Raw genomic sequence first — 135,368 nt, 5'->3', positions numbered from 1 at the left:
GGATTGTCTCAAAAATGTGTCTTCGCAGTTCTTCCTTAGACGAAAAGGAAGCATTTTAAAATTAGAATCTAGATCTGGTGCATGTTGACAGCGGTGTTGGATGAATGGAACATAAAAGACAAATAAGCACATGCTCACTTCTTTGAACAATTGCCTGCTTGCTCTGACAACTTTTTCCACTAAAGCAATATAGCTAACCACATGCTTAAAGAGAAGCAACATTTATTGCACTTGCCAACACACAAACTTAGGACTGATGCGGTTCCATGATGGAACAGCGCATTGGAAATGCTATAAAGGTTTTTGGAACAACGGCCAGCCATCTCAGCAGCAGGGTTGCTCCTGAGGTGACTGGCATTCAGTGCTCTTTTCTGGCCTTAATTCTTGAATTGTTCACAAAGTCATAAAATTTCAGAAATGGTTAAATGGAAAAAAAACAGTAAATCATAAGGAAAAAGCATCACTTAATTCTATGCTCCAAATTAAGCAATACTTTAGATAACTTCAACTTTGAATCTGCCTTCTGCTCTGTTAGTGCTTGTATATTACATATAATATACTGTATACACTGTATATCACAGTGTATGTGCACTTCTGAGTTAGCTAGACATGTCTCCATGCTTTTCTAACTTTCACTAACACATTCATACAATGAGTTGCAACTATGACTGTTCTCCAGTTTCAGCTCAATCAAGATTATCTATACGTTTGATTTTATCTCTTCTGTGGTTCCTTCATTATGTACTCTAATGACATGATCACAAATGACTTAACCGAAAATAAAAAGGACCAATTTCAAGGCTGTTAGATCACTTTTTTTTTTTCTCTTAAGTATTGTTTTTTTGTTGTATAAATCAAAAACTGACAGGTATGACTTCACCTTAAAATACAGGTTATCACAGGAAAATGTATACACTTGACTTACATATTTGGGATTACCTGGAAGATAAAGTGTATGAGATTAGATATGGACAAATCACATCAGACACCTTGATGGATGTTAGCAGAACATTCATTTGACGATGCCCACAGTGCATGGATACCAAAGATAAATCTGAACACAACAATCTGTCATTTACTTAGTGAATGTGAATAAATGTAAATTAAATGACAGAAAATTACATATTTGATATTTTCTCTGAAAAAAGATGATGAATCAGTAGTCAAAGTGTATTCACATTCTTTTCCGATCCTTTTGTATATTAGTTAAAAAATAGATTAAACTTTAATAATATAGTTAGTACTGGAGCCTTGCAGAATATGGGCTGAAATCCCACCAGTGTGACTGTTCTCCCTGTGTATCTGCATGCATTTGTGTTTTCTTTGGGTACTCTGGTTTTTGTCATACTTCCTGGACATGTGCAGGTTGGTTATTTGGCAACTCTAAGCTGGCTCAGTGTGAAGAAGTGTTGTCTGGGCTGGACAGAGGTCCTGTCCTTCCTTGCATCTGAAGTGTTAGGGGTATGCTTCAGCCTCAGCAACCCTGGATGGGAAAAGTAGATATGGATGAGGGTTTAATATTTCATGAATATTAGGGCAAGACTATAGTGAAACAAAATGTTTATGTCCCATTATAAGAACCATTTTCTTAATAAAGAAAGCTTTTTTTCTTCCTGATACAAGGAATATGGTTTCCTCACTGTAAAGTATAAGCTGTTATGCTTAAGAATATTGCACAATAATTTATTGTGTTATTCAATGTAATATATCCTTCTCTTTTCTGTGCCGTCATTTAGACTGCCAGGCTGTTGTGATTTGCAGATAATTTGATGGGCTAAGGTTAAAACAACTGTGTCAAATGTAGGTAAGTCCTGTTCTGGAGGCTCCCAGTGTTACCTGCTTGTTATTCAGAAACAGAGTAAATATTTTATTTTAGGTTAGGAAATCCTCATTAAAAAATATGTACTAAAACCAGCCTAGAAAGACCACATTGATTTTTTTAGAATGTGAATTTATCCAGGAAGCATGTGTCTCCATAAATTTATATATACTTTTTCTTATTAATATATAAACAATAATATTCTGAGTTATATATATATATATATATATACTTTCCCATTTATTAAGGATAGTTAAACAGTGTCAGGAATATTGATCATCTGATGTTATAATACCAAACTTTGAAAATTGTTTTGTGGTTTTACAATATTATTTTTAGTTTAAGAATATTATTAGCTCCAGACAGATTAGATTTAAAGCAACATGGTGGTTATGCTTAAAATACTGCCTTAAAGCTAGAGTGCTTGGTTTAAATCCAAGCTCTGTCACTGGCAGTGAGGAAATTGTATTTTATCCCCATGTCTGCTGTTTTATTGTGTACACTGGTTTTCCACCAGGATTACAAAAGATTTGTTGCTTAGGTTAATTAGCAAAACTAAAGTGTCCTTATATATGCGAGTATAGGTACGCAATAATACAGACTCATGTCTTTTACAGGTCTACCTTTCTTCCGATTTTAAATTTTTAACTGTTGTGGATCAAGTGAGTTTAAAAATGTATTGATGGATAGCCATCCATCCATTTTCTAAATCCACTTATCCTGAGTAGTGTCATGAGAAAGCTGGACACTTTTCAACACCTGAGCTACTTACATAGTTCTGGAACAAGGTATACCAAAGTCTTTCTCAGCAGCACCAGGAAATAGGAAAGGAGCCATCTTTAAAAGGCAATTGACAGTTTATCTCATGATACAAAAACATGTAGCCATACATTTGCTCAAACAGATTTATTTTCGAATAGGTAACTAAAAGCATATAGTGCATTAAAAATGTTAACAAAAAATGTTTTTTGGCTATAAAAGACTTACTGAATCCTCGAAATGTATCTACTTCGTTAAGCCAGGTTTTACTGTATATTAATTGTATTGTTCTTGTGATGAAGACCACTCACAGGTGAACAGTGCTCTCTTGTGGTGTGCATCCAGCATTGCTAAAACTTTAAACACTGACCTGGAACTGGGGACTGATGAAGGTCTTAAAAAGTATAAAAAAATTGGTATATGGAAAATTAATGCATTGGATAATTTTGTGTAAGGGATACTGTTACTTCCTTGTTTTATGTAAGGCAGAATATTTTCAAATTACTTTGTTATCTTTTTTGTTTAAAAAGATAGCACTGTTTCAGTAAATTATTATGTATAGAAGCACATAATTTTATATATATATATATATATATATATATATATATATATATATATAAATAATATAGTCACACACGTACAATTAGGGAACAGCCTAAGGGTTCAATTCAGGGTGTGGAAACACAGGAAAAAGGGTTGGTAAAGAGTACTCATACCTTCTCTCTCTTTATTTCCCACAGAACCACAGAAGACTAAATAATTTCCTTCATACAGATGTCCTAAACTTCCGTCCCTCCTGGATGACCTCGCCCTACTTCCTGCCACTCTGATATAAAACTGCCATTCTTCCATCTACTGGCTGTCTTTTGCTATTTTTCAGATAAAAAAAGACAAGTATCAGTCCTTAATGAGTATTCTCTGCCAGACAATATACGGGGCCTATCCCCAACTCTTTATTTTGTGTTTTGTCAACTTTATTTTTATTTTATTTCTGTTACTATATATATATATTGTCGCAGGTGGCTGGGGGAACGGCCCGGCTGGGACGCCCCAGAGGACCGGAAGAGGACTTGCGCCCACCTCAGACCACGTGGGGGCAACCACCCTGGTTGCTATGGGGACCCTGTACCCTGTAGGAGCCCGTGGTCACCGCCAGGGGGCGCACCGATGCCTTGGGAGCCCTGGACCTCAGCACTTCCACCACACCCTGTGCTGGGGGGAAGAGAAGCAGGGACACCCGGTGGAAGATTGCTGGGAAACACCTGGAGCACATCCGGGTGTGTATAAAAGGGGCCGCCTCCCTTCATACGTTGGCTAGAGTCGGGTGGAAGAGGACGAGGTCTCTGGAGGATGCAAGGAGGTGACCTGAAGTGAGGAGATAAGGCATTGTGTTGGCCAGGACTTTGGGGACTTTTGGAGACTGTGGCACTTTTGTAAATAATAGAGCACTTTAATAAACGTGTGTGGGGTGATTCAAACGTGTCTGCCTGTCTGTGTCCGGGTCATGTTCCACAATATATATATATATATTGTCGCAGGTGGCTGGGGGTGCGACCCGGCCAGGACACCCCGGATGACCGGAAGAGGGCTTACGCCTTCCCCAGACCATGTGGGAGCGACCGCCCTGGCGGCTATGGGGACCACGGGTACAGAGCATGGAAGCTCATCCCTGTAGGGGCCCGTGGTCACCGCCAGGGGGTGCCCGAATGCCTTGGGAGCCCTGGGTCTCAGCACTTCTGCCACACCCGGAAGTGCTGTGGGGAAGAGGATCGGGGACACCTGGAGTGCTTCCGGGTACGCAGCCGGCACTTCCTCCACACTAGGGAGTGCCGGTGGAAGATTGCTGGGAAGCACCTGGAGCACATCCGGGTGATTATAAAAGGGGCCGCCTCCCTTCATTCAGGACTGGAGTCGGGTGGAAGACGGACGAGGTCTGGGAGGAGGCAAAGAGGCGGCCTGAAGAAGAGAAGGCACTGTGTGTGTTGACCAGGACTTTTGGGGACTTGGGAACTGTGAGCACTAACTGTAAATATGGCTGTGTATAATAAACGTGTGTGGGGTGATTTGAACGTGTCTGCCTGACCATGTCCGGGTCATGTTCCACAATGTGTGTATATATATATATATATATATATATATATATATATATATATATATATATATATATATAATGTATATATATATTATGAATATTGAAATGTCTATTATTTGCAGTTTGTGTCTTAAAAATAAAATTTTGAGAAACTGCATTATTTACTTATCTATTCTACCACTAAGAGTCTGTAATGCAGATGATCAGCATTATATATCCGGGGGGGGGCATTCCCATCCAATGTTGGCCGTTACAGCTCCAGGGGATGACGCACTGGCCTCACAAAGCATTATGAGACACGGGAAAAAAGTTCTCCTGAACCAGCTGAATTATGAGTAAATAATTAGATGAAGAAGGGTGAATTTCTATTGTAATTTCACTGTGAATAATGCTTTGGTAAAATGTGCTGATCAACACTACTCTGGAATATTACTAAGAGTCATGAGTTAATGTTGTGGCTTTTCTGGAACAGTCACATTTCACTTTGTGGCTTTGTAACTATCTCTTCATGGATTATGATCCAAGTTGTTTATAGTTGTTTTCATGTTGTCAGTCATGTAACACAGAACTCCCAATAATGTATTCTACACCTGCATAAGATCTGTAGTTGTCCTATTGTTGAATTAAATATTAACAAAAAAGTAGTTGCCAGAGCAGATAGGGAAAGAAACCCAACATAGTACAGGACCTTTTTGACTGACTTTGAATTTGGTTCTCACTTTCCCTTTGTTGCCTATCATTTCTCAGTAGCAGCAGCTATTCCAAATAAAATCTCAGTTTAACACAAATTTTGCAAACATTCACAGTGTCCTCAAATATAGGGAACAAATAAAATGTAGTAGCATCCCCAAAACCTCATAAACCTGTACAATATCACCTTCCACAAGATGTTGCAGGACACACTGTCATAAAGTCTACAAAGCACTTTTAGACAAGATTGGCAATCTCTGATGTCTAATCCTAAACCTAACAAACACACACAAATACCTATTCATGGGTTAAAATGGTAAATGACATGGCCTGTACAAAATCCATACTTCTATAAATCTGAGCATTGGCTTTTTTAAAGGAGGCTGAGAAGTATGATCAATTGGTAATTGGTATACACTGTCTTGTTTCACCTTTTAAAAAAATAGGGACCACAACCCCAGTCTGCCTGAGGCGTAATCCCCTCCTTTTGTGCACCATTTCAGTATTTCCAATTGGATCAGAGCCATCCCTTCCTTTTTCTACTAAGGAGCTTTTTAATCACTGTAGTGACCTAAACCATAGGCAGATGGACCCATGATCAATAAAGGTTTCTTCAAGGAGGGCACAGCCACTAGTTTTTAAAGTTCCTCAGAGTGCTCTATCTATATCTCAACAATATACCTAGTTGTGGTCAATGTTTCTCCATCCTCATTGAAAATAGTCTGGGTAACAGGCTGCCTCCCTGCCTACCTTTGTTGAGTGATCAATAGATTTGCCAAAACCTCTTCAAGACTATCTTAAAGTAATTCTTCATAGCCTCACCAAATTCCACTCACACACAGGCCTTTGCTTTACTCCACAAGAACAACACCACTGTTGGACCTTCTAAGTATCCTCACAATCAAATGGGGCCACTCCTGAGGCAATTCAAGGTCTAGTATGTCTTGACACCATTCCACTTTTGCCTTCCTAGGTAGTGAGTTCACATGGAAACACCACACATTTTTACTGGGCCAAGTCCAGCCAGGCTATGCGGGATCACCCAGCCACTAACCACTTGCCAGGAAACACAACTCTCAGGTCTGGCTTCAGTGGTGGGAGTCCTGGTTTCCCTGTTAGAGGTAAAGTTCTCTTCATTTTAATTGGTTTTGTGGGAGTTAATTATAGACTGTTCTTTGTCTGGCAACTCACATTAGTCCAATTTGCTTAGGATCACCCAATAGGAGCATATGTTTTCATATTGTTTTGAGTCTCATTTGTTTCTCTGTGTCAATTATATGCATTATTTTGAGTTATTATTTGGGTTTTTAAATATTTACTTACTTTTATCATTATGATGTTGATGTCACCGCCACCACTTTGTGAGTACCTTTTGCCAGTTATAATTTTGGGTTCCAAAACTTCAAAATATGCCTGAAACCACAAAGCAGACCTGAAAGTGCAAAGTAGGCCTGGTCCTGAAACTGAAATTCAAGCTATTCAGGCTATTCAATATGTTCACCTGTAGCCACCTCATAGCAACTGTTCCACAAACTGGCAGCAACCATTCAAAACAAATATGGCATTGCAGTAATTTAAAAATCTGATTGTTAATAATTTTATTATTTTGAAAAAGGCTTCCCATTGAATTTTCAAAATGCCAAATAATTCTTTTAGTTAAATAGTATAATTGAGGAGCTTTCTTTTGAGAAGAAAAAATGTAACTCAGTTTGTGACAATTGTGGTGGTGGTGGTGGTGGTTTCATCCAGACTGGAGTTCAAATGTTTTTTTTGTGTCTGTTTTATTGATTTGCTCTGCTAGCATTGTTGATTATTTAGTTTCTTTATACCTAAGTGTTTTTTCCTATGTCCTATATTTAAGTAGGTAGTCCCTCAAGAGGTGGGGCCACCTGCCAGTCACCATAAAGGGACTACCCTGAGCCCTATAATGGGTGAGGACAGCCCACAGTCCCTTGTAGTTCATTGGATGCACTAGTTGGTTGGTGAGTTCTCCTGTGTATTTCTGATTTTCTGAATTTCTATACACTTTTCTCTGTTTTTCTGCTATTCTCTTTGATTTTGTTTTGGGACTGTGTTTTTTGAAGGCAATGCCTTCTGTGCATTTTCTGTACACTTGTCCGCCAGTTCGTGTGTAGTGACAGTCCACAAGATAGCAGTACCCTAGGAAAATAAAATTGTGTTGTGGTAGAATGCTATTTATTTTTAACATTGGTAGACTCCTTATCATTATTTTCACCCAGAAAAATAACCAAAAATGTTTGCATTTTTCAACAAGAAAAACTTATTACAATTTAGTACACAGCTTTAATGTGATATGTTTTGAAACTGTCACCACTGTCATGCACAGCCCAATGTTGCAATCAAGATAGTATAAACATGTTTATTTTCACAGTTTTATGCACATCCCCTGACACAAACACTGACAGTTGCTGCATCGTAAACAGTACTTAGGGGGCTAACATCTTTCTTGTCCTTCCACTTGATCACAATCATTTTGCCTTTTTGCCACACACCTACTTGCATCACTGTGAAGCTTGAAGGTGACTAGATTCATCAGGCATATAATAGTGGTTTGGTCATACAGTGATCCCTCACTATATCGCGCTTCGCCTTTCGCGGCTTCACTCCATCGCGGATTTTATATGTAAGCATATTTAAATATATATCGCGGATTTTTTGCTGGTTCGCGGATTTCTGCGGACAATGGGTCTTTTAATTTCTGGTACATGCTTCCTCAGTTGGTTTGCCCAGTTGATTTCATACAAGGGACGCTATTGGCAGATGGCTGAGAAGCTAGATTGCTTACTTTTCTCTTTCTCTTGCGCTGACTTTCTCTGATCCTGACGTATGGGGATTGAGCAGGGGGGCTGTTCGCACACCTAGACGATACGGACGCTCGTCTAAAAATGCTGAAAGATTATCTTCACGTTGCTATCTTTTGTGCAGCTGCTTCCTGAAATGACATGCTGCACAAAAGCTCGAAGGGCACGTATTGATTTTTGACTGAAAAACAAACTCTGTCTGTCTCTCTCTCTCTCTCTCCCTGCTCCTGACGGAGGGGGTGTGAGCTGCCGCCTTCAACAGCTTTGTGCCGCGGTGCTTCGCATACTTAAGCCAAACAGCCCTATTGATTTGTTTGCTAGAGATTGTTTTCTCTATCTATGTGACATTCTGTGCCCCTGACACGCACTCCTTTGAAGAGGAAGATATGTTTGCATTCTTTTAATTGTGAGACAGAACTGTCATCTCTGTCTTGTCATGGAGCACAGTTTAAACTTTTGAAAAAGAGACAAATGTTTGTTTGCAGTGTTTGAATAACGTTCCTGTCTCTCTACAACCTCCTGTGTTTCTGCGCAAATCTGTGACCCAAGCATGACAATATAAAAATAACCATATAAACATATGGTTTCTACTTCGCGGATTTTCTTATTTCGCGGGTGGCTCTGGAACGCAACCCCCGCGATGGAGGAGGGATTACTGTACAGTGCCATATGCATCAATTTCACTATCCTTGTTAATGCCTGATGACGAATTCACATCATCATCACTATTGCTTGATTCAAGTAATGGTTCAGTTTCAGTTTGGTTCTAAAACTGGCTTTACAGCTTTTCATTAACATGCCACTTTTTTGTATTTTTTGGTTGAAGGCCCTGCTCAACTCATTAGTATTAATGAGTTACCTGAGAGTGACAAAACACATAGAAATATTCATGATTTATTTTTCCACATAATGTTATTTTATACACTGCATGGCAGCAGGATACTGTCCCAAGTCTTATTCAGGCTTAACACTAGAATTACCAAAGCTTATGAAAAAACTTGTAATCCCAGCCCATCTTAAATCCCTTCGCACCTCTCCATCAGTATCTTTTGTCTTGTAAATGTGTCGATCAATGCAAGCAGCAAGCAGCCTGCTATGTCATCCCCCCATCAACGCAGAAAGGACAGAACGTTCTCTCAGCTCAAGTCTGTTTACCTGCGTGTGAGTTGCTTAGAGTTGTATTGGGTAAATAATATATCGTTATTTGGAATACATTCATTTCATGTGTCCCCACCCCAGCCCGCAAGAAACGGCCACTCACACATAAGAACAACACAGCTGCACCAGGCATAAAGGCGAAAAATGGCACCGTTTCGATGCAGCAACAGGTCGGGCGTCATCCTGCCAGTCAATCTGGCCCACACCTGTCCTTCGAAAAATCAGCATGGCTTACAGAGCTCACCAACGTATAATGCAAAGTCCTGTTTGTGATTATGTTTTGTGATGGTCTTTACATAAGAAACATTTATATGTTACTTATATAAAAACCAAATCAAATGTTATTTACCAATATTTATTTACTTATCTTCCTACAGCATAAAGTCACAAGTAAACTGCAGTGCTTCCTCTGTTTGATCGACACGGGCATGCTGATAAGGTACATGTGTACTGAAGTGAGTTTAGCTGCAGGTGGAAGCTCTCAATACTCTTAACATGCAGACATACACCAATTGTTCATGTTTGGCTCAAAGTAGTAGTGTTTGCACATGATGTTTTTCTTATGAGTGTAATTAGCAAATTAGAGAATCATTTGAAGTTTTTCTTGCAATAAATCTTTATATTTTTTATATCAACTGTCCTCATCAAGCAATATAAAATATGAAAACATGGAGGAGGCCTCCATCTATTTCTTTTTACAGCTAAATCATTTCCAAAAAAGATTACATCAACAAAGGTGTGTTTATTTTAAAAGGCACACAATTATTTACCAGTTTCAGCTGTATATTGTTTAACCTATGTCAATAGTTCCTGGAATCCCGCTGAATCTTATGGAGAACAGTATCCAGCTGCTGAGCAGGGAGAGAGATAGATGTTGTGATAAGAAGTCACAAAAACAAGTATAAAGAGTTGGGGATTGGCCCCGTATATTGCTAGGGTAAGATAGCAATTTGGACAAAACTGTTTTAAATGCAGATATTCGACAAAGTACAGAGGATTGAGGGTGCTTTTATACAAAATGGCTGCTGAATAATTAAGGAGGAAGTGACGTCATCACTGGAGGACAGAAGTGGCATCATCATCAGAAGCCGGAAGTGATGTCATCAATGGAAGCCGGAAGTGACGGGGAAGATGGAATAGTGGATGGACAGCCATTTTCTGGAATGTGAAGTGGTAAATGCTTATTTGTCTTCTTTGGTTCTGGAAAGTTAGAGAAAGAGATATCAATACCATCAAACAACCCTTCATCCTTTATACCTTCACTCACCTCTGGGCTTGTTGATAGTCTCCTAAGCGCTCGTGTGTGACATGACTCCCCCTCAGCCCAGACCCATCGGGTCGGGCGGCCTGCACCAAGAGGTCAAAGGAACAGGAGAGAGCATCGGTGTTGGCCTGGAGAGAGCCTCGACGATAGGTGACTGTGAATCTGTAAGGTTGTAACTCCAGAAACCACCTAGTGACACGAGGATTAGACTCCCGATTCAGGGCCATCCACTGTAAGGCAGCATGGTCCGTCACAAGAGTAAATTCCCGACCCAAGAGTTAGTAACGAAGCTGAGTCACAGCCCACTTAATAGCCAAAGCCTCCCTTTCCACCGCCGCATACCTGGTCTCCCGGTCCAATAGTTTCCGGCTGAGTTACATAACGGGGTGTTCGGCACCATCGATGCATTGGCTCAACACGGCACCCAAACCTGTGTCCAATGCATCGGTCTGGAGGATAAAAGGAAAATTAAAGTTAGGAGATTTCAAAACAGGTGCCGAAGTAAGGGCCAATTTCAAGTCACAAAATGCTGCTTCAGCAACGTCAGACCATACCACTTTAAGAGGAGCTCTTTTCTTTGTCAAATCCGTAAGAGGCGAAGCCCTCTCAGAAAAACGAGGAACAAAGCGACGGTAGTAACTCGCTAAGCCCAAGAAAGCTTGCACTTGCCTCTTTGAAATCGGACGGGGCCATCTAACAATGGCATCAATTTTAGAACACTGTGGCCGAACCGTTCCACCACCCACCAGATAGCCCAAATACTTGGCCTCTTGCAAACCAAAGAAGCATTTCTTAGGGTTGATTCGAAGCCCGGCTTGAATCAGCGTATGAAGAATGGCAAGAACCTGCTGAACATGATCCTTCCACGTGTCGGAATAGATGATAATGTCATCCAGGTAGGCGGCACTATAGGAATTGTGGGGACGTAGCAGTGTATCCACCAGACGTTGAAATGTCGCAGGAGCCCCGTGCAATCCAAACGGAACGACCTTGTACTGCCAGTGTCCACTAGGGGTACTAAAGGCGGTTTTTTCTCTAGCGGAGGACGTTAAGGGAATTTGCCAGTACCCTTTCGTCAAATCAAGAGTAGTTAGAAACTGCGCATTGCCCAATCTCCCGAGGAGGTCATCCACCCGAGGCATTGGGTAAGCGTCGAATTTAGAAACCTGATTGAGACGACGGAAGTTGTTACAAAACCTCCACGACCCATCAGGTTTGGAGACCAAAACGATTGGACTAGACCATGGACTAAAGCTTTCTTCAATAATGTTCAGGTCTAGCATTCGTCTGTTCTCCAACTCAACTTCAGCTTTCTTTGCCTCGGGAAGTCGATAAGGGCGTTCTCTGACAATCACTCCCGGGTCAGTAATAACGTCATGTTCAGTCAGCGAAGTGCGACCAGGCTGTTCGCTCACAACTTCCATCACAGACAGGATAGCTGATTCCAGTTCCTGTCTGTGTTTCCAGGACAAATTAGAACCGAAATTAAGGGGTTGATGTTCAACAAAAAGGAAGCGAGGCTGACCGGAGGTAGGAGAAGCCTCTCTATCCTTCCACGGTTTCAGCAAGTTAATATGATAAACCCGCTCGCTCGGTCGACGATTAGGTTGTTTAACTAAATAGTTGACGAGCTCTTTTCGTTCCTTAATTTCATAAGGCCCTTGCCAATGTGCCAACAATTTAGAATGGGAAGTAGGGACGAGCACCATAACACGATCACCCGGGCGAAACTCCCGGAGGGTGGTGTTGCGATTATAATATCGCGCCTGCGCTGCTTGAGCTTTTTCAAGATGATCCTTTAGAACAGGTCGAATTTTATCCAATCTATCGCGTAATTGCACGATATATTCTAAAATATTAGAGGAAGGGAGGACCTCCTCCTCCCAACCTTCCTTTAGCATGTCCAAAAGACCACGGGGCTGTCTGCCATAAAGGAGCTCAAAAGGAGAAAAGCCCGTGGAGGTTTGAGGGACTTCCCGATAGGCAAATAGAACGAGGGGCAGCAACTGGTCCCAGTTTCTTCCATCCTCGCTAACTACCTTGTGTAACATCTGTTTAAGTGTTTGATTAAAACGTTCCACCAACCCATCAGTCTGAGGGTGATAGACGGACGTCTTAAGATGTTTAATATGCAGTAACTTAGCCACCTCCCTGAACGTCTCCGAAGTGAAGGGAGTTCCTTGGTCAGTTAAGACTTCTTTGGGAATCCCTACACGAGCGAAAATCCCTACGAGTTCCCGTGCAATTATTTTAGAAGTGGCTGAGCGCAAGGGAACAGCTTCAGGAAAACGTGTAGCATAATCAACCAAAACCAAAATATATTTATGACCTCTTAACGAGGGTTCAAGGGGACCTACGAGGTCGATACCGACTCGTTCAAAAGGGATATCAATCAGGGGTAAAGGAATAAGAGGAGCACGGTCCCGTCTAGGACTCTGACGAATCTGACACTCCGGACAGGAAGCACAGAAACGTCGGACCTCCTCGTGTATCCCAGGCCAATAAAATCTGAACTTAATACGTTACAATGTTTTTTCGGTCCCCAAATGGACTCCGAGTAAATGGGAGTGGGCTAATTCACACACTTGACGATGAAAAGTGCGGGGTATTAATAACAAAGTACGAATTTCCCCATTGTGTTCTGCTACACGATACAATAAATCATTTTGAATGACAAAGTAAGGCATTCGTGGTAAGGGATCGCCAGACATATGTCCGTTAACTGAAACCACAGCATTCCTAGCAAACTTCAGGGAATCATCATTCCACTGTTCTCTTTTAAATAATGAAGGGGTAAATTTAAACTGAGAAGCCAATTCAGTAATGGGATCTGTGCTAACCTCAAGGGGCGGAGCTACAGGCACCTCAGGTCCTTCGGAAGACTGTCTGACCCCCGTAGTGCCTGAAGGGCCTTCGTATCCGTTAACTATACTATCAATAACTAGAGAATTTAAACACGGCGTGGAGACTGTCGGATAATTGTTTCCATCATCCATGACCAAGCCCTCTTTTAATACAGGAGTAGGAGTATGTTTACCGACATTATTGTTAGACCAGTCACGCCCCAAGATCACCGGAAAAGGTGGATTTGTCATTACGGCCACTAATGTGGACCGCATAACATTTTCCACCGTGATGGTACAATGGGCGGCACTGTAATAACGGGTATCCCCATGTATGCAGTGAAGACTGATCTGAGTATTGGTCCACTGTCGCGGTAAAACATAACGGCGAGCAACAATGGAGATGTTACTCCCGGAATCAAACATGGCAGTAACTTGAAACCCATTAAGGAGAATGACTCCTGTATAAGGACAAGACAAAGGGTTGATGATGGCACAATACCTCTCTCCCTTGACGAGTGTACAATCCATTGGCTCCAGGTTAGGACAAGCAGTAAATACATGGCCTACCCCCCCCCCCACACTTGAAACAGCGAGGAAGGTAAGCCTGTTTTTCTTTCTTCCGAACGGAAACATCGGGGTTAGGGCGGGTGGGCTCAGAATAAGGTACACGAACCTGTCGGGTTGGACGCGAGAACCGTTCTGACCCTTCTGTTTTACAGACCGCCCAATGATGCTCTACTACTTCTACGAGGTTATCCATAGAGGTTATTTCTTGTTTACGGACTTGCTGGGCGACATTTTCGGGGAGAGCATTAATAAACGTTTCTACCGTCAGTAGTTCGGCCATATGCTGGGTACTGTTTACTTCAGGCCGTAGCCATCTGCCCACTTTACCCCATACTTCGTACACTTGTGTACGTATCGCTCTTTCGGGGTCGAATTTCCACTCTCTCCACTCTCTCGCCTGCTGTGCCGCTGATACACCGTAGCGTTTAAAAACCTCATTTTTTAGAACATCGTAATTGGCGGCCTGCTCTTCAGTCAGGTCATAATAAGCCCTCTGCGCTTCCCCCTTCAGATAGGGTGCCAGAATGTATGCCCACTCCGTCTTCGGCCATGCATTGCGTTTAGCAGTACGTTCAAAAACTAGAAAGTATGTTTCTACATCATCCCCATCTGTTAAATGAGTAAGTAAAGGAGGTACCGACCGCGATGTTTCCGCTCTTACTGCTGCTGCTTCCCGAGCTTCCGATTCCGCCAATCTGGTCCTGGTGTCTCCAAGTTCCAGCTTCAAAGTTTGAATCTCGGCTACTAGGGTGTTTAGAACTGTGTGGATATCTTGTCCCTCTGACATCCTGGAACAACATTCAATCTTTGCCGACTACGCCAATTGTGATAAGAAGTCACAAAAACAAGTATAAAGAGTTGGGGATTGGCCCCGTATATTGCTAGGGTAAGAGCAATTTGGTCAAAATTGTTTTAAATGCAGATATTCGACAAAGTACAGAGGATTGAGGGTGCAGTTATACAAAATGGCTGCTGAATAATTAAGGAGGAAGTGACGTCATCACTGGAGGACAGAAGTGGCATCATCATCGGAAGCCGGAAGTGATGTCGTCAAGGGAGGACCGGAAGTGATGTCATCAATGGAAACCGGAAGTGACTGGGAAGATGGAATAGTGGATGGACAGCCATTTTCTGGAATGTGAAGTGGTAAATGCTTATTTGTCTTCTTTGGTTCTGGAAAGTTAGAGAAAGAGATATCAATACCATCAAACAACCCTTCATCCTTTATACCTTCACTCACCTCTGGGCTTGTTGACAGTCTCCTAAGCGCTCGTGTGTGACAATGTATACAATATACTGTAATGGCCTCTGTGCTTGAAGATTATGTGAAGATAATTGTGGCAATAATAAATTGCCATGAATTTGGAGTCTTCCATATAGCTTTATGGGTGTGAAGCCTCCAAAAGGCTTCATTGGTCTGGCCAGACTTCCTTTGCGTGCCTGGAAAAGACTTCACCACAGCTCGACTGGCATGCTTTAGGCTTCACAGGTCTAAAAAATGGATTAATCTATCTGACCCATGGAGGTTCTTAAATCCTAACTTAAGAACATACTCCTCCTTGTCACCCGTACATCATTGTTACTCAAAAATTGATTATTTCCTCATAGACAATAACTTATTGCCCACTATCAAATCTTGTAAGTACGACGCTATCGTTATTTCTGATCATGCTCCTCTGATCATGGAGCTTAAATTACTACATCCTACACACTCATCTCGTACCTTGCGTCTTAACCTACTTTCATCATCTGATGAGAACTGTACAGAATTCATCCTCAGAGATCTCAGCTGGTATACTTTGGAGAACTTTGAAGACATTTTTGAGAGGACAGATTATTTCATATCTTCCTCACAAAAATAAACTGGAAACCAAGAAGGCATCTGACTTAATTACCAGAATAGATCTGGAATATGCCAGGTCTCTAAATGAGACACTCTATAGGAAAAGACAGGTTTTGCAATCACAATTTAATCTCTTGACTACTAAAGAAACGGAACAAGTTATCTTTAAATCACGACATCATTATTATGAACATGGAGAAAAGGCCAATAAGATCTCAGTCCAAGAAATGCATAAGCAGGAAGTCCATAATACAATAACAGCAATTAACAACACAGACAGAAATAAAATTATTGACCATAAAAATATGACTGACATATTTGCAGAGTACTATAAGTCCTTATATTCTACTCAGTTTAAAGAAGATAAGACACAATCTAATGTGTTTTTTCATTCATTAGAGATACCACAGCTAGATACTCTTAGTGCTGAAGAACTGGGTAAACCTGTGACACTTTCAGAATTACTATATGCTATAAACTCACTTCAAAGTGGGAAAACAGCTGGCCCTGATGCTTACCCAGTGGAATTTTATAAAACATTCTGAAATAAGTTAGCTCCACTATTATTAGCAACATTTATAGAAGTTAAAGACAAAAATATTCTACCTCAAAGTTTTCGCCAAGCATTAATTACCATTTTTCCTAAGAACAAGGACCTACTACAATGTGCAACATACAAACCAAACTCTCTTCTGAATAATGATATTAAGATACTCTCTAAAGTTCTAGTTAGAAGGATTAGGATTGAGAAAGTGCTTCCTTCTGTAATACAAGACCAAACAGGATTTATTAAAGGCAGACACTTAACTTCCAACCTTTGATGTTGTTTAATATAATATATATTTATCCATTATATCTAACATACCAGAGATCCTATTATCTTTAGATGCATAAAAAGCATTTGATATGGTTGAATGGGATTACCTATTCACCAGATTGTACATATTTGGGTTCGGCCCCATCATGTGCATGGATCAAACTACATTATACTAGTCCAGAAGCCTCAGTTCATAATAACAACATTATTTCAGTTAACTTCAAACTAGAACCTGGTACTCAAAAAGGACACCCCTTATCACCTTTGCTCTTTGCAATTGCCATTAAACTGTTGGCTGTATAATTTCGAAATGCATCAGAGCTTAAGGGGGTTTTCAGAGAAGGATTTGAACAGAAAATATCACTATATGCAAATGATATAGTACAGTATATATTGGACCCACAACAGTCTGTGCCAGTAATCCTAAAAGCATTAGCAAATTTTCAAAACATCTGGACTTAAAATCAATTTGAACAAATGCATGCTTTTTCAGTGAATTCTCTAGCACATAATATCTCACTGGACACCTTCCCATTTATCTTAGCGGATCAGTTTAAATATCTAGGGGTAAATATAAAAAGTAAATATAAAGCTCTTTTTTCAACCAAATTTTGCTGTCTGCATGGAAAAAATTAAACGAGACATGACTAGATGGTCTATCCTCCACCTTACGTTAAAAGGGAGAATCAACATTGTTAAGAAGACCATCCTTCCCAAGCTGCTTAAGTCAGTGGGTAACTGATGTTCTATACTACTTGAAATTCTAAAAAATCAAATTCTCACTTGAAATATGGCAGGATTTAATCAATAACATTTTAGAATTTAGCTTTCATTTTGGAGAAAATGAACCCTTCTTTTCTTGATCCTTTTATAGATTGGCGTCGGTTGCTGGCTCCTCTCTCTCGGGTGGGGGTCGAATTTTGCTTTGATTTGTTAAATTTAACTTGATTGTATGGAATGTTACCTGTTTCTAATTGTTAAAATCAATAAAAATATAAAAAAATAAAACTAAAATGGATTAATCCTCAAAAATAAACTTAAAGATCAAAAAAATATAATAAAAGCTCCACAAGAGGAGGGATAACCATAAATTCCATGCTTCTATAAAAAGGGGAAACAGAATCTTTAAAAATAATGATTTAGTAACAAAAATAATAAGAAAGGTCAAAAATTAAACAGACCAAGAAAGGGGCAAAAAAAGGACTTATGTAAAGGCAGTGCACAACACACAAGTAAATCCACAAAAAGAATCAAATAACAAAGCAAAAGATAAAAATAAAAAATAATCCAAACAGAACACAATACTTATGCAAAGTCCATTATAAACAAAAACACCCTGGCTTCTGAGTCTTCCCAGCATATTTATAAAGCCAGAAGGCGGGCTCAGGAGTCTTCAGGTCAGGTTGGCCCCATCTTCTAGCCCTCCACCCACAAGGAACATAAGCACATTTAAAGGGATGATACACAATAAATAAATAATCAGAAAAAGTGACAAAAATAACATAAAAATGTGGAAAAATAATAATATAAAGACAAAGAAAATAACAATAAAATACAAACACATTAATTCATGACATTGCCCCAAACAACATCCCCAAAAACCACAAAAACAAGTTTTGACAAAAAAGTCTGTCTTTACGCTGGTGCAACCATGTATGAAGACTTTGACTAGGTGGTGCAGAAAAGGTGAGAAGACTTTAGCCCAGTAGGACAGACGATTGGACTGGACTGGACACCTCCTGGCTCAGGCCAATGGACAGCTAGCAGGACACCACACAGCTGGGGCAACTGGTTTGTAAAAGAAAAGGCTAAGAGATGATTTTAAAACAGTAATATTCACGTCTAGCTTGTTGGAATCCATAGACAATGACAGCATTTCAAAGCGCTCTGGCAACATCAGGGTAGTGCTCTGATTTATCCTAAAAAGTAGTAAAAGTGGTTTGAGGCCTTCAAAAACAGCCAGGTAAGCATTCATGAATCCTGCCAGACTAGAGGTATGCCAAAAGGTAGCCTTGCTTCCACTTAAATGGCGGGCGTTGGCCTACACTGGGCCAAAATTCAAAAATATAAAGTTCAAAAATATATTTGGTAATGTCCCCAAATATACTCAAAATGCCCCACTAGGCAGGGGATCAGTGTCAACCTCTGGCTTGTAAACAGCAAGGCCAAAAAAGAACTTGGCTAAAAGGAAATCCAAGGCAAACAAGTCCCCATTCAAAACACACAAGAATAATCCAAGGAAAAATGGCAAAAAGCCAAGAACCAGTGCAAAAAATCATTGAAAATCACAATACTTACTGTACAAGAACTACCAAAATCCAGCACAGACCATCCATGTGAACCTCCAGATTTCAAAACCCTGCCTGCCTTTATAGGGTTGCAGGTGGCCCATTAAATGTGTTGGATGGGTGCCTCCACCTTTTGGGGATCCATCCTCAAAAGACAAGTAACATAAGAGAGCCTCAAATCACACATAGATACTACATAATAACCAAACAGAATAAACTTAACACATAATACATAATCAGACAAATAATGAACACAGTGAACAATACTATAAAAATAATGGAAACGATGAACAATAATGCAAAGTGAACAAAAAAAACAAAAAAGTAGCAATTTTTAAACATAAGCCAATGGAGGGACTCTGGTTTGACCATAACAGACAACAGTGACTTCAGCAGCTTGGTGAACACAGGAATAACAGGCAAAAGGTACTTAGTACAGCAAACAGTGTGGGAATGGGTAAGTTACAAAAAATGGCCACTTGTTCACCGTCACAACTATCCCACTCACATTCCTAAAAATCTCTTTCTCTGTCATGCTCTTGTTTGAGTGAACCACATCCCTGTCAGTCAAGCCTTCGGTTTGAGTCTTACTTAACAGGTAGAAAATTCTTTGTTAGTTGTAATTATACTTCAAAGACACAAGATATTCTATATGGTGTTCCAGAAGGATCTATCCTGGGTCCACTGCTCTATGCTTCCATTAGGTCAGATTATCTCAAGGCATAACGTGAGCTACCACAGCTATGCTGACAACAAATTATCAATAATCAATCAATAATCAAGCTATTTATCAATAGCGCCTGATGACCCCGACTCTCTTGGTTCACTGACCCAATGTCTTACATGTGTTTCCGAATGGATGAGTAGTAAACGTCTCAAACTAAATAAGTAGAAAACAGGAATCTTAGTTATTGGCAAAAATGGATATAGTGAGGGTATTAGAAATAAACTTGATCCATTAGGCTTAAAAGTCAAGACAGAGGTAAAGAATTTAGGGGTAATTATTGACTCTGGATGAAATTTTAAATCACATATTACCAAGACAGCATTTTTTCACGTAAGAAATATAGCAAAAGTTATAATCCTTATAACTTTGCAAGATGCTGAAAAATTAGTTCATGCTTTTGTTTTCAGTCAGCTAGATTACTGTAATGCACTCCTCTCAGGACTACCCAAAAAAGACATCAATCGGTTGCAACTAGTGCAGAATGCAACTGCCAGAATCTTAACTAGGAAAAGAAAATCCAAACAAATCTCTCCAGTTTTGATGTCATTACATTGGTTTCTGTGCCATTTGGAATTGACATTAAAATACTGCTTATGGTTTACAAAGCCTTAAATAATTTCACTTCATTCTTTATTTCAGAATGTCTTTCACCTTACACTCCAAATCGTAACCTTAGATCTTCAAATGAGGGTCTACTTATAATTCCAAGATCTAAACTTAAAAGAAGTGGTGAGGCAGCCTTCTGCTGATATGCATCTAAAATCTGGAATAGTTTACCAATAGAAATTCACCAGGCTAATACAGTGGAGCACTTAAAAACACTGCTGAAAACTCATTATTTTAATATGGCTTTCTCATAGCTTCATTTTGTGTAACCCTGATATTCTGTATATGCATTGAATTATCATTTTTATCATGGCTCCGCAATCCATACTACACCCCTACTTTCTCTGCTGTTATTTTTCCGGTTTTCTGTGGTAGTGATCTGCACCACCACCACCTGATCAAGGCACCATGAAGTCCCTATATCGATGGATTGAAGGCCAGATTTCCACATGACCATCATCATCTAATTCTTCCACGTGAAGCCTGTAAATCATGAGGACTGATGTCCAGTGGGGGCTGGGTGGTCTCGTGGCCTCTGAACCCCTACAGGTTTTTTTTCTCCAGCCCTCCTGAGTTTTTTTTTTTTGTTTTTTCTGTCCTCCTGGCAATCAGACCTTACTTTACTCTTTGTTACTTAGTATTGCCTAATCTTATTTTTATATATTTTTTGTTTATAAACTTCTTTCTTCATCTTGCAAAGCACTTTGAGCTACATCATTTGTATGAAAATGTGCAATATAAATAAATGTTGTTGTTGTAATTCAGTTACTGGGGGGTTCACATGGAAGATTATTCTGTGCTTATCACAATTATTTTATTTTTTTATAATTTATACTGTTTGCAACTCTGTTTGCTTTGGGCAATTCCTTTGTCTTTTTTGCTCGCTTATTCTTCTGAAAATTTTTGTTAAAAATTAAATCTTTTGCTTTGGTGTTTTCCCTCCTAATAGTCATTGTTGGATCTATCAGAAGTTATGTGCTTTGGGACTCTGAGCGCTCATAAAACTGTTTGATCTTCCGTAAAAAGCTGAATTTTCCCTTTGGGACAAATAAAGTACCAACCCAACTTTGGCACATGGCTTTATTTATTTCTATTTAGAAAGAAAGATAAGTAGAAAGAGTGGAAACAGACCAAAATCAATAAATGAACCGAGTAAAAACAAGGTCAAAATTTGAACTTCTGTAAAAAGCTGAATTTCCCTTTTAAGATAAAAATAGTTCTATCTATCTATCTATCTATCTATCTATCTATCTATCTATCTATCTATCTATCTAAAGAGTGATTGGACTACCTGCCTTTGGTCCAACCCAACTTTGGCACATGGCTTTATTTATTTCCATTTAGAAAGAAACATAAGAAGAAAGAGTGGAAACATGCCAAAATCAATAAATGAAGAGAGTAAAAACAAGGTCAAAAGCACCAGAAGCAGAAACACAAGAGTATTTGACAGGCTAGAGATTAATCTAAAAACAAACACCCAATATTGAGCACTTGCTAGGCATAAACAGCTTGCTTAATTGCTATGCCTAAGCAGCAAAATATTATGTGGTGAGTGGCAAGCTAGGGTGCTAAATGTTGCCTAGCAATGAGTGCCCTAGAGAATTGTCATTAGTTGGAAACAGGATCAGGAGGATGCCTTGTGTGGCAGGTAGAATGGGTCACCACAATCACAAGGTATGCAGTAGAAAGGGTGCCTTTTTAAATGGTTTAAGTATTGAGACAGGTAAAGGGAAAGCTGAGGGGAAATAAGTTCTACTTTTCACAGAGAGTGATACTACATTATTTAATTTGGTAGGTTTATACAGGGCTGCCTGGTACTGACTGACCCTTCTTAATGTAATATATAAAAATGCAGCAATTTAAGAATTGTACATGGGTTTAATTAATTAATATTGGAAAAAAAAAAAAAAGTTGGCAAGGAGTGGTGAGGGTCACGGTCATTAAAACACAGATGATCCTTAGATAATCCTTCTGAAGAGCAACATTTCTATACTAGCTGGCAATGAGTGCTTCCATAATCTTGTGTGGGAAGATAATGTCTAGGAGGGCAAGTAATATAAAATGTACTGTCTAATGGTGTTTAGAATGGGACTAAATTTATGAAAAACTGGCAGGAGGCCATAATTCTTATTGACTGATAGATGACAGTGTACACTTCTTATAGTAAGTAGCAAAGAAAGAGCCTTATTGTTCTTTTTGAAGTGGGTGTATGGAAAACTGGCAAAACTATTATACTATGCTTCTCTCCATTAGGGGGCAACACTCTGTGCCTGTTTGTGGTGGATGCAACAATGTCCCTTTCTGAAGGCAGACAGGCACAGTGTTGCGGGATGCAATTAGCCACAAAGTATTGCACCTGAACCCAGAAGTAATTCCTTGTCTTGGCTGTAAAGTGGCAGATTGTGCCCACCGCTCTTGCAAGGCCACTTCAAGTAGCATTGTTGCAGCCACTGAAAACATACCACACAGGTCCTGATGGATGAATGTTTTTTTTTTTTTTTATAGTAATCGGAAGGACTATGAGACAAAACAGAGGTAGCTACTCTAAGAGCAGAGATTGGTAAGCAAAGTTCACGGGGCAACACGTGGGCACAATTACCAATCAGCAGTATTGTTAATTAATGTTGTTTTCTTACCTATGCATGTTTATTGTTTATGTGCCTTTCTGTCCATCTTTGTTTGTGCTTGAATCATTCAGCTATGGTGCTTTTCGCATACATCATCCAGGTGTCCAAATTTGAGCCTTTATGCAGAGGCAGACTTTGTAGTGCCAGCTTTGTTGTGCACTAGCTTTAAAAGAAGGACCACTCCAACGTGCAGTTACAAGTGGGGGAATAAATAAGGGTTTTATAAATAACGTAGACAGAAAGAATCAATATAAATGTATTTATGTTTAAAATGTCTATTTTGAATACTATATATCATTATAGGACTATTTTTTGAATGTGTCATTAAGATTACCTTTTATGTTAACATGTGTTTGTGTTTTTATTACTGTTTTTAATTATCTTTTATATTTTGATATTATTTCCATTTGTTTTGCTTATTGTAGGTTAACTGTATACTGTTTCTTTACTGGGTTGGTGAAGCCACTTTGACATCACAACTCCTGATCCCTCCCTCTGGTTATATAAGTAAGCTGAGAAGGTTCAGCAGTAGGTTTATTATGGGGTTTTTGTGAGTATTGCTAATTTTATTGAATTTACTGTTTTTTTATGATTTTCTCATTGCTAGCTAAGAATTCTAATTTCTGGAAATTATTTTCGTACTTGTTTTCTGCTTTTTTGCTCTGTCGATCATTCTTTTATTTTTCATAAATAAATCTTGGACTTATACAGATTCCTTGTTGCCCTGTTTGTTCACAAGCTACAGGGCTGAAGTTTATTCACCATCCTGTGGGGCTTTTTAATGTATGACATGTTTTGTCATTTTCCCAGGTCCCTATTTTTCGGGCCTGCTCTAGCTGTAGCCAGAAGATAGTATTTGGGGCCTGGTTGAGTTTAGGTACGCCTCTTCTAGGCAGGTTCATCACAGTCCTGGCCTGCTTCTCAGTTTATGTTTGGAGATCTTCATCCATTTTTCCTTTTTGAAGAATCTGTTTCATAACAGATCGGATGGATTTTTAAAAATATTAATTCTAAAGTAAGTTAGGAATAATGTTAGTTAACATTGAGAGTACTCAAACCTGAAAATGTGACTTATCTATATACGTTTCCTGACCTTTTAAAACACAAACAGTTTGGTGGCCTCTTAGTTGTTCTGTAGTGCATTTCTTTTGCTACATTATATTTATATTTCATAATCAAATCATTTCTCAGCATCCTCCGCCTTGAAATATATTGAAATGTACCTGCCAAAACATTAACTTAAGTGAATCTGAGAATACATACTATTAATTTTGGCCTTAGACATTATATTGTATTGGCAATACATGGGTTGTGCTATTTGGACTTTCATTTATTCACTTTTTTCTAAATTATAGATTATTTTGATCCATAAGGCTGAACATATCTTACTTGGTTAGGATAGTTTCTTTGCCATGAGATGAACGGGTTATACAGTAAGTGGGCATTTAATCTCTTAGTCTTGAGTTTGACATTTAGAATTTGTGAATATTATAACATTTTTATGTTTTAAGATATTATTGTTAGTACATGACAATAGAAGGTGCTATATTCATCTGGATAAAGACACTCTGGTCACTTGTAATTTGAAGTTTCAGATTCAGGTTTCCTTCAAAATTAAAAAAAAGTCTTTATTTAATACAAAAATGTTTTTTTCTTATACTCACAACATAGAATATAGGGGAGTAAACTTAAAGAAAGGGCCAGCATCTAGAAAAAAAGCCAACCTGCGACTGACTTGACTTTGCTACTGTCTTTTATATCTCATCAACTTCATTCTACCAAAGAAACCTTGTACCACTAGAATTATCTAGAGTATCATCCAATATAAAATAACCAACATTAAATCAAAGCAGAAGTACCATTCATAATACCAAATATAAAATAGAACCTAGAGCTTAAACAACATCAAATTTGCATTGCAGTGCATTGTATCTTTCAGCTAATACAAAACCACCATTATTAGAGAGTAAGGACTGAATTAATGTCTTAAATATTTTAAAGTTTTGCTTTCATGTCCATAATCTCCTGGAGAAAAAATACACACGGCACATTAGTCCTGTATGATTTACAAAGTGAAGTGCACTTCACTACTGATTAAACTTCCTGGATTATATTTGCTTTGTTTTTTACTGCTCGCTATATCATTAATACAACATTGTAAATTATCAGAAACTGTAAATGAATATTTTTTTATCAATTTTTAAAGTGTTTGTAGCTGATAAGTACAGAGGGACATTTACACAATGTAAGTGTACATTTCCGAAAATCAACACGAAGTAAAGAGTGGTGTGTTATATTGAAATGTAAATGTATAGATACTTTTGAGTGAGTTTTATCAGACTAGACCATCATTCATCTTTGAAAATCCTTCAAGCGTAGGGCTACCATACTGTGCTTTGACATGCACTGGTATGCATAGTTGCTCCCCACGGCGGGTTTAGTCAATGAAATTTTGGTCTGGAGCCAATGTATTTTCCCCTGGAGAATTTATTTAGTAACTGCACCCAGCTAGTTTTTAAATGAAAAAAGATAACTTTATAGTTATTTCTATATCATAAATACTTTATAATTGTATATATATTAATTAAACAAATATATGGCAGCTCAGTACTGGACATTTAGCCTCATCTGTTATCATGACTGTCTTTCCATTGGACAGAAAAGTATTCATAAACATGGAGGCAAGACATAAGTAGTGGAGCAGCTGATTATTACTTGTGAGGTTGAGAACCTGAAGACAAAAGCATGGGGTCAAAATGGAAAAAGTTCAAAATCTAATTACTAAAAACTAAAACCAAAGTACTAAATTGGTAAACACATTGGTGATAGGCCAAAAGTCCAAATTAGTAAACACTAGCAGACCTGGGGAAGCATAAAAGTGTGACTGTAAATAGCTCAACCACACTTGATGGGTTCCCATGAAACCAGCGTGGCAGGAGAACTTGAGAAAAATCCAGATGGCTACCATGTAATTGCAGAGTCACTTTATTGGTAGGCGTGGCTAAACACAAATAGTACATGGGGGCGTGGCCAAAACCATCTGTGTGACCTTTAAACACACATGGCACATTCAGCTTTCAATTTCCTGAAAATATTATTTCTACATTTATAAAAGGAACATTTGCTAGTTAAGTGACTTAATGTTGTTCACACAACTAAGCACTGGTTGAGATTAGCAACTATAGCTAATTTTTGTTATTCTTTAAGTTGCTGTCCTTCACTTATCTTTGTGTTAGATGATCTGGTCATTCTTTATCAGTGATTTTAAAGTTTACAAATCATTTTTGTTATTAGATGTGTTATTATACACATTACGGTAATATTTGCACAATTCAGACAAAGTTTGGTGATTTACATAAGCTTAAAAATTAAAAAGTCCTTGACAGTTTAAAGGACTTTTTTTTATCACTTTCTTTTCTTATTGTTCATTTCAGATAGATAGACTGACAGCACTTTTATTCATCCCTGAAAGGAAATTCACTTCCTCCAGAAGAAACATAGAACATAAAGTCAGGGAAAAGGTAAAAAAAAAAACAGCAATATATTGTGTGCAAGACCCCAGATTGTACACACAATATAGCCAGTGTAGACTTCATGAATAGCACCCTTAACACTAGAATTACCAGAGCCTACGAAAAAACTCGTAGATCCAGCCCACCTTAAATCGCTTCTTAAATCCGTTCACACTTCTCCGCCAGCATCCTTTGTCCTCTAAATGTGCTGATAAAAGACAAGCTGCCAGCAGCCGGCTATTCCATCCCCCCACCGACTTAGAATGTGCGCGAACTTTTCCCAGCTCATGCCTTGATTTGATTATCTGGGAGTGAAGTGGAGTTTTAGAGTGGAAATAATAGATCGTTATTTGGAACACACACATTTCATGTGTGTTCCGTTTCTACAGTAATCTGTGTAAACACATTGTTAAAACAGAAACTTTTTCATATTTTAGTAATAAATGTTACAAAATGTAGTAGGCATAAACTATAGAATGTGTAAAGCCGGAGTTCCAAAGATCAAATGAACACTTTCACAAAAGCTTCAAGGATGATACAACATTTTCCGTGGCGTAGCGCGCTAAGATTTGCCTCTTAGAGCGCAGCAGCTTTGCGGTGCCTCACAGACATCGGTTCGATTCCCCACTGGGGATAAAGTGTTGCTTTTTTTTTTTCTTTTTAACCTCAAACGGACATAAAATTTATAAATTGGTAGGCACTGTCAGTTAATGAGATCGTTATATTTTCATGTGGGATGCTCCTTTTAAAATATTTTTTTAACAATTGAGACTTTTGAATTAAAGCCGAAATTTCCACTTTAATCACAAAATACACGTTTTCACCATGTCCTTAATTTTTTTTCTCTGTGACTCAAATACAGTGCTGTATATTATGTTGCTGTTGTGAAGGTGCAAAAAAAAAAAAAAAGATGGCACAGAAGACGGTATGTGGGACTTTTAAAATGTATTGTGTCATTATGATCGGGAATATGCAACGCTTGACTATAAAAGCACCATGAATGCATTTGTATGTCAGCATTTTGCTTCACCACATCGAACCATTCATCAAACATCGAAGCGCGCACATCGATAGCGGCTTTCTGTCACATGTAGATAGTAAACAGAGACCCTGATGTCACATTCCAACTTTTATCACACTGTGCCCCCTGACTTTTTGCTGGTACTGCAACTCATGCACGAGTCGCATTAATTTCTGAGGACCTGCTCAGAGGACGAGTCAAATGAACGCTGGGAACACGTGGCAGCCATGATGCGTGCGCATACGTGTTCTAAGCGCGAAGTATAAATGAGCCCTTAGCCTACTATGGTGGACTAAACCACTAAATGTACTCCAGGACAATGTGTCACGAACAGGATAGTAGGGTGAGTCAAAATGGCCTTTAATTTTGTCAACAGAAACCGTGAACCAGTTTTTATGCGCTGTGCTCCCTGTGTGTGTATGTGTGTTTGTGTGCATGTGTGTGTGCATATATATATATATTCTCATTTGTTCAGTTTAGCTAAGTGAGGTTTTAAGTTTTGACATTTCTGTCTGATTTTCTGTTTTGATATTTTAGGCTTTGTGGTTTTGGACTTATCTTTTGTATTTTTTGGATGTTGGCTTCCTTCTGCATGTCTGTATTTAGTTATGATTATTTTGGATTTAGCACCTGTTATAATTTCATTTTTTTTTAATTTTTGCATCTTTTGGAAGTTTTTGTTGTTGCCTTTTTCTATTTTCTTATTTACGTTAATACATTAACAATTTTGTAACATTTAAAATAAGTATAAATTAAATATAAAATAAAATCAGTACTTAATATATTAATAGTTATCTTAAATGGGCCAGGAGTTTTGACAGTCCACATGTTCCCTTTTGGATTTCCTGTTTAGGCCTTAGGTGTAAATCACAGCACTTAATCAGTTTATTCAGGCATCCAGCATCCCCTGTTCTAGTGTTACTCCCCCAGCAGATCACTGTTATGTTTCAGTTTGTTTATATGTGCATTTTACATTTTATTGTTGTTTTGTTATATTTGAAAAAATTTGTGTACTGCCTCTTTAAATGTTCTTATGTTCCATGTACTTCATGGATTGAGACCCAGGAGGCGGAGTCTCCCTCTGGCTATAAAGGGCAGTGGGAAGGAATGATTTAGTAGTGGCTCATTGGTTTTCATTGAAGTCTGTTTTGTAAGTATTGAATTCCTTTTAGATGTACTGGTTTTCTGACTTATTTTTGCTACTATCTTTGGTGTTGCTAACAGATTGTGGAATTCGAACTTGTTTGCCACAGGATTGCCTTCTAGGCAAATCCTTTTTGCACTGTTAAGCATTTTGTTATATGTTTTGAATTATTAAGATTCTTCATTTGGATGCGTTTCTACAAGCAATTCTCTCCCTTGGAATTCATTATTGATATTTCTTTGGAAACTTTTGCTATTTTGAACTTTAAAAGCAAGTTTCCCCATTTTGGGCCTGTCTCAGCCAAAGCCTGCAGGCAACAGTTAGGTAGATGGATTAGGATGAGACTCTTGTGGGCTGGCCAGTGAAGGTCTTGATGCTACTCCTTAATAATATTTCTTTACATTTATATAGCCCTTTTCTCACTACTCAAAGTGCTTTGCAGACTCCACACAGAGAGGACCTGGGATGAGAACCAATGCAGTCTCATCTGTGAGGCAGCAGTCGTACCACTGTGTCATCTGTGTGTGTTATTAGGGTTCCATTCCTCTGTTCTCTTAAGGTTTTGTACTCCTCAGTTGTTTTTCTTTGCTAACTGGTTACAATTTTCCTTGCCCCTTGACTCTACCTCTATAAATAAAGATCCACATATGTTTTGACCATATTTCGGTTTGTTATTTCCAGTTGTCTGCTGATTCAAGTTTATCTACTTTGTACCTCAATTGACTTTCACATTCATTGTATACTTCTTAACAGTTATTTAGAACACGAGGTTCAGCAAGTGGCATTAGTAAGTGCTACATCCAGCAACCAAATATTTAGTAATGGCCCGAGGATCTTCAGTGCTGATGCTAGAATTGGGTCTCTATGGGCCATATTAGCAACTAAGTACATCTGTCCCTTTAAATGCAAGTAATGGTGCATGAGTGCAGTACTCCTGAAAGCCACAAGTGGGAACCCTACTATCAAATTGTTTTGTTTTTTTATACTGTACATGTCCAAACTACTTCAACAACTTACTTCAGTAACAAACTGATTTGAACTTTATACATACCAGTAAGTGCCTTTCCCACAATATACTGGCATAAACATGTAAAACAACATAGAAACAACTTAACAAAAATATGTATGATATTACCATTATAGGAGAGAGATAGAGAGCCAGATAAAGAGATAAGGATCTTATAATAAAAGAGAGACAAATAGATATTTATGAATATGATTGTGCCTCTAGTTTTTACCCTGAAACAATATATTCTCGCCAAGATGATGGCTCCTTAAGCCTTTTCTTCTTTGCTAAAAATAAACTGCAATTATTTTAAACAAACAACTGTTTCCACAAAAAGGATATTTTTAACCCCAAATTCAGTGAACTATTACATATTTAGATATTAATTTTAATAGTTCTTATTGTTTACAGATTCATCACATTTCCAGCTGTTCATGAAAATGACTTGGTGGTGGAAAACTTTGAGAGAGGGGTCCGAGTAGGAGACAAAAAAGACAGAAATCTTCAAAGTACTGTATGTAAAGCAAACTGTAGAGCCATTACAACACGGCAGCCTAATTAAATACCCGGAGTTCAAAAGCACTTAAATCTCTAAAAGTAGCAATAATGCCCACTAGAGGGGGATATAGCACCAAACCGCAGCTAGAAAAAAGTTAGCAAAAATTGACCGGGCCATGACAATGGTGATGAAAACAAGACAAAGTTTCATATCCCTGTCTTTTATATTTTAAATTGTTTGTATTTGCTCATCAAGCAATCTCACCATACTGTAGCTGTTTTTATCTTAGTGTACACTGAAGAGTTTTCTTTGCTAGAGCTATTTATTTAGGACTGTGTTAGCAGTGTCATGAGGACAAGCTGGTGTACTGAACAGAAAAATTTGAGTCTAGGAATGCTGCTCAAGACCTAACAGGTGCCACTGTCTGCTTGAGACTAAAAGTGAACCCAGCAGAGTCAGCATAACATTAACGAAGGCATGCCACAGTGCTGGAAATAACGTGTTTTCGAGGTAAAGATGGTTATAGTGGAGAAGCAGAAATAATAATAGGATTTAAAAGACCAAATTTGTTTTGGCTTATAGTTTTTTGAGCTGATGGAAAAAGTCGGTTCCCAGAGTGAATAGGCCATTATTATCTTACCTTATTTTCTTTCCCTCTATTCTACTGAGGGCCATGGTGGTAATGGGCTGAGTGGCTAAACTAGTCTTCCCCTTGCCTGGCATGATCCTTCAGTTTCCACACTAAAACTTTTTTCTGTTCCCAGGCCATTTGAAGCACTATAATTCCTCCTCAGTTCTTTGATTCAGTCTCTGCATAAATGTGATACAAATGGAGCAGCCCCATTAAATAGAAAAGATTCCTTTCATTCTGGAACTGCACAGCTTACCAAACTGTTTACCATATCACTGAGACTATTTTTAGGACTGTAAAAGATCTTCAAGTTGGCCACTGATTTACTCAATCTCATGACCAAAGCTGAGAATCTGATTGACTTGATACATAATTTTCCCAAAGTTCTTCCCCCTCAATGAAAAGCATTGAACTAAATACTTTGAGGTCTTTCATAGTTTATTGTTTCACTTGAGTGTTAAGTTCCTGTTTATGGAATAGTGTGATTAAGAGTGATTGCCTTTCAGAGAAGCGTCTTTTGCTGGTTTCCATCAACAGCAAGACCCAGACTTGATTATGGCACTGACACAGTGTGGCTCCCATCACCTGATTTACAACGGCTGTCTTTTCATCCACTGTTGGGCAGGAATCTTTGTGGTTTCAGTAATCATAGTGCAAAAATATCATGCTGTACTTACACTGACTACAAACAGGTGCCCAATGCCATAATGATTTAATGCAGTTTCCACAAAGCTACCATTTTATGCATCTGTAGGGATAAGCAGAACTTCATGTCTCTCCACTTTCCCCACCACTCTCTGCTATTTATAGTATATAATGGATACTGAAATACTTCTGCTGTCTTTCAAAAGTTTCTAATCAAATGACTCGGCAAATCCAGATACCGTATTAATTCTAAATTATGCCACCAATGTCATAATTCACTGTAGGTTATTTTTTCTGTTACTTTTGCACAGCATATGTTTTTAAACTATGGCCAAAAAGCACTAACTTGGTTTCAGCTGCCCAAAAACACCTCATGTCTGCTATTGTGGAGTGTGTCGGGGTGGACAGGAGGAAGAGTACAGAAGTCTGGTGAATGACTTTGTGGAATCATTTCCAAAACCAAGCAGATGGTTGTGGATTACCATATGTTCAGACCCCCATTGAGACCTTTCTCCAATGAAGAGGCTGATGTGGAGTGGGTCAAGACCTATAAATATCTTGGGAGTGCAGCTGGATAACAGGCTGGATTAGTCAGAAAACATAGTTCAGGAAGCCAGATCTATTTTCTGAGGATTCTGGGCTCCTTTAATAAATGTAAGAAACTCCAGCAGATGTTCCATCAGTCAGTGGTTGCCAGTACTCTCTTCTACGCTGTGGTGTGCTGTGGTAGCTTGAAGAAGAGAGACGTTGAGTGTACTGACAAGCTGATCAGGCTAGCAGGATGGTATAGAAATGGACTCTCTAGTGACAGCTGCAGAGAGGAAGACATTATGCAAGCTGCTATCTATTATGGACAAAAAACATCACTCACTATACACCACCATAATTAAGCAGAGGAGTTTGTTTAGTGGTAGGCTGCTATCACAGAATTGCAATACGTACAGATAGTTAAAAACTCTAATGACTCTGGGGACAAAAGACCTTTTCTATTACCACTAGAGGCGTTTGGGGGGGGGGGGGGTTGTGAGTTCTGGTCCTGAAGCTACTTCTCTGATAATATTCTAAATTACCTATGTGCTACATCTGATATCTCACTTAGTCACTTTAAACATGTTACCTTGTCAGCTTAAGCCATGTCATTTTATTTGATTTTGCTTTAATACAAGGTGAGCCAAAAAGAAGTACCACATTTCAAACATTTATTTTACAAAAATGCTACAAGATAAAATAAATTTCATTACGAAATAAGAAAGGTTATACAAAATACATTTTTTTCACTGTATTTTAAAAAATGTCTTCAAGGTGGTGGCCATCATTAGCGATTCACTCTTCGAGATGATTTCTGAATGCTCGCATGACTTGTTCGGCCATTTCAAGGTGAACAGTGGTGATTTCGTGGCAAATAACATCCTTGAGGGCTTCAAGGTTTTGAGGTTGATGTGTATACCTTCAACTTGAGATAGCTCAACAAGAAGAAATCGCATGGAGCGAGATCAGTAGAACTCGAAGGCCACCCAACATCGCTGTACAGGAAGATTAGAAACATCTCCCGCAAAACTTGCATGGACCTCCGCACTATATGAGCTGTTGTTCCATCCTCTTGAAATTAGGCATCCACCACATCCATTTATTCCAGTTGGAGCCACAAAAAGTTCCCTACCATTTCAATGTAATGTTTTGAGGTGACGGTGACCGTTGTTCCTCCCTTCTCAAAAAAGTAAGGGCTTACAATGCCAAATTCTGCAACGTCGCACCAAATTGTAACACACTCACCGTGCAGGGGTCTCTGATGAAGTTCATGAAGGTTTGTTTCGGCTCAGTAGCGAAAGTTTTGCTTATTTATGCAATCATTCAAATGGAAATGTGCCTCGTCGCTGCACATGAACGGTTTGCAGAATGTTCACGCACAACTCCCTACGGCTCTCCTAGTCTCTCTCTCAGTGATTTCCTGCACTTCCATATTTTTTATGGATTGAAATTAAGGTCCTCATGCAAAATCCTCCTCAAAGAAGTGTTGGAAATGCTTAAGGCAGAAGCATATTTGCGCACTCAAACTCTAATAGACTGCATAATTTGATGCCCTTATAGCTTGGATGTTTTCAGGCATTTGTACAGTCCAAGGCCGGCCTTGAGATTTTCTGTTCAATGTGGTACCCATCTGTCTAAATTTAGCCATCCACTGAAGAATTGTTTTCCGATTTGAGACGTCACCATTAGGAGGAATGCTGAAGTGCGTTCAGAAGGTGCATTGCATAGTGATGATGGATTCCTTGTTTTTGAAGAACGTTTCGACAGTGAAAGCACAGTACTTCATTTTGGCTCACCCTGTACTAATGTCATTTTAGTATCTGTCACTTTGGTAGTATAGTATTTGGTAGTATTTGCACAATTCCCATTGCACTGGCATTACTGTATTCACCAGCTTCTGATTGCATTATTTGTACAGTATTTGTCATTTGTATAGAGTGTACTTAAATGTTTGCATTTAATTTGATATATTGTTTTTATGGGTACTGGTACTTAAATTTCCCTCAGGATCAATAAAATATCTATCTGTCTATCTATCCCATATTGCAACTGTGTCACTCTCATTCTTTCCAGCAAACTCAAGATGTGTTGTCACATGTTTTTGTTTGAGTGAGAACTTCTTTTGTGCCACTCCCCATTACAGGAGATTTTTATGCAGACCTCTTAACCTGGCACCCTTACATCACTGTCAGCTACTAACTCTACAGTGCCTTCAAATGTACTGTCAGCCTGTCTGTGGCTTTTCTAACAAGTCTCCTTTTTGTTTGTACAAAGAGTTTTGACTGAAGACCTTTTTTAGGAGGCTTCTGGGTGGTTTGAAGTAACCACCACTTATTGATCACTGTACCAACAGTACCCAGTAGGATGTCCACACACTTGAATGTTGTTTTGTATCCATCCATCCATCCATTTTCCAACCCGCTGAATCCGAACACAGGGTCACGGGGGTCTGCTGGAGCCAATCCCAGCCAACACAGGGCACAAGGCAGGGAACCAATCCTGGGCAGGGTGCCAACCCACCGCAGGACACACACAAACACACCCACACACCAAGCACACACTAGGGCCAATTTAGAATCACCTATCCCTTTGGCAATTTATGCACTTGAATTAATGTGTCTGTAAGGATCTACTTTAGTCTTCATTTTCAGAGTTGTCCTTCACATTCACAACCCAAATGATCATCCCTAAGTTGTGAAGTTTTTATCCAGAAAAATGTGGAAATTAATCAAACTGATTCACTGATGCAGGCCAATTGCAAACTTAGAATGGCCACAACACTAGGATAGAAATACTTATGCAAACATCATATGTATTTGCTTTTTCTGCTTCTGTTTTATACATATGGATTTTGTTTGTTTTAGAATCTTTTTGTTAATTTTTATTTTGGTAAAATTCTAAGATTAACATTTGTTTATTTTGCTGCCATTTTGTTGATCATTTCTGACTGAGGGTGACACTATCTTGTGGAGTTTGATCTTGAAACACTGCTCCAGTGATAACTGCCTGAGTCACAGAAGTGTGACATCATTGTGTTAAATGAAGAAAAGATGGTTGAGCCCTCTGACCAATGTCCATGCTTCTGAATAAATTCTAAAAAAAACTTACGTATGCTTTGCCTACTTTTGATTCAAGATTGGACTTTCTGCATACTTACTTCAAATTTGATTTTTAGATAGTGTTTTTGTATTTTGGCAATATGACTTTTGGTTTTTACCTTGGCCCATCATATGATCAGAATTTTGTCTAATCTCCCAGTCCGCTTATTTTGTTGTCTACCTTTTCATTTCAGACAGAACTTTTTAATGTAAAACCTTTTCTTCTTCCTGTTCATCTTTTCCCTCTTCTATGTGGGGTCGATGTGCTTGACCAACCTCCTCCATACAGCTCAGTTCTGCACCTCCTCGCCAGTCAAGCCCTTTTCCTTCAGATCTTCTTTAACTTTAACCATCCACCTCCATTTTGGCCTCCCTCGCCTTCTCTTCCCCTGTACTTTCACTCCCATCACTCTTTTGCCCACATATTTATTGTCTCTCTTTATCACATGTCCATACCACTTCAACCAATTTTCCTGTACTTTCTTTAATATCTCTCCCACTTTGTTGTAACCTCCGATTGTCCCATTTCTTATTCTGTCCTTTATTGTAACTTCACATATCCATCTCAACATTCTCATTTCTGTTACATTCAACTTCTTCTCCTGCACTCACTTTACTGCCCATGTGTCAGTTTTATACATCATTGCTGGTCTTACCACTTTGTGGTGGGCTGGCACCCTGCCCAGGGTTTGTTTCCTGCCTTGTGCCCTGTGTTGGCAGGGATTGGCTCCAGCAGACCCCCGTGACCCTGTAGTTAGGATATAGCGGGTTGGATAATGGATGGATGGATGGATGGTCTTACCACTGTCTTAAACTTGCCTTCACCTTAATTCTTCAATCACACACTACGTCTGATGCTTTCTTCCAATTGTTCCACCCATACTGCACTCTATGGGTTATCACTGCATCTAATATTCCATCTTAGGCTACCACTGATCCTAAAAAATGTAAATTTCCATATTACACAAAAAACGAGTAAGTGCTTTGAAATAAAAATATCATAGCAACAACATTTATGTATAGGATTTGCTATAGTACAGTACAATTCTAGAATTTCTCAAGCGTCTGAATACTTTTACAAGGGCCGGTATTTGAATATATTACAGAGGCCTTAAATTTTGTATGTTTGTCTTATTGTTTAATTTCCATTCCATTACAGTTTGACAAAAAAAGATTTTACTCTGAAAGCGAAAATGTTATTTTACCTTCTCTCTTTCTTTCTCTCATCTCCTTTTTAATTCTCCAGTATTTCCCTTTTTCTGAGCCCTAACTTATAAAAGAACAGGAAAGATAATAATGAGGGCTGTACTGACTCTTCCTGAACATTTTCCATAATTGTAAGTACATAAACTTCCCCTTTAGTAATGTCTTTATTGTATAAGCAACACATACTTTTGCATTTTTGCTCATAATGGATAAATCACCTGAATTTACGCCGTTGACCTTGTTATAGTTCCTGGTGTTTGCTGGGATTAAAGAAAAAGCACCTTTTGAATTTCATTTGTTATTCTGACAGTGTGGTTGCCAGTGCCTTTTTCTTCGCTGTGGCATGCTGGGGGAGCAGCATGAAAGTGGCAGACATCAGCAGACTAAACAAACTAATTCAGAAGGCTTCCTTTGTGGTAGGAGAGAAACTGGACAGCTTGGAAACTGTGGCAGATCAGAGAATGTTGTCCAGGCTTTGGTCCATTATTGAAAATGCTAATCACCCACTTCATAGTGATGTGGTTGGACAGAGGAGCGTTTTCAGCAGTAGACGGACTAGCATCAAGTGCTCTATTGAACGTCACAGAAAATCCTTCCTCCCCACAGCCATCAGACTCTATACCTCCTTTTCCGGTCACTCACCCACACTTTAAGCTATTACCCTTTTTCTTTATTGGATATCCAGGTACATTTTTCAAGTACTTGAAATATGCAACATACTATCTGTTCTTGTGCAATTAATTGTCTTCTCTTCACATGAGAATAACCTTATTTGTTCTCAGAATGTGCAATATTAACTTAAGGTGCAACACTCTGCACTCTAGTTTGATACTTACATTTATTATACTCTATATTTACATGATTACTTTATACTTCCTCTTAGTGTCACATGTCCCTTGTCTGTTGTTAAGTTGTAACATATGTAATTTCCTTCGGGATTAATAAAGTTTTCTGATTCTAAAACTCTGGATAGAACATTTGTTTTGGACAGCCATCTGCATTAGGGCACTAAAGGATCTCTGACAGCCAGGTCTAGAAGAAAAGCTTGGATTTTGGGTTTGATCATTCAATGACAATTCTGTGCTTAACCATGTTAATTTCATCATTCTTTGTTTTATTTATACTGTATTTTGTGTTTTGCAGACCACAAAATGGTCATCATTTCTTCCAACTGAATCAATATGTGTTACTACTACACTTTGTCAATCTTCTGGTTCAACATAACTTGTACTGATACTGGATATCCTGGATAATTTGTACTCTTTCCATTTCTTACATGTTAGTACTTGTAATCGATTCCAGGCAACTATGTGAATACCTCTCTTCTGCCAGAATGTTGCCCAGCAGGCTCAAATTACAATTTTCTTAATTCAAAAGATCAAAATAAACAGTCATTGAATAAAAGTTAGAAAGGCAAGTTGCTAAGGATTTGTTTTATTCCGAGATGTTTGAAATGTAGTAAAAAGCTATAAAGTTTTGTGGGCTGCTAATTGAAATTACGACAGGGCATGCCAGTGTGTCACCGTCCCCCTGAACAAAAGGACAAAATCAAAACAGTTTGTTGAACACAAAAAATGGCAGTTAGGAGGGGCTTAACAGGAACAACAAAGATTATAAGAAATAAATAAACTAATACAGTGCACAGGCAATTAATTCTCTCCCTGCCCACCTCTTTATTCCCTTATAACTCTCTCGAGTTAGACACCACTTAGCCAGAGAGCCCATACCAAATATTAAACTCCCACCTCCCACTTTAAAGACTCTCTGACCCAGAGGCTGCTTTATTAAGGTCAGGAATGTTTCCCATAAAGTCCTGTGTCCTTCCTTTCAGAGTGCCCTATGGCAGCCCCAGATCTCCCTGTACTATCTCTTAAAGAACCAGGCTCCACTTCTTCAGGATTCTCTCTGCATTGCCCTCTTCAACTGTGGAAAAACACTTCCAGCTTTCAGTGTTTTCCACTCCATCTTCCATGTCATTAAAAAAAAACCCAAGTAATCATTTCTGAGTACTTAAATAAATTGAATTCTCTGCTGGAAACCACTTCTTGCCATATTGTCCATGGCATCTTTTTTAAACTGTATCTTATACCCTTTTTCTCTTTAGCAGCATTTTTCAATCCTGTCACCCAGTCACCCTATATACTAAACTGATACCATAAATCAACACTTGACCGGCCTGATGCCCCCTTATTGAATTAGGCTAATGTATATAAGTGATGTGGTCAAAGAGCAGTGAATGGTGCAAGGACTCGAAGTTACAGACCTGAACGATGCCTGGATAGAACATGCCCTTATTAGATTGCAGTGAAAAAAGTGGTAAGATCCATCCATCCATCCATTTTCCAACCCGCTGAATCCGAACACAGGGTCACGGGGGTCTGCTGGAGCCAATCCCAGCCAACACAGGGCACAAGGCAGGAACCAATCCCGGGCAGGGTGCCAACCCACCGCAGAAGTGGTAAGATTTGTTTTTAAAATTGGATTCCATTTTTCAGGGGCGGCACGGTGGCGCAGTGGTAGCGCTGCTGCCTTGCAGTTAGGAGACCTGTGTTCCTCCCTGCGTGGAGTTTGCATGTTCTCCCCGTGTCTGCATGGGTTTCCTCCGGGTGCTCCGGTTTCCTCCCACATTCCAAAGACATGCAGGTTAGGTGGATTGGCGATCCTAAATTGTCCCTAGTGTGTGCTTGGGGTGTGTATGTGTGCCCTGCGGTGGGCTGGTGCCCTGACCGGGGTTTATTTCCTGCCTTGCGCCTTGTGTTGGCTGGGATTGGCTCCAGCAGACCCCCGTGACCCTGTAGTTAGGAGATAGCGGGTTGGATAATGGATGGATGGATTCCGTTTTTCAAATGTTATAATAATACTATTGAGTCTAGAGTTACTTGTTGATTTCTTGAATTTGAATTGTCATATATTAGTAATTTTGTGAATTAACAGGAGGGATGTGCAACAGATACTAACGGTTGTCTATTCAGTTTTATGTTCAGATATCTGCACTTTTATAAACACAAATATTAATAAAAGCCACTTTGCTTGAATCACACTGTTTTTGTCCTGCCTGTGTAGTAATTCGCACTATGGCGACTGCATTTCTGTATATTTGTGTGTAACTATTTATAGTTTTTCCTTTGTGTTTAAACAGTTATGATGCTTACCTTGAAGGTTGTAAGATGGCGACAAAAGACAACTCCGGCAGAGAGAAAACGGCAAGGTAGCTGTGCTGGTGCATTGGCCCAAGGCATTGCGGGTGGGAGCTTGTGGAGTGCTGTGTGAATCTTCCCAGTCTGAAAATGATGAAACATCCTTGCACAAGGTATAGAGCTGCAAATAAAACAGAATAATGGAGTGGCAAAGCAATTTAGTGACAGAAAAGGGTTTGAGAGCTGGAACATTTGTGGCTGTGCATGCACATATAAGTGTAAGTCATGAATTTTGAAGGCTTCCTTCAGGCTTATGTATGTATTGCCAACTATGTGGAGGCATGCTAGGTAACTGAAGGAGGCTGAGTGAAGTGTCCTTCAGGATGGAGGGCATATGGTAAGGGGAAGATGGACATAAGAATGGAAGTGTCTTCCTCTGCAGTAGAAAGTCTGTCATTAGTGGAAGTGACACCTCAGTACTCCTGATTAGCCTGACTAAGGATAGGAGGGGGTGCAAGAACTCTTATTACCTAGAGCATGGAGGAGTGGGGAAAAATGTGCTGAGCTGTACATTAGTTTTAGTTGGGTTATTTTTCGTGTGAAAAAAATAACTTGCTCACTAGAACAGCCAAAAAGAAAATGAAGGAAAAATTATTAGTCGTTTTGTTATTAAGCAACTGGGGGAGTCCCTTTGAACAACCTGGACCAGGGAAAAGGAAGTAGGACTAGAGTCATTGAGTTTTTGTCTGCTTTTGGAATGTTTTTCTTTTAGTTTTAGCACATTTTTTCATCCCCCTCAACTATGTTTTTTTCTGAACTTTAAGAGTGTGATTTTCACTTCATCTTTTGATAAGAATTGATATTTTGATATCAACTTTTTTTTCTGCTTTCATAGCAATTATGTTCACATCTGGAAAAAATGACCTAAAAATGTTGTATATTTTCAACAATTAAAAATGTTATCATATGTAACAGAAATATGTAAATAGCAAAATGTGAATACAATTACAACAGGAAAGGTATGTCTAGTGTCCACTATTGAACCAATTCAAATTTAGTATATGTTCTTTATGGGGTATTTTTTGAAACAGTCACCAATGCATAGTGACTTCCAGATATTCCATGACACGAAGATTGACAGTTGCAGATGTCATTATCTTGTCCTTCCACTTGATCACAACCATTTTGCATTTTTGCCACACAGTTACTTCACTACTGTTACTTGACACTTTCAAATGACCAGATTTAACAGGCATATCAAGGCAGTTTGGTCATACAGTTCCACATGCATCAGTTTTCCTTTGAAGTATAATCTCAAGCAGTTCAGGTGTGGTACAGAAATGTCCTGTTATACAGTAACAACCAAAGAGTCTGCCAGTGACAGAACAGATGATGTAGTGGTGCCATATTGACTGTACTTGTCATGGTACTTGATCCCAGCCAATGTAAAATATCGAGTTCCAGGTATACCTAGAGGTTGGTTCACACAGCATACAGAACTTAATACCAAATCATGCTCATGTCCATGACTGCCTTCCCATGGAACCCATGAGAATTTCTTCAATACAGTAATCCCTCCTCGATTGCGGGGGTTGCTATCCAGAACCACCCGCGAAAGGTGAAAATCCGTGAAGTAGAAACCATATGTTTATATGGTTATTTTTATATTGTCACAGATTTGCACAGAAAACAGGAGGTTGTAGAGAGACAGGAACTTTATTCAAACACTGCAAATAAACATTTGTCTCTTTTTCAAAAGTTTAAACTGTGCTCCATGACAAGACAGAGATGAGAATTCCGTCTCACAATTAAAAGAATGCAAACATATCTTCCTCTTCAAAGGAGTGCACGTCAGGAGCAGAGAATGTCAGAGAGAGAGAGAGAGAAAAAAGCAAACAATCAAAAATCAATAGGGCTGTTTCGGTTTTAAGTATGCGAAGCACCGCTGGACAAAGCAGCTGCAAGGAAGGGAGCAATGTGAAGGTAATCTTTCAGCATTTTTTAGAGGAGCATCCGTATCCTCTAGGCCAGTGTGCGAACAGCCCCTCTGCTCACACCCCTCCATCAGGAGCAGAGAATGTCAGAGAGGGTGAGAGAGACAGAGAAAAACAAACAATCAAAAATCAATACGTGCCGTTCGAGCTTTTAAGTATGCGAAGCACCGTGCGGCAAGCATGTCGCTTGACAAAGCAGCTGCACAGAAGGGAGCAATGTGAAGATAATCTTTCAGCATTTTTTGACAAGCGTCCATATCGTCTAGGGGTGCAAACAGCCCCCCAGCTCACACCCCCTCCGTCAGGAGCAGAGAATGTCAGAGCGAGAGAGAGAGAGAGAGAGAGAAAAAAGCAAACAATCAAAATTCAAAAAGTGCTGTTTGATCTTTTAAGTATGCGAAGCACCATGCGGGAAGCATGTCGCTTGACAAAGAAGCTGCACAGAAGGGAGCAATGTGAAGATAATCTTTCAGCATTTTTTGACGAGCGTCCATATCGTCTAGGGGTGCGAACAGCCCCCCTGCTCACACCCCCTCCGTCAGGAGCAGAGAATGTCAGAGCGAGAGAGAAAAGCAAACAATCAAAATTCAAAAAGTGCTGTTTGATCTTTTAAGTATGCGAAGCACCATGCAGGAAGCATATCGCTTGACAAAGCCACATGTAAGCCCAGCAAGGAAGGGAACAATGTGAAGGTAATCTTTCAGCGTTTTTTGAGGAGCGGCCGTATCCTCTAGGGGTGCGAACAGCCCCCGTGCTCACAATATATTTGAGGAGTTTTATTTAATATGTAATACACGCTCTGGTTGGGTAGCTTCTCAGCCATCTGCCAATAGCATCCCTTGTATGAAATCAATTGGGCAAACCAACTGAGGAAGCATGTACCAGAAATTAAAAGACCCATTGTCCCCAGAAATCTGTGAACCAGCAAAAAATCGGCGATATATATTTAAATATGCTTACATATAAAATCCACGATAGAGTGAAGCCACGAAAGTCGAAGCGCAATATAGCGAGGGATTACTGTACTTATGTTACGACTGGGAACATACACCTTCTGCATATTTTTGTTGATCACCTCAGACACATCCCACAGTTTATACAGTTTCGGTATTGTGTTACTGGCTTCATTATAGTTATAGTTATTAATGAAATACAGGTATTTTATAATGAATGAAAAACAACACTCACTGAAACACTTTTCCCTGAAAATAGGTGTCTGCAACAATCAATTTGTGGACTAGTACTATTTCTAAACTGATTTACCCATTATGCCCTGCAGTATTAGGAGACTGTGACTTTTCTGACTCTGCTCAGCATAGCTGTTCATTTCAATAATTAATTTTCGCCGCAAGACTTTTATTGACAAATTGTAAATAGTCCAGATAATCATGATCAACAGTCATTCTTGGATCAGGATTATTCATAAATGGGCAATGAAGAGGTTTAGGATTGCAGTAGTATAAAACTAACACCAAACACAAACATCACTGAAAGTTACCAGGCTACAATCTACTGAACTAGTGTCAATTCACATCATCATCAATATCTCTTGATTCAAGCAATGGTTCAACTTCATAGATTTTATGGCTTTTAGTTTTACATTGTGATTTTGGTTGATGGGACCACCCAACTGAGGAATATTGATGTGTTGCCACAGTTACCTTAAAGTGGCAGAATGCATGGAAACATTCATGATTTTTTTTGCAACATGATATTATTTTATCCACTAAATGGCAGCAGAATACCATCCTGAGAGATATTCAGGTTTAACACTGTAAAGGGGATAATTAAACGTAACTCTTAGGGCTGGTTTATACTTCATGCTCAGAACACGTATGTGCATGCATCATGGCTGCGACACATTCCCAGTGTTCATTTGACACGTCCTCTGAGCACATCTTCAGAAATTAACGCAACACATGCGCAAGTTGCAGTACCAGAAAAAAGTTGGGGGCTGCTGTGTGATAAAACTCAGAATGTGATGTCAGAGTCTCTGTTTACTATCTACATGCGACAGAAAGCCACTGCTTTGTGCTTCGATGTTTGATTAATGGTTTGATTTGGTGAAGCAAAATGCCGACATACAAATGCATTCGTAGTACTTTTATATTCAAGCGTTGCATTTTCCCCAACATGATAACACAATACATTTTAAAAGTCTCATATACCATCTTTTGTGCCATCTTTATTTATTTTTTTGCACCTTCACAACAGAATCATAATGCACGGCAGCATATCTGAGCCACAGAGAAAAAAAAATTAAGGACATGATGATAAAGGTCTATTTTGTGATTAAAGTGGAAATTGGAGAAAATGTCTCTGGTTGAAAAATATAATCTTTTTGAAATTTTAATTATCCAATGTGATTTGTTCTTAAACATCATTCTTCCATTAACAAGCTCAAAGTGCTGCGTACATCCAAACTTGTTATAAGTAACAACAATACAGTGGACCCTTGACTTACGAACTCAGTTCGTTTGCGAGGGCTGGTTGTAAGTTGGTTGTAAGTCAAGACTATTTTTCTAATAAGAAATAATGGAAATACCCATAATGCATTCCGAACCTCCCACAGCAACACTTACTTAACCTTTTCATAATAAAAAGGGTTGTATAATGTGCATAATTTACCAAAACAGCAATAATTTTTCTAATGTACTAACCAGAAAGTTCTAAAAAGTGCCTAGCCTACCAGAAACAACAATTTCATACTGTACTCACCATTTAATTTGACATCTTTGGGCTGCAGGAAGGGAAGAGGAGGAGAATGAAATGGAAGGTGGTTATTGTTTGGAAGGAGCCTCCTTATACAAATCTTTTCTTTGTAAAATTGTCGAGTTGGTGGATTTCGACATGCTGTACATATTAGCGAGATCGGTCACACGAACACCACTCTCATATTTCCGCACAATTTCCTTCTTCATTTCAATTGCGATTGCTTTCTTTACCTTCGTTACCTTCTCTTCCTTCCTTAGCAATTATCAAAAAAAATTATATAAATCACTGCACTGACCGAAATTACGTCCACAAACACATGTATCTGGGCTCCGACTGACGCTTCCAAACACTCTCGGCTGTTTGTTTACAATCGCGCAAGCGGATACACGTGACCGCATTCAGGTCGTAACGCAAGATGTTGGTTGTAAATCAAAACAAAAATTTTGGTTGTAAATCAAGTTGTTTGCATGTCAGGCCGGTCGTATATCAAGGGTCGACTGTATATAGAAGAGGTAAATTCAGAAAGAATATAACATGGAATATGTATAGAGCAATACAGTAATCCCTCGCTATATCGCGCTTTGACTTTCGTGGCTTCACTGTATCGCAGATTTTATATGTAAGCATATTTAAATATATATCGCGGATTTTTTGCTGGTTCGTGGGTTTCAGTAGACAATGGGTCTTTTAATTTCTGGTACATTCTTCCTCAGTTGGTTTGCCCAGTTGATTTCATACAAGGGACACTATTGGCAGATGGCTGAGAAGCTACCCAATCAGAGCACGTATAACGTATTAAATAAATCTCAAATATATTGTGAGCACGGGGGCTGATTGCACCCCTAGAGGATACGTATGCTCGTCTAAAAAATGATGAAAGACTACCTTCACGTTGCTCCCTTCCTTGCTGGGCTAACTTGCGGCTGCTTTCTCAAGCGATATGCTTCCCGCACGGTGCTTTGCATACTTAAAAGCTCGAACAACTCCTATCGGTTTTTGATTGTTTCTCTCTCTCTCTCTGTCTCTGACATTCATACTTAAAAGCCCAAATAGCACCTATTGATTTTTGATTGTTTGCTTTTCTCTCTCTATCTCTGACATTCTCTGCTCCTGATGCGCAATCCTTTGAAGAGGAAGATATGGTTGCATTCTTTTAATTGTGAGACGGAACTGTCATCTCTGTCTTGTCATGGAGCACGTTTAAACTTTTGAAAAAGAGACAAATGTTTGTTTGCAGTGTTTGAATAAAGTTCCTGTCTCTCTACAACCTCCTGTGTTTCTGTGCAAATCTGTGACAATATAAAAATAACCATATAAACATATCGTTTTTATTTCGCAGATTTTCACCTTTTGTAGGGGGCTCTGGAACGCAACCCCCGCGATGGAGGAGGGATCACTGTATATATTTATTTATTTATTTATACATTGCCTAACATGCAGGCAAAGTCTGATACTTGTGAGAAAGAATTTTGAGTGTACACTGGTTTTAGGTGCAACACACTATAATACTCATCTTCCTCTTTTATGCTCCAAAATGAAAACTGCCCAAATAAAGAAGTTACTTCCACCAGAAGTTATACCTAGTGTTCACCAGTCTGATGGATGATGGAGGGGAGGCTCATTAGGATATACATGGCTTCCTGGGAACCTAGTGATTTAACTGGAAGCTGGGACTCAGGTTTATAAGGACACATGTGGCTATTGAGGGAAGGAAGCACTATAAGGATGTTTCTACAGATTCGGTAGACTTTCATGATCATTGAGTTACTACCAGAACATCCCCAACCATGTGGTTCCTGCTTGGGGTATAAAAGCCCTTTTGGACAATTCCTGATTTTGGGAGGAGAGGTAATGGCAAGCACTAAACTCTGAGCTGAAATGTGGGCAAAAAGATGAGAGAATGCAGGAGTTAGGACCAGTCACCTACCAAACAGACAGCACAACACCCAATATTTTGGCTGAGCCTAAGCGACTACATTGTTTTGTTTATTTTGTACCTTGTGTATCATCTAATGTCCTGTTTATTATATATGTAGTACTGCACAGAAGTGTTAAGCATACTGTATTTTATTTTTGTTTTAAATGTTTATTTTTTTACCTTTTATTCTATTTTCTGCTTACACACTAATGCAGATTTCAGATTTTACAATGTTCATTTTTATAATAATCCTACCGAGAAATGTTTTTGTTTTGTTAAATAAAGTAACTTAAGTAATACACTACTTTTCAGATCAAAACTTGACTACTTTGTAGGCACGAAGGGAGACCCAACAATTCTTGTACCTGTTTAAAAAAAAAAAAAAATTCTTTTAACTCACCTTCAAAATTCTCTCTCCGAGATTGTGACGATGCAGGTTCGCTCCATGCTCCCATCTGACTGCTAGGAGCTCTTGAACCCGACACCATTGGTAATGTCACCGAGATGAGCTGACAAATGAGGACAATTCTCTAATGAAGCCAGGGGATAATGCAAAAGTGCCAAAGTGCTTTTATTACACAAAAATCACAATGTCCAAACAAAAAGCACAGTGCACCTCAGTTTCAATAAATAATCCATAAAAACAGTGCAAAGTGGGGATAAAGACAATAAATCCTTTAAAATCCGAGGTTAAAAATGCAGTCTCACTCTTCACAAACTTAGCACACCTCCTTCTCTTATTCTCCCTGGCTCACCCATAACTCGCGTAGCCAGCGGAGACCCAACAGTAACAAGCTCCTTTCAGCCGACCTCTGTCTTGGCTGCCTTAAGGACATCACGGCCAAACTGCCCGAGGTTGGCTCTCCTCCCTTCTTCCTTCGTGCCCACATAGTCCCTCCTCAGATCCCTCGGGAGGACACCTGCCTTGCTCACCCCACTCACCCGAACATTCAGTGAGGTAGACTAGCCCCTAGAGCGTCACAACCAAATGCTCCTTCGCGGGGCCCCAGCTCGTTCTGCTTCTTCCTTTCAGGTGGCCAGATCCTCCTGCTAAGACTGTTCTTTCCGGTCCTTCAACCTCCTTTTTCTTCCTCTTTTCCTTGATCCATCTCTCCCCCTTTCCTTTGTGCCGACCTATATATATCCACACACACACACACCTCCATGCATGCAGCGCCTTAATCACACGCCACAGGAAGCCAATGGAGCAATTGCAAACGATCGCACCCACACTTGCAGGTGTGACTCACTCAAACTACTCCGATTAACTCCCCTCGGCTGTGCAATCGCACCCACGGAGAATGGCATGGCTTTATGGATTTAAAACCTGGCCCCTTTTCTTTTGAAGCCGTGGACCCGGTATACCACAGAAATACTATACACTTGTCCCACTGTGTGACACCCCGTGTAGTGGGAATTAGGAACACCAGCCTACACTCTAGGTGTCTAGTATGTGGGACCGAGCGTGACCAGGATGATAGTGTAAGACAGGGAGACACGGACACAAAAAGGGTTAGGTTTTTGAAAAATAAAGTGAGGTTTTACTTACAGGTGCACTTAACAGAAATAATGTCCTGCGTAATTTATATATTAACACACAGTTCAATACCGCAAAAGACACACAAAAAAAAAACAGTAAGTAAATGAAGCTCAAAAATAGTGGCTATATACAAAAATAAACAGTGCACCAAAACCCATAACCCGAATAAATACCTCCACCAAAACTACTCCAGAGATATTTATACTCAAACAAATATTTACAAAAACAAGCCGTAATGCTTGGTAAATTCAAGCTGTTCTACCGAGTACCTTTCTCCAAGAAGGTCTAATCAGAAAGAACCCCAAACTCTAGGGGCCATGAGTCCCTTTTATATTCGGTGCCCTCGTGCTGACCAATTAAGCTGTCCTAAGTCATCTCGCTACAACCACACGATGACGAGAACGCGTCTGCGAGAAGTGGCGTCTCCTGCCCTGCAAAGATACTATAATAGTTCAAGCAGCCGGCGCGCTAGCGCATTGCTGTGCCGGCTTTTGAGACGCAAACTGCGCTTCTGCCTTAAGTTACCGTAAGCACTTTTAAATTGCCACATCCTTCCCCTGAGCTACTGCCCAGACAACTGCACACATGGGATCCCTTTTCTAAACCGCGGTAAACTAATATTACGACGCTTCACACTATCTTTTACTCCTTTAGAGTTATGGGGTCGCGGGAGGCACACGCAGGAGTGGAGGACCGACAATGCCATCCCGGCCGGTTAATGGCAAGGCTGTCTCTCCATACTACATGAGACCTACCACGACACTCTCCAAAAGGCGCTAATAAGGTCAGTGAAGATGTCCATCTGCATTCTATACAAAAGGAAAAAGGCAAGTTTCCTTTCTGTATACTTTGACTGTTTTTTTTTTTCCCAAACAAATGCCTCTCAACTGCAGAGGTCACTTGACAAATTTTATTTAATTCTAGGTAATGCCAGTAAGGCACATTACCACACACTGCTTCTCCCATTCCTGGAAACATTTTCTGTACTCATCTTTTGTTACTGTGTCTGGAGCCTCTGGCATTTTTTTCTGCACTTCTTCCACAGTAGCAAATCTTCTTTCTTCCCTTTAGTCACAATTTTCATTTTTATAACTAAAATAAGTTACAAGCAGTGAGAACTTCCAAATTGGTTGTATGCAAAGCAACAACTACATTATATTTGATTAAAACTTTAAAACACTTTGTATGATTATACAGTATGTGCAGGTGCACTGTCATGATGCAAAAGGCAGTTTTGCAGACACTACTGCTCTGGATTGTCTTTGGAAAATCTGCCCTGGTGGCTTGGAGGAGGGGGGAAAAAAAAAATCACCAGAATCACCTGCGTGACTGTAGAATAAATGCTTGAAATACACACCATCAGCTCAGCACAATGCCACTTGGTGGACTGATTACCTAGATTGTAGGAATACGTTGCTTATCAGCCTTTTTATTAACTTCACCCTACTATTGTACTATTGACCAATTCTGGAAATTTTGGGTTCCCTCTCATATACTGTATACTTCAGTGCATAAAGAAAAACAAATAAGTACCGTACAAATGATCAGTGAGGGTGATGGTGTGGAAGGTGTGACGGTCTAACCTTCAAATCATCACTTCTTACACCATGGAAAGTTAGCACTACATAGCTGCTTTAATAGACCTACAGTACCATTGCTATGTCCTACACATTATGTCTGCCTGAAATGTTGGGGACCATGTATAAAAAGTGTCATTTCCACATGGTGCGACTGAAAAATATACAAAGAGTTAAAGTTTACAATGTGAACTTTAATAACATCTGATTTGTTTAATTTGTAATTTTAAACTGTGAAGGAGAATGGGAAATCAAAGAAATGTGTCTTTGTCCCAAACATTATGGATGGCATTGTAAGTCTCTGCCGGGAAATCACAGTATTTTGAGAGCTTTCCTTACTGCACCGTACATTTTTCTTATTCTTTTCCTGTCTAAATTAACTTTCTGTTCAGTGCATCTCCATTTATGCTACTCCAGAATTTTTTTTTTTTTACCCGCATGTTTGAGTTGCAACAGCATTTATTAATGCTAATGCAAAATCAATATACATTCACTTCCAGTCCACTTAAGAAACAATCATCTTCTTTCAGATGCTCCCATTAAGGGTTGCCACAGCAGATCATTTTTTTCCATATCTTCCTGTCCTCTGCATCTTGCTCTGTTACACCCACCACCTGCATGTCCTCCCTCACTACATCCATAAAACCTCTCATAGATTTTCCTCTTTTCCTGTTGCCTGGCACCTCTATCCTTAACATCCTTTTCCCAATATACCCAACATCTCTACTCTGCACATGTCCAAACCAAAACAATCTTGCCTCTCTGACTTTGTCTCCAAACCATCCAACTTGAGCTGACCCTTTCATGCAAGCATGTCAAACTCACTACCATTAGTGGGCCGCTTCGACTGCCATACATGCGTCAGCGGGCCGCACTGTAACATACTGAAAACTTAAAAAAATGTAACACTTAAAGTTTAAAGAAAAGCAATTAATTTCCATACAATCTCCGTACAACAGCGTACAATTAGAGTTTGAGTCTTAGCCTCTTAGCTAGGTTCTTATATTATTATATTATATTCATTGCTTATATAGGAGTCTTACAGTGTGAGATTTATTTCTTTTGTCCCGACACTTGGCATCTCTTGTTAGTAACCAGTTCGTCAATATCAGGCTTGAAATCTTGTGCAGCTGCAACTTTTATGAGGGATGAAAGGTGCTCGACGGTAAGTCTTGAGCGATGTGGGGTTTTGGCAGCTTTCATTAATGAAAACAATTGCTCACAAAGGTAAGTGCTTCCGAACGTAGACAGTACTCTCGATGCCAACTTAAGGATCTGCACATACGAGGGTGGCAGGTAAGCATACAAGCCTGGCACACCAACTTCATTGTACAGTATTTTGCCTTCAGAATAGAATCTGACTGCACTTCAATCAATTCCATTTGGATATTCTCAGGCGCATTCTCAATGTTGTAAGACTACGGTGACGTAAACAGCGCAAAGTCCTGTTCGTGTGAACTGATATTACGAAAACGCTCACTGAATTCATTGCTCAGTAATTCAAGTTGGAAAACAAATCCTCCAAAAATCAAATTTTACTTTACTAAGTTTACTTCAAAGTTTATATTGTAAAATAAGCCGATATGCAAAAAGCCCCCTGACCTACACTAATTTTACAAACTCAAAATCACAAAAATTTGTTAATAAACAACTCACCCACTTCTCGCGTCCACTTCAGATCTTCAGCTGTAGTCTGCACTAACTGTTCGTTACAATACTAGCATAAAATTACATAAAACTAGAGCAAAAAAACGTGAAAATATGCAAGCTATTACTACTTGTGATGATCAGTTCTGCCCAGTGGCTAGTCTCAGCAGCCCAGCCAGTAGTGTAGCCTGCCAGGGGCGGCTGTAGGCTCGTGGCGGCCCTGGGGAGAGAAAGAATTGGTGGCCCCTTAGCCCACCAATGTCAATATGGTATCTTATGCACGGCGGATGGCCACATCCGTTGCGGACACTGCATAGCCGCCTCGTGCTCATGACACGCTTCTATATGCGCGTGTCCGTAACTTGAAAACCAAGTGGTGGCCCAGGATATTCTCAGTACGGCAGAACGTTATAATACTACATATAGCTTACTGCTCCAACTTGAGCGACATTAGTAAATACAGCGTACTAATTAACAAGAAACACAATGTTTTTTGGCCACATTGCCATCAGCTGTGTCGTTATTTTCTCTTTCTGTTTTATATTCAATATATATTGGCGTGGCGGCTCTGTGCAGGTGCACAGTTTGCACATGCCTAAGGCCACCCCTGCTACCAGGCTGCTGCAGCGTAGCACTTCAGTTGCGACATCACGGCTCATTAACTTTGGACAAGGCTCGTGGCTATACTAGCAGATGACGTTTCCAGTACCGTAATGCCACGGGAAAACGCGCTTTTGTCAGAAGGCAGAAGTAGAAAAGTCAATAAGTAACGCCGAAGATGTAGAATGATTCAATCACAAACGATAGTAATCATTTTGTACAAGTTTAGTGCTAACTAGGATCAGTCATGCAGGCCGCACAGATTTCTGTTGCGGGCCGCATGCAGCCCGGGGGCCGCGTGTTTGACATGCCTGCTTTAATGTACTCGTCCTTAATCCTGTCCATCCTCATCACACTCACTGCAAATCTTGACACCTTTAACTCTGCCACCTCCAGCTCTGTCTCCTATTGCTTGGTCAGTACAACATCTCCAACCCATATACAGTCATATGAAAAAGTTTGGGAACCCCTCTTAATTCTTTGGATTTTTGTTTATCATTGGCTGAGCTTTCAAAGTAGCAACTTCCTTTTAATATATGACATGCCTTATGGAAACAGTATTATTTCAGCAGTGACATTAAGTTTATTGGATTAGCAGAAAATATGCAATATGCATCATAACAAAATTAGACAGGTGCATAAATTTGGGCACCCCAACAGAGATATTACATCAATGCTTAGTTGAGCCTCCTTTTGCAAATATAAGAGCCTCTAGATGCCTCCTATAGCCTTTGAGGAGTGTCTGGATTCTGGATGGAGATATTTTTGACCATTCTTCCATACAAAATCTCTCCAGTTCAGTTAAATTTGATGGCTGCCAATTATGGACAGCCTGCTTCAAATCATCCCATAGATTTTCGATGATATTCAAGTCAGGGGACTGTAACGGCCATTCCAGAACACTGTACTTCTCCTTCTCCATGAATGTCTTTGTAGATTTCGAACTGTGTTTTGGGTCATTGTCTTGGTGGAATATCCAACCCCTGCGTATCTTCAACTTTGTGACTTATGCTTGAACATTATCCTGAAGAATTTGTTGATACTGAATTGCATTCATCCAACCCTCGACTTTAACAAGGGCCCCAGTCCCTGAACTAGCCACACAGCATGATGGAACCTCCACCAAATTTGACAGTAGATAGCAGGTGTTTTTCTTGGAATGCGATGTTCTTCTTCCACCATGCAAAGCACTTTTTGTTATGACCAAATAACTCAATTTTTGTCTCATCAGTCCAAAGCGCTTTGTTCCAAAATGAATCTGGCTTGTCTAAATGAGCAATTGCATACAACGAGCGACTCTGTTTGTGGCATGAGTGCAGAAAGGGCTTCTTTCTCATCACCCTGCCATACGGATGTTCTTTGTGCAAATTGCGCTGAATTGTAGAACGATGCACAGATACACCATCTGCAGCAAGATGTTCTTGCAGGTCTTTGGAGGTGATCTGTGGGCTGTCTGTATCCTTTCTCACAATCCTGCACATATGCCGCTCCTGTATTATTCTTGGCCTGCCAGACCTGGGTTTAACAACAACTGTGCCTGTGGCCTTCCATTTCCTGATTACATTCCTTACAGTTGAAACTAACAGTTTAAACCTCTGAGATAGTTTTTTGTAGCCTTTCCCTAAACCATGATACTGAACAATCTTTGTTTTCAGATCTTTTGAGAGTTGCTTTGAGGATCCCATGCTGTCACTTTTCAGAGGAGTATCAAAGTGAAGCACAACTTGCAGTTGACCACCTTAAATACCTTTTCTCATGATTGGACACACCTGTCTATGAAGTTCAAGGCTTAACGAGCTAATCCAACCAATTTGGTGTTGCAAGTAATCAGTATTGAGCAGTTACATGCATTCAAATCAGCAAAATTACAAGGGTACACAAATTAGGGTTAGGGTTAGCCACATTTGATTTAATTTCATACAACTAAATACTGCTTCACTAAAAATCTTTGTTCGGAAAACACCCCAGTACTCAGATGTACCCAGGAAATGAAAGACATACAGTGGAACCTCGGTTCACGAACGTCTCGGTACACGTACAAATCGGTTTACGACCAAAAAGTTCGCCAAACTTTTGCCTCTGTTCACGACCACACACTCAGTATACGAACAAGCCAGTTTCCCTTTTGGTTTGTACATGTTCAGTCTCTCCCTGTGCATTTCCTGTGCAGCGAGCAAGAGAGAGAGCGAGAGAGCGCGCGACATACACACATACACAGGCAGCGCGAGACAGACGCACACACACAGGCAGCCCGAGAGAGAGAGCCGCGCACACACACAGGCAGTGCGAGAGAGAGACGCGCACACACACAGGCAGCGCGAGAGAGAGAGCTGGACGCATAAGGTAGGAAGGCAGTTAAAGAATGCACTGGGCTTGATTTTGTTTTCACTTCTGTTTACAGCAATCGGTTTGTAGCGTGCATTGTTGCAATGTTACTTTTCTTGGTGGTTTATTAAATTACGGATTTTTTCAAATGTTCATTTTTTTGCCTGTGCTTAAAACTCATTAAAAAAAAGTGTTTTTAGCCAGCGGTTGGTAGCGCTATAGCGCGAACTATTGCAGTGTTAGTTTTCTCTGTTGTTCAAGGTTTTCTCAGTGTTATTCAATGTTTTTACATTTAGTTTACTATTACGCTGTACATTCTATGGTTTAATTAACTATATTTGTGCTTAAAAACTTAATAAAAAATATATCTTTACATACAGTTCGTATGGTCTGGAACGGATTAATTGTATTTACATTCAATCCTATGGGGGAAATTGCTTCGGTTCACGACCAAATCGGTTTACAACCAGAGTTTTGGAACGAATTATGGTCGTGAACCGAGGTTCCACTGTACCACTGTTATCTTTTTTGTTGAAAGTAGAGTAAATTATTATGCAGGCTGAGAGGGGTTCAAAAAACTTTTTCTTATGACTATTACATAGCTGGTTTCACTTCTGTCCTGTAAACCTTCCCTTTCACTCTTGCCGATACCCATGTGTCACTTTTTCACCTCTCTTCCACAAACCCTGTTGCTCTGTACTGTTGATCCCAAGTATTTAAACTCATCCACCTTCACCAACTGTACTCCCTGCATCCTCACAATTCCACTGACCTCCCTTTCATTTACACACATGTATTCTGGTCTTGTTCGTACTGACTTTCATTGCTCTCCTCTCCTGAAAACTGTTCCCTACTCTTCCCACAGATCACAATGTCATCAGCAAACATCATAGTCTACGGGGACTCTTAAGAAACAATACAGAAATAAAATGAATGTCAACAGTTAGCAATTAAGAGAAACTACCTCAAAAGGTTGTTCCAAAACCACAAAAGCTGCTGTTTTTATCACTTCTTGCTGCAGTGGAATATAAAACAGGGCTACTGAGAACTGGACAGATAAACACTTAATGCGCACTGAATAAAAGTGGCACTAGTTAAATCAATTAAAGCGTTAAAAAATGTTTTCGTCCAAAAATGCAGGCCAGCAGAATTCAGTTACAGTAATGATGTCCCTTTTTTTACTCCCAGTGGCACTGGGCCTAAGTTGGGGCCAATGAATGGAAAAGGTGCTATATAAATAAAATATATTATTATTAATAGTATTATTATTGGTGAAAGCTAGTATGTGGTTTGAATTTGGCTCATGGACAGCCAGTTTATGATCCTATCAAAGGCAGCTGTGAAGTTACTATGTTTAGGTGGCAGTGGCAAAAAGCTCCACCACTGGGGATCGGAAAGAGAAAACAAAGAGAAAAAGTAGTAATTAGTAACTGAAAAAATTAAATATGAATAATTAGGACTGTCTAATAGGGGTACTATATGAAAAGAGCCATGCCATCCACTGTGAACAGATACAAAGTTTAAAATACATCATTATGGAGCATTAATCTTAATATTTTACAATGGATGCACTACAAATGAATTATGGAAATACCAAATTGAAAAAGTGTTTCGTTGGCTTTTTTTTTTTTTTTTTAACTTTCAGAAGGATGACCTGACATATGTTTAATGGTAAAATACTTGAAAGCCAAAGGCTGCCTCACCAGTTTTCATTCATCTCTCTCAGAACATTGAGGAAGCCAGTGATCAAAGATCTGATCCTGCCATTAGGGAAATGTAGGGACAGGCATTCTGGAATGTAGGAAAGTATAAATTGTTCAGAACCTTCAAAGCAATTAGGAGTACAGTAATCCCTCCTCCATCGCGGGGGTTGCATTCCAGACCCCCCCGCGAAAGGTGAAAATCCGCGAAGTAGAAACCATATGTTTATATGGTTATTTTTATATTGTCATGCTTGGGTCACAGATTTGCACAGAAACACAGGAGGTTGTAGAGAGACAGGAACGTTATTCAAACACTGCAAACAAACATTTGTCTCTTTTTCAAAAGTTTAAACTGTGCTCCATGGCAAGACAGAGATGACAGTTCCGTCTCACAATTAAAAGAATGCAAACATATCTTCCTCTTCAAAGGAGTGCGCGTCAGAGAGAGAGAGAGAAAAAAGCAAACAGTCAAAAATCAATAGGGCTGTTTGGCTTTTAAGTATGCGAAGCACCGCCGGACAAAGTAGCTGCGAGGAAGAGAGCAAGCATTTTTCAGCATTTTTTAGAGGAGCGTCCATGCCAGTATGCGTACAGCCCCTCTGCTCACACCCCCTCCGTCAGAGCAAGAGAGAGAGAGAAAGCAAACAATCAAAAATCAATACGTGCTGTTTGATCTTTTAAGTATGCGAAGCACCATGTGGGAAGCATATCGCTTGCAAAGCAGCCACATGTAAGCCCAGCAAAGAAGGGAGCACTGTGAAGGTAATCTTTCAGTGTTTTTTGAGGAGTGGCCGTATCCTCTTAGGGGTGCGAACAGCCCCGTGCTCACAATATATTTGAGGAGTTTTATTTAATACGTAATACGCGCTGTGGTTGGGTAGCTTCTCAGCCATCTGCCAATAGCGTCCCTTGTATGAAATCAACTGGGCAAACCAACTGAGGAAGCGTGTGCCAGAAATTAAAAGACCCATTGTCCACAGAAATCCGCGAACCAGCAAAAAATCTGCAATATATATTTAAATATGCTTACATATAAAATCCGCGATAGAGTGAAGCCGCGAAAGTCGAAGCGCGATATAGCGAGGGATTACTGTACTAAAGACACATTTAGACAAAGGAATGATGTTAAAGTCAATGAAATGTACTCAGATTTTCTCTTCTTGATTAAGGTTCTTGCTGCTGTAATCCAAACACAACACATATGATTTATATATTTTCTTGCTTGTCCTGATAGGAGTGCATTACAATAATTTAGTTGGCTAGAACAAAAACATTGTGTAAAATTTTAAACATACTGCAACAACATAAAATATGGAATTTTTGATATATTTGTTTAATAAAAAGTGTGGTCTTAATACTGCTTTGCGAGTAAAATTTCCCACAGCTCTCCACATAATTAGCCACCTTGGTGGTAGCATTTCAGTTCTACTGGCATAGACCACTAGAATTGCAATTCTCAATGTACACTCTATACAATTCCTTCCACACTTGATGAACATTACATAGGTTATCTGTTAAGTCTGGTTTATTCTCAAAATTTATCCCACATATTCACATTATACTCATGTTTTTACAGGGTACTGAATTCTGTATAAAGTTCTACTTATTATAATAAACAGAGAGAGATTACAAAAAATACACTACACAATATTAATATCAATAAAATACAAGGGTCTAATTAGTAAGAAATGTATAAATGCCACATATAAACAAAAAACATGTCCAAAGCAGGAATATAGAGTGCCTTCTTGAGAATTAGGCAGTAAAGAACTGAGCTGTATTAACCACCTGCTGCTAGTCACTCTGGCCTGACAGTGACCATGACAGACTGAGATGCAGCTAGTAAACATGTCCTCCATTATGCATCTTGGGAGAAGTCGTTGGGAATCTGGAGTAAGAGATTGACTTTTCTCAGCCTCTTAAAAACTCAAAGGAAAGGATGTGATTTCTGAAAGTGTCATTCTTTCTACCAGATAGGGAGATCCAGATTATGTGGCAGGTGAAATTAATTTCAAAGTACAGTAATCCCTCCTCCATCGCGGGGGTTGCGTTCCAGAGCCACCCGCGAAGTAGGAAAATCCGCGAAGTAGAAACCATACGTTTATATGGTTATTTTTAGAATGTCATGCTTGGGTCACAGATTTGCGCAGAAACACAGGAGGTTGTAGAGAGACAGGAACGTTATTCAAACACTGCAAACAAACATTTGTCTCTTTTTCAAAAGTTTAAACTGTGCTCCATGACAAGACAGAGATGACAGTTCTGTCTCACAATTAAAAGAATGCAAACATATCTTCCTTTTCAAAGGAGTGCAAAGCAAGCAGTCAAAAAAAAAATCAATACGGCTTTTAAGTATGCGAAGCACCGCCGGTACAAAGCTGTTGAAGGCGGCAGCTCACACCCCCTCTGTCAGGAGCAGGAAGAGAGAGAGAGAGAGAGAGATAGCGAGAGACAGATAAAAAAAATCAATACGTGCCCTTTGAGCTTTTAAGTATGCGAAGCTCCGTGCAGCCTGTCCTTCAGGAAGCAGCTGCACACAGCCCCCCTGCTCACACCCCCCTACGTCAGCGCAAGAGAGAGAGAGAGAGAGAGAGAGAGAGAAAGTTAGCTGGATAGCTTTTCAGCCATCTGCCAATAGCGTCCCTTGTATGAAATCAACTGGGCAAACCAACTGAGGAAGCATGTACCAGAAATTAAAAGACCCATTGTCCGCAGAAATCCGCGAAGCAGCGAAAAATCCGCGATATATATTTAAATATGCTTACATATAAAATCCGCGATGGAGTGAAGCCGCGAAAGGCGAAGCGCGATATAGCGAGGGATCACTGTACATATAAACACTTCCTGTTTTGTGGTTAGGATGTAGTTCTTCAACTAAGCCCTGTTCCGTGGGTGCCACCAGGGGGTGCTGCAGGAACTGGGAAGCCCTGCTTCATGGGGTTTCTGTCTCAACTGGAAGTGCTTTCAGACCACATGTACAGAAGACTGGAAGTACTCTCAGGTGGAAAATAAAAGGAGCTACCCGTCTCAGATGGACAAGCCACATTCAGATGGAAGGTGGATGAAGCTTGCAAGGAGGAGTGGAAGACAGAGGAAAGGACAAAGAGTTGTGCTATGATTGTGCTTAATTTTACTTGTGGCTGTGGCAGACTCTAGCCTGTTTGTGTTGGTTGTTTAGGGAGCTGGGGCCTCATGCATAACACAGTGCATAGAATTCACACTAAAACATGCCGTAAGGACAAAAGCGGAAATGTTCATATGCTCAAAAAAATCAGGATGCATAAATCTTCCACTCGATAAATCCCGGTCTACGTGAAAAGTAATGAACGTGCACGCGCCAGCTGCCACACCCTAAACTCCTCCCAGAATTATGCCTCTTTGAATATGCAAATCAATATAAATAGCCCTTAAGCTCAGAGTTCTGTGAAAAGACAATGGCAAAAGCATGGGGGGAAATAAAAGAATTTCAGAGAATACCAAGTGGAGGCAAGGAAAAAACATACTATTTGTTGGTTTAAACAGTGGTATAAACAACAAAAGGAAGTTGATTGAGTGACATAGAGTGTCGGAGAAACTCAAAAGCTCAAGTTCACAAAGTTGCACAGTGCCCGAAATAAATGAAGTTGTCAGATATCAAAGTCACCGTGAAAAGGAGAGTCGTAGTCCACCGTCTGGGTGTCATATGAAAGCTTATTAAGGTACAGAGAAAAAAAAATAGGCACACAGTGAGAAAAAAGCATGAAATGTCAACTTTAATCTCGAAATTTCCACTTTAATCACGTAGTTTATTTTGTCATTAAAGTAGAACATCATAAACTTCATCTTAAAATCGCTTAATTTACTAGTTTCTCAAATCCCATCGTAACTAAACTAGCACATTAAATGCTTTGTTTTGTATTTGATCTTCAATGTGCTCTGTGTGTGTGAATCACTACGTGCTTCTTAAACAGGCTTTCTCTTCCTCCGACAGGACACAGAATCCATTACATTTGTGATATTACAGCTCTCTGAATAATTAAAATACTGAGATGTATACTTGTTATAATTTTCATGATGATAGGAGTTAAAGTATGTTATTAAACATGGGAAACACGGTGGTGCAGTGATTGTTCATGCCTCACGCAAGATGCTTGCTGCACTGTGCGCGACCTTCACTGAAATAATTTATTGCAGTAGTACGGTCTCTTTCAAACGTACTAACCAATCCCTGTCCTTACTTTTCTTTCTCCAAATACCCAATCCACACAATCAGCTCTGTAATAGATGTTAAGCCATCTGTAAGCTTAGAACGCCGATTTTTCAACACTTTTAAGGAACACTGAAATATCTTCGTAGTTCATGTTTAATTATTCTATCCATCCAGTGTCACGCCAGCCCCAGCAAGAATACAGCGCGAGGCAGGAACAATCCATGAATGGAGCACCAGCTCCTTGGTAGCGCTGCGACACTGTGTCCTCACATTTTTAATTATTAACAATATAGATTTAAGTGAAGTTAAAGTTTTATCTGGATAATATAACATATTTTGCTGCATTTCATCTTAAAAATGATATCATCATCATATGTAAATACGCGCTTTATAAAGTGGCTCAGGTTGTGCAATATTATAACTATCGCAAGTTTACAGTGAGGTAATTGTAATTATAAGTACAAAGCATTCTACAAGGAGCACTTGATGGATTGATTGAGTGCATTCTTGGGATGAAACTGTTTCTGAACCGCGAGGAAAGCATTTGCCGTATGAGAGCAGTTCAATAGATAGCATGGCTGAGGCAGCGTGTGCTTGATGCTGTATACCGATAATTCTCTTTCCAATCAGCTGCTGTAGAGCTGTGATTCCCTATTTAGATACATTGATATAAATACTCCGAGTGGTGCAGTGAAAGTAATATGGAAATAGAAGATCTGCTGTGGCAACCCCTAACGGGAGCAGCTGAAAGAAGATGAAGAAGAAGAAGAAGGTGCAGTGAGAGTAACAACACTAAAGCAGGTATGGTATTTAGAATAGTTTGACTATTCTGTGGACCATTATATTGTTACAGGTTCATTACAATCAGATGCATTAAACTAATAAAAAATATCCGGTTAATTTCAGTGTATTTATAAAGCCGCGCCAGGGATGTGGATCTAAAAAAGAAAGGGAAACCACACTGGAACAGTAGCACTGCTTTGACGCTGGGTGCAAAACCAAGCGGAGAACTTGCGTATGCCAAGCATTTAGCTACCATGAAAATGTGCGTGGCTTTACGCCAAGTTTAGGTTTTATACATCACGATTTGAGTGTGGAAACGGGCTTATGCAACATTTTTGTGCATACACATCGTTTATACATGAGGCCCCTGGAGTGTCCTCTGGTGTCTGCAGAATGTACTGTACATGCAGACACAGGACAATGAATAACAACAAACTTCGACTGACTTTGGCTTTTTTTTTCTATCTTCCTCTTATAAAGACAGGCATGAATTCTATTTTACCTTCTTAATTTTTACTTAAAGAATTTCCAAGAAGATATTACTTATTTAGTACCAGATTTTCAATGCTTTTCTATTTTTTCTCTTCTAAATTGATTATAGAAATTCACTCAGTAGGAGTAGGCAAGTTCGTTATTATGTACTGCAATGACCTGGCATTTTATCCATGGATGGATATTGCCTTACATACCATCCTTCCAGGGTAGGTTCTGCTCTTTTAGTGAAATATGAAAGATCAGAAAATGAATGAAAGAATGTATGAATGGATATTACTAAATACCATAGTTCTTATTATACTTGTCTAACTGAACTTTATTTTTAATTTCATACATATTTTAAGTACTGTTTCAGTGAGCTGAGATAGTGGTGCAGTAATAATCCATACTACTACAAGGATGCTCATTCAGTTGAATTTGCTTCCATACATCTGTACTTATCACAAACCAAAAAGAATAAAGTTGGATTAATGATTTATAAATTAGCTGCTTTAAAAACCAAAAGCCATGGTTTTGACTCATGGCCAGGGCAATGATTGTTTAGTTTAGTCGGATTCGATTAAATTTACTGACTGGAAGAGTATATTCTGGAACATAACATGGAAAACTAATTCACTTTTATACAGTTACTAGCTCAGTTGACTAGCATTGCCAGATTGAAAAAAAGGTGGATAAGTAAAAGGTAGTTACATATTAAACAGTATATTTCCAAACTTTATTAGTAAAGTTCCTTTAGAATATTGTATTAATATGTGTGTGTTTTTAACGTGGTAAATAAAGTAGTGGCCAGATATCAGCTATGCCTTTCGATACTCTGTGTGTTGTGTCTTTCATTTCATTCTTGCAGAAATCAGTGCCACTGCACCCCTTCAATGTATTATTCTTTACAAACTGAATTAATTACAAATTTGACACATTGTGTATGCTTTACCAGCATTAAAATCAATCAGTCTTTTTATATACAACAGCTTCCATAGTGAGACCCATAATAAAGCAGTTTACAAAGACAAAGAAGCATGAAAAATATTTTGTTTTAATACTTTTCCTATACAATTCCGATTCAAACATTTCTAAACATGAACAGGCAGTGTAATAGGGGTGAGTCACAAACAAGGGTGAACACTTTAAAGCAAGAAACAAGCTTGAACAGATCCAGAATTTTAAGCATAATTTACTTGAAGAAAAGAGGACTTAGGCAGGATGTATTACAAAAAAAAGTTAATATCTGATTAAGTTAAATGTGTTAAAAATCCATGCATAGTAATGTAATAATACTGTCTTTTTTGCATAAAGATGAATTTTTTTTTTCTTTAATCCATTGATCTACCCATTTGTTTTATTTGATTAATCCGTTACAGTGTTGTGCACAGCAGGATCTTATTCTTGGCGGTATTGGGTGAATGGTAGAAACCAGCTACTGACTGTATACCCATCCTTTGAAAGGTACTGTGATGAACCACACTCATTCACAGTGACCTAAATGAGAGTCAGCAGTCAATCTGTAGATGTTTGTCATGCGAGAGGAAACTAGTATACCTGGAGAAATCAACAGAGATAATAAGAAAAACATTCAAACTCTCTCTTTGCCGAGATATGAATTTAGGATTATGGGGGTTGAGACATTGATGTTAATCACTGAGCCATTATATACATAAGCATATACAGTATCTAATATTTTTATATAGCACTTTTAACAGAACATTCCACCACGAATCATGTTTCAAAGCAAATAAGAATACAATTGAAAAGAACAAATTAAAGCATAATCCAAATACTGTAACTCTGTACTTTTAAAGCCAGGAAAAGTATTCAAAAAGTATAAATTAACTGAAAGTACATACAAATTTGATAAGATTGAGAAGAGTAGATAAATAGCACAATGAAGTCGGCAGTAGTGTGGTACTGATATACAAGATAAGCACTTGTATTGTAGAAACATATATATATATATATATATATATATATATATATATATATATATATATATATATATATATATATATATATATATATAGAGAGAGAGAGAGAGAGAGAGAGAGAGAGAGAGAGAGAGAGAGAGAGAGAGAGAGAGAGAGAGAGAGAGAGAGAAGTGAAGGTCTGTGATACAATTTGCATTTTTGTAGCTATAAATCCACAAAGGGAGTGAAAATTAGACATGTATCTTAAAATAGTTTTTATTCCTAAGCTTTTGACAACCTCCCAGGTATCATCATCAGAGGAAAAATGATTAGACATACAGGAATCAAAGGCAATATATAGCAAATGTGGGGGTGGTGTTGGTCATAAAGTCTTTTTTTATTATTTGGATGTTCTTCTTTAAGTCTGTATATCCTTGGTTCATTTCCAAGTGTCTGTTAATAGCATTTTTGTTTGATAGCCATGATTCAGCCAGCTCTCTGGTACTTTTAGTATTAGCCCTGAATCTTACTTGTACTGTGTCCTAGTTAAATGTGTGTCTGGTTGAATTGGTACATGCGTATATCAGAGAACGTGGGTCTTGTGACAGCATTGCAATGTTCTTGTATGCATGTTGGGAGTGTTTCTGAGGTTTTTCCCACATATACAGCTAGACATTCACTGCATAGTATACTGTGTACTGCTTTGAGTGTCTATGCTTCAAATTTCTTGCTTTTGGCATTAAAAAGGACTATCCACAGAGTGTTTGCCAGTTTATGCACTATTTTGATGCCTGATCTGGGGCCTCATGCATAATGCCTTGCGTAGAATTCACACTAAAACATGGTGTATGGTCAAAAGCGGAAATGTGTGTACACACAAAAAATCCGGATGCATAAATCTGTGCGTATGCCAACTTCCACATTCTTCCGCTACATAAATCCTGGTCAGCGTGAAAAGTAACGCACATGCCTGCCGCCATACCCAGACTCTTCCCAGAATTACAACCCTTTAAATATGCAAATAAATATAAATAGTTCCTTGTGTTTTGCGTTCAACTTTAATCTCAAAATTTCTACTTTAATCCAGTAGTTTATTTCGTCATTAAAGTAGAATGTCATAAACTTCATCTTAAAATCGTTTAATTTGCTAGTTTCTCTGATCCCATTGTAGTTAAAGTAGCACGTTAAATGCTTTGTATTCTATGTGTTCTTCTATGTACTCTATGTGTGTGGATCACCACATGCTTCCTAAAAGGGCTTTCTCTTCCTCCAACAGGACATCAAATGAGGTAAATCAATTGATTTACCAATGTTGTTTCTTCTCCTAGAGTGTGTATATAAACATAGGGAACTCCAGTCTCTGTATTACATCTTGCCTGAAGAAGGGGCCTGAGTTGCCTCGAAAGCTTATATATTGTAATCTTTTTAGTTAGCCAATAAAAGGTGTCATTTTGCTTGGCTTTTCTCTTAAGAATACCAGAAATTTAAATACAATAACAGACACAAGAAGAACTTGAGATGCACTTACACTATTTGTAGCATCTGTAAGTTTAGTTCCAAGAGTTTATCACAATGGGATCTCTGGCTCAGGTGCCTTCTCATTTAGTCTCTATTTTCTTTTAAAATATTATTTTGCTAGTAAACATATTTTTGACTTCTGTTTTATTAATATAATTTATTTTAAATATGTTATTACTGCATCAATTATATATATGCATCTTCTTTTCTTGCATAAAAAGTTAAGCCAAAAGAGGCTGGGTCCACTGATGCAACAGTCGAGGGACTTGGCTCTGCCCGATATAAGGACTACCAACCTATACACTGTTCACAGAGTTATTACTGTAAGCTTCAATTGTCCAGTTCTCCTGTTTTTTCAAGTTGTGAATTTTTACAGTTGAAGTGACAATTTAAGTCATTTTCTCTTTTTGACCTTATGCATTTAAAAACATGTGAAAGAAACACATTTCTAGAGTAATTATAAAAATAAATGCCCAAGCTAGGGCTAATTTTCTATTGGCTTTAAATCATTCTCCGATTGTTTTACTACGAGATGCGTTTGCAGCTTTTGATCTTGTCATTAAATTTCTTCTGAGTTTTTGACTGTGATTTGACCATGATTCTGCCTTGCCATTTTAAACCGTTTTTTTTTTTAATTTACTGGTCATTTTCCTTACAATATTTCAAGACACTTTTACATTGGCCATAACATTCTACTTCAACTGATTTCCAAAGCATTTTGTGCTTAATTCATCTATTCTATGTGAAGTCATTATTTAAATTAAAAAAAATAAGACCTGGATTGGAATTTAAGAATCATTTTGATTTCTTCTTTAAATTGACAATGATATGACCTTTAGTTCTGGAATATACCTGTTTCCTCTTTTGTGCACAGCTTCTACAGTTGTTTAACCTGTTTGTAGCATGGTGACCAAAACTGAAGAGTATTCCAGAAATCCTCTCAACTTAACATTACAAAACCACAGCAGAATGTCCCTTGGTTCATATCATATGTAAAATTTAGATTATACAGTGCATCCGGAAAGTATTCACAGCGCATCACTTTTTCCACATTTTGTTATGTTACAGCCTTATTCCAAAATGGATTAAATTCATTTTTTTCCTCAGAATTCTACACACAACCCCTCATAATGACAACATGAAAAACGTTTACTTGAGGTTTTTGCAAATTTATTAAAAATAAAAAAAACTGATAAATCACATGTACATAAATATTCACAGACTTTGCTCAATACTTTGTCGATGCACCTTTGGCAGCAATTACAGCCTCAAGTCTTGTTCAATATGATGCCACAAGCTTGGCACACCTATCCTTGGCCAGTTTCACCCATTCCTCTTTGCAGCACCTCTCAAGCTCCATCAGGTTGGATGGGAAGTGTCGGTGCACAGCCATTTTAAGATCTCTTCAGAGATGTTCAATCGGATTCAAGTCTGGGCTCTGGCTGGGCCACTCAAGGACATTCACAGAGTTATCCTGAAGCCACTCCTTTGATATCTTGGCTGTGTGCTTAGGGTCGTTGTCCTGCTGAAAGATGAACCGTTGCCCCAGTCTGAGGTCAAGAGCTCTCTGAAGCAGGTTTTCATCCAGGATGTCTCTGTACTGTATATTGCTGCAGTCATCTTTCCCTTTATCCTGACTAGTCTCCCAGTCCCTGCCACTGAAAAACATCCCCACAGCATGATGCTGCCACCACCATGCTTCACTGTAGGGATGGTATTGGTCTGGTGATGAGCGGTCCCTGGTTTCCTCCAAACGTGACGCCTGGCATTCACACCAAAGAGTTCAATCTTTGTCTCATCAGACCAGAGAATTTTCTTTCTCATGGTCTGAAAATTCTTCAGGTGCCTTTTGGCAAACTCCAGGCGGGCTGCCATGTGCCTTTTACTAAGGAGTGGCTTCCGTCTGGCCACTCTACCATACAGGCCTGATTGGTGGATTGCTGCAGAGATGGTTGTCCTTCTGGAAGGTTCTCCTCTCTCCACAAAGGACCTCTGGAGCTCTGACAGAGTGACCTTCGGGTTCTTGGTCACCTCCCTGACTAAAGCCCTTCTCCCCCGATCGCTCAGTTTAGATGGCCGGCCAGCTCTAGGAAGAGTCCTGGTGGTTTCGAACTTTTTCCACTTACGGATGATGGAGGCCAATGTGCTCATTGGGACCTTCAAAGCAGCAGAAATTTTTCTGTAACCTTCCCCAGATTTGTGCCTCGAGACAATCCTGTCTCGGAGGTCTACAGACAATTCCTTTGACTTCATGCTTGGTTTGTGCTCTGACATGAACTGTCAACTGTGGGACCTTATATAGACAGGTGTGTGCCTTTCCAAATCATGTCCAATCAACTGAATTTACCACAGGTGGACTCCAATTAAGCTGCAGAAACATCTCAAGGATGATCAGGGGAAACAGGATGCACCTGAGCTCAATTTTGAGCTTCATGGCAAAGGCTGTGAATACTTACAGGGTATGTACATGTGCTTTCTCAATTTTTTTATTTTTAATAAATTTGCAAAAACCTCAAGTAAACTTTTTTCACGTTGTCATTATGCGGTGTTGTGTGTAGAATTCTGGGGAAAAAATTAATTTAATCCATTTTGGAATAAGGCTGTAACATAACAAAATGTGGAAAAAGTGATGCGCTGTGAATACTTTCCAGATGCACTGTATATTAAAATGTAATAAATTTTATATTTTCTTATATTCCATTCTACTTTTTTCAGGAAATTACATTTACTTAACATTAACATCCTCCAGGTAAACTAAAAAATCTTTTTGGAGCTTGTTTTCTAAGCATTGCCTATCCTCTCTTTTATCTTGAGTATTATTATTAGGCTGACACCTTTACTCAAGGTGGCTTACAACATCTGAGATACAATTGGTTACATTTCTTTTTTTTCCCCCCAGTTGGAGTACAGTCAGGTGAAGTGACTTGCTCAGTGTCTGTAGTGGGATTTGAACCTAAAACTTAAGGCTTTGAAGCCCTAACCACTATGCCACACAGCCTGCATAATTAATTACATTTTAACTTGGATGAATAGCTTAGTATTTGTCTCCATTAAACTACATTTTCCAAGTGCATCCACAACTCTGAATATTATTTGCCCTTCTGCACTACCTATTCATTTTCCCCCAAATATTACCATTTTAATCTCACCTACAACTTCCCAGACACTAGTCAAAACACCAATTAAGGTAATGACTACAATCAAGACCTTCAACCACACTGGCTTTAGTTATCAATTCTTAATTTCCACTTTAGAACATTAGAAAAATCTAGATGAGAACAGGCCATTCAGCTCAACAAAGCACACCACTCCTATCCATTTGCATACCCCAAAATAGCATCAAGTTAAATTTTGAATGTCCTAAAGTCTTACTGTTTAACACAAAACTTGGTAACTTATTGCATGTGTCTGTGGTTCTCTGTGTGAAAAAAAACTTACAAATGTTTATGTGAAATTTACCCTTGACAAGAATCCAATTGTGCCCTTGTGTTCTTGCTGAACTAATTTTAAAGTAAGAGTCTGTAAAGTAACACTGTAATAATTCCTTTCATAATTTTAAACACTTCAATCATGTCACCTCTTAATCTCCTTTTGCTTAAACTGAAAAAGCTCAGCTCTTTTAATCCTTTTTCATAACTCATCCCCTGCAACCCTGGAATCATCCCTGTTGCTCTTCTAAGGACTTTTTCTAGGGCTGCTATGACTTTTTTTGTAGCCTGGAGACAAAAACTGCACATAGTACTCAAGATGAGGCCTCACCAGTGTGTTAAAAAGCTTCAGCATAACCTCCTTAGAGTTGTACTGTGCTATATAACCTAACATTCTCTTAGCCTTCTTAATTGCTTCTGAGTACCGTCAGGAAGCCGATAGTACTGAGTCCACTACGACTCCTAAATCCTTCTCATAAGGTGTACTTTCAATTTTCAGATCTCCCATTATGTATTCAAATCTAACATTTTTACTTGCTATGTGTAATACGTTACATTTACATACAGTACAATTAATTTCATCTGCCCAAGCTTGTATGATGTCCAGTTGCCTCTGTAAGGATTCCATGGATTCTAGATTATTTGCCAATCATCCTAGCTTGGTATCATCTGCAAATTTAACCAACTTGTTATTTACATTCATATTCAAATCATTTATAAACAGTATATTAAAAATAACAGCAGTCCCGTCACAAACCCCTTTGAGATACCACTCTTAATATTACCCTATTCTGATAAGGATCCTCACTATGCTTCCTGTTTTTTTATCCAAAAAATGTTTAACTGCTAATACACATTACATTAATATAAAAATAAATAAAAAAATAATACAACGGAGGTAACTGCTTTGGGGGGGGGACCAACTCGCTTTTCATACTTCTGCTTGTGTAACTGTAATCACCTGCCAAAAAATTTAATAAAGGGACTTGAGATTTTGTCCATGAATAAAATACTCGTCACAGTTACAGCATTCAAAAGACACAAGCGAGTTTGCAGAGCTACACTAACAATCTTTTCCAATGTGTTTAGCATTTTTATTGATAATAAAATGTTAACCTCTTACCTTAGAACTGATTACAGTCAATAGAGGATGCCATTCGTGGTCAGTATAATCAGAGGAAGAGAGTGAAAATTCGTGTGGGTGATTGTGCTCGGAGCGAACGAAATACTCTGAGCGCGTTTGAAAACCTAAACTCTCAACTCTAAGTTACCACAGTGTGTATCTATCAGGTATTATTACCTGAGTTATAATATTATAGCTCATCGATGGAGTAAAGCACACTTGTATCGCCAAAGCTCAACCCGCTGCGATTCTACTCCGCCAGTGAACCTACTGCAGAAATGTCAGTTCAGATGTGTTATGCAATTGACCTTTTCGATAAAAAAAAATTCCGCAAAAAAACATAAAACATGACGAATAAATGGATTATAGATTTAAAAGTTGTATATATCATTACTATTTGCACAAGTATTTGCTGTTAATTAACCTACCATAAGCCCCAGGGTGAAAAAATACGTGATCTTTTCCATCTGAAACTGTAACCTCCAGTCAAACTCTTTCAATCACGAAGCTAAACAGGTGAGTTTCCCGACAACCCAACTTTTGAAAGTGTATGCGTTCCTCTTCTTTAATAGGTTAAATTACTTATCACTCTACCAGTCAAACCTGCCCTTTTTTTGGAGTTAACCAATAAAAAGAAAGGTAGGCGTTTACCTGCGAGCACTAAATAATGGAAGTCGGCAACTTTTTTTGTCGAAATTTCACAACTGTGGTGGGCACGTAGTGTAACAGCAAATACTTATTTCTGCACATTTCGAGGAATGATTTGAAATATTTGAATGTCTTAACTGCACTGGAGGGGGATGCGCTGCCTTGTCTTGGTTCGACGTATCACGGGTTAAACTTTGCAATTTAAAAGCAAGTTTATCAGACTGAAACGCTTTACTCACGTCTAACACAATGGCTCGGAGACCCAATCCGACGTCCAAGGAGGATTTTAGTTTCGTCAGCCCCATCTTAAAATATTTGCTGTTTATTTTCAATATGATCTTCTGGGTAAGTTCACAATCGATTGAAATTTTCGGTCACAGTTTCAATACTTCTATAAGACTTTAGCGATTGCACCTAGAAGCAAACTCTGACCTGTCCAAGTTGTATGAGTGGGCGTACTTCTGCCAACTTGGAAACTTATACTGTGTAACACTGCATAAATCTGCACAGACTTTAAAAAGTTGTGTCGTAATCGATGTGATCCTCTATTGAAAAGAATGTTAAAAATGAAAATCTTGTGATTGTGGCAAATGTGGTTTGCATATTCGCATCATAAAATGTGTAAAAAATGAATTTCCTTATTTTTGAACATTGTGGCAATGTCACACTGCACTTATTCATTCCCTTAAGATGTATAGTAGGAGCTGACGCTGACAGATTCTTGTAGGAATTTTCTGGGTTTTACCGGGGGATTTTATTTTATTTATTTTTTTAATTTTGCAAAGCCACGCCCGTGATTTTTTTAAGTATTTGAAAGTTCCTCCTTAAAATAAACATCATCGCATTTTTATTGCACAGATTTTATTGGGTTGTAGCTTAATATATGAAAAAAAAACACTGCATTGACAAACACTTTTTAAATGAGTATCTTTGAAAGTATATTGTAGTTTGTATTTAAATGGTTTATACATTAAAAAAAAAACTGAGTCCATATGTCTCCCAACAAAGTAATAATAGTTCATGCCTTGCACCATGGATTGACTCCCCATAGTAAAATTTGGAGGTAAAGATCAATACATCTTTATTTACAATAAACATCACCTTTCATACAGGGAAAATTAGGAGAATAATAAACATGATAAAATACGAGTATATTATATTTAAAGTATGTTACATTGTGTAAGACTGATTGAGGAACACTTGACATTGCACATCAAAAACTTTGCTGTCTTTTCCTACTGTTAGTTTCTGCAATTCATTTTGGCCATTGCTAATGTTTCAGTTACTCAGTTCAGTTCCTAATTTCATGTAGTCCTGAGCAGTAACAACTGGTATAAATGGCCAAGTGTATTTTTAGCTTCCCATATCTGAAGGAATAACAAAACTGTCCTGCTTGGCTGCTGTTAGTTTAACTTCCTTCTAATGTGTCACTAGCACCATACTTAAATACTGTTTTAGTTGTGTCCATGTCTGGGTTATAAGTGTGCCTCTTAAAGAATTATCACTTTTGTAATTGCACGTATAGCATTAATTTTCCCTTAGGTTCTTTGGAATTTAGTGTTGAATTATCAACATACTTCTTTCACCTGAAAAGTTTTCTCAAATATTGAAAATCTGATAAATACTTTAAAAGATTCAAAGTTGGCCAATCTACAAAAATAATTTAAAAGTCTAAATTGCTCATAACGGTAAATACAGAATAAAAAAATATAATAAATTGTACATCCACATCTATTTAATTTCAATACAAATAATTTAAGGATAACTGAGTACATCAAATTGGTTTACTTCTGTGTTTCTGAGACAACAAAAGGAAGGTGGAAGTAATAGATTTAAGCCCAGAATCACCGCAATTTTTTCTTCTGACCAAAGATTTGTTCCCATTTACTTGTCTGTTCAAATGGAATGTTGAGGACAGAGTTTTGTTTTAAATAAATAAGTAAAATTACACAATACCACGTACATGTCTGAAACTTTGGGTTTGAATCTCATGCCTGGCTGTTATCAATGTGGAGTTTGCAAATTTCCCAAAAGTGAATGTGGGTTTTCTTCTTCTTCCTCAAAGAAGGGAAATGAATTAGTAATTCCAAATCCATGTTGATGTGTGTGTGTTTGTGTAATAAAATGAAAGCAGATCTGTCTAAATCCTGAAAGAGCAATCTGTGCTTGAATCACTCTGAAAACAACAATGGCATTTGTTGCATTCACAAAACAAGGTACATGAAACCACACTCATGGGGTAAAAGGTAGTTGTGGAAGGAGACAAGCAATGAGGTGAAGAGCACAGCTGGAAAACTATATATTTTTGTAAACTGTGCATACATTGTTTTACAGTAAATGTGCATTATCAAGACACAAATCAACTCTAGATTTGCCCCGACTGGGTTGCTTCCGGCCAGTTCCAATTGCATTTTTTTAATGAAAATCAGCCAGTCTACATCCTATTGCCTCTTTTGCATATGCCCATTCCTCATGTCATGTAGTTTGATCAAGGACTGGGGCAGTATAATTAAGTTTATTGAGCAGTTACTAAAACAGCTACTGTATAAGCACTCCCTAAAGGGGAGCAGTTGCAATTTTATATATTTTAATAACAAAAACTATTCTTTCACATGTCACATCACAAGTCAATGCAGTTGTATCAATATAAATTACCAGAAAACAATATACCAGTGATTTCACTAGTCCTGTATTGTGCCGGAGGAGCAAGAGAAACCAAGGCTTAAACAAACCAAGAATAACCATTAAAAGAGAAATCCACAAAAATAAAAAAACAACATCAAGAGAAAAATTTAAATATAGAAATATCAGATGACACCTCTCACCACCACCACAACTTGCATTCACAAAAGCAATCGCATTTCATTGGCTTTCACTGCTATATGCATCCTTAATGAAATATTTAAAGCTTACTTATTAAAAGTCTTAATAAAAACCTCATGTGCATACTTAATAAAAAATTTCAGTAGAAATCAAAAATTTTACCTGTTGCCTAGGCTGTTCTGCAGTGATTAACATTGCCGTTCTAATCAGTGCTCAAATCCCTGGGCAGGTCAGCTTGTATGGTTCACACATTCTCATCATCTCTGCATAGGTTTTGATTTAAAATGAATACTCCACCCAAAATGATTTTTTATGCTAACCCATTTAGTTTGTATTGGTGGCTGGGAAAGTTTTTAATCTCATGTTTTGATGGGGAACTGACAATGATTCTAAGTGAACGGCACCCAACACTGAATGGCAACCAATGTGAAAAACATCCATAGATTAAAACAAATTCTCAAAATGTTTATAGAAATTAGATAGAGATTGATGTCAAGGAATGGTCAAATCATTTTTGAAGTATAACAAGATTCCTTTTTCTTTTGGGTGTCTCTTTATTTCCACCAAAAATTCCAACTATTGAATAATTCACACAAAAGAAAACTATAAAAGCTGCTGTTTTAAATCTTGCTTGTAGCATTTTCAGTATAGATCAGCTGCCATCTCTTTCAGCTTGATCATACAGTATGCAACCAAGCAGTGAACATTTTATGGAACTTTGCCTAACAGAGTCCCATTCTCCCGGCCAGGTGGGAGAGCATGTTGAGTTTGCTTCATGTGAATGTATGGCCACTCCATATGCAGTAAGGTGTTGTAACTAAATGGTGGCACCGCTGAGCACAAACCCTCAAATATAATAGCACCCAACACTGTCCTGGGTTCAAATAAAGGGATTTTATATGATATCCACACCTTCCAAATGTGCAAAGCCAGTGATACTACAATTACAAATTCTTTACAAGCACTTCCTCCCCTCCTGCTCCTCTTGGTGAGTGTTGACCGCTGCCTCCTGACATTGATTTTCCGAGAATAGGTGACAGACTTCTTTAAAGCTGGACCCAAAAATGCTACTGGTAGCATTACACTGCCTGTTGGGAGCACTTCCGTTCTTCAGATCCCCTGCAACCCTGCTGGTGTCCAAACTGGGACAAATTGAGAGGTACACTGCTACCAGTCATACAGGGGAATTAACTGCTTCCAAGAAATCAACCTCCATCCCAGTCAGAATGTTTGCCCATCCTCTATGGCACTTACAATGCTTTATCTTTACATTTTTTTACTGCTTGCAAATGTCATACTGGGTAAAACCTAACCATTTGCTAACACCAAAGAAAACACAGGCAGAATCAATGTAGCCCTGGGGGGTATTTTTCATACGTGGATTAGTCGTTTAGCTGTATATAATTGTTGACGATTTGGCATGATCCTGGATCTGTCGGTTTTTCGAAACTCTTGCTGGAAGTGCTGTCATAGCAACACATCCTAATCCTCAAACCTGCTTGGAGCAGGTTTGTTCTACGTAAACAAGGATTAGTTTACACACGTAATCGGTGACGGTGCATGGAATTCATTCAGTCATGACTTCGCCGTTCATGAATGAGCGACCAATTGATATCGGTACGCAAATTATAAGAGAATTTCATATAGAGAGGGTTTTGCGCGATCGGCAAGATCCTTTATTGCTCCTGGAGGAAGTTCTTTTCGAAAGATACCGCTTTAGCCGAGAGGGAATATTGTACCTCAAAGATTTATTAGCACCTTATATTCGAAGTCAAACTCGGCGAAGTCGGGCTCTCACAACCACACAGACAGTATGCGTTGCTTTGAGGTTTTTTATAAGCGGCACTTTTTTATATACTGTAGGATATGCAGAAAATCTATCTAAAAGTGCAGTTTGCCAGGCAATTCGTAAAGTCTGTTTGGCTCTGAAATATTTCCTTCGGGTTTTCATTGTGTTTCCTGGACACCTGCGTTTGCAGACAATAAAAGAGGCGTTTCATGCCATTGCAGGTAGGTAATACACAGGCAAAAACACCCACAGTTCCATGAAGAATCTCACAATCAGCCTAACATTCTCATTACCCAGGATTTCCAAATGTGATTGGGGCACATGGGACTGATCAGAGTGGAGTTTGATCAAACATTATTTGGAAAATGTACCTCTCCTCCTGATGAATAATCAGACACAGTGTCTTCAGCAAATATTTGGCCTTCGTCAATATCTCGTTGGTCAGACACAGGTTCAAGGGATATGACATTCCCTGCAACTGACCCAACAAAAAAGAGGGCTATATGGAACATACCTATGGCACACATGGAGGACAAATATATGCAATGACCATCCTTTACCTGAAATGAAGTGACCACTGCATCCTGCCACTGGTTCTGAGGAGGAGCTTCCCCCTGGAATGCCCTCAGAAACAGGGCGATGGGCATTTTGCTGGAGAGCCAACTCTTCTGCAGGGGTTAGGTCTGGACCGCGTAGACCTTCACCTGTTTTTTGCTTGTCTGCCTTCTTATTAGCTTTAAAATTAATGTTCTTTACATTATATATGATTCTTTATGTCATCAATTCTTTAAATAGTTATATACCAATATTTACCAGTTTGAAGTATATTCTTGTACTTCACTTTAACCTGTTCCCGTGTTCTCCTTGTGCTCACGTTTGATCTGGAATTATGACATATTAAATAATAATTAATCTGATATATAGGAAATGAAACGCTGCTTTCAGTAAGAACAATGCACACGCATTTAATTTGTCGGCCCCTTTTTGCCAGCCGTCTTTTCTGGTTTGGGCTGCTTTTGCAGTGTTACCCCTTGTGCATATTAAATCTTGAAATTCTTCATGTCCTTCGAATAAAAGGTCCTGCTCCACTTGTGTGAAAAAAAAATGCGCCCGTTCTTTCGTCATTTTGTTGCAGCCTATCAAAGACTTGCTGATCATGTTTTCTAGACTCAATATATATGGGCTTTTCAATCAGCGCGGGCGCGCACATTCATCTCGGATGATTAGATCCAGCTAGACTAATCTACTACACCGCTGCATTTGAAAAACCAACTTATCCCAGATGAGTTTCACTGGCATTAATTCATCCAAGATGAGGCATCTGATCACGGATGATTTAAGCAACGTACGGAAAATACCCCCCTGCTTAGAAAGAGAGTTGGAGATTTTGCAAACATTATTTAATGTTCAGATGAATTTGTGGAGAATCAAATAAAAGTTCTGAACACCACACTTTTGGTTTTTGCATATTGATTTTTTTCTTAAATATCCAATCAAATTGAAAATACAATTAATCTCCCAGCACAACTTAAATCTTTTACAGTGCCATGCTTCTGCATTTCAAGAGATATGGAACAAGTAGATGACCTGACTGAGTTTAATATAAATACACTCTGAACTGTTTCCACAAGGGGGTCACTGTACATGTAATTATGTTAAGATAAAAACCAATGTGATATATAATTATATATAATGTATATAATTATCTTGAAAAACATTTGCCTAGATACAAGTTCATATTATAGTAAGTCTCCTGGGAACCAACTTGTTTTGCCTAGATTGTTAGTGTCTCTGTTTTTCATGTTTCTTTTGCAAACTGTTATCAATTTTCTTTTGTCTTGGAGGCAAACTCACTTTCCAATTTTGCTCAGCTGAACTTCTGCAGATGCAGTTCAAGGGATCTCTTTTTTATTACTGGTACAATATCCAGTGAGTTTGACTGTTAGCAGTGTCCTTTAGTTACCTGTTTTGTTGCATTTTGGCAATTTGCATTGTGAAATAAGGAAATAAAGGACTTCAGTAGAAAATTTCCTGTACATAAAACTTGAAAAGGCTTGACTTCACACAATAAAAATAAAAAGACTACTTCAATTAAATGAATCTTGCAAGGAATGTACTAATCTACTAAGAACCTCTGCTTGGTAGTAGAGGACCTTTACTCCAGTTATTTGGTTGTTTATTGACTAGAATATGTGAATTCTTTTCTACTTGAAGATTAGGAGATGACCTGGCCTGAAGTTGTAGTTGGGACAACAAAGTAACCTTGTTTGGGCATTTGCTTATCTTACCAATTCTTATTTGTGCTTGTTCTCTTACAACACAAGAACTGTCAATTAGAGCTAAGTAAATGACTATAAATCATGTGATTTAGATCATTAGGAGTTAGGATGTCTAGTTGGGCTAGGGATACTCGATTTACATATTCAGTATCCACTTTGCTATATAAAGCTATTTCACTGCTACCCAGGGCAGTGTTAATAATAGTGTTATTTTGCTCCTTTTGTCAACAAGCTAAGCAGTAAAGTACCTATAGCATGTGAATGCAGAAAGGAGTACAGATAGGAGTAGATTGTGTTACATTGGTCATCAAAAAGTTCCCCAGATGTCTGTGCCTAGATGGTTACATTATCTAAATTTATATTAATCACATTGATTTTGGTCTAGTTAGTAAATCTGCAGATTTTGGAGGGATAGTAGCCACTGAGTAAGCAGCACAGATAATTCAGAAAGACTAAAGTAATTATCAAAACACTTGCAAAGTGCAGTCTCATGTAGGCAAGTGCAAAATTCAGCACATGGGCACGAGGGACATTAATTATAACTTCAAGATGGCCTGCTGGAAGCAACCTCTGAAACAGATTTAGTGGCTTAATTTTAGATAGTATTCTCATTTTAAAAATTTTTTGACGCAATTAAATAAGTAAAAACATGTAAAATTTTATTGGAAAAACCAGAGAACATAAATTAAGACATGTTATGCAGAAACTTTGCAATGGACACATAAGATAGCATCTAGAGTACCGTGTGCAGTTCTGGTCACCACGTTGCATAAAAGACTTAGTTGGCAGCACTGAATTTTGTGCAGAGATGAGACTCCAGGTACATCCCAGGACCAAAGACCATGTGCTATTCAGACAGGCTCAGGGATTTATTAATAAAGGGATTAATAAAGTTTCTGTAATCTAATCTAGTCTTGAGAAGAGAATACCTGCATGAGGAATTCATCTACATCTTTAGAATTCTCAAAGGCATCAATGTAGTTGATTCCTCAGGTCTTTTAATTAAATTTGGAATGATTCACTCAAATGGATTGTTGGAAAATAAGGAGAAGAGACTTTAAAATGTAAGGTAATAATCACTTTCTTACACAAAGGATTATGGAAGTCTGGGACAAACTAGTATGTCCTGCAGTGAAACCATTAACGGTTGAGAAGTTTTAAATAGTATCTGGATGAGATGTTGGGTCAACTCAGTTAACAAAGAGTACATGATGGCCTGAATTATCTTGCATTTGACAAACTTCTTTGTTGTTTTGTAACTGCCTGAATGCACAGGAAAAGCATTAGTATTACTTGATGCTCAGCTATCCATTTCTCGACATTACTGTTATTGAACTGTTCACTACATTGAAAATGTTTGATTTTGAACTTTTTATATAATATTAAGATTTTGGCTATTAAAATTATTAATTTATTTTACTGAGTATTACAGAAAAGGCCACTTCATCTATTTTTTTTGGCATATACAATAATTACATTGCAAAAACTGTCTTGCTCCTTTCCTCCAAATTTGCCTGCCTTAAAGGCATTTTATGGAACCTCTGTGAATGAATCAGCACCTTAGCCTTTTTGTTCTTCTAAAATATTGTGAATCTTGTAACTCCAATGAAATTACCTCTTCAATACTCAAAAGATTTTTGAATGCAATAGAATTTTGCTTCTGTAGGCAGCATCTCATTCAGTGTTAAGAGCTTAGTTTCTAGGTGCAAAGAGAATTAATTGTCTGTATCTTAACATCGGCAAAACCAAAGAACTGGTCATTGACTTTCACCACTGCAAAGAGCAAACTGTTCAGGAAGTAGATGCAGAAGTGGTCTACTTCTACAAGTACTTGGGTGTCCACATTAATGATCATATTGGACTGGTCTCAGAACACAGAGAAACTTTATAAGAAAGGGCAGAACAGGCTGTTCTTCATTAAGAGACAGTTTCTTTACTGTGAGCAGTGATGTCTTTTACATCTTCTACAACTCTGTGATGGCCAGTGCAATTTCCTATGCTGTGGTGTGCTGAGCTGGTAACATCACTTTAAGATAGGCACAGCGAATCAATAAGCTAATTTAAAGGGCATGCTCAGTTGTAACCAAGGAGAGAATGAAAACAAATCTGCCTTCATGAACAATGTTGCACATCCTCTCTCTGACACACTAATACTGAGTACTTTCAGCTAATGAATTACTCAGTAGAAGTGTGTGAAAAAACACTCCCAGGGCTTCTTTAAACCAACTGTAAAACGCCTGCATAATGCCTCAATGTGACTGTGACAGCCAAGTCAGAAGTTTTCTCTCTTCACAATTTTCTTCTTTGTTCAGGCCGAAGTGTGTGTGTATATTTATTTATTAAGTTATTTATTTACTTATCTATCTATTTACAGTGGTGTGAAAAACTATTTGCCCCCTTCCTGATTTCTTATTCTTTTGCATGTTTGTCACACAAAATGTTTCTGATCATCAAACACATTTAACCATTAGTCAAATATAACACAAGTAAACACAAAATGCAGTTTTTAAATGATGGTTTTTATTATTTAGGGAGAAAAAAAATCCAAACCTACATGGCCCTGTGTGAAAAAGTAATTGCCCCCTTGTTAAAAAATAACCTAACTGTGGTGTATCACACCTGAGTTCAATTTCCGTAGCCACCCCCAGGCCTGATTACTGCCACACCTGTTTCAATCAAGAAATCACTTAAATAGGAGCTGCCTGACACAGAGAAGTAGACCAAAAGCACCTCAAAAGCTAGACATCATGCCAAGATCCAAAGAAATTCAGGAACAAATGAGAACAGAAGTAATTGAGATCTATCAGTCTGGTAAAGGTTATAAAGCCATTTCTAAAGCTTTGGGACTCCAGCGAACCACAGTGAGAGCCATTATCCACAAATGGCAAAAACATGGAACAGTGGTGAACCTTCCCAGGAGTGGCCGGCCGACCAAAATTACCCCAAGAGCGCAGAGACGACTCATCCGAGAGGTCACAAAAGACCCCAGGACAACGTCTAAAGAACTGCAGGCCTCACTTGCCTCAATTAAGGTCAGTGTTCACGACTCCACCATAAGAAAGAGACTGGGCAAAAACGGCCTGCATGGCAGATTTCCAAGACGCAAACCACTGTTAAGCAAAAAGAACATTAGGGCTCATCTCAATTTTGCTAAGAAACATCTCAATGATTGCCAAGACTTTTGGGAAAATACCTTGTGGACTGATGAGACAAAAGTTGAACTTTTTGGAAGGCAAATGTCCCGTTACATCTGGCGTAAAAGGAACACAGCATTTCAGAAAAAGAACATCATACCAACAGTAAAATATGGTGGTGGTTGTGTGATGGTCTGGGGTTGTTTTGCTGCTTCAGGACCTGGAAGGCTTGCTGTGATAGATGGAACCATGAATTCTACTGTCTACCAAAAAATCCTGAAGGAGAATGTCCGGCCATCTGTTCGTCAACTCAAGCTGAAGCGATCTTGGGTGCTGCAACAGGACAATGACCCAAAACACACCAGCAAATCCACCTCTGAATGGCTGAAGAAAAACAAAATGAAGACTTTGGAGTGGCCTAGTCAAAGTCCTGACCTGAATCCAATTGAGATGCTATGGCATGACCTTAAAAAGGCGATTCATGCTAGAAAACCCTCAAATAAAGCTGAATTACAACAATTTTGCAAAGATGAGTGGGCCAAAATTCCTCCAGAGCGCTGTCAAAGACTCATTGCAAGTTATCGCAAACGCTTGATTGCAGTTATTGCTGCTAAGGGTGGCCCAACCAGTTATTAGGTTCTGGGGGCAATTACTTTTTCACACAGGGCCATGTAGGTTTGGATTTTTTTTTCTCCCTAAATAATAAAAACCATTACAAACTGCATTTTGTGTTTACTTGTGTTATATTTGACTAATGGTTAAATGTGTTTGATGATCAGAAACATTTTGTGTGACAAACATGCAAAAGAATAAGAAATCAGGAAGGGGGCAAATAGTTTTTCACACCACTGTATGTATGTATTTTTTTAAAGAGTTTCTGCAAAAAGCGAAATTTTCCACTTGGGGACAAATAAAGTTCTATCTATCTATCTGTCTATCTATCAAATTAGTCACTCCTTACATATCTATCTATCTATCTATCTATCTATCTATCTATCTATCTATCTATCTATCTATCTATCTAAGTCAAAAAGAGATCTGTTATATTCCAGTGTATTTGAGATCTATTACAAACATCAGACAAACACATCTGTCTGCGGAGAGGGTTTTGACCTTGTCGAGAGGTTTACTTACCTTGGCAGTGACTTTCATGTCTCTGATGACTCTTCCTTTGAAGTCAGTAAATGGACTGGGAGTGCATGGGGGGGTCATGAGGTCCCTGGGAAGGGGTGTGTGGCACTTCCAATATCTATACAGAAGGATGAAGGTCCAAGTCTTTAGAGTCCTGGTGCTTCCTGTCTTGCTATATGGTTGCAAGACATGTACGCTATCCAGTGACCTGAGACGAAGACTGGACTCCTTTGATACTGTGTCTCTTCAGAGAATCCTTGGGTACCGCTGGTTTGACTTTGTGTCGAATGAGTGGTTGCTCATGGAGTCCCAAATGAGGCACATTACCTGCACAGTTATGGCACGATTCCCTGATGGGGATCTGGCTCTCAGGATCCTCATTGTTGAGGACCTGATTGGCTTGACCAGGCCAAGGGGATGCCCACATAACACCTGGCTGCGGCAGATAGTCATTTCCAGAGCGTGGGTCTGGAACACGTGTCTGCCTGGTTAGCAGCCAATCAGGATCCTGAATTGTTTCGTCGTGTGGCGAGTGCAACAACTCACTATACAAGTGTATGATCTCCAACCTGACCTGACCTGACCTGTAGATCTTTACTGTATTAAAGTGAAGTTCAGGCAGAAATTTGGTTTTAAAAATTTCTGACATGATTTGTAATGTAGGGCATAACACAATACAGTTTTCTTTTCTCAGACACACTGAGCTTCTTGAAAGATTGAGAACATCTATAGCGTTCATGCTGTCAAAAAAAGGCTTGATTCTCTTTATAATATTGCTTATTAGAAATAAATGTTCTAATATGTTTACATCAAGAATATTTCTTTTCTAATAAGTAATATTATTAAGTAAAAGCCTGTCCAAAGATTTTGACCTTGTACAGCAGAGGACTTTGAGTGCTTCTATGATCCTTACAGCTATATTGGCTAGTGGTACATGGATGTGATAAGAATACACATGGTAAATTAATCAAAACTATGACTCTCATGATTCTTCTAAATCTAACAGATTCTTAAACCAGAGAGTGAGACCTACTCCTTGTGTGGGCCTGGATGTTAGTGTTCACTAGCAAGTACTTGGTGACATGTGTGACTTGTTAATGATCAGCCAGTAAGTTATTAAGAGTTGGATGGTTCACCCTAAAAGCAAAGGATGAGAGATTGGGTGCAATACCAATAGGATGACTAACAAGAGTGGGATAAGTTTAGTCATGCTACACCTTGACATTCAAAACTAGCTCTAGTGAGGTTGAATGTAATATTTTAAATAGGGAAGGATCAAACTCTAAGACATAAAATTGATAAACAATTGCTATATATAATTTATTACATGGGAATGAATTTAGAACCACATTTCTCGATCAAGGGTCGTTTACTTGTTTTCTTCTCATGGCAGAGTCTTTGGGCAGATGTGGGAATACACCCCACCGAAAGCAGCCGAGTACCATACCATTTGGGACAAAAGGGTTTGACTTTTTAGAAACATTGAATGTGGTCATTGAATCATCTGCAAATTCTTTAGTCCTACTAGGAAACCGCAGCACTCATGGTTGGAGGTGTTTAGAGGGTACGATTCAGAGAAACTCCTAAATAGGTACTGAGGGTGTAATTGAAATGACTAGTGGAACAAGCCACACTCTTCAGAGTGATTTGGACTTTAAGGCTGACAAACAATGGGAAGATCCCAAACATATCATTATTCCCTTGTTGGAAGGTCCCCCTGCTAAAAATTAAAACAACAAAAAAATCAGCACCACCAAGATGTAGTATGTACCATGAAGGCATGACACTTATTTTTAGGTTGTTTTATGTGAACACACATAACACACACACTAGGGCCTATTTAGTAACGACAATTCACATAAGCTGCATGTATCCTTAGTGCCACTGTGCTGCTCCATTGTAAATGACAGTTGACAGTTAATCATGAAATTTGGCAATACTACAGGAGTAAAGTTTAGCACATTCATTTTAATTTTATTTGTGGAATCTATAACATATGTAAATATATGTAAAATACTTTATGGCAAAGTATTTCTTAAATGAGCAAACAACATTTCATTTAAATTTGTGTTATGAATATTTTCCCAAATTTGTGCTGATTAAATATAAAACATATTTTATTACTGTAGGTTTAGTGGTTTAACAGACTATTATATTTTAATATCAATGTAATTGCTGTTTTTGTCAGCTGTTATAAATGCTAATAACAGTAAAGGTATATTTAAACACTTTATGGAGAAAGAGTTTTCATAGAGGCATGGTTAATATGACTGCACATAAATTTCAGTGATGGAACAGTTTAATGTCATGACTCATTACATTGGCAAAAGAGTTTAATACCTGGTGTTAGCATTCTGTATTGGATTTACATTAATCACTGTGACGTCACATACTAGCATTTATGTGGGCAATATCAGAGTTAAATATTGGCAACATTACAATGTCATTTGCAGCCACGATGTGCAGCACAATTTAGGCTGATAAATGTTGTCTAATACTAAAGAACTTCTCTAGATCAGCATTTTGAATGGATGAAAGTCTGTCTGGATATGTTACAAAGGAGCATTGCAATCACTGCATGGAAAGATTGTCTCATCAAATTGGACGGCCAGCATGGACTCTACTATAGAAAACCCAGGAGTGGGTAGGCAGCCAGTTGGCCGAAATGTCTAGGACTGTGACTTTATTTTTGACTTTCTCTTTTACAGTTTTAATCTCCTCCATTGTTAACTGGCCACAGTTTATCACTTAATTAATTGTTGGTTTGCATTTTTGTTTAATCAGTTTCTACCTTGTTTTATTATGTGTTTTAACAAATCTGCGTTTTTATGTGTACTAGTTCTGTATTTAGTAATCAGTATAATCCATCCATCCATTATTCAACCCGCAATATCCTAACTACAGGGTCACAGGGATTTGCTGGAGCCAATCCTGGCCAGCACAGGGCACAAGGCAGGAAACAAACTCCGGGCAGGGCACCAGCCCCCCACAGGGCAATCAGTATAATTTATCCTTTTATTTTAACTGAGAATTGTTCACTGCATTCTGCACCTGTAAAGAGCACTATACAAAAAATAAGTTGTATTGTTATAACACTGCCATACATTAAATATTACTTCAAAAACTTATTCTGAATAGCCTTTACAGAAGATGTATGGCACTCTTACAAATCCAAGGAATGCTCTGAAGGACTTCTGCCTGGGTAGAAATTAAAAATGTAATGTCTTCTAGCATAATAAATAGGGTTTTGATTTTTAGTTTCCTAAGTAATCAGTAAAAGATTACCAGTCATAATCTGCCCAGTTGAAATTTTGTAAAATATAAGTCATTTTTGAATTATATTTCATCAGCTTTGTCAAATCGGGTTGTTTATTTTTCTCCTTTAAGAAAGATTATAGTTTCTGTCCAGTTCAATTAGATCTACAAGTCAGTAAACTATACGTATAAAAATATTGTGAGGGTGCTCTTCTCGATTTTCTCGTATGCTGAGGTAGAGGAAAAGGTAACTACTTCCAGTTGTGCAATATTTCTCAAATATCATATGTCTTTGTTTCTCATCATAAATAATTGATACACAATCATTTATCTCCTATTTATAATCAAACTTTATATTAAAGTGATATTTTCACACTTAGGGAGGTCAAAAACAGTGGTGGAATTTTTCATGATTACATATGCATTACCTAGATTATGTGCAAAGTAAAAAGAGTTATAGTCACCTTAAAACATAGAAAAAGTGTTAGTATTATATATTTTTTGCAATAATTTGCTATAGGTAAAAATGCATTTATCCATCCATCCATCCATCCATTTTCCAACCCGCTGAATCCAAACAGGGTCACGGGGGGTCTGCTGGAGCCAATCCCAGCCAACACAGGGCACAAGGCAGGGAACCAATCCTGGGCAGGGTGCCAACCCACCACAGTAAAAATGCATTTAGTTATATTTAATTATGAAAATGATGGAGGAAATAAAAAAAATAAATCATAAAATTAAATGTATTACCAGGAACACGACAGGGACATAGCAGCTTATTGTTCCCATAACATCTTTATATTTACATGGCATGTTCAATGTTTACACATTATTGTTAAACTGATGATGTATAAATTGAAATAAAATTAATAATAGTTATTGAAAAAATATGCATTATTTTGAATATAGTTTTTAATATCGTGTACACATTTATATTTCCATGATACAAAAAATTTGGATGGTTGTTTAAATAAAAAACTACTTGTGGTTGAGTAATTTTTCTCAAATTTCATATCTGTTTGCTTTTTATCATTATAAATATCTATACAAAGATTGAATCATTTATCTGTATTTATCACCATAGTTTACTTGAAAATTCACAAAAGTATTCAGTTAAAGTGGCCAAAAGTTGTTAGGAGTCCTTATTTTTAATATAAAGCATGTGTACAAAATCTCATTGACCTAGGTCAAAGTGTTTTTGAAATATCGTGTTTACACACAGACAGACATAATTTCAAAAATGGTATTTTTGGACTCTGGAACGTCTAAAACATCAAGATTCATCAAAATCTCGAGGTCGAATTTTTTCACAATTCCTATAATTTCTCATATACTATGTGTACGAGAAAACAATACGCATGTATTAGAAAATACTTTGTGAGCTGTGATATAACAGCCCATAACTGTTTTGAAATTTATGCATTGTTTATCACTTTTGTCTGTCTCTTTTTACATAAAGTAAATAACAAACAAAGAGATTGATTTTACCATATTAGAAATGGCAAATGTAAATTTATGTGACTAATTAAAAGACATAAAAACTGTCTCCATCGCTCTCAGGAGTGATAATACACTTTACCAATGTAACTCCTTGTGTTGTGACCTGTTTAGCTGTGAAGCAGACCCAAACACTACAGGAATTAAATCTGTGGATTATGGCATGATGGTGCAGTAGTTAGGGCTGCTGACTCACAGATCCTGTGCTAGAACCTTTCAATCAGTTGTCTTTGGCTATCACAAGTGTTTCCCATGACTGCATGAGATTTTTCTCCAACATCCCAGAAGTTTTGCAGGTTAGATTAAATGGCAACTCTGCCAGGATATACTCTGCCACTTTTTTATCCCTGTATGTATGTTAATCTATTGGAATATTCTTGTCGCTGTTGATGATATTTGATTAAATTTTCCTGACGGATTCAAATCCTTCCTTTCCAGCCTGCTTTCTAATGCCACTCCAAGAAAATAAAATATGCTAGTGTCCTCTATTTGGGACAGAAACACTGGCTAAAACAGAAGTACAATAAAAAGAGAAATAAAACAATCACATTAATTGAAAAGACTGAAATTACACATCATACATTACATGCTTCTATATGTTAATTTGTATACAAGCATTTCAGATATACCTAATATATATATTTAAACTTTATTCTTTCGTTCTTTTTTAGCTAGCTAATAGTTAATTTTATAGGCCTGTCATCTACAGATTAAATACTAATCATTATTGCCAAAATTACAGGTTATCATGGGTTGTAACTCTTAGGAGTATTTTAGAGTTATGCCCTTTGGGCCTATTATACTTTTTAAAAGGTTTGCTAAAATTCAGAGAAATGATGGTCATGAATGACCAGAATTACTTACTGATAACTTTCAACAGAACTATATTTACCAGGTATGATTTGAATTATGGATGGAAATGAATTTCATATTTAAATCAAAATACCAGTTCATTGTTTAACCTTTAACACATTATTTTGTGCTTTCACGGTTTGTGTTTCACTACATTGAATCACTTCTTGAACTGTAAAGGAGGGGAGGTCGTATAGATAGACGCCATTAACATTTTACTTCAGTTGGTTTCAGTGGAGGCTTGATGAGTTTCACTTTTTTGTAGTTTCATATACTACTCTTGCTGACTGCCATTCAGAGAGCCTTTTAAATCCACTGTTGCTTAGCAGCATTAAGACCCATGCATTCAGAAATTATGGTAATTAGGTAACACTAGACTGTGTGAACAGCAGCTCAAAAGGGTCTTTTTTGTCTTCTGTCTAAAGGTATCCCACTTTCTTTCTTTCTTTCTTTCTTTCTTAAAATACAGGTCACTTCTTAGCTGAAAATGTACAGCTTAAAAGTGAAACAAATAGGACCACAAGAACATTTTATTGCATTTCTCATTACATGTAAATCATTCATATGTAAGGTTTCAGTTAATAATTAATGGTAATGTTAGTTGTCTTCAGACAGAAAGAATTTGCTCATAGTTTGTTCCACTTTTCAGTTCTGAGTAATTTAAAATTAACAGAAATTGTTTGTAAAAACAATGACAATGAAACTGTTAATAGTGCTTTTTCTTGACTTGCTATTTTGAGTATACTTTAGTTTCTTAGTCAGTTAGGTATACAGTTAGGTCCATAAATATTTGGACAGAGACAACTTTTTTTCTAATTTTGGTTCTGTACATTACCACAATGAATTTTAAATGAAACAACTCAGATGCAGTTGAAGTGCAAACTTTCAGCTTTAATTCAGTGGGGTGAATAAAACTATTGCATAAAAATGTGAGGCAACTGAAGCATTTTTTTTAACACAATCCCTTCATTTCAGGGGCTCAAAAGTAATTGGACAATTGACTCAAAGGCTATTTCATGGGCAGGTGTGGGCAAGTCCGTCGTTATGTCATTAACAATTAAGCAGATAAAAGGCCTGGAGTTGATTTGAGGTGTGGTGCTTGCATGTGGAAGATTTTGCTGTGAACAGACAACATGCGGTCAAAGGAGCTCTCCATGCAGGCCATCCTTAAGTTGCGAAAACAGAAAAAAACCCATCCGAGAAATTGCTACAATATTACGAGTGGCAAAATCTACAGTTTGGTACATCCTGAGAAAGAAAGCAAGGACTGGTGAACTCAGCTACACAAAAAGACCTGGACGTCCACAGAAGACAACAGTGGTGGATTGTCACAGAATCATTTCCATGATGAAGAGAAACCCCTTCACAACAGCCAACCAAGTGAACAACACTCTCCAGGGGGTAGGCATATCGATATCCAAGTCTACCATAAAGAGAAGACTGCATGAAAGTAAATACAGAGGGTGCACTACAAGGTGCAAGCCACTCATAAGCCTCAAGAATAGAAAGGCTAGATTGGACTTTGCTAAAGAACATCTAAAAAAGCAAGCACAGTTCTGGGAAAACATTCTTTGGACAGATGAAACCAAGTTCAACTCTACCAGAATGATGGCAAGAAAAAGGTATGGAGAAGGCATGGAACAGCTCATTATCCAAAGCATACCACATCATCTGTAAAACACGGTGGAGGCAGTGTGATGGCTTGGGCGTACATGGCTGCCAGTGGCACTGGGACACTAGTGTTTATTGATGATGTGACACAGGACAGAAGCAAACGAATGAATTCTGAGGTGTTCAGAGACATACTGTCTGCTCAAATCCAGCTAAATGCAGTCAAATTGATTGGGCGGCGTTTCATGATACAGATGGACAATGACCCTAAACATACAGCCAAAGCAACCCAGGAGTTTATTAAAGCTAAGAAGTGGAAAATTCTTGAATGGTCAAATCAGTCACCTGATCTTAACCCAATTGAGCATGCATTTCACTTGTTGAAGACTAAACTTCAGACAGAAAGGCCCACAAACAAACAGCAACTGAATACCGCTGCAGTAAAGGCCTGGCAGAGCATTAAAAAGGAGGAAACCCAGCATCTGGTGATGTCCATGAGTTCAAGACTTCAGGCTGTCATTGCCAGCAAAGGGTTTTCAACCAAGTATTAGAAATGAACATTTTATTTCCAGTTATTTAATTTGTCCAATTACTTTTGAGCCCCTGAAATGAAGGGATTGTGTTAACAAAATGCTTTAGTTGCCTCACATTTTTATGCAATCGTTTTGTTCACCCCACTGAATTAAAGCTGAAAGTCTGCACTTCAACTGCATCTGAGTTGTTTCGTTTAAAATTCATTGTGGTAATGTACAGAAACAAAATTAGAAAAAAGTTGTCTCTGTCCAAATATTTATGGACCTAACTGTATGAAGAAAATGATGGCAGTTTTTAGGTCTTGTTAACAATTTTTTTATTCGTGACTCACGTGTGATAAACAATGCAGCAACAAATTTAATGTTCACAAAACAAGCAACACTTTGGCATGACACTGGTACAAGGGCTACACTCTAAATAACAGAGATTGAGAGAAAGAAGCGTGACACTAGAGCACATGCAACCCAGTGTGCACCAGAGACACCTGCTGGTCTTTGGAGAGCTAGAGCAGTGGAGTGAGAGAGAAAGAGAGAGAGAGAGGCCACTGAATGTTGGCGGGAAGACCATCAGAGCACAGCTCAACATATCAAGCCAGGAGCTGTAAGAGTTTGTCAAATTTAAGGAGGTGAATTTTTGGAGACCTGGTTGGCTGTTAGTTTACTACCTCCAGCCCATCAGGTGACAGCACACAGTGCTAGAGTGTAATTATTTGGTCTGTTAAACTAAGAACACACACTATTTGTCAGTTCATTTTCTGATGCATTTATTCCAATATAATACTTTAGTTAAATAGAGAGCATCTCACGAGCAGTAAGTGAGAACTCATCATTTGACAATCTTTTTTGTGACCAGTTTAATCCAATGTAGGACTGAGGGTAGATGGATCATATCCTACTAGCACCTGGTGCAAAGTAGGAAATAGCCTGGAAGAGGCACCAGTCCATCACAGGGCTCATTCATTCATTCACTCACACACCCACAGTCAGTCATGCTTAGACTGTTTATAGTTAAACCTGCAGATGTTTCTGTTGTACAGATTGGGGAGAACATATAAACCTGACATGGATACCAACCAGAATGGAATTCACACCCAACCTCCTGGAGTTCTGGGGGAGCATTGTCAACCGCTACTCCACCATGTTGTGTTCTGTATAATTTCCGTTATGAGACTAGCATGTTGGGTATGCTGGGTAAGGATGTACCAAACCTTTTAAAAAAACTTTTTTTACACTATTCTCCTGCATAACCAGACAAATGAAAGTTTTATGACCTATATTAAAGTGCATTTTTATAATTAAACTATTGACCACAGGTTTAACTGTTCATTTTTTATTAATAAAATGAAATTTTGTAGGCTTATTGTTCAGTGACTATAAAATACTAAAATAAATAAAATTTTATTAAAATAAATACGTTAATAAAATATGTACAAAAATATTTATCCATAATACTATGGCATGAAAGAAAATAAAACGCATCTCACAATTATAAGCTGTCATATTATTTATATTTTTCTGTAATGTACCTATCTGAAACAATGCTTAATTAAAAACAAAATAAATATAATATCAAAACAACAAAAAAAATATATTCTCACACACTCAATTGATACTGGCAATTAAAAACTGCTTAAAATGTAAATATACATTCACTTGTATGTTTTAATAGATTTAAATCATTATTTGCACTACAGCTTTTTGCTGTTAAATATACATTTACTATATTTATACAGGTGTTTTTTTTTTTCTTAAGTGTATCAACTACACATTCGTAATTCTTGAGGTGTAATTATAAAATATGAATTACCATTTTAATTATGTAGTACTTGTTTCTTACCAAAACCTATGATGTATGACAAATAATAAACACAGCACAAATCTTTAAAAAAAAAAGCCCATTATTTACTAAGCAGGAATTTCAAATTCGTCTTTCTTTTCTTTTTCCAATTAAAAGTGTAAACTGCTGCATTTTAAACAAGCACACTGTCCAAACTCAAGTGGCATCCATTTTAATTTAAAAGACAAAATAAAGCTCTGAATTCATTAAAGTAGATTTTCTTGCTGTTTGTCTAGTTGCACAGAACAACTTCTCCAAGTACTTTTTTTCAGTTTATTACTCCACTTTATTTAAGTAAAGGTTTATATACCAATTACTTCTCATTCACTGATAAAACAAGCTTCCACTCCCTGCTCTTTGTTTATACTGCAGGAAGTGTGCTGCAAAAGAAAAAAAAGATGATGCACACTGGCTCAACTGCCTTATTACCATGAATAATGGAGCACTGCAACTAAATTACCATAAAGCATAGAAAAGCAGGGTCTAAAAATATCATTTTTTGTGAGTGGCCTTTTTACCGATCATTGAAAATCAGTCAATCTAGATCGGTGGCTAATCGATTGGCGCATCCTGAATGCTTGGCTGTATACAGTATATGCCTAAACCAAACACTCAATGCACTTCATAATGATAGGAGTTCGTGCCAGCAATCACTCAGAAAGATGAGAGATTTCTATGGTACAATGGTGTTCATTCCAAAGTAGAAATGGACTGTACCCTAAAGCAGGAACATATTGAATTTGTTACCAAAGATGTTCTCAGAGGGGACCTATCCCATGCAAAATTAGAGAGTGAATATGAGGTGGCTGTTTTGGTTTAATATAGCTAAAGTGGGAAAACAAATCTGTAAAAAATCGCTTGAGTATCAAATACATTTTTTACTCGTTATTCTTGTGCCCATTGTTCTTAAAGTTAATCACTAAGGTCCTGTTTGAGAAATCAGATAAAACTAGATATAGTTTGTGATTTCCTATAATCAAATGGGTTATTACTGGTACATTCTCATGATAGTCAATTGTTGTAAAATATTCAACCAAATCAGAAGAATATTTTGGTTGAATATATGATCCCATTGGAAAAATATTTGCCATTTCTTCTGATTTGGGTGAATATATGATCCTATTTCCATTGCCTTCCTGCACTGGTTACACATGTTTTTAAAAGGCACCTCCTATTCTATATAGAGTGATCAATACATCACACCGCACTACAATGTAGGGCGTGGACATCATCCTAACAGAATTACAGTGATCCCTCGCTATATCGCACTTCGTCTTTCGCGGCTTCACTCCATCGCGGATTTTAAATGTAAGCATATGTGAATATATATCACGGATTTTTCACTGCTTCGCGGATGTCTGCGGTCTACAGTACGTGTGCTTCCTCAGTTGATTTGCCCATTTGAATTCAAACAAGGGACGCATTTGAATTCAAACAAGGGACGCTATTGGCGGATGGCTGAGAAGCTACCCAATCAGAGCACGCGGTTAAGTTCCTGTGTGCTGCTGATTGGCTCAGCGATGGAGTGCTGCATTAACCAGGAAGTCTAATCTCACTTATTCAGCATTAACGTGCACAAGCGCCAACAGAAGATGCAAATGATTGCAGAAAAGGTAAAAGTTTTGGATATGTTGAAGGAAGGAAACAGCTACACCGCTGCAGGACACCATTACAGCATAAATGAGTCCACGATTCTTTTTATTTAAAAAGGAGGAAAAGCATATAAGATCTACGGCCGCAGTGTCTTTTAACCAGGGCGCAAAATGAGTTGTAAGTGGACGTGATAAGGCAGTAGTCTGGATGGAATCTGCTTTAGGGATTTGGATTGAAGAGTGATGGAAGAAGAACAACGGCGGTGCTAAACAGTCACCTGAAGAGGCTCCTTTAGAAGAGCTGTAACGCTATCCTTTGTTGTGCAGTAAAATTAAACTCATCGTTATCGGACAAGTCGTCGTGTCATTGTTGGTGAGTAACCATAATTAATTCTTTACGTACAGTACTTATTACATGTACATAGTTTAGTGTCACTGTACACACATTTTACTGTATACAGTTTTTCTTGCAATGTACGTATTTATTGATGGTGGCGTGTCTGTCGTAATAGCTGTAACATATGTGATATCGGAGACGCTCGATATCTTTAAAATAATATTTAGGTTTTACTGTATGTAAACTGTGTTTACATACATAATTTCAACGAATCTTACCTAATATCTAAGAGAATACAAAGGGTTTATGCTGTATAATTGTGCGTGAAATGTTTATAATAGTGTGGGAGAGTTTATAAGGGCTTAAAATATATAAAAATAACCATATAAACATATGGTTTCTACTTCGCGGATTTTCTTATTTCGCGGGTGGCTCTGGAACGCAACCCCTGCGATGGAGGAGGGATTACTGTATACTGGTTTATTTTAAATGAGGAACATTAGTAGTACTGACATACTGAGAGAAACAGCAAGGCTTTTATGAAAGCAAAAGTAAATGAACAAAGAAGGATAACAGAGCTGGGATCATACAGGGACAAAGTGAATTGGGACACAAAGCAATGCTTTTTAAACAGACTGGGCCTAATAAACAATTTGGGTCCATTGAGCACACTGCATACATTATGTTTAAAAGTTATGAATAACTTCAGAATTTACAAGCTGAAGTCATTCTAGCCAAGGTAAATTGGCTAAGCCCATAATACTTCTTCATCTATTCTATTATGTTGGTTTAAGCTGGGGTTTTTTTCTTTCTATTTATGATAATTGTGTACTGGTTGATGGACTTTTATATTGTAAGGAATCCTTTGGTATTATCACAAGCTGTGGTTTATTTTAAATTTTTCCTGAAAAAAATACATTTTTTCTCTTTTTTTTTTTTTTTTTGCTAAAGAAATGTCCAATCTATTATCTTATTTAACCTCAAGAATCACTTGTCACTGTGCAGATTCAATTGTTAAGCCTCTTTCAAAAGTATTAAACAATTAATGCAGTGCTATTTTGTTTTAAACGAGTACCGCTGTTTTGTGGATTTGTTGCTAATGGGCTGCTACATGCTATTCCCAGGAGCCTGCGACCTATGTTGTAATTAATGCAATGTAAATAGTCACCAATTTTCCAACTTGAAGGATTCTAAAATCCTTTATTGTGTGTGTGCTTTAATCATGTACCATTTTGTTTTTTTAAGGGCATTGCCATTTTATGTTCCTATGTTTATCATTGCTATGATGTTGCTTGGTAGTTCAGCCAGGAGTGTGCAATATGTGACTTGGTCAAAGATATAAATGTGAGTGTCATACATTTCATGGTTGACCAAGATTGTGGATACCAACCATTCCATTCCATTTCTTCCCAAGATGTGTGTGGTTTTTTTGTGTTTACACATTACAGCTCTCTGACAACAAACAATTTGGTTTGTTGTTTTGAATTTTAACAGTTGGATTTTGTGATCTCCCATTTTTGACCCTTGCTTGTCATGTGGTTATGTTCCTTTCTCTTGATCCACTTTTACCTTTACCTCTGCTCCTCAAGTCTGTCCCTGTTTGTAGAACACATCTTGGTGTATGAGAAATCCATTTTTGAGACCATATTTTGAATATATGGGTATACCTTGATGATGTTACATATTGACCTGGGATTGACAGTCATGACCTGTCCATGTAAAGGCTATTCTTAAAAGTCTAGAGGAAGTTAGTTTCTCAGTTAGCCTAAAAAACTAAATTTACAATATTAGTGGCCTTCTGTCTTAGTTACTTTATGAGCAAAGGGATAGTAAAAGCACAGCAATGCAAAGAATGTGACATGCTTGTATTTCAAAATCTGAAACACAATGGTCTACTGTTTTCTTTTTAGGCAGATTATTTATCTTTTAGTTTATGGTATAACCTGCCCTTTTTCACATTTATCACATGGTATAAAATCTGTGCACTTCACTGGACTGCCACTGTTTTCCATCATGCACCCAGTGCAGCTGGGATAGGCTGAACCCTCTTCATGGCTCTGAAGTGGAGCTGAGAATGTTATCTTAGTTACCTTTTACATTGTGTAACTTTAAGAGATGAAAATAAATGATAAACTGTACCGGTTCCAGTAAAAGTACTTATTATTTATCTACTAATTTTCCCTTTCATGCTTTTTCTTTTTGATTCCTTTCATGTTATCCTAAACAATGGCAGAAATGCAGAAACCTAATATATCACATATAACAAACATGACAAAACCTTTGAAAACAAAGATAAATCATTGCCAGGTAAACATAGACAAAATGCGGTCATATTATTAGACTACAGCTAATTTGCCTTGTTTATTCTATGTTACAATATACTGACATTTATGGAAGTGGAGCTAATTTAAAACATAAACAAGTTAGGTGAAACTCTTAACATACTGGCATAAGTAAGTTACCTTGGTATTTATAACAGAATTCTTCCAAGACAATTTAACATCCTTTCTCCATTTCTGATGATCTTTGCTGTATAGTGCTTTTCAACAATATTTCTTACTTTGCAAAAATCGATTATTGAAATTGAAAGTACAGAAGTTAAATAAGCACAATCTATTGCTGTCTAACTAATAGGATGCAGATTTTCCCTGCAATGCGTTAAGTCTGAATTTTGGCGAAAGGGCTAATTAACTGTTTGATTTACTTATATATATCTTTGTCAATTGTCAAAATAATTTTAATTGAAATTTATATTGGGAAAAAGGGTGTTGTCTGATGGAATTTTGGAAAATAGGAAGTACACAAATAAACCTGCATGTGGTCATACAAATTAAATGTTTCTGTGTTTTTAAATAATAAATATATTTATTTCTCTTTCTAGGTGATTGCAATGATAATGATTTCTATTGGGGTATATGCAAGAGTAACAAAACATGTAGGTAGGTGATGGAGGTCCCACTATGTGAGAATTCAAGAAAATTAAACTTCATTGGTTTTTAATCTAGAATATACAGTATGTAACTTTTAGCATGTCTTTTCAATTAGTCTAGCTTTTATGTCTGTGCATATATACATTTTATTCTTATTTTTATTATCATTGTTATTGTTCATTTGGATAATGCATTTATCCAAGAACACTTACAGATTATTAGTGTGTATATATGTTTGTATATAAATAAATACTTTCTCTGTATGTCACATATGGAAAATGTATTGAGAAAAAAAAATGACTGGGTTTTCCATGAAAAAGCATGTTTTGATATCCTCAGAACAAATCCCTTGAGCATTTTGGGACAGATGTATGTTTGTGTTTCTGTGGTAAATATTTTGTGTAACTCATGGACAAATTCTTATGAAATTTTGTGGACAGCTTGCACTCATGAGCCTTAAGAGCTATTCAGGTGTTTAAAGTCAATACCAACAACAGCCAGCAAGTATTTTAAGTTCAATCCAAAGGTTAATGTTTTGAGCTTTCAAAATTAAATTTTTGCAAACCCAGTAGTGGTATTATATCTTACATACCTTCTCGTTAATTCACACTGTACGCTGTATTCATTGCACTCAATACACAGTACAATGCCTCTATTTCCCATATCGGGAGTTGAAGCAGGACTACTGACTGAAGACTAAGAGTCCTAACTGCTGGGGGAAGACTGGGTAAGGCAGTCGTGCCAGCCCTAGTATCTTGCTCCTCAAGGCTCAGTAATGGTCCTTCCACCATTTCACCTACATAAACCTTATTATGATTTTTACTTCCACTACAGTCATGCTTGGTTGTCTTCTTGGCACTCCTCCAGAGGTTGTGAGCAATGGCGAGAGTGCCAGTCTGAAGACCTCAGTAATCCATCTAATTGGTATTAGCAATAGGTGGTGTGTGCAAAGTGCAGGGGCCTAATTAGTGTGTGCTCAAAGGCTAAAGGCCTCTTTATATTTGATTTGTCTGTGTCATTGCAAAGGTTAGCTAGGGTGCATGTGACATAAATTTCATCATCAGTCCTGGCATGCAGACCCTTGTTTCGGCAACTGTGTGCCTCCAAAAATGTGTAACATTGCTTCATGATTACATATTACATCTGATACATTTCATTAAGTAACACCACTAAAACCAAGGCCCATCATCTTAGGAAATTTCCCAGACAAAGTTGTGTAGCACAGCTAGTTTATTGTAGATCTGTAAATATGCAAGCTAAGTTCCTGGTCAACTAAAAAAATATTGAAATGGATATACATTGCTAGTGGAGTTGACTCATCATGATTATGACCTTAAAAGTGGATAATTATGCCTAAAAATAAATGGTGACCATTAGAAATACAAAATGGAAGATTACAAAGTTTCTGTTGCACTGCAATCATAAACTTAAAGGAAAGATAATTGAGCTTTCATGTTTTAACTGAACAGATTATATCCTGAATTTTTAAAATCTGTATTTTTTAAAGGTACTCATTATTTAAAAGTGAATAGTTTGCATTTTCTTCTCATAGAAGCTGCTATGGCATGTCTAGCTGTCGACCCTGCTATCCTGTTAATGATAATTGGAATCGTAATGTTTATGATCACATTCTGTGGTTGTGTTGGGTCTCTACGAGAAAACATTTGCCTGTTGCAAATGGTAAGTTTCTAAAGAAAGTATTCTTTGTCTGTATTTTATAGTAAAATAAATACTAGAATTAGGGCTGCACGATTAATCTTTTTTTTCCTCATGATAACGATATTTCTGACCCACGATCAATTAATAAATGTCGTCGCGATTTTACAGTATAAAGACCAAACTGTTTTTTATGGGCTGAGTTTACGGATTGGACTGCGTCACTATGACGTTACTGCGTCTAGATTGCAAGCGCTTTCTGAAGCAGTAGAAGTCAATAGCAGCAATAACAGTCAGTCAGAATAAACATATGATGGCGGAGCAACGTGAGGAAGGTGCAGAAGTGCGATCGTTAGTTCCTAAAAAGGGGTCATACTCAGTTGTCTGGAACTATTTCGATTTCGAGGAATGTGATGTTGATCAGGTACGAGTCTTGTGCAAACTTTGCTCTTGTTCCGTCCCAAGGTAACACAACAAACCTTATCAACCACCTTAAAAGCCACCACAAAGTACACTATCAAGAATTTCAACGACTGAAGGCACAAACAGCAACAACAAAAAATTACCAGCCATCCACAACACAGACAACAATATCAGGGACATTGTTCAACGCAATACCATATCTGCCTAGCTCGCAAAGACACCGGGAAATAACAGAGGCGATCACGTACCATATAGCCAAGGATATGTGTCCAATAACCACCGTGAGCAGTGAGGGGTTTAAAAAAATGATCGCAACACTTGATAAAAGATATAGCATTCCCTCACGCAACCATTTTTCCAATGTTGTGCTGCCCTCGCTGTATGCGAAATGCCGAAAAGAAATACAAAGAGAAATTCTCAGGCTCAGCCTTGAATATTTTGCTGCCACGACCAACTTATGGTCAAGCAGAACTGCGGAACCGTATTTGAGCTTGACAGTTCATTTTATTGACAGCGAGTTTGAGATGAAAAGCAAGCTTTTGTAAACTTCGTTTTTCCCACAAGACCATACAGCGGAGTTTATTGCAGTGGGCCTCAAAGAAGCGATGTCCACTTGGGGCTTGGTGGAAGAAAGACTTGTGTGCATCACAACGGACAACGCAGCTAATATGATTAGGGCAGCATCTGTGAATAACTGGCCAAGGCTACACTGCTTTGGTCACAGACTTCATTTACCAAAGGAATAATCGTCATTATTAATCGTGATAAAAATTTTGAGCAAAATAATCGTGATAATCATTTTTTCTGTTATCGTGCAGCCCTAACTAGAATAGAATTATTTTCCAAAAAATGCAGATTAAGACATAAGCATTTGAACAATGCTCCTTTTATGTTTGATGTTTCAGTAAAACATCCATTCTGTGATCTATCTATCTAGAAAATCTGCTTCATCAACCAACTTTGTCTTGAATTTAGGTCCATCACAATGGACACCATTAACCCTTGACTTGTTTAGAGTTACAAATTAACCTAACCTGCAAATCTTAGGGCCGTAAGAGATGAGCACATGAAATATACAGATGGGGTGAAATCACATAGTGAGCAGGCCAGAAGTAAAACCTTGTCTCCTGGAGCTGTGAAGAAACACTAAGCACTGTACCACTGTGTCATCTTATAATGGATATTATGTAAACTGATATTATTACTATTATTATCGATCAGAAACCTTTATTCAAGACAGGTTTTCCAAAAAAAAGTAAATAAATAAATAACAATCAATACATTAAACTGATTAGAAATGAGTATGTGCCTGTATGCAGTGATTTATTTTTTCTGATCTGTGTCACATATACATATCCAGCATTTTGTAGTGCACAACTTTATACATCAAATACTATGTCCACTTTTACCCATGTTTATGTTTGCTTTTATTATAATGAAAGAATAATATACTATAAATGCAGTCATATTTAACATAGGAAGGAGTGGGTGAAGCAGGGTCATGTCGTGCTTTCATGGCAGATGTCCAAACTTTTAAGGGCTTAATGCGACCCACTGATGTTCTTGCACCTTTTAAAAGTTAGGGGATAGTTCTAGCCTGCCAGTCCTGACCTTAAAATTAAACCTGGGGCTGGACTGGAAATGACTCCACTTGGGAATTTACATCCACACCAGTAAAGAGAAGCAAAGGCTTTTTTCTGAGGTGGCAAGAGAGCAAACTACCCCGTCAAGTTTGGTAAAAAGAAACGTTTTTGCTGTTTGCAAAAGCTCTAAACACAGAGTAGTTGTTTTTCCCCTATACTTTGTACTTGTGTTCTGTCAACTTATTATATTGGAATGCATTCAGTTGTGTGTTTTATTGGAGTGTTATTTATTTCTTTATTTAATTTATTAGGAACAAGGCTATTTGACATGATTACAGTTCAAGAGTCAGAACATAAATTGATGTGCTGCACACTGTTTATAGTTTAATACGGCTAAATTTCAACTTGCATCCCTAATTAGGCTTAAAAAATACAACATATTAAAAATATTGAAATGAGATTGAATTAAAGGTACTGTTTTTGATTTATTTGGATTTCACTGTAATTGTCTTGGTGGTAGAGGGACTGCACAAGAGTAACTTCCTATTAAAGTTTATATCCATATATTTCCTGGTAATTCTATGCATTTGGATATTTTTGTATTTTATTGAAATTCCTTTTAATTTTAAACATATTTATAAATGCATAAAGCATTCTGCTTATTAGTGGCAGGCTCCCTATATAAAACTTATTTGAACCATATTTCTATCATCTTTTTGAAACTATTAACTAATCATTTTTTCCCCCAGTTTTCTGTTTGCTTGACCATAATTTTTCTACTTCAGCTGGCATCTGGGGTGCTTGGATTTGTTTTCTCTGATAAGGTATGAATTTGATCACTCATTATTTAACTTACAGAAGAAATTTTTAATCTATTCATCTACTTTCATAATGCAAAAGAAGTATAATTTTACTGTTTTTGTTCAGCAAATTATTTTATAAGCAATATATGCTGGATACTTAACTTCCATCTATAAGTTCCTTACACTTAATAAAGCATTTAAACTAATCACAAATTTTAAATTGTTTCAAAAAGAAGCAATTGATGATTGTTTTGTCTATAGATATTTTCCTGTTTCCATATACTCTTATTTTATCATTTCTGGAGAAAGTACTTACAATTAAATTACATCAAGTGTGTCTATTTTATCTTGATCAATTAAATTCTAAATGTCTTTGTTGTTACTGTACATTTAAATGATTACATTATCATAGAATATATTTATGTTCCTTATGTCAAAAACCTGTTTTTTATCTGTAAACCTAAACTAGCTTTTTAGTTATAGTTATCTTTTTATCTGTCCATATGGTCCTGTGTAGGGTGTCCAATTCAGATCCTGGAGTACCATGGTTTAATGACTCGAAAACAGAATATTTTTTTAAAAGGGTCGTGAGATACATAAAATCAAAAAAATAGCCAAAGTCAAAATCTGTGAGTCACCAGATTTATCAAGAAAACCAAAATGAGAACAAAATAAAAGGTCAGGGACAAGAGCAAAAGGTTTGAGAACCAGAAAATCCTAAACAAAGGCCTTTAAACTCACAAAAGAAGATAGGTACTGAATAACAAACCTTTGAAACAAAATGACTGAGAAGATGACTTTTTAACCTGTCACCAATCAACCACTCAAAGTCATGACCCTAGGGACCATGCCCCTAGAAACAAGGATTGGCATCATGACAACATAATCCACACAGTGGCAGCATCTCAAAACAAACAACAACAACAAAATAGGCAAAACACAAACTAATAAGAGGTTCCTCATAAATGCATTAGACTTGACTTCAGAATCAAAATCCATGAGTTTCAAAACCCCAAAAGAGATGTATAATTAGTTAGAATTTGTTCTGGATGAAGTATAAAAGAATTTATGAAAACTACCCTTCGTAAACCTCAGTGGCTGCTGGTTTTCATTGCAGCCATTCTCTCCATTACTAACTAGTTACTGTTGCTAATTTTAAATACTTCTTTTGCCTTAATTATAACTGACTTGCTTGATTTTTTTCTTTTTTAAATGGTAGTCAAACAATAAAAAACTCAAAACATACAATAAGATGTCCTCTAAGTCAGAGGCCTCAAAATAGTCCTTAAAGAAGACCATTTGTACCCCAACAATTTCCAATTTAACTGAAACTTGTTATATCATGCACTGTTGTGTTGGTGTTCTCCTTCTGCTACACTATTCATGGTCAAAGCTGATTTTCCTTTTCCAAGGTTACCAACTAAATTCTTTGCAGACCACACAGCATATCAATATTGCTTAGACCTTCACTTTTTTCTTTTGAGATATTTTATTGACAGAGAAAGACAAAGGAGCAAATGGGCATGGTTATTTGTTGGCTCACTTTGCATCAAATGGCTTGCCTGCTTTAAGAACAAATGAAGCAATTAAAATGCAAGTCAGTTAAATCAAGTTGGCATGGTATTCTCCATTAGCATTAGTAACTGGTTATTAATTAAGAAAGTGGCTGGAATGAAATCTGCAGGCACTGCACTCCTCCTGACACCTCTGGTTTAGTGCTTAGTTTTCCTGGTTTTCATCCTGGTTCAATTCTCTGTTTGGCAAACACAGGTTTCTAGCCCTCTCCAACACAATGCTTTATTTGCAAGCAGTGTGATACTTGTAATTAGGACTTAATACTTACTTAATAGTTTGTGTGTTCTTCTAGTGTTACTTGTTCTGGTACTCTTGCGAACTGTTCATCTCATACTGAGCTAAAACACGAATGGTGAGGAATTAGAGGTGATAGGGTAAATAGGGTGACAGTGAATTATTTCAACTTTAATTAAATTTACTCTACTAAGAATTCTCTCAGAAACATATAAAAGAGAAAACGTGTCAGTAAGGTATTTTCAAACAAATAAATGATTTCCAACTGATTAGGAGGAACGTGGTGAGTTACAAAAGGCAAGTGTGACAGTCCACACTAAAAGCGTATAGAGAGGTAAGAAGCAGCAAAACCCTGCGGCCATTCTGAAAAGTTTAATCTGAAAGTTAACAAGTAATTCCCATTTAGCAAATAGTTGACTGACATTGTCAAAGGCACTCGAGGCATATGAAAATTGTTTCCCATTCTATAAAAGAATGCCTTAAGGAGCCACTAACCAAGTAAAGCAAATGATAAATTTATATGGGAATTTCAGAGGGTGGAGAACAATGAGTCTCTGTAAAACCAAGTAAAGAGATGAATATCATTTGACGCTGAATCACCCTAAATGTTTAATCTGTAAGAGTGAACAGAGGAAACTTGAAAGTTAATTCACTGTTAGAAAATATCAAGGCATGTGGCAGCTTCTGTCTGCACAAAACTTCCCTTTGAACGTCAAGTATTGATGATGGTGGATAATCTAATACTGTATGGCTGGAGACCTGTGGAAACTCATAATGGTACTTGGGTAAGATTAATCAGAACAATAGAAAGCTAAGAAAGGTGTGATAACTAATAGCTTTAGATTCTACAAAATGTATTTTCTTCGCAAAAAAGTTTTCAGTAACTCCCTAGCCTCTTAAAATATAAATATGAGGTTTGTGTTTTTCCAATCTTGGATGATATTTGGGATCATGGAAGTGAGCTTCCTGGATGACTACTAGCTTAATCAATGTCTGAGTATGAAGGTTACCGAACATAAGTAACATGTGCATATTCAGCATTGATAGAGAAATGGAGGTACTGCTCCAGATGTCCATTAGAGAAATAGTACAGTGTATGCACTTCAAATGTGGTATACAAGGAAATTCCAGTCCAGAGAGTTAGAAACGGGTATGCAGCTGTCATTTGAAATTAAATAGTAAGAGATGTACACTGTCTAGTAGGGTTAACTCCCAAGAAAGAGGTGTCTGACTTATGCAGCTGGACAGGGACAGGTGTGGTGGTCTAGTAGGTCATCCAATAACAAGCAGGAAATAAGCAGTCATGTAATGAGTAATAGGGACAAATTGTTTTTTTCTTAATGCTTAAAGTATAAAAAAATAAAACAAGTACAGCAGAATCGTGTATGGCTGCATATGAATACAATGTTATAGCAATAACAGAACTGGGTGAAATTCTATTGATGGAGTTGAGTAAGATCAAAAAGTTGTGTACAGTTGTTTGGCCTTTGCATAATAAGAACTTATATATGAGTTTGCTTCACAATGGAGACATCTTAATAAAAATATTTAGAACGAAAGCTGCAAAGAAGAGAATTGACAGTAGAAATGCCCTATAAACCTTGTATAACATGAAACTGTAAACCAAAAATTGAATAAAAAAACAGGTTGACATGGAAACATTATTGTAATTGGGGGACTTGATCTGCCCAGATGTTAACAAGTTATGGAATAAAAGCACCACAAACTACTGTTACAGTCAATATTGTTTCTTAACTCAGAAGGTCAAAACATAATAACCAATGGAAGAAACACACTTATATTTATTAGACTTGACTAATCAGACTACAGAAGTTATTGTACTGTTAGGCTGTAGTTATCATAATAAAAGTTTCACAGTATTTCTGCACACTAATACACAAAAAACAATTAATTTATTATTAGTTTGGTAGGTTTTGAGAAACTGTGGCAATGTCTTATAGAAAGAAACTGAGGCAAACTCCTTAGTATTGTTGATTGTGGAGCCCTGGGGAAAACATTTAAGTATACTTCATAAAATGAAGACAAAGTATTTCCCAAAATGTACAAGCAATAAGATTTATAAAATAACTTCACAGTGGATGAGTATGGAGATAAGCAATACAGAAAACATAACAGGTGTATAATGCCTTAAACGAAAAAAAATGTGGCAGCAGTATGGCTTATGAGCACAAGAAAGAACATAAAAATACCAAAAGACAAATCTAAACAAAAATACTTGAGAATGCAAAAGCTGACCTTAAGATACTTTTTTTTCAGAGTACAATTATGAGTTATTTTCTTAACTACTGAGTCTAGTGTAATGTTGTTTTAGTAACCTATTTTATCTCTTGCTGTTTTCAATGAGGATGACACATGTATCACTGGGCATCTTTTTTTAACAGAAGATTATCAAGGAGATAAAGATTGTAAAACTTAAAGTGATTCTGAATGTTAAATTGCATGCATTATGTGGCTAAATAAGAAATATAGACAGCAAAATTCACCCTTGTATCTTTTTCACTATGCTTTATAAATACTTACTCTAAATAAACCTTACTTTTTCCACATATTGAGACACGTAGAACTTGGGAGTATTGTAATGAATGTGGGGTTAGTGAAGCAATGACTTCTAATGTTTATTTTCTCAGTATCTAACAAGATTTTAGTAGTGTCTTCATAATATTTGTCTATGAAATTAAAATTACTGATATATGTTATCTCTCACAGGCAAGAGAAAAAGTAAGTGAAATTATCAACAATGCTATTGTTCACTACAGAGATGATCTAGACCTTCAGAACCTTATTGATTATGGACAGCAAGAGGTAAATACATGTGTAGATCCTCCACTTTATGTTTGTGAAGGAAAAAGGCGAGGTTTATCTAAGGCTAAAATCCTTTGCACTGTGTGCATTCTTTACTTTATTAATTACTTCATTTTTACAGATGCTAACTGCAAGTCTAAATTATGTACAAATTAGAAATTTCACCCAGCTATACATTTTCTTGAAGTATATGTATCAATTAAAGCTTTTTACTATAGGTTTACAGTAAATGGGACATAAATTAACAAGTAAATCAAGACTTTTTTTTTTTTTTTTTTGCTACTAGCTGACAACTAGCTAATCACCACCCCTTTGGTCACTCTCACATCCCCTCTCTACCTGCAGTCATGTACAACACACCTTGGTTCTTCAAAGCATGACTTCACATTTGGTGATGTTGAGCTTTATTACTACATTGTGACAATAAGCTGTGAATTAGTCAGTTCATGTCAGGCATAAATTCAACTGAAACCCAGAGGACCATTTCATCAACCAACACCAAGATATAACCCTAACTCCTTTCTAAAACTTATATATCCATCTTAAATTGATTTGATTTAATGAAAAGAATGCAGCTCCAAAAGCACTTCCTAAAAGATTTCTAATGATTTCAGCCGTTTCCAGGTCCACAAAATATGTGGAGACAATATAGGTAAAGTTTCATAATGCCTCAAATTATCTTTTAGGATTGGTCCATTTGTTCACAGTTCGTATTTGTCCTCCTAGATCCAATAAACATGTGTTTCTCAAACTTTTTTGTCACAACCCACTTTTTCCCATTTAAGTATCTTCACGACCCATGTTTCAACTTGGTGATTCCAGTGTGATCATCAAAGCAGGGTTCATCAAGCATGATTATTGGAATGGTGACCCACTAATCGACCCATAGATGGCAGCCCATGACCCAGTGGTTGAGAAATACAACCCTAAATTACTCCAGCCACATCCTCAGCCGTGAAAACCTCCTTTTCCACTAGAATTTTCTGTCACTGCTTCCTCTAAAAAGAGTGTATTAGCTCAATCCAGGATTACTGTACTTAAAAAATATTCATTACAATTTGTGTCATTATCTGTAGCTTACATCAGTATTTCCTCATTTATGCTTGGGGCAGTCAGTGTAATAATGTCTGATCTGTTCTACTAAGGTTTTATTTTCAAAATGTGAAATGATCTCAGTAACCTCCAAATATTTTTAATTTTGTATTGCATGCTACTATATGTTGTATTTCAGTACAACAACCAAATTATTTAATCCATTTTAAATACAAGAATCTGTTTTTTTAATACACATTAGTTTAAATATGAATAGCTTACACTTTATATGATACACATTACTCATCTTTTACTGTGTGTGTTTGTACATATACTGTAGATATACTGTATATAGATATAATACCAGTAGACAAGCATGATAGTAGTAGCATCAGGGTTCTGAGACACTTTGCTGTATCATTTAAGGGGCCATGAATTACATTCTGTTTCATAGTTCAAGAGTTCAGAAAAATAATAGGCAATTTGTAAATTAAATCTACAAGGCAGCGGGGTCTTATAGCAGTACATTGATTTGAAACAAATATGCAACAGTGGACAAAAATAAATTTAGACTTTTTAAATTGACAGACACACACACACCACATTGAGTTATTATAGCAGGACTTGAAATTAAGAGTTGATTCTTGTAAACCCATAAATGTCACTCATTTTAGACAGTTCTTCAAACAGCATTTGACCAAAATTCCTTTGCATCTCCATAAGAGACAAACAACTAGAAACAAATTAATGCAATGAAGGTTGCTAAAGGAGTTGTAACCAGTTATTGAGACTAAGGAGACAATTAGTTTCTACACAGGGCAGTAGGCATTACATAATCCTATGCAATAAATAAATTGATAGGAGCCTTTTTGTCAGAAATTAAGGTTTTCTTAAAATGTGATAATTTAAAACACTAGAATATTAGAGCAATTGTGACAAGAATGGGACATTCAGCCCAAACAAGCTTGTCTATATTGTGTAAAGTAACATTAAATCAAGATTTGAAGGTCCCTAAAGTCAGACTTTCCACCACACTATTTATGAATTTATTCCTTGTGTCTATGGTTCTTTATATGAAGAAAAACCAAACATTTGTCTGACCTTAACAAGTTTCTAAACATGTGTATGTGCTCTTGCTAAAGAATTTATATTAATGTAACATCTGTAAAATTCCTTTCATAATTTAAAATACGTCAATCTTGTCAGTCTTAATCTGCATTTTCTTTAACAAAAAAGGATCATTTGCTTCAATCTGTCCTCATAGTTCATACCTCTTATTCCTGGAATCAGCCTAGTTGCCCTCCTCTATATTTTCTTTAGTGCTGCTTCATTTTTACAAACTTAACCAGCTTACTGATTATGTTTGTCCAGATAATTTGTGTAAATTAGAAAGAGCAGTGACTCCAGCTCTGTTCCCAGAGGGATGGTACTTTTAACAACACCTAATTCTGAAAAGATTCCCCTCACTATAACCCTTTGCTTCCTCTGTTTGAGAATCTCACATTCTTGTTTCTTTTATTTTGATTACTAACTTTTCATGTGGTACCTTACCAAAAACCTTCTAATAATCAAGATAAACAATATCATATTCCCTACTTTTATTGTATGTTTTTGCTCCTTCAACATAGAATTCCAGCATATTAGTGAAACACAACCCTCCCATCTGAACCCATGTTGACTATTTGCTACTACACCTGTTATAAACATGTTCTCCTGGATGCTATTCTTAATTACTTCCATTAATTTACTGGTGATGCATGTTATGCTTACTGGCCTACAGTTACAGTACTTGTATCAGCCCGATCACCCTTTTTATACAATGGGATAATATTTGCTGTCGTTAGGAATTCATCTAGTACACTCAGATATGTACTCACTAACTTTCTTAAGCATTCAGGCATACATATAATGTGGTGATTTGTAAGATTTTAGCCTATTCAATCCAAGCAGCACTTCTACCTCTACAATTCCCACATTACTAAGTCCCTTCTTATTTGTACCCGTTATGTTTGAGAGGTTCTTCAAATGTATACATTTCAGCAATATCCAAGTTCAGAGAATTTGCTGTTTCACTATCCTTATATTCTGTCTCACCTATACAGTTACTAATACACTTCTCCCTATCCTTGACTGTTCCTTTCCTACTAAAATATTGAAAGAATTTCTTTAGGTTATCTTACGCTTCTTCTGCAATACCTTTTCTGCAATAATTTACAAAATATGGAAGTATTTTGCAAATAAGACAATAACAAATGTTTTCTCATGACACTGTAACTTTGATTCACCTGGCTTATTCACAAATGGGTCACAGATCCATTCCTTCCCATTTCGGGGGTCTTTTGTGGTTGGGAATAATGCTGAAACTCTATTGAAAGCTGAGATAGGTGATAATACACCAGCTGGGAGAAAGAAGGCCCTGGCTTGGTATCTTTAACAACCTCTGCTAACATATGAAACATATCAAAAATCCCAATGTTCACTCATCGGCCCTTTAAATCAAGTTTGGCTTTGAATGCAACCACTTTATCTGCCAGCTTGAACAATGGGTATCTTCTGCCTCTGTCCTATGTGCTGCTGCTCCACCACTGCCTCAGATTTTCCTCCTCAGGCTCCTCCAGCACTCCTCCAGCTTGGCTGGATAGTGAGTCTGCAGAGTGGGTAAAGGTGGGGTACCCAATAGTGCCTGTATGCCTGTAGTGCAAATACAAGTAAAATTCTGTCACAACGAACTGCCAGGGACCTAAAAGATATTTTATTGTAATGAAAATTTCATTGTAATGAGATTCTGTATTTGTTGCTATTTCTTTAACTTGCGTCCAGGTGTTTGCAATCATTTCAATAGCTTTTTTTACGTAAATTTTAATCTTCTCCTGTCTACAAGTTATGCTAACGAGAAGTTTTCTCAGCATTTCCTTGCAATAATACACTTTCAGGGTGCGAATGGTGCCCAAATTCAATGGCTGAAGCACTGCTGTGCAATTGGGTGGGAGCAATTCAAAGTGAACATTATCTAAATGTGGACGCATGTTGTGGGCAGCACAGTTATCAATCAGAAGCCAAATCATCCTTGTCTTCTTCTTCATATTGTGAGGTATCTGAATTGTCTAGGGATCCCCCCATCCCCCAACTATTGGGAACATCACACTGAAGTGCGGCCAAAAGCACGATTGCCGTGTCTGTGTAAGATTGTTTGTCTGTTGCCGGGGCAGGGCAACAGCAGGCTCACAGCGCTGCAATGAGGCGCCACAGAAACATATGCTAAAAGATTGCGGTCGCGCTATACGTCCCTGTCTTGCACTCCAAAACACAAGGCTGAGTCTCAGTATTTTAGCAAAACCAGCTTTATTCAGCTTGAAACAGGAACAGCAGGGTTATTTATTGTAGTGTGATCTGCAACGCTCCTATACACAGACACGGCAGTCAGACAGGGTTGTGATCAGGTTAGTGGCCAAGTAATCATGTTCCCTGCATTTACATTGTTCCTTGCATCACCCATCGAGATCTTTTCTGTTTGCTTCGGTGAAGAGCTGCCCCAGAGCTGTGAGTCTGCTGTTGCACCGGCAACATATAAACAGTCTTCCACAGACGCGGTGATTGCACTTCGGGACGCTCTTTGGTGTGTTGTTCAGTTGGGGGAGGTCTCAAGGGAGTTTAGAAACCTCACATTTTCTTGAATGAGTGCCGCATTAATAGGAATGTTTCTTGAATGAGCATCACTGGACCAAATAAAAACGGCTTTTTCAGCGTCTTCAAATGCAGCAGTTCACATACATTTGTAACTGAGATTTTTCTTCTTTTTTTGCATATAACAAAGACATATGCATTTGTCATTCAAACAGATTGCACATCACAAACATTAACACTGCTATCATTTTTTCGTGTCTGCCGTTTCTATAGGAGGGTGACAGTGAGTTAAATTCCAGTGGATGTTTTTGAAATGTTGATGAGCAATAAGCAACAGGTATCACTGAAAACCACAGAAAACAAAAACAGCAAAAAAATAGCACGAGGAAAGTTCGAAAAAATAAATTTTTTTTACAATGTTTCTGTGTGGGGATCGTTGTGTACAACTGAGCTGCGACCACAGAACTAACTGCTAACTAACTAATGATGGATGTAGATGATTCATTCAGGCATTTCAAGGTCACTTCATTGTAATGAAAGTATCTGCTGAATGTACTTCGTAGTAACTAGATTTCTATAGACTCGTGTCATATGGGGAAAATGTCGGGACCATAAAAATACTTCGTTGTAATACTCTCTCAGCTCAGTCTCTCTCCTTTCTCTGCACCGCTGCAACGCCCCACCCGCCTAGCGTTCTGAAAAGTGTCCTCTGTGAAGGGGGTAACCATTTTGCTGTAGCCCTTCACTGAGTGAGTCTCCGTTGCCAGCAGTTCTCTCACAGCCCGGCTGTCAGACAGCCACGGCCCGCTAGTGGGAACCCCTGCATTAGACTGAGCAATGTTAGTGTTTGGGCCTCACCTAGCAAATGGATAAAGGGTAAGTGAATTATGGGATACTTACATTGTATGTTAAACAATTATGAACTGCGGTGCAGCTGTTTCTGGCTAAGCCCTTTTTTGCTTTTATAAACCCTCATTGTACAACAAAATGCAGCATTCCACAGGAAGCACGTATAGCATTTTTTGGTAAATACAAACTTGTTTATTTTTACTTATCGTGTTGTACCTGTAGGTATACTAAGCTTAATATCTGGAGTGAAAATGGGTACTCCTTTATTTCTAAAAGTATGCTGCTATATTTGTCCTTTGTGGTGTGATAAACACTCCACATTCATTGTCATTTTACGTCTTGCCAAACTCCTACCCTTGCATACCAAACATAAAAAACAGTCATGAAGTTGTCCTGACAGATTCATAGAGCCTTTCCTTTAAAAATATTAAATCCACTGAAACTGAGCTTTTTATATGGTCTGCTGCCTTCAGATAACCTGCTACTGTCTACACTATTTACTGGAAGAGTTCATGTCTAGATGTTGTAGATCAAAAATTATTTTATAATAAATAAAAAAGTTATAACTGAACAGAATCAGAGGTTGTAGCAATACTTTTTTCCACTTTTGGAATAAAAAAATTTTGGTCATATCTGACCTAGGCACATCTCAAAGTGCATAAAATCAAAAAAGTGCAAAGTATTAGCAATAACATTTGTTTACCTTTTGAAACAGAATAAATATTTTGGTCATATATGATCCTGGCACATCACAAAGTGCATTTAACAGAAAAAAAGAACTACCAATGCTATCAAAGCTCTCAGTGCACAAACCCATAACAAGTGAAGACATAACTGTAACAGAAGCATAGGTTTGTTTTAAATCACCACATGTGTGATTAGCAGTGCCTTTTTTGTAAACAAAAAGGTGGCGATATGCATATGTTGCATTTGAATAAAGTCTGAAGTGCTGTGAAGGTATATAGAGGCAGAGAGTCCTAGCGCTACATGTTTTGTTTATTTGGTGAAGAAAACACAACATTTAAAATTTGAACTTGACAAATTGTCAAGTATAATAGTAATTATCCTTTACATTTATGTAGCGTTTTGCTCACTAGTCAAAGCACTTTGCAAACTCCACACACAGAGGACCCAGGATGCAAACCCATGATCTCCTTATTGCGAGGCAGTCAGCACTACTACTACACTATGTGCATCGGTGTATTGTGCTGCATAATATTGTGCTTGATAGTTTAAAATTACAAACACAGAATTTCCAAAACTGAAAAATATTAACAGCAAGTTAATAGGAAGCTCAACATTCTACAAAAAAATTGTTATGAAGTCCCACAAAGCAATTAGTGCCTAAGTTGATTGGGTTTTAAAGAAAATTCCAAACCTTCTGCATGTCTTCATCAAATACAGTCTTTCTAATTTGTTGTTTGCTTTGTGTGTCAATGGCTGATCATTGTCCTTGTAACAGCCATGAATCCGCAGTGTGTAAGTGGAGGGACAACCATTCATATGAATAATAATATATTAATTCTTTGTATTTATATAGCGCTTTTCTCACTACTCAAAGCGCTCAATGAAGAAAAGTGCGGAGACAGTGCTAGTCAGTAATGAGGCTGCCATTGGAGTAATAATTAGATTAATTTGCAAAAACCCCATGCTCACACTCACTTGATGAAACTGGAATACAACTGAGACTCAGCACACAATTGATTACAGAATATGTAGTCATTAGTGCATACCTTGAACGTGAGCATTAGTAGGGTTTGTGCCTTAGGAACCAAGTTACCCAAACTATTCTGTAACAATTCAGTAATTATTTACCACTATAATGCTGATCTTTCTGATCATAAAATTACGGAATTTGAGGGTTCCTTTAGAATGCCTCTTTTTCTTGCACAATTTGGTTCAAAAACTAATCAGCACATCACCATCTCATAACAGGCTTAAGTTTTGAATTTGTTTTTTTTCCATCCAGCCATTCAAGCTCTAGACCATCCTCAAGAAACTGACACACACCACACACAGACACACATCCATCATTGAGATATTGATGTTTTTGGTATTGGGGGATCCTAAAACACTGCGATCCATCAAAAAAAACAGAGATTTAAATTTTTGATGAATATAAAGCTTTCGCTTCTCCTCCAAAGCAAAAATCACTGTATCATAGACTACTACCACCACTTCTAGAGACATAACAATGCACTCCATTGTGGGTTAAATGTTGTAAGGCTATGCAGAGTGTTGCAGTCATGGACTGTACTGCTATAGGAATATATGTAGCAATTTCTGTTTTTCTTGTTTTGTTTCTGCATTTCTGGTGGGACCACAGGTTGGGCCACTCGAAGGTTGCTTCTAGGCCTCATGTAACCCGTGGGTTGCCATTTGAAAAGGCCAGCTTTAAATCTATTCCTGTCTCGGCAAGTTTTCCTTTTTATAAGTATGTACCACAGGGTACTGAGCTGACATTCCAACAATATGGATGTTACTTTCAAACATATATAAATAATCATTCTCTAGATTTCTGTTCTCTCCATAAGTCATTATATTTTATAAAGAATGTAGGAAGCACAGATATTATGTATTGAACAGTTCTTTTTGTTGTGATTATTATTTTTTCTAGTTTGGTTGCTGTGGTGGCATCTCTTACAAAGATTGGTCTCAGAATATATATTTCAACTGTTCAGCAGAAAATCCCAGCAGGGAGCGCTGCTCTGTTCCCTTCTCATGCTGCCTGCACTCAACTGATGAGGTAAGCAAGCTAATAGACCAAAAAGAATTGTAAAGTCTTAAGTAGTTACATCCGCTGTTGATGTGTCCATGGATACTTGAGTAAATGATAAAAATATTTATATTAGAATATATTTTGAGCATCATTTATAAGTTAGTAATAGTAGGCTGTTATGGTATTATGAAGATAAACAATTAGTCCTACAAACAACATTGATTTTTCAATAAGAAGATAGGTGCAAAAATTTGAAAACTGATCATATGGTAAGTGAAAACCAAATTATTATAATAGAGTATAGCTCAGAAAATTACAGTGTGTATTTTAAAATGAATTCCATTGCAGCTAATGGTGTTAGTGGCATTCATTGGGGACATAATGTGCATGAGTTTGTTGACATAAAAGTACTCTGTCTACTGTATTGTAATTTATTCTAGGATTTGTTTCTCAAAGTAGTTTTTCCTACTATTGGGTGCACAGAAAGATCACAAAAAAGTGATTTTTTCATACCTAGTCTTTGCATACTTCCAAATGCAAATGCAATGTGAATCATGCTCTGGTATATAGAGTAGAGTGTATGGTTTAATTGCATTAGTTTTTAGACCACTTTATCAAAGAAAGTTTGAATGTTTTTGCAGTTTTCACACATTGCTTAAAGAAAGGTATTTTTTTTCAGTTAATATATCTATTAATTATTTAACTGCTGATCAGATACTAAGCTTATAACCTCATTGTCACACTGTTGACTAATTCCCTGCTTTATACAAGTTCTCAGTATAGCATTCAGTGTATGTTTTATCTCACCATTTAATATGTTTTTGGATGGAGTTATGATCTTAAAAGTAAAACAGATCTGAGAGCTAAAATAATTTTGAGAACACATGAATTCCCTGTTATTAGTTAAATATCAGTTGGAAATATGGATGAAATCCAATCTACCTATATAATAAAATATATACTTAATGAATTGTTTCATGTTTATAGCTACAGCATACCTATTTATATATAATAGTGAATGATGAGATTTAACATGTTTTCCAGTTGTAAAGGCTAATAAAGAGCAAAAAAAGTGTAAAATATAGCTACCCTGAATAATGGATAGAACTTTATTATTGTGTCCACAGGTGGAAATTTGGCTTTTTATAGAAGCTCATTAAATAAATAAATAGGTGCATAGATAAACGTATATATTGTAACCACAAGGGGACACCACTGAGCCCCAAAGCTCAGACACCGTAATACCCAACACAATTCCAGGTTCAAATAAAGGAATTTACTTGAAATAAACACCTTCTTCATATGAACACCAGCAAAAATGCAATATACCATTCTCCTTCCTCCTTCAAGATAGCATTACCCACTGCCTCCCGATTCTGACTTGTTTATATGTGGCAGCAGGCTTTGTTTTAAAGTCTACCCAGGATTTTCTTCTGGTCTCTTGCCCAAGTTGTCCTGAGCAGTTCCAGATCATGCGGAAACCAGGGCAGTCCTACCCTGGCAGCATCCTCTTTCAGTCCCCAAAGACCCCGACAAGGCTACGTTTCCAAACTCCAACTCCAATGCCGTCCTGCAGGCATCCTGATTGAATATAGCCTTTAGGAACATTGCCACCTATCATGTGGGGGAATGAACTGCTCCTGGCATGCCCGTTCATTCAGTTCATCCATTATGGCCTCCTGGCTGGGCAAGAACCCTTCCTTTATCCCAGTCAGGGTGTCTCTCCTTTCTTCCTGGCACCTACAATATCAGCAGCAGACACACAGAATGCAGTTTACAGCATACTATATGGTTCATGCCCAGCTGTATATTTGGAACAAACATCAAAAACACTCGGAACACGTTTAAAGGAACATCGCAATGCTGTCAGAAGAAAGGACGCAGTGTCTCTTATTTACTCAAATTCAACCGGACACAAATTTAAATGGGACTCAATTCAAGTTTATCACTAATAATGTTTTTTATTTAGTAAAATCTCATCCAAACCCCTGTCTTCTTGGGGAACTATCATTAAGAGTACATTAGAACTAACTTAAAGAAAGCTTGGCTAGTCCCAAAACAGTATCTATTATAGTTTTCCAAAACCTCAGAGATCCATTATTAAATATTACATAGGATTTATCCTTTTAATTCTCACTTAGCAAAATTGTACTTCTATCTGGAAGTCACCTCAACATTCTGTGAGGCAAACGTCTAAAACATCTTTTATATCATTGTTCCTTCTCATTTTATTTCTGGAATGAGAAGACCAGTTAGTTTTCCCAGGTCTCTGGTTATCAAATATTGTTATTATTAAGATATGTTATTTTCTTTTATGAAAATTTAGACATGGACAACTTAATTTTATTCTTAATACCATTAATATTTATTTTGGTATTATTATTATTATGTAAATATTTATTCACAAATGTAAATGGTTAAAATGTCAAGTCTCGTTTAATTATTTTATTTCAGAATGTCCTATTTGTTGTCCCTAGGATAAATTAAATTTCAGAAAGTATCAAAACCATGTAAATCCTTAGAAAAATAATGAAATGAAGTCCCCACTTTACACTTTAACTATTAATTTGCTTTCTTTTATTTATTTTACTTTCCTGTTTTATATATTCAGTATATTGTTTGTAACTATTGTGCCTTACTAATGTTTTTAATTAACCATTTAATATTTCAAATGTATTTGTATATTTATATATACAGTACTTTGTATTATGTCAAAATATTATTTATAATTCATAATTAATAAAAATGGTGTAATTAATTTCACTACAGTACTTGGAATTTTATTCTTCACTTTGTTGACCTGAAGCTGAAATTATTGTCTTATTTGGCACCTACACACCACGTTGAAAATAGCAAAATGAACCACACAGATCATAATTTTATTCAACACTAATAAAATTAAAACGTACTCTGTGTCTCATCAGTTATTTTGTTTATTCAGCACTAGTTGAAATAAAATATACTTACCGTTTCATTTGATTTCTCCGTTGTAAGCTATGGATGCACCACAGTGGACTACCAGCCTGATGGTGAATGTTACCTCATTTCCACAAATAATGAAATGTACAGTAATTTCTGGCACCACAGTGGACTTCTGGTTTGTCTGACAATGTGGATTCACAGTGAATGTCTTTTGACTCTTGATTTTTTTGGTCTCTTACATCACTTACGCATATTCATGCAAGTCAGTTTTTCGATGTGTCATGAACTATTAATGAATTCTAGCTCTGTCTAGGTCTGTTCTAAAAATTCATTTTGCTTGGTGGTATTAAGATTTTGATCCACAATTTACACAAATTAATCCAGCCAGATGGCTCCTTAAGGTAGCAATAAATATCAAAGTCCATCCATCCATCCATTATCCAACCCGCTATATCCTAACTACAGGGTCACGGGGTAAATATCAAAGTATCCAATAATCCAACATATTTTATGATTGTCAAATCCCCCAAGTTTGTATAGCAAATGTCTTATACTTACTACTTCAGTTGTCAAGATATAATGTATTTCAAAGTTGGGGAAATATAAATGTTTCCTGTTCCTGGGTAAGCAGGCCACCATTATCCGGTTGGCACACATGATACAGTATGAAAACTCATCTCACTTTGTCTCTGTTGTGTTTTTGTGCCTTTTTTCCACTTCAGAGGAATGGCCTTAACTTTGTCCATTTCCTTGTGCTTCTTCAAACAGACTCATCCTGAAACTCCTGTTTGCTTGGGAGTAACATTGCTGATAGAAGATGGCCAGCTTGTGTCTTTTTCCTATGCTCACTTTTGCCATGGTGTTAAACTGTCACATCAGCCTCAAACGTAACTTTTAATTTTGTTGTCCTTAAATATTTTTGATTCCTTCTGCACCCATTTGTGTTTATGTTAGTCAGTTTGGTTCAATTATGTCATTGACAATAAGTACTGTTTGTTATCTTTGCACCGGGCCAGAGACATACAAAGTAATCAAGTTTTTATCTAAGACATAGTGTATCACCTTCGTTAACGAGATACAAAAATTCATCTAACTTTTAGTTTCTACGAAAATTCATGTTTGGAAATCCTGAAATGTTGCTCTTTTCTACTGACACACTAATGCAGTAGACATAAAATGAACATTTAAAACAAGATTTATATTAATATTTAGAGAAAACTTTTGCATAGTACTTTATGTCACATAAGGCGAATAGCATCTGCTCATTTGTTTGTTATACAAGAATTGAATTGTTAATGTGTACATCATTACACATGATCAGACAATGAAAAAATTGTGTCCTTGTGAAGCAACAAGAAATGGTATATCCATATTGAAAGATTACAATAAAGTCAGTTTAATAAAGCTGCTGTTAGAAACTCTGTACACTCAATGATAACAATATTTTTGTTTTTGATAAACCATACCTCAGTATTTTTTCAAAGTGAATGATCCTTTTTTTGTCATGTTCAAGTGCATATTTGTATACCATCTGCTGTTTCTGGTCCCAGTTTAGGCCACCTGCATTCACCCTCACCCTCAAAGGTACTGATACACTGGCATCCATCCCCACCAAGTAGAATTTCTTTGGAGAGATACAATGGAACCTCCCAGATGGAATAAATATTACAAATTCAATTAACAGCCTTCAAACCATCTAAATTGTCTGCCATTAATGTGTACCTGTTTCAATCAAATTACTTTTTAAAGATGGCAAATGAAGGAAAGAAAGAAAGAAAAAATAAGGTAAAACTACAGCAAAAGGCATCTCTTCAAACATATTACATTTATTATGTTTACTATAAGGCAGGAGAGTGCACATTAAAGATGTATATTTATCCTAAATGTCTATTCATCCATTAATTTTCTGGACCCCCACTACTTTATATTCCTGGTTGGAGCAGTGGGAAGCCAACCCCTAACCTGGCAGCAAAAGGAAAAAGGCCAGAAGACAATAGCCCTGGACAAGGTGCTAATCCATTGCACAGTAATTTAGTGTAAAACTTCTCAATTTTAAAGACAAAAGAAAACAGGAAGCCAAAATTATATTGCTTTATTATTTCATTCAACTGGATTTAATTCCAAAAGCACTCAACATTTTTAATTCAATTGCTTGCAAAATTAGGTATCCTTATTTTTTCCTTCACACATCAGTAAATACAGGAATACTTTTCAACTTTGTATATCACATTAACTTCTTTAACATATTCTTAGATAACATGAGTGCTTCAACGTGAAGCTAATATTCAGTGTTCTATGTATCCCTATGTAAAGATTGTTTTCAAAATTATGCTGTAATAGGTTGAAAAATCAAGAACTAGAGAGACAGATGCTGATATTATGTGCTGGTACAAGACTCAGGGCAAGTTGCTATGTGCACAGTATATGCCTATATTTTAAGAATGTAGGACAATGTTAAGAACAACTGCTTTTAGAAAAGAATAATTGTATCCTGCACTTCTTTTAGCAAGAGGAGAGAATAAAGAAAGAATTGATTATGAAATCATCTTGGCTAAGGTGTTTCCATTATATTTAGGCGAGAACAGAAAACTGAGTAGCTTTACTAAGAAACGATTTCATTCAGAATACAGAATTATCTTCTTCATAAAAGTTCTGCCTGAAATAAACGTTAGCCACCATGGACCTCCAGAAACTGGTGTTAAGATGCCTGTTTAAAAATATGAAATATAATGAATTGAACTCTTTTTTTTCAGGCAGTGATAAATACAATGTGTGGACAAGGAATGCAAGACTTGGATTACGTAAAAGCTGGAGTTTTTATCCACACCAATGGCTGTATTGATAAACTGGTAAACTGGATTCATGGTAATCTTTTTCTACTAGGAGGAATAGCTTTGGGTCTTGCAATTCCACAGGTAAATGGAGTCATAAGATTTTATTTTTAAAAACTATGTAAAATTAAATATATAGTTAATGAAAGGCATCGAAAAAGGCTCATGCAAACTTCATGTGCACAGAACAATTGTTTCTATAATTTTGCAACTGTACAATCACACATTTGAGTATGGGGGGCTAAACCAGTAGCTTTGTTGTTCAGTTACAGAAGACAAATGCAATGCCTATTAAATGACTTCTCTTTCCAATAGGCCATTGAGCCCAATAAATCTTTTCAGCCCTGTTCATCTAATTATTCCAAAATGAAGTTATATTCTGAACATCCCGAAAGTCTCACTGTCGACTACACTACATGATGTTTTATTCCATGTGACTATAGTTCTCTGTGTTTGAGATGAAACTTACCCTTAACAAGTTGCCATCTGTGACTGTGACATATTTTATTGAAGAACTCATTCTGAAGTACTAGATGGTATCCACAGTTCTAATTCCCTTGATAATTTTAAATATTTAAATCAAGTCACCTCTTCATCTCTATTTGCTTAAATGAAAATGTCCCTCATTCTCCCCTCATAGCTCATACCTCTCATTCCCTTAATAAGCTTAGTTGCTTTTCTCCGGAGTTTCTCTATTGCTGCTTTGTCTTTTTTGTAATGCAGAGACCAGTGTTGAAGTTAATATGTTAAAAGTAACAAGCATTATGTAGTCAGATTACTTCTTAAAGTAACTAGTATCGTACCTGCATTACTTAAAAGAAAACTAACAATATGTGTTACTGCAAAAAAATAACTCCCAACACTTCAAAAAAAAATGAGCAAGTGTGTAGCATGCAATCAAGTGAAAAGAACTGAGCAAAAGTTATAAGTATACATTTAATCCTGCGTGTGGCTAAGGGTTAAATTTAATCTGCCTAGTTTAGTGTCACAGGGAGCCAGTGATTATCGCAGTAGCACTGCGTGTAAGATGTGGTGGTCAGTATGGACCTTAATAAAACTCAATTGCCAAGCATAAAAGAGTGTGCTGCGTGTAACAAGTAACAAAAACCTATAAATAAAGTTTAGTATAGTTTTCATCCAGTTTTTATATTGTGACTACTTGTGGTCATTGCAGTATCTCAAACACAACTGCACAGATACAAGTATCAGGTTCAAATGCTAAGTTTATTATAATTCCTTATCCTAACAAGGCCTGCTATGAAATAAATACACAATGACAACACACTTCTTTTCGTTCTCCTCCTCTTTGTTTCTTCCTCCACTCCTCACAGGTGAGCTATTGTTCTTCCTCCTCCCAACCCCAACTCACCTGGGAAAAGCAGAGCGGTTCCTTATATACTGGATCTTGGAGTATTTCCGGTGCCACAGCAGAGCCAATAGTAAGCACTTCTGGGTGAAGTGGAACTCCCCAAAAGTAGTGATCATGAATCTCCGCAGCACCCATAGAACCCAACAGATCTGTTCCACTTCACTACATTTCCCAGCATACCCTGCTGGTATCTGAATGGGGCAACAGATTCCCAGAGATGCTACTCCTCTATTGTATATGGGGAGCAAATAATTACAGCAGATTACCTCCCCCTCTTTCTCTATTATACTGGCCTCCCAGTAACTATCTTTGATCCATCCCAAGGTAGTGCAGGGGTGTAAGCTCCACGCAGTGGAAAAAATGTCTGACATCCATGCATGCCGCCCCTGCATGCAGGATTTTCACCTTGCACTGCACATGGAATTTTTTCAAACTGTGCGCTGATGCAGATGTGTTGCGTGCTGTTTATCCAAAGTGGTGAATTTGGATGAGAGGCTGGTTACGTCTGAGCCACAATGATGAATGAAGGGCTAAATATGAAGCAAAAGCATCTGAAGTGCATCTATTTATCATGTACAGTAAGTCCGCCAATCACAAGAATATTATATTCAACCTTATTTTACTGGTTTTGTTCAGTTTCTTCTCCTTTTTTTTCCTCTTAAAGCCAGTAATAACTGGTATAACTCTCCTTCGATCAGCAGAGTCTCACTTTTTCAGCTGTGACATCGTTAGGTATGCATCATTCACTAAAAACTGTCACCTACTGACTAGGAAACTATCAATGTGCTGATCAAAGGCGCTACCACAAGTTGTTTTGGTTACTGACCACGCACACTCAGGAAGCACTGAGATGCCCTGAATGGAGTGGCATTTCACTGTAGTGTCATTTTTAAAATAATACGTTTTTAAATACATGGACATTGTGGCTTATAGGGGACATAACAGTGCCCCAAACCCCTTTGCACAAGTCCTTGGTTCAAATTAAGCACTATTATTAAGAAAAAAATGCATTGATATAACACAAGACTTTTTCTCTTCCAAACCTCCCAGGCCAGTGTTATCCTTCTTCTCTCCCGATCCTGACTCCTCTGGCTGAAGCTTGTGATGCGTGTAATGAAAATGTAGCTGAGAAGGGATAGGTCTGATGTGCTGTAAACAAAGAGAATAAAGCCCAATGAGAATTGTGGCAGTGGGAAGTTTTCTTTTCATACTATTGGGAGAATCTTGGCACTGCCACAGGACAGTACATTATGTTGTTGCTATGTATGCCCTGGAAGTAGTTTATGTTAGAATAACAAAGTGATTGAGAGGATAAAAATGTGTTCTAATAACAATGAATACCTCCTGGTTGATCAGCTAACTCCTTACTCCAAATCATGAGAGTTGGGACCATGTTGCCTTTTTAGAAATGAGAATTGAGAAGGCAGGCATGAGGCCAGAATTTGTTCTCCAGTCAGTCTTGACCAGCTAAAAATCTTTTTTGCTGTTTATCTGGGCATCTTGGAGGAGTTCTAGCTTGACATTCCTGTAGTGGTTGGTGAAGCAACCTAACTATATCCTGGAAGTGATTCCAGAGATTCCAGAAGGGAATTAAAAATATCTTTGAATCACTAGGTGCAAGTAGAACTGGATTGAAAACTTGATGAAGACTCAGTGATGGAAGTCTCATGTATAAACGGTGTGTACGCACAAAAATGTTGCATACGCCCGTTTCCTTGCACACTTCGAGATGTATAAAACCTAAACTTGGTATAAAGCCATGCAACATTGTCACTGTAGCCCCCTACCTTGCGTATGCATGTTTCTGCTCAGTTTTGCAAACTGCGTCACCCAGCACCCTCCATTAAAGCAGTACTACTGTTTCTGTGTCATTTACCTTTCTTTTTCATATTTGCATCAATGACTCGGGATTTATCAAATACAGTGGTACCTCTGGTCACAACCATAATTCGTTCCAAAACTCTGGACGCGACCCGAACGTAATTTCCCCATAAGACTGTATGTAAATACAATTAATCTGTTCCAGACCATACAAACTGTATGTAAATATATATATTTTTTAAGCACAAAAATAGTTAATTATACCATAGAATGCACAGTGTAATAGTAAACTAAATGTAAAAACATTGAATAACACTGAGAAAACCTTGAACAACAGAGATAACTAAAATTGTAAAAGTTTGCGCTAGACCCTTATAAACCGCTCACTGTAAACACTTTTAAGCACGGGGAAAAAAATTAAATGCCACATCTCTCGCAAAACTTTTCAAACCATCCTCTACTGGCTTTAAATTCCTCATCTTCGCCACTCGAAGAAGGATTTTTTCAGCAAATCACCATGAATCTTCCTGGCTTTCTCGCATATGATCGGCTTACTTATGCTATCCCCTGCAAGTTGCTTCTCGTTCAACCACACTAGCAACAGTTTTTCCACCTCTTCCAGCACTTGAGGCCTCTGCTTGGTTAACATTATAACTCCTTTTGCAATATCAGCTGCTTTGTTAGGCCCTGTATACGCAAACAAAAGAAAATGGGAAACGGAGAATGGGAAATCATTGGTGCGTACGTGCGTAGGGTGTTTTTGTTCACCACCAGAGCTTGTGGTTGTGAACAGATGCAAACTTTTGGTAAACTTTTTGATCGTAACCCAAATTGTACGCGTTCGGAAACGTTCATGACCAGAGGTTCTACTGTACACCAAAATCGCTTACAATTTTAAATCACTTGATTGTAATCATTCTGTAATATAATGGTGCAAGGGATGCCCAGACTATTTCAACTACCCTAGCTGCTTTAGCATTGTTAGAAGAAATCACAAATGGAAGAATTAGAAGAGAATGCGTATTTATAGATGATGATAATGACTGGCTTCTAAGTCAATTTCCATTTCCAATAGCTATCCTCTTGGAGCCGTGTGCTGAACTGGTGCCGGATTTACAAAGGCAGACTTTGAGGAATTGTGCTCTACCTGCTACTTTGCAAGTTTTATCCACTCTTGTGTTTTTAACCACAGGAGCTTTTCAACGTGAACTTGCTGACCAATCAGGTATTTCACAAACATCACCAAGTTGCACCATTCCAGTTGTATAGCATGGTATTATATCGCTTGTCATCAAGATAGATAAGATTTCCTTACACTTGGTTGAACTGAGAAACATCGTCAACTGCAGCCAGCGTCTGAAACATCAACTGTTCGGAGCAGTCATCTGCAGGCACATTGCTATTGCAATGGCACTGGACAAGTTACATCAGCAGGGGATGAATCACCAAAAGAATGAGCTGGCATTACATCATATATAACTGGAGAACCTATAAAAACGGCAGCTCTGTACAGTCGCAGGTGCTTTTTCCAACTAGTGCGGCAAAAGGCAAGCAGTTCTTTTAAAGATAGTGAGTCATGTAAAGAAAAGAGAATCGATTCGTTGTGTTGCTCAGCACAGATGTTCCACTATAAAGGCGCCTTCAGAGAATGAATTTGCTTATGTAAATAGAATGCATTTCCACTCTATTAATGTGCTGCTCTATAGTCCACAGAAAGTGTGTTGCGGCGTGCCCGTACCTGAAGATATGTGAAATGATGAACCTGACCCACGAAATGATCAGCCAAATCACATAGTGTTACAACTTTGTTTGATTGTAATTAGCAGAATGTAAAAACAGATTGCAGCATTTATTTTTTAACCATTTCATTTAAATTGTGGTCAATTTGGCATAGTACAGGCCTTATATTCCTTAATCCCACATCTCTTACAGCATTTACTGTTGCATTTTGTGACTCCAGAACAGTCCGTCAGCACACAGCCTGACGGTTGCCCAGTGATTTCCAAGGCTGAGGTGTGTGTGCAACCAGCGTCTGAAGATGTGCTGGGCACAGCAGTACCATTACTGAGTGGAGTCGCGTCATCAGCACAGGGTTCAGCATTTGTAATATTGTCTGAAACAAAATAAATAGACAGTGGACTGCGACTCGCCTTTTCACTTCAACTTTGATATCTGACCGCTTCTGTTTTATTTCAGGAACTGTACAACTTTCTGAACTTGAACTTTCGAATTAAAATATGTAAAATTCTGGGAGGAGTCAGGGTGGGGCTGTAGGGGTGTGCAGGTGCGTTAAATTTCACGTTCATTAGGATTTATAAAGGGGAATTGCATGGAACTTGGTTTATGCACAGTTTTATGCATCTGGATTTTTTTATGTGTACGCAAATTTCTGTTTTTGTCCGTACACCATGTTTTAGTGTGAATTCTAAGTGCAGTGTTATACATGAGGCCCCAGGTGTGAGGTTGGGGAGGTAAGAAATATGCTTTTCTTGTGATACTTTAAAGGTGGTCAAGCAGGAAAATCAAATCTGAGACACCAGGACAGACACTGCACTGTGATTTTTTACTCTATAATACACACTGTAGCAGATATGCCCTTGATCCACCTCTCGGACCCTCAGGTACCACTCCAAACACGATGTAAAAGCACAAGACTTCTTTATTTTGCTCTTGTACAGTGCACAAAGCACCCTCCACTCCACACTATTCATACAATTAACAATAAACTACTCAATAATACTCTTTCCTCCTTGCCCAGACACTTCGCCACCCTACCTCCCAGCTCAGCTCAGTGTCTGGGCTTTCCCACAGTCCTTTTATACACCCTGACCCGGAGGTGTTCCTGTCCCACAGTTCCTTATTCCTTCCGGGTCAGGGTAAACAGTCCTTTTCTTCAACCCGGGAGCACGTCATTTCTTCCTGTCACATGACCATGACATACTCCCGGGTTATAGGGCACATAAGAGCCCACGAGCCCCCCCTATAGCGACGCCTGGTGGCCCCCAAGGTATCCAGCAGGGCTGTGTATAAAAACTACATAGTCCATGAGGCCCTGCTGGAACTCGGGGCACATCCACGCTGTCCGGAGAGCTCCTCCTGGCGGCCTGGGGGTGAGGGCTGGAGTTAGAAGCCGGCAATCCACCACAACACATGTCTTTTAATATTTCCTGACATTTAATCTGAAGAGTTTTGTGGAGAGATATCAGTTGGTCACTCTCCTTATGACGTGGGATATAACAACATTCACTGCTCTGTTTTTTTTTAATTCACTTGCAAATAGAGGTACTGTGTATATTTTTTGTATAATATATGTATAGAATGTGACCTCTTATGAAAGACAGTAGGCTCGAGTTTTAGTGTGTCCCCTAACGCACTGACACTTTCCCTGCAAAGCTTTCTGCCTCATGTCTAATGCTGCCAGGATTAGGCCCTTGTGACCCTCAGCTGGATTGGAACATAAGAACATAAGAAGTTTGACAAAGGAGAGGAGACCATTCAGTCCATCAAACCTGTTTGTTTAGTTAATAGCTAAGCTGTCCCAATATCTCATCCAGATGATACTTCAAGGTTTTCAAGGTTTCTGCTTCAACTACATGTCTCTGTAGTTTTCTCCAGATTCCCATAGCTCTTTGCGTAAAGAAGTGCCTCCTGGCTTCAATCCTAAATGCACTTCCTCTTATTTCCGCTGGTGTCCTTAAGATGAAAAAAAAAAGTGCTGGGTCTACTTTATCAATGCCTTTGCAGATTTTAAATACCTGGATTAGGTCTGCACCCAGTCTCCTCTGCTCAAGACTAAACAGGTTTAATCCTTCAATCTGAGTTGGACATGTTCTTAAGTCCTGGGATGCACTTGGCTGCTCTCCTGTGCACACGTTCAAGGGCTGCTATGTCTTTCTTGTACCATGGTGACCAGAATTACACACTTCAGTGTACTTCAGATGCATTTCAGATGAACTAGTACATTATATCGTCTGAGCATATTGTCCTTCAAATTTATATTCATCAGTTTTTACTATATATCCTAATATTTTATTTTCTTTATAATTATTTCTATGCATTGTTTAGATGATAACCCCTAAATTCTTTTCAGAATTTGCTTCCTGTATGACAGTGTCTACCATCTTGTGTTTATAATTAATGCTTCCTTAGCCTACATGTAGCACTTTGCACTTCTCTACATTAAAATGCATTTCTTGTCCAGTCCTGAAGCATCTCCAGGTCTTTCTGAATTGCTTTTGCTGCCTCATCATTGCCTGCCATTCCTTCAGTTTTAGTGTCATCTGTAAACTGAATATTCTGGAATCAATTACTGTAATATAAATGAGAAAAAGTAGCAGACAAAATACAGACCCCTGGGGTACTCCACTGATGACCTTGCTCAATGTGGAGTGTTCTCCTCTTATCCGTATTCTTTATTTACTCCTAGTTAACTAACTAGAGATCCAGTTTTGTAGGTTACCTCTAATGCCTACTGCTTCTAGTTTGAGAGTTAATCTTCATTGTTGGAGGGCATCAAAGGCTTTTTGAAAGTCTAAGAAAATTATATCGTAAAAAGGGTGGATGAATAATACCTGGATGAAGTTTCAGCTTCCAGTGAAAGATAAACTCTGACTAACAGATTTTCTCTCTGTTTACAGTTGGTTGGAATCCTTCTTTCACAAATTTTGATCAATCAGATAAAAGATCAAATAGAACTGCAAAAGTACAATCTTCAGCATCAGGCTGATATATGGCACTGACATACAAGAAAGCACCAAGATCAAGAAGAGAAACAGCAGTTCTCCTCAATGCTATGCTGTCTGGAAATATTTCAAGTATTACAGTAGAATACTGTACATTATTTTACCAAATGTAGGTTTCTGTCATGTCCTTATCCTGATATCTGGCAAATGCCTCAGGTTAGTTTAGTTATGACATGGTTTCAAAATGAATTGAATATGCTGTCATGGTTAGCTGTTTTTGAACTTCAGGAAAGGGGACAGAAAATGGCCATACAATTTTAAAGTTGGCTTAAATTATTATTTATGATGTCATAGCAAAATAAATGTTGAATTTAGTGATAAACTGTCTAAATAGGATTTACTACTGTCTAAAAAATGGAAAACAGCATTTTACGAATATGCAGGCATGTGTGTTTTTTTTTTTAATTTAGTGTCCAACATCACAGTTCTCAGAGGTTTTTAACTACTACATTCTGTAGACGGTACATTCCTATATAGAATATCCAATACTTTATGGCTACTAGAAGATAAAATGCCACTAATATATTTCTCTTACGTTAATATAAAATTGACCTTAAATGGTTGTTTGCAATTATTAAGAAACAAAAACACTAGAATGTTCTCATTATGTTTGAATTTCTGTATCTGCCTATCGGTTTTCTAAGCCTTACCAATGCTGGGTCCTGTGAAGATTAAGCCCACTCCATTTGAATTTAAAACATGTTGATGCTGCCAGAGAAAGCCAGATAATTTCAGAAATTCTGAATTACTGAACATATTCTCAAGTGCCATTAATTAATCTTCTATTTTATTGAATTGCTATATGCACCTGTTATTTGTAAATTACAATCTAAAATGTATTTTGTTGTCTTGAAGAATTTTAAAAACTAATAAAATGAATGTTGTTATAATGCATAATGTTTATGTGCTTTATTGTTTAGCAGTTTTAATCTTTCTTTTTAAAGACTCTAATCAGCAATCATAATATGGTCAAATATTGTATAACTGATTGATTTCTCACTACAAGGTAGAATGGTCTTGTCTAATCCAAAGCATTGGTATCATAATGCTTAGCCTGGCCAGGCTGCACACACCTTCCAGCAACTGGCGCCTTCATGTGTCCATACTGTGCAAAAATTGCAATAAGTAGCTGGCCCAGTCCACAATTTATTAATCTACTGCATAAATGTAAGCGCAGAAGCGTCTTTTAATTAAACAAATTAGACAGAGTGCAACTAAAATCCACCATACTTGCAACACCACTCACAACAGCTTCATTTAAGTTGGGCATTCTCGCCATTTCCATTCCAAGGAATTTTTAGTTTGTATTAATAAAATGCATTGCATATTTGATTCCAACAGATGGTGTGTAAAACCTACACTATAACCTAATATAAACATTTATAAAATATAAACAAAAACATTTACAGTATTTCTACAGCACATTTTCATACAAAGGATGTAGCCTAAAATGCTTTACAAGAAAAACAAAATAAATTTAGATAAGTAAAATAATGCATAAATAGTATGCAGAAAAAATTATTAAGAGAAGAGTCCATAAATATAGAAATTTTTAAGTCTGTAAATGGCTGATTATAAGATCAATTGGCCAGGGTGGACCAAAAAAAAATAGAAAAAACTCCAATTATAAGTAAAGAAAATAAAAAAGACTGATAGAGGTAGCATTAATCCAGTTGGAGCCCTCTCAATAACATGTTTTCTTTGCATATTTTAGGAGCATATATACTGTACTCTATTTAATTATTGACAAATATGTTCTCAGATTTTTCAAGTAAGTAAAATTTTCAAGGTGAGGTAATCATTCCAATGGAGTTTGGCAATGTACTGCATGTTGATTAGCACATACAAGTATGACTTTTACTGTACTCTGTGCACGTGATATATAAACATACAAGCCACACTAAGTGAAAACCAGACATCCTAACAGCTAGGCCACAATTATTCCCACTCATTCACTTTCACAAAGTTGGTTTAAAGTCTTCAATTAACCTTGTATGTATTGCAGGAGGACCTCCTGCCCTATGAATGACTGAATAGCCTGGAATTCTTGATTACTTGCATGACAGAATTTTATAATGTTTAAGCAATGTTTTCATTTGGAAATTTTGGCAAACTGAGACAGAAAATGGCCCTTTTTCATTTTTCCTGCTCTAAAATCAATATCATATATAGTAGTAAACCATTGCTTATTGAGGGGGTGACACAGACTATTAACTTCAGATCCATCTTTCAGATCCAGCATCAGTTTGTTTCATGTTTGCACATTCTCCCATTTTTTGTGTGGTATTTCCCAGAGTACTCTTAATTTTCTTCCTACACCTCTGAAGACCTATAGGTTAAGATATATTAACTGGCTCCTCTAAAATATTGTATGGACTGACAACACTGCACAACAAAGTTTTTGCTTCTTGAACACAGTTGGATGTTTCTTATAGATTTTTGGGAGCTGATCATGAATATCACATCAAAATTTACCCATCAGTTCTGTCATGATTTTTTCTTATATATCCAAACATTTTCGCTCCCATAGGTGACTTATCAACAATAGTTTGTGCAGCCTGGGCATGTCCAAGCATGGAATCAGGCCAGGTTGGAAGCTGTTCTGTGGAAGTTGACATCCTGGGAACGAGCTTGACGCTGTCTCAGCATGCTATAAAGGTGGCTTGCATACACCGATCCTGCTCATTTGGTTAATATAGATAGTCGGTGTGTATGTATAGTAAAGTATAGTATCTGTAGCAATATAACAGTAAGTAAGCTTGATGCTATAGACGTCTTGGTGTCGAGTGATATGTCTTGTCAATGTCGTAACAGCCACGATACATTCTGCTATATCTGTGGCGAATATACACTTGCACCTCAGAGACGTTGGATGACAGCTCTTGTGAAGAAAGCTTATCTGTATTTCAGCTGCAAAGTTGGTGATCAAGACAAGGAATGGGCGCCTCACATTTTCTGTGCAACATGTGCTGTCAGTCTGAGAGCCAGACTCAGAGGCACTCGAAAGACGATGCTGTTTGCTGTTCCGATGATATGGGCGAGAACAGAAAGACCATGAGATGAACTGTTACTTCTGTTTGTCTAATGTGTCTGGTTTCTCTGCCAAAAACAAGAAGTCAATTGAATATCCTAATCTGCCTTCAGCAATGAGACCCGTGCCACATGACGACAGTCTTCCAATTCTGAAACCACCAGAGGATTGGACCTTAGACGAACCAGATGAAGAAACTGCAATGCAGGGTACTGACAGTGACACTGACCTGGATTTTGAACCGTGCTCATCAGGCGATCCACATCTGATAACACAGTCCAAACTGAACGATTTGGTTAGAGATTTGGGTCTGTCAAAAGCAAAAGCCAAACTGCTGGGTTCGAGACTGCAGGAATGGTGTTTTCTGTCACCAAGTATGAAAATTTCTGTATTTTGAGGCTGACATCATGATATAACCAAATTTTTTTGCACAAGTCGACAGTCTCTGTTTCATTGAAGGATTGTTCTCGGCCTTGGGTTGTGATTACAACCCAGAAGAGTGGCGTCTCTTCATTGATTCATCAATGTTAAGCCTGAAAGCTGTTCTGCTACACAATGGCAATGTTTATCCTTCAGGACCTTTTGGCTATGCAGCACACATGAAAGAAACGTATGAAAATATGGAACTGTTGCTGAAGCACGTCCATAGCAGGTACAACTGGAATATCTGCGGAGATCTTAAAGTCGTTGCTCTGTTACTAGGACTGCAGCTCAGCAATACAAAGTACTGTTGTTTCATGTGTGAATGGGACAGCTGTGCCAAAAACTCGCACTATTCTCAATAGAACTGGCCACTCCGTAAAAAGTTAGTTCCAGGACAGAAAAATGTGGCACATGAATCGCTTGTCGACCCGACAAAGATATTTTTGCCTCCTCTTCACATAAAACTGGGACTCATGAAGAATTTCGTGAAAACACTGAACAAGGAAGGGAAAGGTTTTTGTTATTTAAGACAGATGTTCCCAAGAATAATTGACGCCAAGATCAAAGAGGGCATTTTTGTTGTCCCCCAGATCAGACATTATATGAGTGACAAGCGGTTTGAAGATCTGTTAGTTGGGCCAGAAACAATTGCTTGGAAAGCCTTCAAAGATGTTGTTGACAATTTTCTGGGCAATTACAGAGCCCCAAACTACATTTAGCTGGTAGACAAACTTCTCAAAGCATAAAAGACAATGAAGTGCAACATGTCACTCAAGATTCATTTCCTCCACTCACACTTGGACTTCTTCCCTGCAAATCTCAGTGCTGTCAGTGATGAACACAGTGAAAGGTTTCACCAGGACATTGCTACGATGGAGAAACGATACCAGGGCAACTGGAATCCGTCAATGCTTGCTGACTACTATTGGACACTGCAACGTGATGCACCAGACATTGAATACAAAAGAAAATCAGGAGCAAAACACTTTTAATTCTGTTGAATTTAATAGCTTATGCGAAACATAAATGTGACTAAATACGTTATTGTCAGTAAACATATAAATGTCAATTTCTCGGAGTTCCCATGTGATGCAGTAAAACCAAAATTGTATTTGTGCATACCCAGTAGGTACCTGTCACAATCAGCAAAAACTTTTCAGGAAGCAAGACTTTTCAAAAAAATTGTTCTGCAGTGCAACCAGTCTGGAGCTTGTTCCTACTTCACAACCAGAATTGGTGGATGACACTAAAGTGGACTGCGCTCTTTATTTTATTTTAAAACAAATAGCAATAACAAAACACAGTCTAATAAAAATACAACCAATGCAATATGGTCCAAAGATCTTCCATGCAACTCAGCACCTACTTCCTACCCAGCTCAGAGAGGTGTATGACTAGAGTACCTAAGTGGTTTTTCATATAGAATAAAATGACAAATAAAACAAAAAGGCTCAGCACAGGCCTGGTGTTTTTACTTTACAATTACATGAATGAATTCTTATCATATTCTGAAAACATTCTGTAGAGATCCTCATGAAGATTTGATTTTGTTTTCCAATTTGACATAATATACAGTAGAACACAACTTTTTCACTGTGGGAGGGGACTAGGATTCTTCCATTTGAGCAAAGTCTTAGTGCAAGTAGTGTGGAATAGGATATTACAGCTTATTTTTCATAGCATATTTTTACCCCAACTGTTATTACTCCAAACATTGCTCTTAAAGTGTTAGGTGTTATTGTTAGATCCAAGGCTGAAATCCAAGGCTGAAGTTGCTACTTTAGCTGTTGTTCTTTTGCACAGTATGTTGTAGGACAGACTGGTATTACATATTTTGATATTACTGGAACATGAGTCCTTGTTCCAGACACTCTTCATATTAACTTCTTCTTCACTGGCCTCTCTTTGGAATGACACCTCTGTGTCTTATCTGGTAAAATGATCAGTCACCAAGTGACATCCCAGAGTTGTCTTCACATGATTGATACCAGTTAAAATACTTGCTCGAACAAAGAGACATAACTCAAAGACCGGCAACCTTAGTGGACAAAACTTTGCTCCTATAATCAAACAAAAAAGATGGGCTTATGTGCACTTAAGAAACCAATGGCAAGATGTCTATTCCTTCCTTTAAAAATGTTTGCACATCCTAAATCTGGGCTCACTCTGTCAAGCTTAATGTTCTGCCTGGCCATAATTCCTGCTCTCTAAATCAGAGTCTGGGGCATGGCTATTACAAAGGCTGGAGCAATCCTATTTATTCCGAAAAGCAATTTGGTGCAGGACTGAAAGTATGACAGATTTATCTATATTGAAGTTGGATGAGAGGGTCACAGCTCTAAACCTTCCTAAGGAAAGCAAGTGCATGAGCAGGAGAAAGGCCATCATGTAAAAGCCATCCATTTGTCTTGCTAACAATGGGAGATCATCAGCTGTCCCAGCAGACATAATTTTGCTAGGAAAACGGACATTGTATGGAAAAACCTCGAAGAGAAGACGCTTGCGACCAGATGGTATGACCAAGGAAACAAAGGATAAGGGCTCCTTAACAAATAAAGAAAGGCACGCTGAAGAATTCTCCACATGCTGGAGAAAGCTGACCAAGAAAGGAACAAAGTATTGCCTACACTATACCATAAGTACACCTACTTTCCTACTTTAATTCCAAAAACTATTAATTGTAATTTAATAGTTATGATAAAGCCAAATAATGGATATATTATGATATTGGTGTCACTGCAATTGAAAGGTAATAACCCTGTAAAGGAGAAGTTATAGTTGTTACACATTTCTTCAGAAATCCAGTAAGAAAGTGCAGAGCAGCATGTCACACACATTCACACAGAAACTCGAGTAAATTAATGCCAGCTTAATGGTGCAGACACTAGGAACTTTGTAACTAGCTAAAGAACTTCTCCATCTCAATTATATGAATTGAAAGGTTAGAATTTACAAGTAATGTGCCTTTTTCTATAGGAAAGAAAAAGTTCAACCAAGTTAGCATAATTTAATGTTTTGTGGCGCAGTGGGTAGCGCTGCTGCCTCACAGTTAGGAGACCTGGGTTCGCTTCCCGGGTCCTCCCTGTGTGGAGTTTGCATGTTCTCCCCGTGTCTGCGTGGGTTTCCTCCGGGCGCTCCGGTTTCCTCCCACAGTCCAAAGACATGCAGGTTAGGTGGATTGGTGATTCTAAATTGGCCCTAGTGTTTGCTTGGTGTGTGGGTGTGTTTGTGTGTGTCCTGCGGTGGGTTGGCACCCTGCCCAGAATTGGTTCCTGCCTTGTGCCCTGTGTTGTCTGGGATTGGCTCCAGCAGACCCCCATGAACCTGTGTTCGGATTCAGCGGGTTGGATGATGGATGGATGGATGGATGGATATAAATATATATATATATTGTGATGGACGACCGGCTACAGACTCCGGTTGCCACCCCCAGGCCGCTAGGAGGAGCCCTCCGGACAGCATGATGGTGCCCTGAGTTCCAGCAGGGCCTTATGGACTTTGTAGTTTATATACACAGCCCTGCTGGATACCTTGGGGACCACCGGGAGTCGCTGTAGGGGGGGCTAGTGGGCTCTTGTGTGCCCTATAACCTGGGAGTGCATCAGCATCACGTGACCGGAAGGAACGACGTGCTCCCGGGGTGAAGCAGAGGACTGTTTACCCTGACCCGGATGGAATAAGGACTTGTGGGTTCGGCCAGGAACCACTTCCGGGTCAGGGCATATAAAAGGACTATGGGAAAGCCCAGACACTGAGCTGAGCTGGGAGGTAGGGTGGCAAGTGTCTGGGCGAGGAGGAGAGAGTATTGTTTATTGAGAGAATAGTGATTATATGAGAGTGGTGTGGAGAGTGCTTTGTGCACCGTATAATTATAAAATAAAGAATATTTATACGTTCACCTGGTCATCAGAGTGGTACCTGTGGGTTCAAGAGGTGGACAAAGCCTCGATCTGTTACACCATATATATATATATATATATATTTGCAGTTGGAGATCCACAAAGGGAGAAAAAACGAATCACGTATCATAAAATAGTTTTATTCCTGAGCTTTCAACCCCTATCAGGGGTCTTCATCAGAGGATAATGCTTAGACTTACAAGAATCAAAGGCAATATATAGCAACACATTCAGTATTGGGGGGGGGGGTTGAAGGTGGGGGTGGGTGGCGGTGACCAAGTCAGTATGATCAAGGGGGGGGGGGGGGGTATCGTTTAATTAATGTGCATATGTCCTTCTTAAGTTGGCATATGCTGGGTTTATGTCCAAGTGTCTGTTGATGGCATTTTCATCTGATAGCCAAGACTCGGCCAACTCTCTGGCGCTTTTTGTACTGGCCTTAAATTTTACTTTTACGTTGTCCCAGTTGAATGTGTGTCCTGTCGATTTAGTATGTGCATATATCAAAGATAGTGTGTCCTTTCTTCTGACGGCGTATACATAGGACAAACGTCAAAAAAAATCTCAACACGTGTACAGGAACATCGCAACGCCGTCAGAAGAAAGGACGCACTATCTTTGATATATGCACATACTAAATCGACAGGACACACATTCTGATTGTGACACAGACTACGAATGCCGTGAATGTAATTACCCCGATCTACATGCTGTCAAATAAACGAACCACACGCCGTGGCGCAACGTTAGGGGCTCTGACGCTGACGTCCGAGGTTCGATTCCCGAGAGGGAGTGCAGTGGAGTGTGTACACCTGATGAGCCCAGAATGAGGGCGAAACACGTGTCGTGTACTCTTTGCATTTATTTGACAGTAAACTATTTCAACCATGTGTATATATATATATATATATATATATATATATATATATATATATATATATATATATATATTTATAAATAGTCACACATGCATGTTGGAGGACCTCCTCACAGGTTCAGTAATGTAGTAACCCACCAAGATAAGAGGGGACACTGTCACTAACCTTGCCATCTCCTTCTTTCCCCACAGTGCTGAGAAGCCACCAGTGAAGGCATTTGACCCCGTCACCAGCCACCATAAAACCCCAGGCTTCCCGGAAGAAGGCATCATTACTCGCTTGAGCGACCAGTCAGACGGAGCTCTGCCAGCAGCAACTGCAAACCCCGCAACTGTACTTTTGTTTATTTCCCTAACTCAGTACAACAAGAGCGCTATTTTCTTTTGCTTTATTTAGTTTGTCCTTAGATAAAAACAGGGACGACTCAGTTGGCGCCCCAAACTTTTTTTGGCTGTCTGCAGTGGAGATCTGTCATTCCCACACCCGGCCACAATATAAATAAAATAAGTGTGTTGCCACATTTGAACTACAGCAGAGAAAGTTAAAGTATTTAATATAGATTTTCTCCGATCTATGAACCTTCATAAATTGTATAGATCTTATAATTACTGGCATTATGAAAGGCAGCACTGAAAATTAAATGTTTGAGTAACATCAATCAGTCATTACTTATCACACCATATAGCATTTTCCTACAACCCCAATTCCAATGAAGTTGGGACGTTGTGTAAAACATAAATAAAAACAGAATACAATGATTTGCAAATCCTTTTCAACCTATATTCAATTGAGCATACTACGAAGACAAGATATTGAATGTTCAAACTGATAAACTTTATTGTTGTTTTGCAAATCTTCACTCATTTTGAATTTGATGCCTGCAACACATTTCAAAAAAGCTGGGACAGGGGCATGTTTACCACTGTGTTATATCACCTTTCCTTTTAACAACACTCAATAAGCGTTTGGGAACTGAGGACACTAATTGTTGAAGCTGTGTAGGTGGAATTCTTTCCCATTCTTGCTTGATGTACAACTTCAGTTGCTCAACAGTCCGGGGTCTCCGTTGTCGTATTTT

At 37.9% G+C, this 135,368-nt stretch overlaps 1 protein-coding gene across 3 annotated transcripts; it reads left to right on the top strand.

Annotated features, from left to right (window-relative positions):
• Positions 1-69,456: 69,456 nt before the first annotated feature.
• Positions 69,457-126,956, top strand: tspan33a (tetraspanin 33a). 3 transcript variants are annotated; one of them, XM_051923996.1, is made up of 8 exons: positions 69,457-69,798; positions 95,005-95,062; positions 96,609-96,733; positions 99,465-99,539; positions 104,055-104,150; positions 112,273-112,401; positions 118,050-118,211; positions 125,955-126,956. In XM_051923996.1, the coding sequence occupies exons 1-8, from the start codon at positions 69,703-69,705 to the stop codon at positions 126,054-126,056; spliced, it is 843 nt and encodes a 280-aa protein (XP_051779956.1). In that variant the 5' UTR covers positions 69,457-69,702; the 3' UTR covers positions 126,057-126,956. The 3 variants fall into 3 exon arrangements, with proteins under 3 accessions (XP_051779956.1, XP_028667344.1, XP_028667335.1); XM_028811511.2 differs by having other exon boundaries at positions 96,606-96,733; positions 99,501-99,539; XM_028811502.2 differs by having other exon boundaries at positions 96,606-96,733.
• Positions 126,957-135,368: the final 8,412 nt, after the last annotated feature.

This window comes from Erpetoichthys calabaricus, chromosome 1 (genome assembly GCF_900747795.2).
Source record: "Erpetoichthys calabaricus chromosome 1, fErpCal1.3, whole genome shotgun sequence".
Lineage (NCBI taxonomy): Eukaryota > Metazoa > Chordata > Cladistia > Polypteriformes > Polypteridae > Erpetoichthys > Erpetoichthys calabaricus.
The sequence above is the reverse complement of the archived record's forward strand: the minus strand, read 5'-3'. Positions and strand labels throughout refer to the sequence as shown.

What these genes read in the sequence shown, in the direction of transcription:
- tspan33a (XM_028811502.2), top strand. Translation starts at nt 69,703, where the DNA reads ATGGCTCGGAGACCCAATCCGACGTCCAAGGAGGATTTTAGTTTCGTC. An exon ending in AAGAGTAACAAAACATGTAG is followed by an intron (nt 95,063 to 96,605) that starts GTAGGTGATGGA and finishes TTCTTCTCATAG; the next exon opens with AAGCTGCTATGGCATGTCTA. An exon ending in TGGGTCTTGCAATTCCACAG is followed by an intron (nt 118,212 to 125,954) that starts GTAAATGGAGTC and finishes CTCTGTTTACAG; the next exon opens with TTGGTTGGAATCCTTCTTTC.